We start from the raw sequence: 131,548 nt of genomic DNA, 5'->3' as shown, positions 1-131,548 counted from the left end.
ATTAAAACTGATAGTTTTTTTCACTCACAATCACCACTAATACATTAATAAAACATACTAGAAAGATAAACCGATACTAATCTTTCAAAAACAATACAAAACATACAAATTCAGTTCTAAACTCCAAGCGCAAATTCACCACAATGTGTATGGTGTCACGTAATTTGACACAAATGACAGTTCTAGAGCTGTAAACGTCAAAAAAGTAAGGTTATTAATGACAAAATATATTGGCATACCTTAATATTATAGCAGCAAATGATTTTATTATAAAATTTTTGAACAAATTTGAAAAACTTAAAATTTTGTGACCGATCATAATAATTTGATCACCACTGTAATTCAAATTTATCGCGTCGTAATGCTTGTTACGCGTCAATGCAAGACGGACTTGCATAGCATGAGACTTGCATAGCCTTGATGTAAAGCTGCTTTTAAGTAACGATTTTGAAGTAACTCACCAAAATTATATAACAAGAATACCTTTATTTGTCTTTTTTTAACCACTCACATTATGTAAAAATCATTCTAAATAATACAAATTTTCCTACAAGATACGAAATAATTGCCATTACAAAAGCAAATGTTATCTGATTAATCAACTTCTGCCGTTGTACCTTCTTTCCTTCGACTATTGTTGACATCGGATCCTTCATCAGATACACTCTTATTCCTTTGACATAATTGACGATGTACGATTGCCAGCTTAGCATCGAAATATCGAAGTTGAATAAAGTTCTATCTTTAAACGTTAACCTTTTCAAAAGTTTTTGAGTATTTTCGTTCGAGAAATACCACTCTTTATGTAAATAAGGACTAAAAAGTTCTTGAGTTTCGTGAATTATTTTATATATTTTCATCGTTCTGAAATAAAAAAAAAAGTTATTAATAAAAAAAAATTGCCCCTTAGTTTGCAATGGTATGGTCATGTAGAAAGAATGGACGACGACAGGCTGTCATAACAAATTTTTAAAATGGATGCCAAGGAAAAGAAGGAAGAGAGGAAGGCCGAAACAATCCTGGCTAAGCGGCATTCAGAAGGCAATTAGTCCAGAAAGCCACTGCGCATCCGCTAGGAAAAATATTCTGATTCGGATTTTTTGTACAATCTTACTCAAAAAGGACCCCTTTTAACAAATTTGCATGTTGCCAAGTCCAAAAGTGAGTCAAAAATTTTTTTAACGTTTTTTTTTTGTTTTTTTCCTAAAATTAATATTTTTGCATCGAACAAAGTTGTTTTAGGTTTTTGGATCATTCGAAACAGAAAAGCTCTTTAGTGACCTTTCTCTAAAGTTGATAGTTTTTGACATATAAGCGATTAAAAATTTAAAAACATTTTTAACCTTGAAAAACTATGTGAAAAACTGAAAATTTTAATGTTGCCAAGGTAGGTAGATATTCTTTAGACATCGATTAATAGTCCTGTCGCCAGGGGGGGTACAACGGCCTCGTTAATTCAGATGGACTTACCCAAGTTTTTTTTATGTATTTTGACCCGTAGAACACGAATTTTTTGGGTAACAGTTGATCCGGATGTCGATAAGATTGTTATAGACCAAGAACTTGAGGAATCAAATAACAGCGATTTTTGGCAAAACAAAACAATATTTTGTATTTTTTGGGTCATTTTAAGCAAAAAATATTTCTACAAGTTTTTTAGTAGGATGCACAGTTTTCGAGATAAACGCGGTTGAACTTTCAAAAAATCGAAAAACTGCAATTTTTAAACCCGAATAACTTTTGATTAAAAAATAAAATAGCAATTCTGCTTAGCGCCTTTGAAAGTTCAAGTCAAATTATGTCGGTTTTGATTATTTGCATTGCTAAAAATTTATTGTGTTATTGTTAAACAAAGCTACAAACAACTAGTGCGTGAGTGATGTTTCTATGATTTCTCATTTAAAATCGAACGAGTAGGTAGAATAGGTACTAGTGCAATCAAGACTATTTCTACGTTACATGCGTTAAAACACATGTAAAAGCACGGGAAACCCTACGTGTTTATAGCTTTGTTAAACAATAAAAAAATAAATTTTTACCAATGGAAATAATCAAAACCGATATAATTTGACTTAAACTTTTAAATGCGGTAAGCAGACTTGCTATTTTATTTTTTAATCAAAAGTTATTCGGGTTCAAAAATTGCAATTTTTCGATTTTTTTAAAGTTCAACCGCGTTTATCTCGAAAACTGTGCATCCTACGAAAAAACTTGTAGAAATATTTTTTACTTAAAATGGCCCAAAAAATACAAAATAGTGTTTTGTTTTGCCAAAAATCGCTGTTATTTGATTCCTTAAGTTCTTGGTCTATAACAATCTTATCGACATCCGGATCAACTGTTACCCAAAAAATTCGTGTTCTACGGGTCAAAATACATAAAAAAAACTTGAGTAAGTCCATCTGAATTAACGAGGCCATTGTACCCCCCCTGGCGACAGGACTATAATGGAATCCTGAAAATTTTTTTGCAATACAATATCGAAAACCCTTTGTTTTTTAATTGCTAATCAAGCGGGCGCGACACTATTTTCAACTGTTGCATGTATGTAATATGCGTAAATATATGTGCGTAAAAATATTCTGATTCAAATTTGTTTTCACCATCTTGCTTAAAAAGGTCTCCTTTTAACAAATTTTCATCAGGTTGCCAGGATCAAAAGGCAGTCAAAAATTTCTTAAACGTTTTTTTTTTGTTTTTTCCTAAAACTAATTTTTTTGCATCGGACAATTTTTTTAGGGTTTTTGGATCATTCCAAATAGAAAAGATCTCCAGTGACTTTTCTCTAAATATTATAGTTTTATCGATGTTTAAAGAATATCTACCTACCTTAACAACATTGAAATTTTCAGTTTTTCACATAGTTTTTGAGGGTTAAAAATGGCCAATTTCGCAATTTTTAAATTTTTAATCGCTTGAATGTCAAAAACTATCAACTTTAGAGAAAAGTCACTAAAGACCTTTTCTGCTTGGAATGATCCAAAGCATCTAAAAAAACTTTGTTCGATGTAAAAAAATAATTTTAGGAAAAAACAAAAAAAAACGTTCAAAAATTTTTGACCCACTTTTGGACCTGGCAACATGCAAATTTGTTAAAAGGGGTCCTTTTTGAGTGAGATTGTGTAAAAATCCGAATCGGAATATTTTTCCTATCGGATGAGCAGTGGCTTTCTGGACTAAAAAGTAACCAACCAGATCATCATGTACTTTTGAAAAACCTGAAGAAAAGTGTTAGGAAATACAGACGACCGGACTCTTACCACTGACCACTTTATGGTAGGAGCGACAATGAAACAGATCATACCAGTTCTTGATAACTTCAATAAAAAAAAAACAAAGAATGAATAAGGATACAATGTTAATGACAGAAAATGAAAAAAGGAATTACGAATTCAACTAGGAGATCGACAAAACCAAAGAACAAAAGAATCCAGACAAATTTGGGGATGAATTAAGAGAGGTATGGTACCTAAAGCAATATAGAAGAAATTTAAAAAATGAAGAAAAAATGTTTCGATGACTTATATAAAAAAAAAATAATTATAAATTAAGAGTAATAATGCTGAAATTAGAATGAGAAGATGCTGAAAGTGAGTACGCTGAACCAAGAAGAAGAACTAAAGAAATATTAAGAGAAAAGAAAAGAAGATACAATGAAAAACTGTTGGAAGAAATTAAGCAAAATTATAAAAATAAAGGTATCGTATTGGACAGGGGGTTGGGGGGGGGGCAAAAAATTAAAAGAAAGGATATTGCGTTAAATCTTTATTAGAGTTTATTAGAGACTTGAATGAAAAAGACATTTTAAACAGATGGAAGGGATATTTTGAACATTTGGTGAATGAACAAAAAAATCTGGCAGTAAACTTAGATAACAAGGGAAACTATCCAAGTACACATATAAAATCATATCTACAAGATGCCTCCCACTAGGGAAGATAGGGAAGAGGTTAAAAATATTGTAGAGCCTAAAAAATAACAAAAGTCCAGAAAACGACCAAATAATACCTGAGACGTTCAAATATGAAGAAAATCGTACGCATGAAGAAGTGGTAGAATGGAAGGAAGCAATAAGCAATAGTATGACTCATTCACACAAAAGGAGATACGAGCGAATGCAAAATTTATCATTGCTAAACGTCGCATACAAAATATTGGCAACTCATATAAACAATATATAAAACAGAAGAATGGAAAATATAATAGGTGAATACCAGGTGGGTTTTAGACAAGGAAGAATTACAACCGAACAGTTGTTCTTGCTGTAAGAAAGAGATTCTAGGAGTATAGAATATGTAGTACACAATGGTAGTACTTTAACTTTATTGTAATAATTTATTGATCATCTATGTTCAGATTGTAATCGTAATTAAAAAATATATTTTTTAACAATTTACAATGAATAATGCTAAATAAAATAAAATTACTTTATAGGCCTATTTCCATTTTAAATTTGAATAATTCTATTTTTGATAGAAACTTGTTAGTTTTAAAATTGCAACAATAGCTATAAAATTTATGGTGACATAAACAATAAAAAATTTTGTTTTGATACCTACGACATGCGTCAAAATTATGTTATACGAAGATATTTTGGACATAAAATCATTATAAAAACAATAGAAAATTGTAATGTCAGCATTATTATGTAAGAAAAATAATAAAACTTTAAAACATTATAATAATTGTTACCGTCAGCAGCTCATTATATTGATGGATGTATGTACAGAGTGTCCAACATATCTCTACACATTTAGTTTGAACGCTCATTTTTTTAATCTTTGATTAATAAATTCATTTTTTTCACAGAGTTATAATAAATAAATAGAGGGCAGAGGGCGCTTTTTCGCGAAAAAAATAGGGCTGCAAGAATGTGAAAATTAAACTTGACTGATTAGGCGGTTTTTCCCCTGTTCACTATTGACCGGTACTTTCCTTCAGTTCTGTTTTTTCTTTATAATCTGTTGTGGAATAGATATTCTGTTGTAGAAACTCTTCGAAGTATTTTTTCATCTGTTCAGTATTTCCTCGTCACTTACTAAATTTTTTCCATTTCTGCTTTTGTAGTGTACAGGTTTTCTTTGGTAACGCCTTTTTCCCATTTTTTACTCCTTTGCCCTTGTGGCAAAGTTCCTAATTTCTCCATTTTTAAAGCTTTCTTAAAAGCATTTAAATTTACATTCATTGTATTTTCTTTTCTGTGATATTATGATCCTCTTAGCCCGTTTTCTTTGTTCCCTGTATTTTCTCTCTATCGCTGGTGTTTTTTCTTGTATCATTTTGAATCTTAATTTACTTACTTACTCACTTAATTTAGTTCATCTACTTCTATTTTACACATCTTTTAGAGTTATTCTTTTTATTCATCTTTTATATTTCTATTTCCTGCTGGTTTGCGGTGCTTTGGTCATACATTCCATGGTAGAAGAACTATATATTTCGCGCAGCAACCGATAGAGAGAGGTTTCAGGAACTTGTAAACATGATGACGGCCAACGTGTGAATACAGACACGGCACTTAAAGAAAAAGAAGAAGAAGAATAAGAAGAAGAAGAAGAAAAGAAGAAGAAGAAGAAGAAGAAGAAGAAGAAGAAGAAGAAGAAGAAGAGGTCATACATACTGACTTTTATTTGCATCCATATTTGTTCAATATCTCCATTTTCTGCAATATTATCTTAATTGGTATCTCTACTTTCATATTTACTTTGATCTTCTTCGGACACTTATCTAACAGATTTAGTTGCTTAATGTTTTTTTTTTCATTGGTTTCTAAGAAATGATATAAGCTGCTTTATTTGTATTCCGACTATAAAGTGATCTGTGTTTGCATCTACATCGGCAAAAAAGCTACATAAGTAATAAACGCCAACAAAAATAAATGATATTCGCGAGCTCAACCGAGGGTGCTGCCGCTTATTTGGAACTAGAGGAATTGGGATCAAAATATAAACCAATCATCCGTTAACCTATGTATGGACGTCGTTTGAAAGCTTGTCGGATGTGTTCATTTAATAAATAATTTATTTATATTAATTAATTACATCAATAACACTATTAATTATAGAAAAATACGATATCCCAATTACATCGGCCATTTTCATGCAACTGCACTGCCACCTATAGTCGATTGAGTTCGCGAATAATCAACGACTTCCAAGATTCGTTCAGTTGTAAAATCCTGGAAGAAGAAGAAGAAAAAGAGTGAATCAAATATCTGATGGGTGATCCTTGGACAAGACACGTCTATGATAGAAATTAATATTTTAGGATGACTGAAGATAGAAATTTGTCTGCAGAAATGTAATTAGGGAAGATAACGCAGATGAGTATAAAGACAATGAAGAATTCTTCTTCATCCTCTTTATAAGCAATTCTGCTTGTTCATTGGCGGATTGATACCTCAATGGAAGGTTGTCACTCCATATTTTGCGCGGTCGGCCGATACTTCTTCTACCGATTGGTAATTTACCTTTTGCTATTTTGACCACACGGGTCCCCATGGCTTTTGTGGTTATTCCATTCTTTTTTATATGTAGTGTCCTTTATCCATTCGTTTGTAAACTGTACGTTACATTTTCTTGTGATATCTTTACTCCACCTCTTTCGATCTCTCAGCGTATTTCCTGCAATAATTCTCAATACTCTCATCTCTGCCATTTACAGTAGTCTTTGTGTTGTGGCTGTGTCGGGTCTTGTTTCTGATGTAAAATAAATTCTTGACTTCATCTCAGTGTTAATATATCGGTGTCGCCATATGGTGTTAATAAAGCATCCTACCAGCCTATTTGCTTTTTGTACTTGATTTCTTGCTTGTACAATGCGTAAAGTCGTTTCCAAAGTCGAAATACAGGCCGAACAATCACAGGCGTTTGAAACGAATATTGGACTGCGACAGGGAGATGCGCTGGCTTGTCTCCTCTTCAACATAGCTCTGGAAAAGGCGGTCAGAGATGCCCGAATAGACAACAGAGGAAATATTTTTAGACGAAGCAAGTTTTCAATCCTAATAGTAAATTAATAATATTGAAAAATATTAAAAATCACTAAAAGATTTTTAAATTGAAAACTTATTGGTACATTTTCATGGTAACACCTCCAAGACTTCTATAATTTGCAAGTCATATGGATGCTGCAGTGAAGACGAAAGGGAAGGAATTCTACACCTTGCAATTCACATCCCCCGTCTGCAGCCAAAGTTCCAACTGAAAAATGCACCTGGTTACTCTACGGAGTAATACGAAAAATAAATAAAAATGTGTACCATTTTTATTCGGTTGCAATGCGAAGGCAAACCAATCTTACTTTTTAATTAGAATACGGAGTGCAGTCCAGTTCCTTTAACCGCGATTTTCTGCTCTTATTGGAGCTTCATCAGAAGGAACGTAGGCACTGTTCTCCATACTCCAACTAAATTGTATCGAGAGGTTTTCCCACACATCGCAACCAAAGTGATGATAATAGGTGGCAAGCGCCATCTGGCAATTGAAAGACGAAGCAAGTTTTCAATCCTAATAGTAAATTAATAATATTGAAAAATATTAAAATTGCAAGGTGTAGAATTCCTTCCCTTTCGTCTTCACTGCAGCATCCATATGACTTGCAAATTATAGAAGTCTTGGAGGTGTTACCATGAAAATGTACCAATAAGTTTTCAATTTAAAAATCTTTTAGTGATTTTTAATATTTTTCAATATTATTAATTTACTATTAGGATTGAAAACTTGCTTCGTCTTTCAATTGCCAGATGGCGCTTGCCACCTATTATCATCACTTTGGTTGCGATGTGTGGGAAAACCTCTCGATGCATTTTAGTTGGAGTATGGAGAACAGTGCCTACGTTCCTTCTGATGAAGCTCCAATAAGAGCAGAAAATCGCGGTTAAAGGAACTGGACTGCACTCCGTATTCTAATTAAAAAGTAAGATTGGTTTGCCTTCGCATTGCAACCGAATAAAAATGGTACACATTTTTATTTATTTTTCGTATTACTCCGTAGAGTAACCAGGTGCATTTTTCAGTTGGAACTTTGGCTGCAGACGGGGGATGTGAATTGCAAGGTGTAGAATTCCTTCCCTTTCGTCTTCACTGCAGCATCCATATGACTTGCAAATTATAGAAGTCTTGGAGGTGTTACCATGAAAATGTACCAATAAGTTTTCAATTTAAAAATCTTTTAGTGATTTTTAATATTTTTCAATATTATTAATTTACTATTAGGATTGAAAACTTGCTTCGTCTTTCAATTGCCAGATGGCGCTTGCCACCTATTATCATCACTTTGGTTGCGATGTGTGGGAAAACCTCTCGATGCAATTTAGTTGGAGTATGGAGAACAGTGCCTACGTTCCTTCTGATCAAGCTCCAATAAGAGCAGAAAATCGCGGTTAAAGGAACTGGACTGCACTCCGTATTCTAATTAAAAAGTAAGATTGGTTTGCCTTCGCATTGCAACTGAATAAAAATGGTACACATTTTTATTTGAAATATTTTTAATAAATCATCCCAAATTTTGGCATATTCAGATGACGTGGACCTAGTTGCCCGCACAACAAGCAAACTAGAAGAAATGTATACCACCTTCTCAAATGCCTCAAAAAATATGGGCCTGAAAGTAAACGAGGAGAAAACTAAGATGATGGCATCAACACCCAACAATAGAGCCAGAAACATCGGTCACCAATTCACTGTTGATAACTCTACCTTTGAAGTGGTGGACAAATTCACAAACTTAGGCTCCCTGATCACCAAGGAGAACGTCATGATGGAAGAAATCAAGCGAAGGATAATCCTAGCGAACAAATGCTATTTTGGACTGAGTAGACATATGAGAAGCAGAAATTTAAGCCAAAAAACAAAAATAACCATATTATACAAAACCCTTATACAACCACTGTTGACATATGGGTCGGAGACATGGACCATCTCCAAGGCAGAAGAGAACCTTCTGCTTATATTTGAACGAAGGATCCTGAGAGGAATATTCGGTGGCATCTGTGAAAATGGTATTTGGGGAAGGAGGTACAACTACGAGGTATACCACAGATATAAACATATATTTGATGGTAAAGACGTAGTATCTCTTATAAGAATAGGAAGACTAAGATGGGCAGGACATCTAGCAAGATCACAGCATAACAACCCTCCTAGAAGTATACTTACGTCACATCCTGTGGGAAGTAGAAATAAGGGTAGGCCAAAACTTAGATGGAAGGATGGTGTATATGAGTATGGGAGAATAAAAAAAGGCGCAGCAAACTGGCAACGGTTGGCAATGGATAGGACTGACTGGCGTAATAGACTTGGAAAAGTTGAGGCTCTTTCATAGGGCTATAACACCATTGATGACGATGATGACTTGATTTCTAACTTCTTTATCCAGGTCTCCGTTAACTGGAGAGTGTAATTCCAAGGTATATTATTTCCAATATTTGCTCAATACTGGTACCATTAATTTCTATTTTACATCTGATTAGTTCTTTGCTGATTACCTACTATTTTTTTAGTTTTCTAATGTAAGTTTAGTTTTTCTAAGATGAGATTGTCATATTGAATTCTTTTGCTCTTATGTAAATCTGTCGACTAATCTTTGCAGACTATCTTCATCTTGGGCTATCAATATTGCGTTGTGGGGGTAAGAGAGTACGTTTACTTCTTTGTTTTCCATTCTGTATCCTTTTCTTTGTTGACGCTTATGATAACTTTATCCATGATTAAATTGAAGAACCTATGGCTCAATGAGTCTCCCTGTCTTATTCCGCTGCCTATGTCTATAAGTTCTGTAAGTTGTCCATCTATTCTGACTTCCATTTTGGTGTTATGGTAGATATTTTCAATAGTTTGTATGATATTTAGGGAAACTTGTCTATTACATAGAAGATTAAATATTAATTACATCTTTTAGTCTTACTCTGTCAAATGTTTTCTTTAAGTCAATCAGACATAGAAATGCTGGTCTATTAGAGATGGTCTCTAGGAGAAGAAAGATGAATAGTGTAATGAATAATAGGTACCCTTATTTACAGAAAGAGGAACAAACCTAATTAAAATCTTTACTTACGTGGGTGGCCTTCCTGTTAGTTTTAACCCAACATCACATAAAAACGCTAAACAAGTGTGTAATAAGAAAGTTAACAATACATAGTTGTAATAGCATGATGTATTAAATTGTGTCGGTAGATTTATCATCTTAACCGAAGGCACTTCTCTGGTTTCTGTGTGTATAGCACCTAACCATTCGTCTGGAACAAAAAAAGCATTTAAAATTTAAAACAGAAAAAGATAAGGATAAATACAAGGTAGCAAAGGGAGAAGCAAAGTACGCTATAGCTATTGCTAAGGAAATATCGTTTGCACAGCTGAATGAAGAGTTGGAAACAGTCCCGGATTAAGAATCTTGAGGCCCCTAGGCAACCCAAGCTATGAGGCGCCTTAAGAAACCTAGGCTTTCTCCGTTTTCAATAATTTTTATTTTGACCATATCCGTTCGCCTGTTGCGAAATAACCCAAAATGACTGTGAAGCAGGAATACATTATTTTCCCTGCAAGTCTTGAATATGGGCTATAAAATATTTGAACTGATCTCGTTCATCTTCAAGTTCAGATTCAATATCACCAGGATAGTTTTCATGTAGTTTTGAAGCACACTCATTTATTTGAGTATTACTCATTTTTTAAAAACACACAAAATACCAAATACTGAGTTCACTGAGCCGTACACTGTCAACCGACGACTCAGCTCAGTAATTAACTTGTCGAACATTGGTGGATACGTTTTAACTTTTAACTTTTGTCCACCCTGTAGAAAAACTTCATTGGAATTAGCATCATCAAAATGTAGTTTTCTTGCTCGTTTTCGTTTACTCGCGTCGGAATATTCAGAGTATTGTAGATCGCAGGTCTTCTGCTCGTAGTAAGCAAAATTATGTCTTTGGGATATTAGGAACTTCAAAAGTGAATTTAGAAGTTAAACTACAGTTTAAATTCAATCTCTTCACTCTGTAATGATTTACTGACAGCGTTGATGCGTTCTAAAATTGTTGCCCAAAACTCATTCATTATGAATGTTTCTTTTTTTGACATTTCTTTCAACAAGCGCTTAGCCTCCTGAACTGTTTTACTCCGGTCAACTTACGCATCCGAGGCTACATCAAGCTGAAAATTGGCAGGATTGTTAAAAATACCATCATAAATGAAATCTAAGAAGTCCTCATAAATCCGACCCCTGCTAAAAGTTTTACGCGGGGTCAAAGGTCACCAAATATGGTTTTTAGCGATTTTCAGCGAAACGGTAAGTTTTATCGTAAAATTAGCTCTAACAAAAAATGTAGATTAGATAATTATCTATAAAAAATGTCTTATTACTTTTTTTCCTGGGAGCCACCGTTTTTGAGATATAACGATTCAAAAAGTGGTAATAGTCATAATATGCGCACACGTTTCCACACCACCTTTGAGGTAGTGTACTTGAGCGTTTTTTTAACGTGGTTTCCCCAGTAGGCCTATTCCACGGATCTGTTATGATTATGTTTAATTTAAAGCTATTTAATAATTGATAATGGCAAGGGTTAAAAATGATAAAACTTTATATAAAGCGGTATAAATTTAAAAAAAAGGGAAATTTATCAAACTGGTTCATAATTTTCTAATACTTCTGCTTCCCTTGTTCTTCTTCTCATTGTTCTTCTTCCTCTTCTTCATCTTATAGTTCTTCTTTTTCTTCTTCTTGTTCTTCTTCTTCTTCTTCTTGTTCTTCTTCTTCTTCTTCTTCTTCTTGTTTATCCTGGGTTTTTTTCATGCTTTTCATTACATTCCTGGCCGCAAAATAAGCATTGTTTTTTAAAACAAAAAGCTGGTTCACTTACACGTGCTCTAGTAAGAGGAGCACTTTTGGTCGATGTACTGGCTTCTTGTTTTTCATATTGTCTTTTAATAGCTGCAGCAATAGAACACTTTCGAGTATAACTTTTACGACACTCCACATGTATGGTCACAGATTTCTGCTGTTTAAGAAATTCTAAAAATCCATCAGCTCTTTCAGTACTTGCATTGATTAATGTTTTTATACCACGTTCAACGGTAACAATTTCACCTTCAGTTAAAATTTTAGCGCAAATAAAACAATATTCTGACATTTTTGTTATAACAATGAAAATAACACGAAATACACGATAAAAAAAAATATAGGTTTAACACGTATTTTCACTCCGGAGTATAGGTCTGGATCCCGCGTATGAAAAAAAAGTTGATTAATAGCAAGCTGAAAATTTGTTAATAGCTTAAGGGTGTCTAGTCGAATAAACTTTGATATATGGGAACACTGAAACAGGGGTAGTTTTAATTGTGGAACAGGTTAAAAATTTGGAACGGTCACAGCACGAAAACGGCACATTTATTTTGTCCGACAGAACAGACTTAAACTCTCCGAACAGAGATTAAACTCTCATGAAAAAATCAGACTGCTATTTATTACCTGTCATAATTCCTGTCATTTGACATATTCTACATGTTCCACTCATTAAGACGCCCATTTGGTGATAAATAGCAGTCTGATTTTTGCATGAGAGTTTAATCTCTGTTCGAAGAGTTTAAGTCTGTTCTGTCGGACAAAATAAATGTGCCGTTTTCGTGCTGTGACCGTTCCAAATTTTTAACCTGTTCCACAATTAAAACTACCCCTGTTCCAGTGTTCACACATATCAAAGTTTATTCGACTAGACACCCTTAAGCTATTAACAAATTTTCAGCTTGCTATTAATCAACTTTTTTTTCATACGCGGGATCCAGACCTAGTAGTACTCAAGACTAATTAATACCTCGAGACTAATTAATTTCGCCACCCAGGAAAATTACGGTGTAATTTGCATAAGTATTTATTAGTACTTAGCAATAAACATTTTGCCTAGAAAGTTGTCTTTCATTATTATGTTCAAACCCTTCTGAGAAGAGAATGGGTAGGGTGATTAGATTAGCTGACGAACGTGTTTATTCCGACAAAACCCATCTTTGCAAATTGAACTAAGGCGCATAAATAAAAAGAATTATTATAAGTTAATACTTTGTCATTTGTTGTATTTTGTTGTGTATTTTTGTTGGGATTAAGCCGAAAAAATTCAAATAATTCTTATTATTTTCGCCTTACATTCACTTTGTAAAGATTTTTTTGTTGGCACTGTAATATAATAAGTAAGTATAAGTAATAATATAAGTTAAGTTGACCGTAGAATATTATGTTTACTTGTATTACAGCTTCAGTGATGTATACACCTGGTGTAATAATACATATATTATGACGATTAGAAGTCTTTCAACTCTTTGAATCGTTGTATCTCAAAAACAGTGCCTCTTAGGAAAAAAACTATTAAGATATTTTTTATAGATAATTATCTAATCTACATTTTTTGTTAGAGCTAATTTTACGATAAAACTTACCGTTTCGCTGAAAATCGCTAAAAACCATATTTGGTGACCTTTGACCCCGCGTAAATTTTTTAGCAGGGGTCGGATTTATGAGGACTTTTTAGATTTCATTTATGATGGTATTTTGAACATTCCTGCCAATTTTCAGCTTGATGGTAATTATTGTAGCCTCACTCCTATTTTTGAGTCTAACTAGACCGGTCTATTTCAGATTTCTGATTAGTGTCTTCAGCAAAAGTATGAAGAGCAGATTCGAAAGCGTTGTAACCTTTAGAAAAAGGTCTTGTTGCATGTGCCCTTGCACTCCATCTTGTGCTGCTTGTTCTTTTAAGGACTAGATCGTGGCGAATGAGATCGCTTAGTGGAGTTTCATTTGAGCATTTGATCATAACTTCCCAACGGTGGGTAGAGGCTGAAAAAAAGTTGTAGGTAACTACACGGACTGAACAAACAAAAAAAAGACCAAAAAAAAAAAAAAAAAAAAAAAAAACACAAAAACTAGACTTCAATTTAGGAAATAAAAACTAAGTTAAATAGTAATTGGGGAAATGTAGTGCTACCTCCCTTAAAAAAAAAAAAAAAAAAACCTTTTACCAATAATTGTTATGTCTTTGTGCTTTTAAACCCTATGTGTTATGTGTTAATATTTAGTTAAAAAACTATTCTCAAGTAAGTGCCTACACCCTTCCATTAATATTTCGTTTCTTTCTTTTTCTTTGTACATATCTCATTATACAATAGCTCAAACAAAATAATCTTTAATTTTATCAATTTCTTACCTTTTTCAATTTAAAGTTTCTTAACCGACTTTTTGATAATAATAATTTTTCATTTAACTAACTTGTTTTCTTTTAATTTCTATACACTTCATAGTTTCACAGTGTATGGCACTTACTACTTCATAATATTATAATGTTATTATTATACTTATGACATCCCTCAGTTAATTTACTGAGAACAACACATCTTAAATTAGATTAATTTATGACAACAATTTCCTATTTGTCATTTCCTATGCTTTGACCTCTGCCCGCATCGTATAACATCTACGAGCTAAGACCATCACATTTGTACAAGAGTCTAGAATAACATTTCATACTTTGCTACAATTAATACGCAACCCCTGGAGCATTGTCTTTCTCCATTCGAACAAAACATCACCCGTTTCACATACGCATCTTCCTTCAGGATCCATTCCAAATTCGAAATCTTACTGTGTTTTAACCTATGTAACATGTCTGTTTACCCTATCACTATCCCAACAAACCAATTAGCATAATTTGGACGTACTAATATGACAACAACTAAGTTGCAACGCAATCCTTGTAACGGCATCATTTAACTACTTGTAACGCCGACCTGAAGATGATCTGTATATTGTAGAGATCGAAACCGGTCGTCAAAGTATAATTAAATGATTGTGAGTAAGTCTGTGTTTCATTACTATATTCATTACTATAAAAAACCTTTCCATTTGAGGAAGAATACCTTAGCCAATCTCTTTTAATTTTTGTTCCACCGATATATTTTCAAAAAACCATAGATTGTGTAAAAATCTTGTAATGCCTAAAAATTTCTTTTTGATGCTGAAAAACTTCCATCAAGATTTTTACATTCTGAAGACCTTTCCCAATCTAAAATGTCCTTACTTCTTCAGTTATTGTATTCTATGCCGTTTTCCGAATTTAGGATCCAATTTATCTTTAACTTCTATTTCTATCTTAGTTTCGGTTTCTCTTTCTCTAACTTTTGAACTGGAATAGAGCTGTAGTTACATGTTTTTCATCTTCTTCAGTTATGGAAGCTATGTTTCCCTGTTATGTATGTTTAATCACGTGCATTTTATTGATTTCAGCTTCACTAGCTGTGGATTTCCGTGTGAAACTGAGTTTAAATAAGTTTAGCTTCTGTTTTCGATCTTGCTTAAGGATATTTTCTTTCTTTCGAATCTTTTTTCTTATTTCCATCTGTAATACTGTTCCTTCAAGCAAAGGGCATTTATTAGCGATTTATTCTCACAAAATAGACTTTCTATGTGAACAAAAGTATGCATTGTACTGTAGTTTTATAAATCCACCATCACTTTTATGGTATTGCGCGATATGTATTTGAATTTTTCAACATTTATAGTTTTTATTTAATTCTAATTATTAGTTTTTCGTTTTGGGCCCTACCAGACCCCCTTTGGGGCCGAGGCCCCTAGGCAACTACCTACTTTGCCTATTGGTTAATCCGGCACTGGTTGGAAATACCCGAAGAGATGAAAAGGTAGATAGCTAGAGACAAGGTTGTTGAGGCGTTATATATAGGGTGTCCAGAAACTCTACCGACAAACGAAGACAGGAGATTCCTCAGATAATTTTAAGATATTTTAACCCAATTCACCTAGTCAGAAAATGCTTCCTAAAGGAGCTAGAGCTCTTTGAAGATGGCGTCTTTTAAGTAGTTTTTCTTAAATAACTCCAGAACGCTTCTATTGAGAAAAACTAAAATTGGTACACATATTTATCTTCCACAGATAAATCGACTCCATGCATTGCGAATTTCTAGTACTGGTTATAGGCGTCCGTTTTGGGTAGGGCAACAATTATTTTATCGCATAACTTTTTATCTTTAATTTTTAAGCATTTTTGACTCTGGATTATTAAATTGTGAGATATTCTACAACTAAAAGGTACTCTTGTTTTAGGTCGATATGATACACCGTTTTCTAGAAAAATCGATTTGAAAATGTTTCTTTTTTTGAATTTCCAAAAAAAAATTAAAAAAAACTATTTAGAAATCTGAAAACTGGTACGTTTATTTATATTTCAGAGATTTCATTAACTGCGACTGGTACGATTTCATTAACTGCGAATTTATAGTACAGGTCATATGCGTCCGTTTTGGGTAGGTCAACGGTTATTTTGTCGCATAACATTTTTGTCTTTAATTTTTAAGCATTTTTGACTCTAGATTATTAAGTTATGAGGTATTCTAGTACTAAAAGTTACTCTTGCTTTAAGTTGATAAAATACACCGTTTTTTTTAACATTTTTTTCAATTTCATTTCAAACCAAAAAAAGTTACAGCCCTTTGAAGTTACAAAATGAAAATCGATTTTTTCGAATATATCGAAAACTATTAGAGATTTTTTATTGAAAATGGACATGTGGCATTTTTATAGCAGGAATACCTTAAAGAAAAATTATAGTGAAATTTGTGCACCCCATAAAAATTTTATGGGGGTTTTGTTCCCTTAAACCCCCCCAAACTTTTGTGTACGTTCCAATTAAATTATTATTGTGATACCATTAGTTAAATTTAATATTTTTAAAACTTTTTTGGCTCTTAGTATTTTTTCGACAAGGCAGTTTTTATCGAGTTGCGGCTTCTTTTCTAATATGTTTACATAAAGTTTTTATTGGGGTTTTGTTCCTTTAAACCCCCCAAATGGTTGTGTCGTTCCAATTAAACTATTACTGCGATACCATTAGTTAAACACAGTGTTTTTAAAACTTTTTTGGTTCTTTGTATTTTTTCGATAAGGCACCTTTTATCGAGATATGGCTTCTTTTTTAATAAGGTTCAAAATATACCTAAAAATGTAAATCATAAATAAATTTTTCATTATTATTAAGTCTCCATAATCGTACTTAGCCATATACAAATATGTGGTGAATTTGACAAATATGCAAAATATCTCGATAAAAACTGACTTTTCGAAAAAGTACTAAGAGGCAAAAAAAATTTTAAAACATTGTGTTTAACTAATGGTATTACAATAATAATTAAATTGGAACGTACAAAAAAGTTTGGGGAGGTTTAAAGGAACAAAACCCCCATAAAATTTTTATGGGGTGTCTAAATTTCACTATAATTTTTTCTGAAGATACTACTACCATAAGAATGCCACATGTTCATCTTCAATAAAAAATCTCCAATAGTTTTCGATATATTGGAAAAAATCGATTTTCATTTTGTAACTTCAAAGGGCTGTAACTTTTTTTATGTGCATATTTGTACTAAGGTAAGTTAGGTTCAATCGAACTATATTTGGTCCCAGAATATGTGATTAAATTTATGACCTGTATTTTTGTTACACCCTGTATAATAGGACCGATGGAATACCCGTAGACGTTTGGAAGGCTCTAGGAGAGAAAGGTGTTGATGTTTTGTGGCAAATGATGAGTAGGCAGTGGCGGCTCGTCAGAGGAGGTCAGGGAGGCTCAGCCTCCCCATAAATGTTTTACACACTCTACACTGTTTTGTTTATCATGAATCGCGAAAATAACAAGCACTCTCACTATTATACAACGTGTAAATTCCATATTATCACTAATTATCCATACGTACGGAGCATTAGCATTAGAATGCATGATCGCGTCTCAGTTTTATTACATATTATTGTAGGCAGGACCCTGCGTTATCCCGAGATGCATGAACGGAGCACGGAGCCGAGAAGACCAGCAGTCTCCGTTGCTAATGCTCCGTGCAGCGCAGCAGGCCTTTAAGAAGACCCGGTCTCCTAACAGTGGCATCTACCACGGGAGGCAGAATAGCTTCTCGGCTCCGTTGCGTGGTTGCGTGCGTCTCAGGACAACGAATTTTAGGGTCCTGACTAAAAATAATGAAAAATCTAAAAGTGCGAATTTTGTTATGAAATTTGGTATGTGGGGTTATAATAATATTTGGAACGACTTGCTCAAATAACTTTTTCCGATATATCTCTAACTCAATGCAAAATATCGGTAATTTATGGTGTTTTTGAATTCGCAGTAGGCCGCGTTTAGAATTAAAAAATTCAGTTGAGTATCTTAAAAAATTTGAAGCTTCATTATGTATGGACTGCAAAACTTCAAATCTGTATTTATTTTGATATGCGAGGTATCTATTTACAAATAGATGGAATTGTTAACAAATAAACGACACAAACTTTGGTATTAAACTTTTACAATTAGACTAACTATTTTTAAAATTATATTATATCATGAAATTATGAATTAGGATGATATTATGAAATGTAAATAAAAAATGGTCAAAAAATGGGGCCTTAAATTACATTTTTTGGCGCATTTTTTTGCTAGTGCAAATTTGTCTAGATATTTTACAGTTAGGTATAGCCTCCCCTATTGTAAAAATCACGAGCCGCCACTGTGAGTAGGATATATGAGGATGAAAGGATGCCCAACGCGTGGAGAGAGAGTGTGATGGTATCATTATGTAAAGATAAAGGGGACATTCAGGGCTTTAAGAAATATAAAGGGATAAAGTTAATCTCGCACACAATGAAAATTTGGGAGAGAATTGGAGAGCGAAATTTAAGAACAGAGACATCGATAGGAGAACAGTTTGGGTTTATGCCAGGAAGGAAATCCATGTTTGCTCTGAGACAGTTGATAGAGAAATACGGCGAGAAGAAAAGAGAACTACATTTTGGTATTTATAGATCTTGAGAAGGCGTACGACAAAGTTTATAGATAAGGACTATGGAAATGTAAGAGAGAGAAATGAGTTCCTGAGAAGTACGTAAGGAAGAAGGCTCCTTGGTCAATGCTCTTTACTGATAATATCGTGTTAGTAAAGGAGAGCAAAGAAATGTTGGAAGAGAAGTAACTTCTCTTTTTTTCCAGTTCTTCCCTTAGTTTGGTCTAAATGAGGCAATGCTTAATTGCTACAAAGAATTAAGTATTAATAATATATCTAATTGATACCTAGTTATTACGTTTAATATCAACTTACCAATTGTGATGGGTTTCTCCTGAGAACTGATGCAATGATAAATGGAGACTCCAATGGAGTTGATGTCACCTCTTTTTAATTTGTTCCTAAAATTACCGGAAAATTATTAGAATAGAATTTACAGTTGCAAAAATGAAGAAGTTATATTTCAATTTTGCAACTGTTTCCATTAGGTATAGCTGTGATTTTGGTTGTGTTATTTATTAATTACTATAATACTTACTTCTGTAATCCAGTATACCATCCAGCAGCTATACTAAGATTTACAACATAGTCAACGGGAACGGCATCTAATACTCCATTTTTATAATAATTTACCTTATTCACGCCCATCGCGTATTTTACTGTATCGCCATACAAACCATTAACATTTTCTACATAACCAGTTGTAGGTTCAGCTTCCGCTGGCAATACTGCAAAAAATTAAAATATAGTCGCGAGAATAGAGGTCAATGTATATTCTTCGGACCAGGGGCCCTCGGGATACACACCATTGACCTCAAGCGTTATTACCCTTATACTCTTGGTTCCCTTATTTATAGCTGTTATGATGAGGGTCATTGCTAGTCTACGCTTGATTTCTGAGAAGCAATTACGTTGTTGATTATTAGGGAGCTCAAGTACAGCACTGTGTCTACAATCATTATTTTTGTTGTTCCGGTGTTGATATGAAGTCCGAAAACCAAGGGGATACTGAGAACATCAGAAATGAGAACGTTGAGGTCAATAACTGGGAAAACACTGATAGACAGAATACCGAACGACAGAATAAGAGATCTCTATAACATACAAGGTATAGTACGGTGGGAAGACAGAGACGACGAGAGTGGAATCAGCATGTGACGAGAATGGACAGCGATAGAATAGCCCGTGTAGCCAGGGATTCGAAGCCAACAGGGAAGGCCCTTTAAAAGGTGGCGAGATAGCTGGCAGTCAACATCACAGCTACGAATACAAGCTCAAAATCGGTTAAGAACAGGTCAAGAGGCCTAATATAAGAAGAAGAAGAAGAAGAAGAAAAAAAAAAGAAGAAGAAGAAGAAGAAGACGAAGAAGAAGAAGAAGAAGAAGAAGAAGAAGAAGAAGAAGAAGAAGAAGAAGAAGAAGAAGAAGAAGAAGAAGAAGATATGAAGTCCGATGCAGACGACGCCGCAATAATTGTCGAGACAGAAGACGATCTCCTAAGATTAACACACATCTTCAATACAACAGCCAAGAAATACAATATTCAATATGATAATATCAGCAGAAAAAAACAAATGTATGACATCTAATGTTTCTATTAAAATTCGTTTAAAAACCGATCCATATTGCAATTGTGGAGAAATAGGAGACGCAGAGCATCAAATATTAAATTGCTCTCTAATACAAGCTCAAGTGAAAATCTTTTTGGACAAAATTTATTAGTTAAAGGATCCAAAGGACATCCAATTAATTTAAAGTTCTTGTTAAATCAAAGTGATAATCCACAAGTGGTCATTTTATTATGTGAGTTATGTGAAGTGAAGTGAGTTTGAAAATATGAGTAGCTATGGTTAACTATCTGTATTTAGAAGCAGATAAATATTGTAACAAAAAATGTAAAAGCATTGTAATAAGTATAAAAAAAAATAAAACATGAACCATTAAGAAGACGAATAACCTCTGAGAGGTTGAATCGGGTTTAGTCTTACCGTAATGGAAAAAAAAAACAAAAAACAAGAAAAAAAATAAAAAAAAAACACAAAAAAATAATAAAAAAAATAAATAAAAAAATAACAAAAAAGATACAAAAAATGGAAAGAAACTACTTGAATATTAAAAAATAAATAATATAATGATAAATAGAAGTAAAAAATGATAATGTATAATAATAATAATGATATGATGATATTGTAATGTATAAATAGGGAAGGAAAATAAACGTAGAGTAGTTGAAATTAATGTAAAAATGAGCAAAATCGGTTAGATGGGCGAATGGACCCTAAGGTCCGCAGTCATACAAACCCAAGGAAAAAAAAACTAAGTGGTTAGGTACTCCTATATTTTCCATTATACTTCAGAAGAGATCCCATTTTGTTGAATCGAAATCCTTTATATAATCCACGAAACAGAGCAACATAGGTAAATTGTGTTTCCTTGCTTTTTCTATTATCTATCTGGTGTTCAATATCTGCGTTCGTTTTCCTGGTGCGAATCCGCATTGTTCTTCGGCTAAGTTCTTTAGCCGTTCATTGATTGTAGCAGGATATTGCTTGAATGATGAATAAGGGTAATGGTTCTATAATTGCCGCATATAGTTAGTGGTTCGTTTTTATAGATAGAGATCAAGGTTGATTCGCACCAATCAGCAGACCATTCACCTGTGGTCCAGGTCCATATCATGTTGTACATATCCAATATTACATCTACCCCAATCTCGCCCATTGCTTTTTAGAATGTTTGCTGGTATGCATCCCTGGGGCTTTTTTTTTGTTTCTTATTTGGTCGAGAGCCTTCTCTACTGCTGCTCGTTAAATTATTCGTTCTGTATATTTCTGTATTCTGAGACTGACGCATCTTTTGAAGTGTCTTTGTATAATTCTTCTAAGTCTCTGCAATGCTCTATATATCGGTTTTTACTTCTCCATTATGGTCTTGAATGGCTTAATTGTGGTTCCCATATATCTCCAGTTTTTGACACACGTTATTTAAATGGTTGTTTTTATACCTAATATACAATGAACATACATTTAATTTACTTGCTTAGCTCCACTATTTCTTGAGTGCTGCTTCCTGTCATTGTGGTATACTGTACCATAACTCTTCTTTTTTCACTAATTCTAAGGTCTTCCCAAATTTACTACAGAACGAATAATAATACTTCTCCTTCTTCTTCTTTTTTGTATAAACATGACTCTGTCTGTTTGTTCAATGTGCCTCTAGTAAGTTGTCGTTCCATCGTTTTCGTGGTCTTCTCACTGATCTTCTTCCTATTGGGGAACCGTCTCTCGCTGTTCTGACTATCTTATTTGTTGTCATTCGGCTTATGTGGTCATTCCATTCTATTCTTCTGTTTCTTACCCAGTTATTCATGTTATACACCTTGCATCTCCGTCGTATATCTGTACTTCTAGTTCTCCATAGAGCCTTACCATCGATTTTTCGAAGGGTTTTGATCTCCGCTGTTTCGAGCAATATTTTTGTCCTCTCTGTGTCGGGTCGTGTTTCTGCCGCATATGTCATTATTGGTCTGATGGCTGTTTTGTAAATTCTGCCTTTCATTTCTTTTCCGATATTTTTATTTCTCCATATTGTGTCATTCAGGCAACCTGCGGCTCTGTTTGCTCTATTCACTTGATCTTCCACTTCTGTTTCGAGCCTTCCGTAGCTAGATAGTGTGATGCCTAGGTATTTAAACTCCATCACTTGTTCTATTATCTGACCTTCCAGCTTCAATTTATATCTTATTGGAGCTTCTGTTATAACCATGCATTTTGTCTTTTGTGAGGAAATTAGCATGTTAAATTTTCTGGCGATTATGTTGAATTGGTGCAGCATACGTTGTAAATCATCTTCACTTTGAGAGATTAATATTACATCGTCCGCATAGCAGATTATTTTAAGTTGTTTTTCTCCCATTTGGTATCTTTTTTAGTTCTTACTTTTTTTATTATTTCGTCCATGATCAGGTTGAACAATAAAGGACTCAAGGAATCCCCCTATCTTATCCCATTGCCGGCTTCAATTGGGTCAGTTAATTCATCGTCCACTTTTACTTTTATTGTGTTGTTCTAGTAGATGTTTTCGATCGTTTTAATTATTCCTAGAGGTACCTCTCTCGAGTATAACAAATGGATAACGTCCTTTAATGTGACCCTGTCAAATGCTTTTTTAAGGTCCACGAAACATAAATATGCCGGTTTGTTGTATTCCAACGGTTTCTCTGAGAACATTAACATCTTTTAAACATTTTCTGAAGAGAATTTGTTTAAAATATACTTTTATCGCCAAAAATTGATGATGATTTCATTAAAAACAAACCTTCTAATTATGAGTTTTTTTCGATGGCTGTATAAAATAATAAAAAAACTATATAAAAGAAACAAAATACATACGTAAGGAGGGGCGTATAATACAAACAGGTATTCCTCTCGCTTCCCGCCTAATGAAGTCTTCTATTATATTTAAAGTTGCAGGGTAAGCATTAGGCCATTCTTCCGATAATCTAAAATTGAAGAATCAAACTATGTACCTATGTTATGTGTAGCAAGGAAACCATTAATTTTAATAATAAAGTAAGTCAAACAGAATAAACCCCATAAGGGTCATATCAGGAAATCGTGCTTTCCATTCCATCAATCCTCGTCTCCCCATTCACTGATTTGGAAATGTTCGGTTTAAGTAATGCCGAACTTTGATTTGCTAAATGGGGTGGTGCTCCATCTTGTTGAAAGTATATCATATTCGCTGGAACTTGATGGATTGATGGCTTGCTGGATCAGGATACAACTTTGTCTAAGTTGGTGTGATATTATTTTGGAGAAGACCTATATAACTATCGCCATTCAAATTGCAATCGTTTCAAATAGGACATTAACAATAAAAATATGAAGAACTCATATTGATACTTACTTCATCTGTAAACTATTAAATCTAACTATGTCGCCCTGTTGTGCGGAGTCTAATATTTCTTCGGCTAATAATTTGGATTCATAGAACTCTTCTTTGATTTCGTACTCCGGAAAATTGGAAAACACGGAAGAAAGGAACACAAAAGTCTGCAATAATTTTGAAACATATATTTATTTTATCTTATTTTAATAAAATGAATCTTGATTTGTAAATATCTCAAAGATTTTTGTTTATTAATCAAAAATTGCGCTGTCTTATTTTTTAAACACATGTAAAAAAAATGAAAAAAATGATTTAAGTTGTATTGATCTCAAAATATGTAACTAAGCTCGCAAAAAATCTAAAAACCCCCTTAAAAACCTGAAAACATGTTTTTTAGGAGTTTAAAGGTATTTGGCTCGACTTTTAAATGACCTATGGGACCCAGTTACCTCAAATTATATATAAACTATAAAAAAAACTTGATTTTTGATCTATTTTGAAATCTACACTCACCGGCACAAAATTCCGCCACTCAAAACTTTTGATTAAGTTTGACAAATTATAACTTTATTATTTGTGCTCCGATTTTCAAGATTCTTGCACCAGTTTGTAGGTACATGTATTGATATCGTTTGGTATTATTACGGTAACAAACAAAATTTGCTTGCATGGCATTATACAGGGGTGAATGGAAACGTTGTATTTTCTCCTAACTTTAAAAAATTATATGGAAAAATGGTATAGCTGATTTTGTTTGTCGTAAACTGGTGACTTTAAGGAAAAATCCCGAAACAGGTCGATTTTTATTTTTAAGTTATGATATTGTGGCATATATGGTATATTAGTGACGTCATCCATCTGGGCGTGATGACGTAATCGATGATTTTTTTAATGAGAATAGGGATCGTGTGCTAGCTCATTTGAAAGGTTCTTCAATTCTCTATTTATTAATATAAACATTTATATAATTATTTATACAGGATGTCCTTCTACTGCTTTTTTTGTCAAATAATTTAATTTAATAAAACATTTTTGGACAGCCTGTATAAATAATTATGTAAAAATTTACATTACTGAATAGAGAATTGAAGAGCCTTTTAAATGAGCTACCACGCGAACCCTATTCTCATATAAAAAATCATCAATTACGTCATCACGCCCAGACGGATGACGTCACTAGTATACCATATATGCCACAATATCATAACTTAAAAATAAAAATCGACCTATTTCGGGTTTTTTCCTTAAAGTCGTCGGTTTACGAAATAACGAATTTATTCCTTTCATTTGCACCATACCTGATACACATGCAACAGTGGAAAATAATGTCGCGCACGCGTGATTAGAAATTAAAAAACAAAGGAGTTCTGAATACTGTATTGCAAAAAACTCTTCAGGATTTCATCAATCGATGTTTAAAGAATATCTACCTACCTTGGCAACATTCAAATTTTAAGTTTTCCACATAGTTTTTGAAGGTTAAAAATGGCCGATTTCGCAATTTTTCAATTTTTAATCGCTTATATGTCAAAATCTATCAACTTTAGGGAAAAGTCACTAAAGACCTTTTCTGTTTGGAATGGTCCAAAAAACCTAAAAAAAACTTTGTTCCATGCAAAAACGATAATTTTAGGAAAAAAACAAAAAAAAAACGTTTAAAAAATGTTTGACCCATTTTTGGTCCTGGCAACATGCAAATTTGTTAAAAGGGGTCCTTTTTGAGTAAGATTGTGCAAAAAATCCGAATCAGAATATTTTTTCTAGCGGATGCGCAGTGGCTTTCTGGACTATACAAGAATATTGAAAATCTGAGTACAAATAATAAAGTTATAGATTGTCAAACTTAATCGAAAATTTTGGGTGGCGGAATTGTGTGCCGGTATGTATAAAATGGAGAAAATCCCTAAACCCCGAAAAATCCTGTTTTTCAGGTTTTTGAAGGTAGAAGGCAAAATAGAAAAAAATAGGTCTGCAGCCATCTCCAAAAAAAAAGTTATAACGTATTTTTAGAAAAAAAAATGTGTTTTAGGTTATAGACACACAACTTACGGATCTATAAAAAATAGGCAAAGTTTGCAAAAGCCTTAACTATGCGTGCGAATTTTTGGAAATTTTACACACCCAAAAAAACATAAAAACGAAAAAATTTAGTTTTTTTGATATGGAGTGGCTTTTTTTTGATATGGTGTTGATGGACTAAAATTTATAAAATGAATCTTATTTTTTATCATATAGAACGTAAAAAAAGAATGTGTGTGTGTACTTTGTACGCACGTAAGAAGTTATACTTCTATTATATGATTTATTAAAAATAAATATACTTTAAACAGTTTGTTTTAATTTTTTTTAAACACCAAACTAATTTTGTGCTTACCACTTTCAAAGAAATAAAAAAAAGTATAGGTTTGCTCCGGATTCGAACTCAAGACCTCTCGACCTCTCGATGCTATACCAAATACGCTACGAGGACTGTGTCTGTATCGGTTCGGACGTACCTAATGGTAGGGGAGCAAAGTATGCTAAATGTGCAGTCACTCGAGCGCTTTGGGGACCTATTGGGTTGTGAAGAGTAGGTCTTAAAACCAAAAAAAGTTAAGTAAAGTTTTCCATTTTAGTGGGCGCTTGCCATTTTTTAATTTAATTTTCCATTTCCAACAATCGTTTTTTCCGATTATAACGCCATGTATCCATAATTCGAAAAAATGTTTCGAATAAAAGTTACTTATTTTTACGTAAGGAATCCAAATCTGCAATAAAAAATGAGGGCTCCTATTTAAGATTTTAAAGTAACCCCCCACCCCACATCCATGGGGGTCGTGTTTGGTACCATTCGATAGATTTTTCAAAAATATTGAATAAGTGTATTTTACAGTTTTTCGATCTGATGTTCATTTCGCGAAATATCGCGGGATTCGTATTTAAAATATTAAATTTACCCCCCACCCCTCTCCGTGGGAAGTCGTGTTTGGTATCATTCGATAGATTTTTAAAAAATATTGGGCACATATTTTTTAGTTTTTCGATCTGTCATTCATTTCGCGAAATATTCGCTTTTTTCTTGTGAAACTTTGGGACTCACCCATTTCCTTACGCCCGGCTCAAATCGTCAGATTTTTGAAATATACACTCTTTTGCATGTACTTAACTTACCTTATCTTAATCTGACAATTTCGAGTTTTTTTAAGGATAGATTTTTTTTTTCGGGCCCCCCTTAGCGAACTCCCCTGTGTTAAGAGCCAATATATGGTAGAGGTACATCTGCAGGGTACCAGGTTTCTCCCATATGCTAATCTGACGCGCTCGAGTAACTGCAAAAATCCCCGCTTGGGCTCCCCTACCATAATGACAATTCACGGTAACAAACAGACAAGGTGAAGTAAATATACAATAAAATGTTTTAATAATACTCATCTTACTCCTGAGGAAGACAAATCCAAAGACACAAAAATTATAATAAATATATTTACTAAAAACACTAACATATTCTTTTCACACCTTTTCTTGCACTGATATATTTATACATAACTAGAAAGATTTAGCAACTAAACGCCATACTGTCTGTGTGCGCATGCGCGCAGTATTATGAAATTTTACTCTCAATCGCGCCTAAAGAAGTATAACTTCAAAAATGAAAAAAAAATGAATTCTGGGAGTGAGACCATTTTGCGTATCTTAACGGGGAGTACCTACCCTTTAACCATAAATTATAAACTGTAGGAAATTATAAGAAGCAATCAATCAAAAACTTAATTTGTTACCAATACTAACCTCTAATTTTTGCATCATCTTAGCCAACTTCATCAAGCTAATTATACCTCCTATATTGACATTCACTGCATTGGCAAAGGTTTCATTGAGTTTGTATGCTCCAGCAAAATGAAAAATACATTCTACTTCTTTTAAAATTGTGTTTTTGTCATTGGTAGAAAGTCCCAAATCTGGTTTTTGTAAGTCACCTTCTACTAAAATTACTTTTTTGAAAAACTCAGTTTCTCCTCGCTGCAATTGTTCAAAGACCTAAAAACAGGAAGATATCAAAAAGGAAAAGACATTTTAATTTTTGGATAAAAGATAAATAATAATAATAGTCAATAAATAAAGACAAATAATTAGTTATTTTTAAACGCTTTTCTTTACCTACGTCAATAGTTTGCATCAAACCTTTAGACGTTAATTTGACTGACTTTTTTTCAATGCAAATGAATGAAAATTTGCAGACATTAGCGGGAACAATACACGAATAGTCAATAAAAAAAATTTTTATGTTTATTAATTGTTTAAATAAAAAAAACGCTTTTAATGGACAATTTAAATTCTCTTGTTTTTTACAATGTAGAAACTTGAAACTTTTACGGATTGTAGCTAATGATATGAACTGTACATAATTTCACTTTTTACGATAACTGTTTACGTTATGCTTCATAAATAAACAATAAAGTTTCAAAATTTGAACGCTCATATATTTGTTTATATATAAATCGGCATTTATTCGTGTCAAATTTCATTACGATACGAAACAAAACTTCAACCAAAACTCGTTTTTATCGTAGTCTTAGAAAAACCACCGGTAGAGACGTTTTGTGCTACAATTAACATTAGAATTCGTTTTGTCGTATTAATTAATTAAACGCTTGTCTTTAGTTCAATCGTTTAGGTCAAATCTTTGGACGTTAATTTGACTGCCTTTTCTTCAATGCAAATGACTAAAAATTTGCAGACATATGCATTCAGAGGAACAATACACGAATAGTCAATAAAAAAATTTTTTGAAGTTATACTTCTTTACCGGCGATAGAGGGTGATTTTTTTATATGTTAAAACCTATCAGCCCGGCGCATGCGCATTATAACTTTGTTCTGATTGGATGTTCAAATGACATGTCAAAAATTATCCGATATGGCAGCTGTGGTTTGGAGGTAAAGGTAAAGGTAAACAAATGTATAATATATTAGTTTTATTGTTGTGAGGACAGAAACAAAAAAGTTTATAATATTGTAGTGACTTTTAAATAGTTTTTAAAAGCAACAGGTACGTAATAATTGTTAATGTATCATGGGTATAAACCTACCTATTTGATCTGCCAAAATACATAGTATGTAATACTTTTATTTATATAATTTGATTACCATCAAAATTTCTATCAATATTCACCTAATATATTGTTTTTTTACTCTGTTTTGTTGTATTTTTTCAATTCTAAATCATTTCAATTCAAAATTAAAATAATTTGATCAATTTTCAAAATATCAAAATATCACAAGTTTAATCCGTTTAGTTAGTCGATCTTCGTAAATAATGACACATAGTGTCCGTGGCTAAGCGGAGAAGGCGAATGAATTCCAATACCAACCGCTCTTATCAGCGCTGGTTCGAGTCCCAATAGAAACTTTCTTTTTTGTTTTTTTTTAATACATTTTATGATTGTAAGTATATTTATTATATAATTGTATTTTCAGAAAATACGTATTTAGTTAAAAAAAATTTCGACAATTAATGTTCAGACATCATTTGTGGCTTGTTTAATGTGTTTATGTGTGTTTTATTCTTTTATTATTTTAATTTTTGGCACTGTTCTAATAAAAATGTTTGAGAAGTAGTAAGTATAAATTAGTTTAATATTTAAACAAAATATAAATAAAAAGTATATTAATTTCGTTTAAATCATATAATAGAAGTGTAACTTCTTACGTGCGTACAAAGTACACACACATTCTTTTTTTATTAATTGTTTATATAAAAAACGATTTTAACGGAAAATGCTTAAATTCTCTTGTTTCTTACAATGAAGAAACTTGATAATTTTACAGATTGTAGCTAATTATATGAACTATACATAATTTCAGTTTTTACGTTAATTGTTTACGTTATGCTTCATAAATAAACAATAAAGTTTAAAATTTTTTGCCGATTCCGACTACTTTTCATGATTGTACATCATATTATGTTTTATACATATTTTAATAAACATGACGATATATTTTATTGTTTGAAAAGTGTAAGACTTAAAAGCAAAAAATAAAAAAATATGAAAAAAATATTTTTAAGAAACGCATTTCTTTAGTTACGAGTGACTAAAATTAAACATATTTTATAAAAAAATCAAAAAAAATTGAAAAAATCTAACACATTCGTTGAAGAAAAGCGTGATGCGAAAACCGTTTATTCGATGAAGACGCGCCACGCTTTTCTTTGACGAATGTGTTAGATTTTTTCATTTTTTTTTACTTTTTGCTTTTTAGTTGATTTTTTTATATGTTTAATTTTAGTCACTCGTAACTAAAGGAAAGCGTTTCTTAAAAATATTTTTTTCATATTTTTTTATTTACATTTCTTTTTCTTCTTCTTCTTCAACCTAAAAGACATTTTAATTTTTGGATAAAAAATAAATAAATACTTAAATATAAACATAAATATAAATAATAAATAATAAATCAATAAATAAAGACAAATAATATAGTTATTTTTTAAATTTCTTCTTCTTCTTCTTCTTCTTCAACCTATGTTCGTCTACTGCTGGACATAGGCCTCTTCCATTTGCTTCCATAAATTTGGAACTCTTGCCAATTTTCATCCACTGCTTGCCCGCGACTTGTTTGATATCATCAGTAATCTTTGTTCTTTTTTGTTTAATTTTTGAAGTTAAACTTCTTTAGACGCGGTTGGGAGTGAATGTGTGCGAATCCATCAAAAATTGTTGGTGCTGCGCGCAGATACGTTGTACGTTTACTCTGATTGGGTATTCCAATGACATGTCAAAATTTATCCAATATGGCGGCTGTGGTTAAAGAATGTGTTGTTGTCATTTTTATTTATCGGTATGGTTGTTAAGTTGTGTTCTAAAAGTTGTAAGAACAGAGACAAAAGTGAGTTTATAGTTGTACTGACTTTTTAAATAGTTTTTATATATTTTTTAACGTATTAATATAAAAAAAAATAGAATGTGTGTATACTTTGTACGCACGTTAGAAGTTATACTTCTACTAAAATTGTGTAAAATATCTGACGTTTTTTAGATTTCCTACGATTTCTCAAGGGAAAATCAATTGCTGGGACGCTCCAGTTCGTCAAAAAATGACGGAACAACATTATTTTTCGAGAATTTACCATTTTTAACGATTTTAAGATTTGACAAAAATACAACAGAAACTCGAAAGGCTATTATAGCCAATTAAAAATTATAGTATAAATTTTTTGTCGAGAAACGACGTTTTTTAGAGTTTATACGATTCCCCACGAGAAAATCAATTGCGGGGATGCTCAAGTTTATAAAAAATGACCTATTAGCGTTATTTTTAATTTTTGGTAATATTTCAAAAATCCACGAGGAAAAGTTTTCCTGTAGTTGGCTGTATATACCATATGTATACAAAATGTATACAAAAAACAAGTAAAATCCTTTATAAAAGGTATATTTATTAAAATTCCCTAAAAAGGGCTACATCATAGAACTAGTTTTCGATCGGATAACCGATCGTCGTCAGTGCTGACACGATGCTGACATGCTAACCACCAAAATACAAAAATATATGGGTAGAAACCCTTTAAAATTGATCCGTCATGGAAACATAGATTATATTTGTGAACTTGAAGTATTCTGTTCGAGGTACCATTTGAGCCCAAATTGGGTTGTTCACATGTTGAATAAATGGTGGCAACTTTAAGTAAGTATTAAAATTAGTTTAATATTTAAATAAAAAGACAATTAAATTGTTTTAAATATATTTGTTTCGTTGAGATCATAAAAATAGAAGTATAACTTCTTACGTGCGTACAAAGTACAAATCTTCTTTTTTTACATAAGGGATAACAACAGCAGATTTTAGCACGCTTGTGTTCAATATTAGAAGCAAAAGACTGGATGATAATCACGAAAAATGCACGTATGACATTATGATATAGGAAACAAAAGATATATGTGTTTGTTTATTTTTTCCTTCAATATCCAAGTCTACATGTTTTTAATATCTTTATCATTATCGGATATCGGTTTATCAAAAAAAGAAAATTGTGAGTAGAAGGGAAAGGTAAATTTCCTAGAAAGCAGGATAGAAAAGATGGATAAACAATTTCGAAAACAAAACATTGTGATTAAAGGACATGATTTCAAAGAAAATGAGGAAATTGAAGATGCCACCAACTTCATAGCAAATCAATTGAATGTGAACGTTAAAATAAAAGATGTGCAGAAAATAAGAACGACTCAAGGGAAACTGCCAGTGGCGATAGTAAAAATGGATACAATGAAGGATAAAGAACTTATTATGAAGAACCAGAGTAAATTAAGAGGAACGCGGTACTTCATTGAAAGTGATCTAACACAAACCGAAGCCAGACTACAGAAAGAGTTAAGAGATATGGCGAGAGAAGAAAAAGGAAAAGGTAATGAAACGAAAGTCGGCTATCAGAAAATATGTATAAACGATGAATGGTGGAAATGGAACCATAGTACCGAAAAATTAGAGAAAATGGAAAAAAAACTAAGTCTAAACAAACACAGTGGACAGATAAATACGGAAACGAATAAGGCACGAAATATGATTATGATAGGACAACGGAATGTTAGAGGGACTTTTGAAGTAGGGGCACTAAAAAATTTATCAGATACATTGGAGAAATATGAGATAGATATTGCAGCTATACAAGAAACTAAACAAAAAGAAAATTTCTGCATAGATGTGGGAAGCTATGTATTCTTCAACAGTGGAGACAATGAACGTATATTTGGAGTTGGATTCCTTATAAAGAAAAAATTTGCCAGTCTGGTGATAGATTTTGAGGCAGTCACAAGCAGATTATGCAAAATAAGAATGAGGGGAAAATACAGAAAAATATCCCTTATAAATGTACATGCACCAACGGAAAATACAGAAGAAGATGTTAAAGATAGCTTTTATGAACAGTTAGAGCATCTGTTCTACCAAATACCATCATACGACACAAAAATAATTGTAGGAGATTTCAATGCCAAGATTGGCAGAGAGGACGTATACAAACAAATAACAGGGGGGAAAAGTAAACACATGGAGAATAACCTGAATGGAAAAAGAGTAATAGAATTTGCTTTCGAACACAATATGCGAATTATGAGCACTTATTTCGACCACAAAGAAATCCATAAAGGTACCTGGGTATCACCAGATGGACAAACAGTAAATCAAATAGATCGTTTGCTAATAGAAGCCAAACATGCAAGAGCCATACAAGATAGCCGAAGTTATAGAGGTGCAGATGCAAATTCTGATCACTTTTTGGTCAAAGTCAAAATGGAGCAAATAATTCCCACAATCCCTAAGACTAGTTGCACAAAAATGAAAAGATATAACGGTGCACTACTTCAGAATGAAGAGGTTAAGAAAAAATTCAAGCAGAAAATTGAACAGAAAATAGAAAGCCAGACAACAGTAGATGATATAGAAAGCAGATGGGTACAGCTAACGGGAAACATTCAAGAGGCAGCCGACTTAGTATTACTAAGAAAAAGACAAAGTAAACAAACAGAATGGTACGATGAAGATTGTAAGAAAGCAATTAGGGACCGAAATAAAGCCAGAATAAACTGAATAATGAGAAATAATGAAGAAAGTAAACAAGCCTATGCTGAAAAAAGACGGGAAGCAAAGAAGATCTGTAGAAGAAAGAAACGGTTAAATCTAGAGCAGAAATTATACCGAATTGAAGAAGATTTTTTAAATAAACAAGTCAGGAATTTCTACCAAGAAATAAAACGCGACCGAACCCAGTACAAAACCGCATCAAGATATTATAAAGATGAAGAGGGAAATCTGATAGGTGGAATTGATGAAAAATTAAGAAGATGGGCCAATTATTTCCAGAATATATTATGCACAGACGATCAAGACGAAATAGAGCAAATGCAACTACCACATGAAGAAGAAAGAGACCCAAATGTGAATGAAGAAGTACCTACCAAGGAAGAAATTATAGATATCATAGAAAACTTAAAAAACAACAAAGCACCGGGAGAAAACGGTATCATTGCAGAGTTTTTAAAAGATTGGGCGAAGGGCTTCAAGAAGAAATCACCGAGTTAATATGCGAAGTGTGGATCAAAGAAAATATACCCAATCAGTGGAAAGAAGCTATCCTATGTCCTGTACATAAAAAAGGAGACGTTACAGATTGTAGAAATTACAGGGGAATAGCTCTACAAGATACAGTATATAAGATTCTGGCCATATTAATTAGAAATAAAATTAAAACAAAAGTGGAAAATTGTCTAGGTGAATATCAAGCGGGTTTTAGAGCACAAAGATCGGTAATAGACCAAATTTTTGCAATGGAACAAATTTTATCTAGCTCATATGAATTCAACCTAGCATTAAATATGTTATTTATTGATTTTAAACAGGCATACGATACCATAAAAAGAAGTAAAGTATATGAAACGTTAGAATATTTTGAATTTCCACCAAAAATAGTAAGATTGACTAAATGCATACTTAGTGACACTAAAAGTAAAGTTATGATAGAAGGACGGGTTTCGGATAGCTTTATCACCAATAGAGGCCTGCGACAAGGTGACCCGTTATCAACAGATTTCTTCAATTTAATTTTAGAGAAGATTATACGAGAATGCAATATCTATACTAAAGGCACAGTTTATCATCACAGGCATCAATGTGTAGCATACGCAGATGATATTACCTTAATAACAAGGAGACCTGCAGAATTAAGAGAAATCTTCAATAGACTAGAAAGAACAGCCAAGGAATATGGTTTAGAAATAAACGAAGAGAAAACGAAATATATGGTGATGAAGGGAAATGAAAATCATGTGGGACAGTCCTTTAAGATACAAAGCCCAAGTAAAGAATATAACTTCGAAATTGTCGGCCAATTCGATTACTTGGGAGTAACACTAACAAATAGGAACGAAGAGAACCAAGAAATAGCAAAAAGAATGGCGAAAGGTAGTAAGAGTGCTGGAAGTCTAAATAAGATACTGAGGTCGAAGATAATATCCAGAAAAGCAAAAAAACGAATATATACAACAGTTATCCGACCTACGGTACTCTATGCTAGCGAGACCTGGACATTAAATAAAGATATGGAAGTAAAATTAGATAGATGGGAACGAAAGATCCTCAGAAGGATATATGGAGGTTTAAAAGAGGGGAATATCTGGCGAGGAAGAACGAATGAAGAAATAATGCAAATATATGGACAACCAAAAATAACAACACTCGCCAAAATTCAAAGATTAAGATGGCTTGGGCATATAGCAAGAATGGAAGAAGGAAGAGTTCCCAATCAACTAATAAACACGGAGGCTGGTACAAAAAGAAAAAGAGGACGCCCCCGAAGAAGATGGTTGGAGTCTGCAAAAGAAGATCTGAAGTCGCTGAGGGTACAAGATTGGAAAAACCTAGCACAAGACAGAAAGAAATGGAAGAAAACAATTGAAGCCTTGGGCCCCTAAGGCCTGTTGAGCTGAACTATATATATATATCATTATCGGTGGTAATATAATTCTAGTTAAGTCTCGACATTTCATAGTCTGTTTCTTATGTTGTGTACACCATCCTTTCACTTTAGTCCTGGCCTATCTCTAAGAAAATATTGTTTATTAACCCAATATTTTAAGATTATACCAACTTTGAATACTGAATTTATGATTATTATGATAGTTTTAACAAACATATTTTTCAGAGATTTAGGTAGATCACGAAAGGGATTGGAGGCGCTGTTTCGACTATATCACGCACCATCTATCATTTATTGCATGACTTGAAGTCGTTAATGTCTTCTGCTCACTTGTGTAACTCTAACTATAAAATTCTATCAGGAATAAAACACTGTCTGTATGAACTTTTGTTTAATATTTACAATCTCTTCTATGATTAAATATATATCTAAATACTGAATAAGGATACGAAAAGGTGTGGTGTGAATTTTGAATAATATGAGCAGGAGGGAAAACAGGGTCCAAAAATCATGAGACTTACCTCATGAGACCGTAGAACGACAAATTTAATAAACTCAACCCAATAAACCCATTAGTTAGAAAAAATAATTTTACTTAGGTTGGTGTCATTGGAAGTTCTCACCCCTCCCCCCACCAGCCCAAGGAAAATTCCCCCATGGCACATTTCTAGATCTGCCACTGCCTAAAACAGGGCACAACTTTGAACAATCTTGACTTGACTTGTATAGACCAATTTCTCTTCTAAATATTCTAGGTTAAAGTCTCTCACTACATTAATAGTGCGGCAGATTCGTGCAAATATTATAAGAATTGTGCATTTAATGATAGAAGCATATAATTTGGACCACACATACTACACATACAAAGGTTCAAAATTAGATAGAAGGCCATCTCAGATTTTACTTTTTACAAAAATGGCGGGCATTCAAAATGGCGACAATACATATGTGACTAATAGCACGATAACTTTTGAACGAAAAGTCCGATTTCAACCAAATTGAGTACTTATATAGGTTCTTTTTTTGAAGTAAAAGATCGAGGTCTTGAACCGGAAGAATCGGTTTACCAGAAGTTGTGTTTTTTCTGATTTTTTTATCTAAAAATATGTTGTTTTTTTTTTCAATTCTTTCACCCTGCATATATTAATTTTTCAAAAAGGCAATACCTTTGGAAAGAGCGTAAAAATATTTTTTAGGAAATATTTTGAACTCTTTAGTTATGTTAATTACCAATTAATAAATGCATAACTTATCTTCACATGTACCTATGTGCGGCAGATTCGTTCAAATATTATAAGAATTATTGTGCATTTAATGGTAGAAGCATATAATTTGGACCACATATACTACACATACAAAGGTTCAACTTAGATATGAGGCCACTCAGATTTTAACTTTTACAAAAATGGAGGACCTTCAAAATGGCGACTATACCTACCTATGTGACTAATAGCACGATAACTTTTGAACAAAAAGTCCGATTTCAACCAAATTGGGTATATAGGTTCTTTTTTGACGTAAAAGATCGAGGTCTTGAACCGGAAGAATCGGTTTACCAGAAGTTGTGTTTTACCTGATTTATTATGTAAAAATATGTTGTTTATTTTTTCAATTCTTTCACCTGTATATATTAATTTTTCAAAAAAGAAATACGGGCTTTGAAAAGAGCGTAAAAATATTTTTTAGGAAATATTTTGAACTCTTTAGTTATGTTAATTACCAATTAATAAATGCATAACGTATCTTCACATGTACCTGTGAACCTAGGTATATGCGGCAGATTCGTGCAAATAATATAAGAATTATTGTGCATTTAATGGTAGAAGCATATTATTTGGACCACACACACTACACATACAAAGATTCAAATTTAGATATGAGGCCATCTCAGACTTTGTTTAAAAAAAATGGCGGGCATTCAAAATGAATCTGCCGCACCTAGGTACCTACATGTGAAGATACGTTATGCATTTATTAAATGGTAATTAACATAATTAAAAAGTTCAAAATATTTCGTAAAAAACATTTTTACTCTCTTTTCAACGGCGTTATTAGCTTTTTGAAAAATTAATATATACAGCGTGAAAAAATTGAAAAAAAAAACAACAGATTTTTACATATAAAAACAGTAAAAACAAAACTTCTGGTACACCGATTTTTCCGGTTCAAGACCTCGATCTTATTAATAATCGGACTTTTCGTTCAAAAGTTATCGTGCTATTAGTCACATAATGTATAGTCGCCATTTTGAATGCCCGCCATTTTTGTAAAAGGCAAAATTTGAGATGACGTTATATCTAAATTTGAACCTTTATATGTTTAATATATGTGGTCCAAATTATATGCTTCCACCATTATAGGTACATGTGAAGATACGTTATGCATTTATTAAATGGTAATTAACATAACTAAAAAGTTCAAAATATTTACTAAAAAATATTGTCACGCTATTTTCAATGGCGGTATTAACTTTTTGAGAAATTAATATATACAGGGTGAAAGAATTGAAATAAAAAACAACATATTTTTACAAAAAAAAAACAAAGAAAAACACAACTTTTGGTAAACCGATTCTTCCGGTTCAAGACCTCGACTTTACACATCAAAAAAAAATAACCTATATGTAAAAGGCAAAATTTGAGATGGTCTCGTATCTAAATTTGAACCTTTATATGTGTAGTATATATGGTCCAAATTATATGCTTCTATCATTAAATGCACAATTGTTTCACATATCGGCTGCACTAAAACGCGTTGACTGAAATTGTACACATCATAATCATATAAAACATATTTTTTCTGCAACCGTGTTAAAAATGCAATTTTTAGCACTCCATGCGAGCGTTAAAATGCTACTTTAAGGCACTAGTGCTTTAAAAAAATTTTAAGGCACTGCAGTTCGTATTGACCGTATGTGCAATTTTGATGTAATGTCAAAAAAATATAAAATTGGAATGTCAGTCAAGTTCAAGTAAAAGTTTTTGTAGATATTGTCCTGTAATTATTGTAATTACGTTTGTAGAAAAAATTTTGTATGATATGCGTGTTAAAAAGTACATTTTTAAGGCACTCATGTGAATTGCAGAACTCGCTATCGCTCATTCTGCAAACTTTCGCATGCGTGCCTTAAACGTGTACTTTTAACGCTTATATCATAAATAACTATTAAATTATAAAAACTCGCACTCGGTATTTTGTTAGCCTTATAAAACACTATACACCATATGAAACAGCGACTTTCCAATCTCTCTCTCTCTCTCTATAACATTTCAAAGTATTGGCTCGAATATAGGGAAAATAAAAACAATGTTTTGCAGTAAAGAATAAAATATGTTCAAATTTAAATGGAGGGTCACTATACACCATATGAAACAGCGACTTTCCAATCTCTCTCTCTCTATAACATTTCAAAGTATTGGCTCGAATATAGGGAAAATAAAAATAATGTTTTGCAGTAAAAAATAAAATATGTTCAAATTTAAATGGAGGGTCTCTCTCTCTCTCTCTCTCTCTCTCTCTCTCTCTCTCTCTCTCTCTACTGTTTACCTCGTCATTAAAATCCATTAAAAAATCAGTCAAAAATCATTACTCGGGGGATTTTTGGGGCCGCTAACGACGAATATGACATCGCAAGTGATTTTCGGAGTACCTGGCGCCCAGGGTACCTACTTTTTAGCTCTCTTGTAAAGTTTTCGGCAAAAAATGTATTAAAAAATTAGCCAAGAATTATTACTCGGGAGGTTTTTGGGTCGCTGATAACGAATATGACATCGGAAGTGATCTACGGAGTACCTGGTACCCAGGGTACCTACTGTTTACCTCGTTTTCTGGAGTTTTCGGCAAATTCATTAAAAAATTAGTCAAACATCATTAGTTACGAGATAAACAGTAGGTACCTACCCTGGGCACCAGGTACACCGGAGATCACTTCCGATCTCAAATTCGTCTTCAGAGACCCCAAAAACCCACGAGTAATGAATTTTAACTAATTGTTTAATGAATTTGCCAAAAACTCCAGAAAACGAGATAAACAGTAGGTGTCCTGGGTACCAGGTACTCTGTAGATCACTTCTGATGTCATATTCGTCGTCAGCGACCCAAAAACCCCCGAGTAATGATTTTTGGCTATTTTTTTAATGAATTTGCCGAAAACTCCATAAGAAGTAGGTACCATGGGCAAATGGGCACCAGGTATTCCGGAGATCGCTTCCGATGTCATATTCGTCGTTAGCGACCCCAAACACCCCCGAGTAATTATTTTTGACTAATTTTTTAATAAATTTTTTGCCGAAAACTCCACAAGAGAGCTAAACAGTAGGTACCCTGGGCACCAGGTACTCCGAAAATCACTTCCGATGTCATGTTCGTCGTTAGCGGCCCCAAAAAACCCCCGAGTAATGATTTTTGACTAATTTTTTAATGAATTTTAATGACGAGGTAAACAGCAGATACCCTTGGCACCAGGTACTGCGGAGATCACTTTTGACATCATATTCGTTTTCAGCGACCCCAAAAAACCCCGATTAAAAAAATTTAACTCATTTCCACCGATAATTGACGAGTTTTGAATATTTTTTTGGTTGTCTGTTTGAGATGTACTTTAAGAATGCATTTTTTGAATGCAGTTTTTCAATATTATATCATGGCTCGGGGTCGCAAAGTTTCCTGGCGCATTCACGAATCGAATGCAAAAAGAATTAGTAAGATTCGTCTTGTCCTTTTTTTTCGGAGGTTCAGTACTTTATTGCTTCAACTAGGAGATTACGTAATTAGGGGAGTGCATATAGATTTTCACTTCGGAAAAAATAAAACAAGATAGAACTTTTTGTAATTTCATTAAGAAATGTTTAATAAACAACATATCGAAAAGTTCTACTCGAGAAGTGGGTGCTTCATTTTTTATTAAACAAATGAACTGCGAAAATAGATGTCTTTTTAAATAACTCCGAAAATATAAATTTTAGAAAAAAACTGACTTGACCATTGAAAAATTCATAAAATTTTACAAAAAAATAAACCTAATACAAAGAATTTTCTAAAATTAAGGCCGCTATTATATTAGGCAACTGGTGGCGCCACCAAGTTGCTCCACCAGTGACTCATAATCAAGTATATTCAAATGCGAAATAAGCCACAATTTTACCTAAAAATGATTTTATTAACGTTTCGACGCCCAAGTCGGGTGTCGTTGTCAAAATACAAAATAATATTAAATAAACAAAAATGTTGTTGCTTAGTAAAAAATTCTTCTAATAATTTATTTAATCTGACTCATTTATATCGGCAATTCAGACACGTATTATACATTTTAAAGTAGACGACTTTAAAAATGATATTGCCAATATTGATGAGTTGCGTTCCTGGGACGACTTTACTAAAAGATAGTTCATTCGATTACATGAAATCAATCCCAACTCAAGAATAGCCGCCACAAAAAATCATAGCATGTGATCTGCCTTTAAAAAGACAACCAAATGCAACGGTGGTACTGAAATTCTCGCGTTAGAGATTCCATAGTAAATCACGAGGGAAAACCAGGAAAAACCTCGTGATACTATCCCGACATCGCAAGTATTTGGGTTTACATTTAGTTTACTCTCAAAACTAATACCAAATTCTGACTTGATATTTTAAATTTTAAATAATACTAAAATACTAAATATGTACTAACTCGATATGTTACTGATTTACTAATTGTGGTATTTTCTTTCTATTGACTTCCTCCTTTAGTATGGGTAACCACATCCTACTGCATTCTACCGAGGAATTTGCGACACAATTGGTTTCAACGACACAATGATTTTTTGTGGCGGCTATTCTTGAGTTGGGATTGATTTCATGTAATCGAATGAACTATCTTTTAGTAAAGTCGTCCCAGGAACGCAACTCATCAATATTGGCAATATCATTTTTAAAGTCGTCTACTTTAAAATGTATAATACGTGTCTGAATTGCCGATATAAATGAGTCAGATTAAATAAATTATTAGAAGAATTTTTTACTAAGCAACAACATTTTTGTTTATTTAATATTATTTTGTATTTTGACAACGACACCCGACTTGGGCGTCGAAACGTTAATAAAATCATTTTTAGGTAAAATTGTGGCTTATTTCCCATTTGAATATACTTGATTATAAAAATGCCACAAGAAAATAGCTTCAGAACAACAGTGACTCATGACGTCACGGGGCATTTAAGTAAATGAGACCTATTAGACTACGGCAACTGGTTGCGCCACCAGAAATTGTTGTCGATCTGGTGGCCAAACCAGTCCACCAGCCGGGTAACCGTGTCTGGTGGCGCCACCAAGCCGGGGAATTATGTTATATGGACCCTATTATTAGACTGAGCAACTGGTGTCGGCCACCACTAGTTCATTTGTATTGTAATCGAGTGCTTCGTATTTCTTTTCTATTAACTTCTATATTTTCTATTAACAAGCGTATATTTTTCTAAAACCTTTTTTGTTGATTTATAAATATGCTATATTAAAAAGTTCTTCTCGCAGATTGAGCCGTTAATTGTTTATTCATTGTTTTAACAATAAAAGCTCTTTTTATATTTTAGAAATATCGGTGAATTTATCACTTTACCTTGATCAAAAATGTTTCTATTTTGTTTTTGATTATGCTGAATCCGAATGTGACGTTAATTGGAAAATTTAAAAAAACTGAGCTTTTATATATAGGTACAGTATGTCTGAAAAGGTATGTCAAAAAAATTGTATGTAAAGTACCTTTAGATTTCACAACATCGAAAATTGTTATTATGAAAAGTTGTTAAGAATAAAAAAAACTATGTTTTGGGGCGCATTAATTTTATTACATCATTCTAATTGAAAAAAAAATGCCATTTTTTTTAAATTACGGATACCCAACATAATTTTATTACAAATATCTATAAGTATTTTATTATTAATTTTACGAAAAAAGTTATTTTTTACAAAAAGGTTTATATGGTCTAAAATCTAAGATGCAATCATAATATATAAACTTTTATCAATTCTATACGAGGTATGTTAAAAAATATGAATTTCGTCCAAGAGTAAAGTACCTTTACAGTTCACAATATTTCAATTAGAAGAATGTAATTGTATATTCAAACATAGCTTTTAATTCCGAACAACTTTTTATAAAACATTTTTCGATATTGTTTAATATAAGGATACTTTACTCTTGAGCGAAATTCATCTTTTTTGACATACCTCCTATAAAATTCACAAAATTTGAATCTGATGGTTGCATCTTATATTTTATACTATTAGGAGCATTTTATGAAGAATAACCTTTTTTTCGTAAAATTGATAACAAACAAGTTTCCAATTGCATTTGATTATTTTTCCAATTCCAATTCATTTTATTATTTTTGCTGGTGGCTATTCTCGGCCACCAGTTGCCGGTGCTCACAATTTGGTGGGCCCACTAGTTGCGCCACCAGTTACCTAGACTAATAGAGCCCTTAATATGTATCTTCTATAATTTTTTATTTATAACGTTAAAGTCACCCTTCTCACAAACATTGGCGCACTGTAAACTAGCGTAAGACGAAGTGCACGGTTGAGTTATTTTAATGTAATTCTTTAACTAATGGATCAAATGAAATTTTACAAATTGAACTTGAAAGAAGAATAATTAAGCTATCTTATGGTTATAATAAAAAGAAATAAAATGTATGGGCATAAGTACGGTCGGGACGGAAAATGAGCCTTACATGAATTTTGTTTAAAAATGATTTAAAAATGTGTAACTAATACAATTTTTCTTATAAAACCCTCAATTTGGCACAACTTACCTTTCAAGTATCTTACTAAATGATGTTTCATTCAAAAAAATCTCAAAAATTTAATTCAAATGATATGACATCTCAAAAAATGTAATTTTTGAAATCCTCGAAGTTTTATATAATTACCACCAATTTAAGACGGTATTACTCAAGTTTGAACAGATCTATTACAGTTTTATAAGTGCTTTTTTAAAGCTTAGGGTGTAATCTTTAAAATGCACTAAATTATTTTACTTTAGAAATGTAATAGACTATTTCGTTTTGAGAAAATTAAGAAAGATAACAAAATTGTAATACAAAAACCGAAAATTACCAACTAAAAAAATTTTTATACAAAGTGATCAAAACTTTTTTCTGTAAAATTTACCTAAAATACATTTAATAATAAGCTTCAACAATAATAAATGTTCAGCAAAAAAATTTTTTAGCTCTTATACAGTATGTCTGCGTAACTTTGAACGAATTTCGCTCAAGAGTAAAGTACCGTTACGTTTCACAATATCGAAAATTGTTATTAAGAAAAGTTGTTTGGAATTAAAAAATTGGTTTTAGTGTTCAATTATGTCCTTCTAATTAAAATATTGTGAATAATAAAGGCACTTAACTTTTAAGAAAAATTCATATTTTTTACATATCTCGTATAAAATTAAAAAAGTTTGATATCTGATGGTTGTTTCTTAGAATAACTTTTTTTCGTAAAAGTGATAATAAAATAGTTATCATAATTGTAATAAAATGATAAGTATCCGTAATTTGAGAAAATAATATTTTTTTTTTTTGATTAGAATCATGTAATTGTATATTTAAACATAGTTTTTAATTTTAAACAACTTTTCATAATAGCATTTTTTGATATTCTGGAATATAAAGGTACTTTACTCTTTAACGAAATTCATATTTTTGACATAACTCGTATAAAATTGATAAAATTTGATATCTGATGGTTGAGTTTTAGATTTTTGACTATTCAGAGCATTTTATGAAGAATAACTTTTTTTCGTAAAATTGATAATAAAAAAGTTTTCCATGTGGTTCCTAGCTACTGAGACATACTGTATAAGAGCTTCTGTATAAGAATTTTCAAATTGCAATGCCATATTCGGATTCGGCATAATCAAAAACAAAATAGAAACATATTTGATCAAAGCAAAATGATGAATTTAACGATATTTTTAAAAATTATTTATGCAAAACAATTGTTATTGTTTAAACAATTAATAAACAATTAGCAGCCAAATCTGCGAGTAGAACTTTTTACTTTAACATGTATATAAACTAACAAAAAAAGTTTTAGAAAAATATAACCTTGTTTGAATTTTTCCGAAACAATGCATGTTTTCGTTCTAATTGCACTCCCCTAAATGACATGAATAAAAATTGTATTAAGTTTCTTACCACTGAATCAAACATAGTTGCACATCTATTCTCTGCACTAACTCCATCCTTTTCACGAACCAATACATATACATTTTTTGGATCCAGTGTCCTCAATATCTTTTCCAATACAAGCTTTCCTACAAATCCCGTAACACCTGTTATTAAAAAAGACTTATTTTTGTAATAATGTTGAATTTCACTCAGTTCTGTAGAGCCAGTCATTGTTGGTATTGACAATAACCAAATCTGGGGTAAACTGATAATCAAAAATGCTTTGCAATTCTTGCTTTGAATTGTATGGTAATTGTAAGGTTAGGGTCTATGGTAATTTTAAAATTGGAATATAAAAAACTTCTTAAAACTGCATCACAAATAAAATTAACATTCAAATTCTATTCAAATGCAGTTGAACAATGTTTTACATGCTTTAAACATATTTAAAAAACCGTTTGTATTTTAAAAACATCAAACAATTAAATGTTTCAACAATATAAAGAGGTATATAGGTTGTTGCGTAAAATTACCTTTAGTAAGTTGTTGTTTCATTGTTTTCATGGTATTTTCACTGATCGTCATCCTCTTGGGAAACCGTCTCTTGCTATATTTACTACTCTATTTGTTGTCATTCGGCTAATATGACCGTTCTATTCCACCCTTCTATTTCTTGCTGCCCAGTCACCGATGTTCTTCTATTGTACATCTGTGTCATATATATGTACTAACTTTGTTCTATAGTGTCTTACCATCGATTTTTCTAAGGATTTCTATCTCTGCTGTTTCTATCATTATTTTTGTTCTCTCTGTGTCAGGTCGTGTTTCTGCCGTGTATTTCATTATTGGTCTGATAACTGTTTTTTAAATTCTGTCTTTCATTTCTTTACCGATAATCCTATTTCTCCATATTGTGTCATTCAGCCACTGGTGGCTCTGTTTGCTCTATTCACTTGATCTACCACATCTGTTTTGAACTTTCCGTAGCTTGATGCCTAAATATTTAAACTCCATCACTTGCTCTATTGACTGACCCTCCAGCTCTAATTTACATTTTAGTAGATTTGCTAATATTTCCTAAAAATATTTTTACGCTCTTTTCAACGCCGGTATTACCTTTTTAAAAAATTAATATATACAGGGTGAAAGAATTGAAAAAGAAAAAACATATTTTTACATAAAAAGAACAGTAAAAACACAAATTATGGTAATCCGATTCTTCCGGTTTAAGACCTCGATATTATTTATCAAAAAAAGAATCTATATACCAAATTTTGGTTGAAATCTGACATCTCGTTCAAAAGTTATCGTGCTATTAGTCACATATGTATAGTCGCCATTTTGAATGCCCGCCATTTTTGTGAAAGGAACAAAAACTAAGATGGCCTCGTATCTAAATTTGAACCTTTGTATGTGTAGTATATGTGGTCCAAATTATATGCTTCTACCATTAAATGCACAATAATTCTTATAATATTTGCACGAATCTGCCGTATATAGGTGTACATGTGAAGATACGCTTTGCATTTATTAAATGGTAATTAACATAACTAAAAAGGTAAAAATATTTCCTAAAAAATATTCCTCTTTTTAATGGCGTATTAACTTTTTGAAAAATTAATACATACAGGGTGAAAGAATTGAAAAAAAGCAACATATTTTTATACAAAAACCAGGAAAAACACAACTTCAGGTAAACATATTCTTCCAGTTCAAGATCTCGACCTTATACATAAAAAAGAACCTATATACCAAATTTAGTTGACATCTGAAGTCTCGTTCAAAAGTTATCGTGCTATTAGTCACATATGTATAGTCGCCATTTTGAATCCCCGCCATTTTTGTAAAAAGCAAAACCTGAGATGGCCTCCTATCTAATTTTGAACCTTTGTATGTGTAGTATATGTGGTCCAAATTATATGCTTTTATCATTAAATGTGCAATTCTTATAATATTTGCACGAATCTGCTGCACTAAATAAGATTTTTATTCATACTATATTTCTGTAATTTTTCTTGTTTTGGTATCTCTTTTGTATATAATTACGCAGTCGTTCGTTAAAAACTTTCGTAGATAAATTATTGAAGTTCTGTAAATAGCATTTTAATTGGCTTATACAAACAATAACAGAAGATTTGGTTAGGATATCGACAATTGCCTGAATAAGGGAATATTTTTAGACTTTTAATATAACAAAAAGCTACAAAGCGCCAACAAAAGTTTTTCCAACACTTCCATGAGGCCGTACTAGGCTCCCATTGTTAGATTCGGTAATATAAAAATCAATAGTAGGCCTGTTTCGAAAAACAGAAAATTGTTTCTAAAAATCAAAAAATAAATAGTAATATTGTTATGGTTATCAATTCTATGTACAATTGGGAATTATTTAAATTCATCAATTATTATTTACTATTCAGGAAAAACTGGAAATTCACCCGAAATGTACAACAAATTTTTGTAGATTGTAGCAAGAAAATGATTCGATAAAAAAGCCGACTATTGCTAGCAATACTAGAAATGGGAATACCAAGAAAATTAGTGGAGTTAACTCAAACATGTGTGGCAGACTCATATGCACAGGCAAAAATAGGAAACAGAATATCCATGCCATTTAGTTTAACATCCAGACTTAGACAAGGAGGCCCATTTTCACCGTGGCTATTCAATTTTGCCTTATAATATGCAATAAGTATATAATAATAATAATATCGTATGGCATTTTTGTCGGGGAGATCCTTTCGGGCAGTTTCGGCGCCATTTACATATTTAACCCTGTTTTTAAGTAACTAGTGCCGATGTACACTAGCCCAGGGGGACCGACGGCTTAACGTGCTCTCTGAGGCACGGTGAGACGGCTCGTGTCATTATTGGAAATGAAAATGGTTTGTCTTTGGCAGGGCTCGAACCCACGTGCACTGGCGTATGAGGCCAGCGATTATGCCGTTACTCCACGGTCCACTCCATGCAATAAGTAAAATATCATCAGAGCAGACAGGGGATTTTTGAATTAAGGATCAAAACTGTTGTTGGACTTTGCTGATGATCAAGATGCAGTCGCTCATTCTACAAGAGATGTGATAGAGGTATTTCCAGAACTCGGAGAAGAAACAAGTAGTCTGGGCCTTTGAATAAATGAAGAGAAGGCGAAATATATCCTCGTAACCAAAAATCCAAGACCAAGAGTTAGGCAGAACATAACTATTAATGACCACAACTACGAAGTAGTAAAAGAGTTTAAATATTTGGGAGCGGTAATCACAGATGACAACCACATAAAAAAAGAGATCTCAGCAAGGATAGCTACGGAGAATGGAGCATCATAATCCCTATCATTATTATTAAGCGGAAGCAAATAATGTTTTCTAACAAAGCATACTTCTCTCTGTCGCAGGTATTTGGATCAAAAAACATCCATAGGGAAGTAAAGAAACATGGATTATGAGAAAAAAGAATGTGTGTGTACTTTGTACGCACGTAAGAAGTTATACTTCTATTATATGATTATATGATTATATGATTATAAACGAAATTAATATACTTTTTATTTATATTTTATTTAAATATTAAATTAATTTATACTTAATACTTCTCAAACATTTTTATTAAAACAGTGCCAAAAATTAAAATAATAAAAAAATAAAACACACACAAACACATTAAAAATGCCACAAATGATTTCTGAACATTAATTGTCGGAAAAATTTTTAACTAAATACGTATTTTCTGAAAATAAAATTATATAATAAATATACTTACAATCATAAAATGTATAAAAAAAAATAAAAAAATAAAAGTTTCTATTGGGATTCGAACCAACTTACCACGCGGCTGGTATTTGCGTTGTATTGGGATTTAGTCCTGTCGCCAGGGGGGGTACAACGGCCTCGTTAATTCAGATGGACTTACCCAAATTTTTTTTATGTATTTTGACCCGTAGAACACGAATTTTTTGGGTAACAGTTGATCCGGATGTCGATAAGATTGTTATAGACCAAGAACTTGAGGAATCAAATAACAGCGATTTTTGGCAAAACAAAACAATATTTTGTATTTTTTGGGTCATTTTAAGCAAAAAATATTTCTACAAGTTTTTTAGTAGGATGCACAGTTTTCGAGATAAACGCGGTTGAACTTTCAAAAAATCGAAAAACTGCAATTTTTAAACCCGAATAACTTTTGATTAAAAAATAAAATAGCAATTCTGCTTAGCGCCTTTGAAAGTTCAAGTCAAATTATGTCGGTTTTGATTATTTGCATTGCTAAAAATGTATTGTGTTATTGCTAAACAAAGCTACAAACAACTAGTGCGTGAGTGATGTTTCTATGATTTCTCATTTAAAATCGAACGAGTAGGTAGAATAGGTACTAGTGCAATCAAGACTATTTCTACGTTACATATGCGTTAAAACGCATGTAAAAGCACGGGAAACCCTACGTGTTTATAGCTTTGTTAAACAATAAAAAAATAAATTTTTACCAATGCAAATAATCAAAACCGATATAATTTGACTTAAACTTTCAAATGCGGTAAGCAGACTTGCTATTTTATTTTTTAATCAAAAGTTATTCGGGTTCAAAAATTGCAATTTTTCGATTTTTTTAAAGTTCAACCGCGTTTATCTCGAAAACTGTGCATCCTACGAAAAAACTTGTAGAAATATTTTTTACTTAAAATGGCCCAAAAAATACAAAATATTGTTTTGTTTTGCCAAAAATCGCTGTTATTTGATTCCTCAAGTTCTTGGTCTATAACAATCTTATCGACATCCGGATCAACTGTTACCCAAAAAATTCGTGTTCTACGGGTCAAAATACATAAAAAAAACTTGAGTAAGTCCATCTGAATTAACGAGGCCGTTGTACCCCCCCTGGCGACAGGACTAATTCACCCGCATTAAAACTGCGCTACAGACACAGCTTGTCATTATGTGCGAAGATCGTCTAACTAAACAGATTAACCTTTTGACATTTTTAACTTATGTAAATCAAATTATTTTGATTTTGAATTGAAATGATTTAGAATTGAAAAAATACAACAAAACATAGGGTAAGAAGACAATATATTAGGTGAATATTAAGGTGTAAAATAAAAGTATTACATACTACTTATGTATTTTGGTAGGTTCAAGGTAGGTATCGGAGCCCGTATAACGACTAATAAATTTCGCAATCAATTGCGTCGTGCGAAGTGGCTATGTTCAAATATCATAACAAAATTTGATCAACTATTTATAAAACACTTACCAGTGAAAGATTATTTAGCTTTGAATAAGCGAGATCTGCGGCACTCATACTAGGCACAGTTTGATGAGCTTTCACATTGGCATGCAACAATCATTTCTTCTATGTAAATAAGTCCAAAAATATAATATGAAAACTATTTAAAAAGGCAGTATAACCATTAACTAACTTTTTGTTTGTTGTTTCTCTTCCTACAAATTTTAAAACGCAACAAGCATACATTATAACCAAACCATGCACAGTCCCACAGCTGTGCCACAGCTGCCATATTGGATAATTTTTGTCATGTCATTTGAACATCCAATCAGAACAAAGTTATAATGCGCATGCGCCCGGTCGCTAGGTTTTCCCATATAAAATTTCACCGTCATTACGCCCGTAAAGAAGTATAACTTCAAACAGTCCCACAGCTGTGCCACAGCTGCCATATTGGATAATTTTTGTCATGTCATTTGAACATCCAATCAGAACAAAGTTATAATGCGCATGCGCCCGGTCGCTAGGTTTTCCCATATAAAATTTCACCGTCATTACGCCCGTAAAGAAGTATAACTTCAAACAGTCCCACAGCTGTGCCACAGCTGCCATATTGGATAATTTTTGTCATGTCATTTGAACATCCAATCAGAACAAAGTTATAATGCGCATGCGCCCGGTCGCTAGGTTTTCCCATATAAAATTTCACCGTCATTACGCCCGTAAAGAAGTATAACTTCAAAAAAAGATAAGAAACCTTATCAATACTTACTTTTGAAAGGAAGATATTGAATATCTTGGGAATGATATATTGGGACTCATCCGCGACAATGTTATGTGGAGAATAAGGTCCAACCACAAACTGTATCAATATTACAAAGCTTGCACTGGGTAGGTCACCTTATAACAGGGGCGTAACAAGAGGCCCCCGCATCATGAAGCTTGCGGGGGGGACCAATATATCAGGGGCCCCATCTTGTCATCTAATATATGTAAAAATGTGTAATTTAAATATTATTTTACGCATGCATACGCAACGTTTTTAAGCAGTGCCTGGAAATCTTCAAAAACCTCCCTTGATTCGATTTACCAAAGAATACAGAAAAACGTCCAACCAAAATCGCTTACTCTAAAAACGTTATCGGTGACTAGGTGGGCATTCAGATTTCAAACTATGCTTGGTGTAAAGCAGAACTACATGAAAATTTTAAAAACACTGATAAAAAACACTCTAAAATAATATTAACTACCACAGATCGTGAGTAGATAACGACAGATAATAATTAAAAAAGTAAAATGGAACAGTTTGAATATGTCTTCGCATTTATTTTATAAAATAGTAGTACTTTTACATGATTCTAAAGAATTTTTGTCAAATCTTTAGGCAAAATGATACGTCATTTTGCAAGAATCCAAAGATTTTGCTACTAATTGTGACTTTCCCTGTACTTTTAAAATCAAAAGGTTTGGTAGAGTTAAGAAATATTTTGATGAATTACATATTACATAATCAATGCATCTCAAACCCTGAAGAAATATAATATACTATAATATTATAGAGTAGGCGTGTTTTTCGGAAATCTCGATGTAGTCATTGAACAAAGTCAAGCTGGATTTATAGGTATGTACAAAGTGAACAACGATTTTAAAGTCTTGCTTCCTAAAAGTGGATATCTTTTCAAATCGTATTCAGAAGTTTTTGCAGGAGCCAGTAAATTAGTTGCTGCGTACCCGTCAAATTTAAGTAATGAGTTTTTGGAGCAACTGCAACTTGTTAGAAAATTATTAAGGACACAGCTGGAATCAGCGAACTCAATTTATGATGCAGCCAAAATTATTCTTATAGATTTTCATTGCACTAGTACTTGAATCTTGTGTAGAATAGAAGTGTGTCTCACCTACACCTTGTTTTCAACTTTTCAACTTTACTTGTTATGACCGCTAGTTCAGAGAGATATATTTCTAAATTTAAATTAATAAAACCATATCTTCGTAGTACAATGTCAGAGACACGATTATCTTCTTTAGCGCTTATAAGTATAAGTATTGAAAACGAAGTTGCCCATCAGATAGATATTAATAAAATAATTGTAGATATTTTCGCTGATAGTAGTGCACAAACAAAAGTTGTTCATCTCATAGAATAATACTATGTAATAATGTAATCATTTAAAGAGTGTAGGCGCAAAATTTCGGACTAATTCTTTTTAAATGCATTTATTTTTTTGTAGATATCCTGAGAAAACTAATAAGTATTTGTACAATAAATATATTATACACGGCTCACTAAAATAATTAGTTACGCCCCTGTACTACTGATTACTTAAAATTCAAGTAGTATTTATGTAACCTTTCTGGAAACTCCAGGTTATTGTTGAGACTCGCATTTGAACCCCTCGCCGGGGCAGATCGTCAAAAGCTTCCTAACGAGAATCATCTCTAATCTATCGACGCTCCCGCTATTCGTAAAAAGGCCGCATTTTACCGGCTTTTTTTGCTATCGTTTTATACCGCTCAGATAATTCAATCTGCTCAGTATTATCGACGATGATTTATTTAGCGTATTAGTGAGTGCCTTACAAATGAACCAAATGGATTATGGAATTCAATCAGAGCTCTGATGTGACACGTCATCAAGGAATAAAACTGTAAGTACTCTACATGTATGTGAACATAACTTATTAGTCGTGATACTGTATGCATTTTGAACCATATACCTCTCGTAGCAAATATTCTTTGTGCCATTTATGCAGATAATACTTTAAATTACATATGAAAAATCGTTATCTACTCTTAACCAGCTTACCTATGGGAATATACTCTATAACCGTACAATAAGTATAGGTTACTATTGTTAAGGATACTTTACGTATTGCCTAAACATTTCTGTTCCATCGAGCCGTATCATATTAATTATTTATTAATTAAATCCTCAAGGTCCTTCGTATTTGCATATTTTGATAATCTCTATTCTGAGAATAACGGTTTTTCATTTATAGTGTCTTTCTGTTGCATTTGGAAATTTCCAAGCCACGCCGCCCCGGCACAAAAATAAAATATTCCTCTCTTTCTGCACTCAAATTCTCAGTATTTAACCCAGCACGTCTCTACAATAGCTGGTAGGTTGTTAAGCCCGGTCTACACGTGCAATTTCAGAAACTACTTGCTTTGTTCAAATAAAGGAGTCGTTTTGTTTGTATGAAAAAATATTTGCATATATTACATTATTTTATTTTCGTAAATATATTTTTCTGTTTATAGTATACAAAAAGTGTACTCATTTCTTGGCTGATAGTACGGGTGTTATAATTTTAACATTGTTTGTTCAACCTTTTGATTTAAATTAAATTTATAATTTTGAATCCGATTAAGCCTGGTTCACAGGTTACAAAAATTATTAAAAATAATTTTGTTTTCTTGCATAAATTGTAAGTTTTTGCTACATTTAGCTTCGCTTAAGCTCATTTTACACTTCTAGAAAACTATAGAAAATAAATAATTGTTTTTTCCTTCAATTTAATTAATTTAAATACTTGTTAAGGGTGTCTCACACTTGCTGAAAAATACCCATTTTGGAAAATTGCATATATTTTGAAATTTTATAGTTTTGCATTTCATATACTAATCTGCGCTCATACAGGGTGATACTATTAAGCCAATCTCACACTATTAAACGTGTAATATATAATATATTGTACATATTCTCTCATTTTCGCATCGATTTATAGGTTTAGACATTTGCAAATAATCTATCTAATCTCACATTCTCGCAACATGGCTGACCGATCAAAATATAACCGACAGAGGCTCACCGCAAAACTTGATATAACCAAGTTGGCTGATTCGGTTCCCACAACTCTTAATTCTCTAAACAAATATAAAATTCGTGAAATAATTTCACAACTCAAACATTCTTACGGACTTTTCCGCGATGCTCAAAATGTGCTGGAGACGATCCCCGAGGAACCTACCCCCTCTACTGATTCCTCTGTGGTTTTTGATAAATATTTGGATACAATTTCTCTATTGGAAGAAAGGTTAGAGGTCATTGAAAGTTCTAATGTGACTGCTACCCCCTCCCTCCAATTTGACCCTAATTCTTCTCTAACCTCACAGTCTATGGCTAGGCAACGAACAGTAAACCTCCCTCGTATTCAGTTAAAACCATTTAGTGGCTTAGTTACTGAATACAATTCATTCATTGAGACCTTTGATACAATAATAGGATCTGATACTACATTAAGTGATCTGGAAAAACTCATTTACCTCAAAAGTTTTCTAACTTCCGAGCCTTTGACGCTTCTCGAGCATATCCCACTCACAGGTGACAATTACAAAATAGCCCGGGATAACCTGACACAAAGGTACGCCAACTCTAAATCGCTTATCAAAACTCTCATCTCTCAAATTCTTGATGCGCCTCCTATTTCTGGAAACGCAAATCACTCACAATTAAGAAATTTTCATACGGTCATGTCAAATAATTTCAAGGCCCTATTGAACTTGAATAGGCCCCCTTCAGATCTCTTGCATTTACTTCTCATACATATCGCTACTCAGAAACTCGACGCACCTACCATTAGGGCTCTTGAGTTCCAATCCGGTGGTAGCCAAGCTACCCCTGATTTTGTCCATTTTCTAGGGGAAATCGAGACACGCGTTGTTCATCTTGAGAATATTCAATCTCAATCAAAACCAAAATCGACTACTACTTCCAGACACTCTTTACACCTAGCCTCAGACACTTCTACCAGTAACCTTTCGCCTCGCTTAGGTCCTAAGAAATGTTCCTATTGCAACGACTCTCACTCGATCTACTCTTGTCCTCAGTTCAAGCAGTTGAATTCTAAAGAACGTTTTAGTTTTGTCAAACAAAATAAATTTTGTATTAATTGTCTTGGGTCTCACATGCTCGATCAGTGTAAATCCAAATTCTCTTGCATAGTTTGTAAATCTCGTCATCACACGTTGCTCCATTTCGACAAAACGGGTCATAGTAACCCTTCCGCGGCTGTTGGCCAACACAACTCAAATAATCATAATAAAACCGCTATCTCAAATAACTCCCATACACAGGGTAATTCACAACAGGGGCCCTCACATGTTAGAGCTCCTGAAACGGAAGTTAATCTTCAAAATTCGACTCCACATTCAATGGCTCTATCTGCAGCCTCGCTTGATAATCATTTGGTGTTATTAAGCACACTCCAGGTCTATCTTGTCGCTCCTAGCGGCAAGAGGGTCTTCGCAAAGGCACTCTTAGACTCGGCCTCACAGGTTTCATTTATTAGTGCTGACCTCGTAAAGGAACTGTCACTCACCACTAGAGATGGAAAATTACGGATCAATGGAATTAACTCCACCTCATCCTCGTCTCAATCTATTGTAGATACAACAATTTTCGCTGTCGCTAACGACGTTCCTTTTGACATCTCGTGCTCTGTACTCCCAAAGATAACAAATCCGCTTCCTCAAATTTCTATTTCGGCGAGCAAACTAAACATACCCTCAGAGATACCATTAGGTGATCCGATGTTCCATGTAACATCCCCAATTGGTATCCTGCTCGGTGCAGACCTGTATAACGATATCATTCAACCTGAAATAATTCGTTTGGGAAAAGGTCTTCCCGTTCTTCAACGCACTCTACTCGGGTACACGATATCAGGGTCAGTTCCAGACTTTGCTCTTAAGTCGAAAAATACTAAAAAGGCTTTGGAATTTTATTCAAACTCTCTCGTTACTTGTTGTTCTCATAACACTCCTTCCGCCGTAAATGAGCCGGTAGTGTCCAACGAGGAACTATCCGATCATTTACAAAAATTCTGGGAGCTGGAAGAAGCCGCTCCTCAGAACACCGATCTCATTAATGATCACCCCGCTGAAATTAATTTTGTAAAACATGTTAATGTTCTCCCCAATGGACGATATGAGTCCACACTCAATCTCAAACTCCCTATCGAAGATATAGACATGGGAAATTCGTTTCTCTCGGCAAAAAGACGTTTTCTCAGTCTCGAGAAACGTTTTCAACTCAACCCTGATTTATTGGAAAAATATCAGGACATTATATCGGAATATCTCAATAACGGACAAATAATTCAAGTGCCGTTAAAAATGCTAAATGACTCAGGTAAACCTAATTACTTTCTCCCTCACTTTCCCGTTTTCAAATCCAACTCTACTACTTCCACTCGTATAGTTTTCGATCCAAACAATAAATCGTCTACGGGAATCTCCCTCAGTGACGTCATAGACAAAGGTTATGTCGTCCAACATGAACTTTTTGACATTCTCGCTAAGTTTCGTCAGTTTAAATTCGCACTAGTAGGCGACATCAAGGCTATGTTCCTACAAATCGCCATTTGTCCCACTGAAACATTTCTGTTAAATTTTCTCTTTAGGGACAATGTTCAGCAGCCTTTACGGTGCTATCAATTTCAAAGATTACCCTTCGGGCTCCCAAGTAGCCCATTTATCGCTCAAAGAGTTATCAAGCACATCGCTGACAACAACAAACATACCCACGAACTTGCTACTAGTGTTCTGCAAGAATCTATCTATATGGATGACCTGATCAGCGGTGCTGACAGTCTTCATGAATTAAGTTGTCTTTTCGAACAATTAACTTCTTTGCTAGAAACCCATGGTTTCCTCCTCCACAAGTGGAACTGCAGTTCTTCAGAATTTCTGTCTCAACACAATTTAAATCCCGTCTCTGAAGTCAGTCTTAACTTCACGGGATCTGATAAAGTCTTAGGCATATTCTGGGATTCAGAACGCGACCACTTTTCGTTTAAAACTCCTATCTTCAAATTGGCTAATGTTGTTACTAAACGTACTATTCTCTCCTACATTGCTACTTTGTATGACCCGCTAGGATGGTTATCCCCTGTCCTTGTGAACGCTAAGCTCTTGATACAGGAAATATGGTCCCAGAAATTGGACTGGGATCAACCCATTGACTCACCCATCATTATGAAAAATTGGCAAAACCTCTTATCGACATTCAAAACTATAGAAGAGGTCAAGGTACCTCGATGCTTACTTTTACAAAAGAAAGTTGTTGATGTTCAATTAATTATTTTCACCGACGCATCGGAAAAAATATACAGCACTTGTGTGTATCTCAAAGCGACATACTCAGACTTTTCTGTATCGTCGCGGCTTATCGCTTCTAAAAACAAAATTTCTCCGCTAAAAAATAAACTCACCATCCCCAAATTGGAACTTTGTGGAATAGTGTTGGGAGTCACTCTGGCTCATAGACTTTTTCACATCTTCAAGAAAAATTTGAGTATATCTTCATCTCATCTCTTTGCTGACTCTACAATTGCCTTGTCTTGGATACTTTCTAAAAAACACATTTGGAACATTTTTGTACAAAACAGAATTCAAAAGGTCAATTCCTTGTTGGAAACTTTTCCTTGTGATTTCCATTTCGTCAGAAGTCACGAAAACATCGCTGACCCCGCTTCCAGAGGGATAAATGTCTTTGATAATCCCCAGACCACCGAAGACTGGTTATGCGGACCTAGCTTTATTAGAGACAATCCCATCGATTTTTCTCTTCATCAAATTCCTCATTTTCAGGATGATCTTCCTGAATTAAGGAAGTTAGTTGTCTCAAACATAGCAACAAATCACGAACTCAACGACACCTTTGAAAATCTATTCGCTAAATCTTCTTCTTTTCGTAAAATTCAAAGAATTGTCGCTTATCTTTTTAGATTCATCAGTAATATTAAAAAGAAAATAAATAACTCTCCACGAGATACGGATATATTGACGCCACCCGAAATGGAGATCGCTGATCACGCGATCATCAGGTATATCCAAAGTATCTACTTTAAAAAAGAGATTCTTGAATTGAAAAATGCTAAACTCGTGACCAATAAAGCCATTCGTAAACTCAACCCCTTCCTACAACATAATGATGGGCTGATTCGTGTGGGAGGACGTCTCCGACACGCCCCCATATCGTATAATCAAAAACACCCCATTCTACTTCCTTCTAAATGTCGAGTTGTAGAACTAATCTTGACTCAAGCTCATCATAAGTTATTACATTCAGGCGCGCAAACAGTACTTTCGTATGTCAAAATGAAGTACTGGCCAATTGACGGATTAAGACAGATTAAACGCTTAATTCGTAAGTGTGTAAACTGTTTCCGATTCATGACACCCAATTCTGTTCAACAGATGGCAGATATGCATCCCGATCGTGTACTCCCCACTAGACCCTTCCAAGTCGTCTCAGTGGACTATGGGGGGTTCTTCTTAATTAAGTCCTCACATTTGAGGAAGGCACCGCTTTACAAAGCATACGTAGCCTATTTCATTTGCATGAGCACTAAATGTGTTCATATCGAACTCGTCACAGGATTAAGCGCAGAAGCCTATATTCTTACTCTGAAAAGGTTTATTGCCAGAAGATCCACGCCCAGTATTATTTGGAGCGACAATGCCACAAATTTCCATGGGGCAAAAAATGAAATGCGCGAATTCTATGATTTTTTCTTAAATCAAAATAATTCGGAACAGATTAAGGAATTCTGTACTCAAAACTCCATAACTTTCAAGATGGGTGTTCCCCGCAACCCCCATCAATTCGGCCTCCATGAGGTAGGAATAAAGAGTGTGAAGTATCACCTCTATCGAATTATAGGAAATTCCCACTTCACCTTTGAAGTGTTTAACACAGTATTATGCCAAATCGAGGCTATTCTAAATTCGAGACCCATCACTAGGATGTCGTCTGACGCTAATGACTTCGCTTTCCTATCTCCAGCTCACTTCTTAGTTCAAAGAAGTTTAACCGCGCCCCCTGAACCAAGTGTTTCAGAGATACCTGAAAATAGGTTGAATCTTTTTCAGCGTATTAGTAAAATTCAACAGCAATTTTGGAAATTGTGGAAAAAAGACTATCTTTGCCTCCTGCAGCAAAGAAATAAATGGACCGACCCTACTGACCCTGTCAAGATCGGGGATTTGGTTCTGTTGAAGGAGGATGGTACTCCTCCACTCTTATGGCCAACTGCCAGGGTAATAGATGTATTGCCTGGTAAGGATGGTCTAGTTCGTACTGTCAAGATTCACACTACTCACGGTGATTTTCTTCGTGGTATTACGAAAATCGCTGTGATTCCCCTGGAAGATTAAAATCTATCCCTAGGGGGAAAACTTATCGTTTTCCTCCATTTTATCGTTGTTACCCCTTGTGTATATAAACTCTAATTTCTTCAAACATTTCTTATCGTTGTGCACATCTTTGCCAATCCCCTCTCTTCGAGGTGATATAGGCCATCTCTCTCGCCTGTCGCCCCCGGCAATATGTACAATAAATATATTATACACGGCTCACTAAAATAATTAGTTACGCCCCTGTACTACTGATTACTTAAAATTCAAGTAGTATTTATGTAACCTTTCTGGAAACTCCAGGTTATTGTTGAGACTCGCATTTGAACCCCTCGCCGGGGCAGATCGTCAAAAGCTTCCTAACGAGAATCATCTCTAATCTATCGACGCTCCCGCTATTCGTAAAAAGGCCGCATTTTACCGGCTTTTTTTGCTATCGTTTTATACCGCTCAGATAATTCAATCTGCTCAGTATTATCGACGATGATTTATTTAGCGTATTAGTGAGTGCCTTACAAATGAACCAAATGGATTATGGAATTCAATCAGAGCTCTGATGTGACACGTCATCAAGGAATAAAACTGTAAGTACTCTACATGTATGTGAACATAACTTATTAGTCGTGATACTGTATGCATTTTGAACCATATACCTCTCGTAGCAAATATTCTTTGTGCCATTTATGCAGATAATACTTTAAATTACATATGAAAAATCGTTATCTACTCTTAACCAGCTTACCTATGGGAATATACTCTATAACCGTACAATAAGTATAGGTTACTATTGTTAAGGATACTTTACGTATTGCCTAAACAGTATTTTTGAAAAGTTTAAACGCAGAAAGAAAGATTACATTATTACCGAGGGATGAAAGTTACTTAGAATAAACAAAAAGTTTCTTTTGAATGGAATATTTGAAATTAAAAATCATACTAAACATTCACTTTTTTTTTACCCCTGTAACTTATTAAATTAAACATTATAAAAGTTTTCAGAGGCAGAGGAATTGGTAGAAAGCAGGCCTCTAGGTTGAAGAATATCCGGGAGTGGACAGGAATAAAGAAAGCAAAACAACTATTTAGAATAGCTCGAGACAGAGACAGTTTCGCCATGTTAATCGCCAACGTCAAGGGGACTTGATAGGGCACGTTAAGAAAAAGAAGTTTTCAGGGTTTATATGTAATCTTTCATTCTGCGTTTAAATTTTTCAAAAATACTTACTAGTTTTCTCAGGATTCGAAAAAATGAATTTAAAAAGCATTGGCACGAAATTTTGCGTTTACGCTCTCAATTTTTGTCCTATTTTATTCTATACCAATAAAGATCAAAAATATAAGTTTTTATAAACAGTGCATAAATACACTAACGCATATACGTTTTTGTCACACAAGTCGCATTTAGTAATTTTTTAAAGAGGGCCCCATTTAATATTCTGCGAGGAGGCCGACGGAGTTTGTTACGCCACTGCCTTATAAGAACGGTTAAAGACCGAACACCTAGTGGAACTATATGGTGGGATCTCGGCCAGTAAAAAGGCCAAGGAGGAGGTGGATAGACCAAGTGAGAACTGATACTAAAGGTATATTGAGGGTGGATAACTGGAAGAGAGAGACCAAGAGACTTGGGTTGTAGCACCATAGGAGAGAGAGAGAGAGGGAGAAAGAGAGAGAGAGAGAGAGAGAGAGAGAGAGAGAGGGAGAGAGATATGCCCTCCATTTAAATTTGAACATATTTTATTCTTTACTGCAAAACATTATTTTTATTTTCCCTATATTCGAGCCAATACGTTGAAATGTTATACTTGATTATGGATGTCCAGGTCAAACAAGTAGATAAGAGCTTTATATCGTTAAAATTATACATATGTATGTATATTATATCTGTCAATCTTTTTTATTACTTTATACGTATTTTTTTTTTCGTTCATCATTCTCTTTGCCTTATCCCTATGCGGGGTCGGCTTCCCTAATTGCATTTCTCCACACAATTCTGTCTTGGGTCATATCAATGTTAATCCCCTTTACCAACATGTCCTGCCTTATCGCCTCCCCCCAGGTCTTCTTTGGTCTTCCTCTCCTACTCCTTCCAGGAGTCTGCACTTCAGCTATTCTTCGTATTGGGTGATTAACGTCTCGACGTTGAACATGACCGAACCATCTTAACCTATGCTCTCTCATTTTGGCATCAATTGGTGCCACACCTAGACTTCCCCTAATATACTCATTTCTAATTTTATCCTTCTTTGTCACTCCACTCATCCATCTAAGCATTCTCATTTCCGCCACATGCATTCGTTGTTCCTCTTTCTTTTTCACTGCCCAACATTCAGTTCCGTACATCATAGCCGGTCTTATGGCTGTTTTATAGAATTTTCCCTTCAGCTTCATTGGAATTTTTCTGTCACACAACACACCACTCGCTTCTTTCCACTTCATCCATCCAGCCCTAATTCTACTGCATGCATCTCCATCTATTTCTCCATTACTCTGTAATACCGATCCTAGGTACTTAAAACTATTGCTTTTCACAATCATTTCACCATCCAAAGATACCATTTTATTTGTAGTAGCTCCATCTTTAAATGAACATTCCAAATACTCTGTTTTTGTCCTACTAAGTTTTAAACCTTTTTCCTCCAGAGCTTGTCTCCACTGTTCCAGTTTTTGTTCTAAGTCTCTTTCACTATTTCCTACTAACACGACATCATCAGCATACATTAAGCACCATGGAATGTTACCCTGTAGTTTCGCTGTTATCTGGTCCAAAACTAATGAGAATAAATACGGACTAAGCACAGAGCCTTGGTGCAATCCTACTTTCACATGAAATTTATCAGTCTCTCCCACACCTGTCCTAACACTAGTCGTTACTCCCTCATACATATCCCTCACAATCTTTACATATTCACCAGGGACTCCTTTCTTATTGAGTGCCCACCACAGAATCTCTCGAGGAACTCTATCATATGCTTTCTCAAGATCAATGAATACCATATGAGCGTTTGTTTCTTTACTCCTGTATTTTTCCATCAACTGCCTTATAATGAAAATTGCATCTGTTGTTGATCTACCCTGCATAAAGCCAAATTGATTCTCGGATATTTCGGTCTCTTCACGTATCCGTCTGTCAACTACTCTTTCCCATATTTTCATGGTGTGGTTAAGCAGTTTTATAGCCCTGTAGTTTGTACATTGTTGTATATCTCCCTTGTTTTTGTAAACAGGTACGAGTATACTGCTTCTCCATTCGTCTGGCATTTGTCCGACTTCCATAATTCTATTAAATAGACCTGCTAGCCACCTTGTTCCTGTCTCTCCCAATGCTCTCCATACTTCCCCAGGAATATCATCTGGTCCTACCGCTTTTCCTTTCTTTATTTTTTGAAGCGCTTGAGCCACTTCCTCGTTGGTTATTTTGGTGACCATTGCTGCTACTGTCTCCGTTGACTCTACAGGCTGTCTGTCAAATTCTTCATTTAATAAGCTGTCAAAGTACTTTCTCCATCTCTTTTTGACTTCCCTTTCGTGAACTAGTATTTTATTATTTTCATCTCGGATACATCTAATCTGATTAAAATCTTTTGCTTTCCTTGCTCTCTGTTTGGCTATTTTATATATCTTCGTTTCGCCTTCCCTGGTATCAAGTTGATCATATAGGTTTGAATACGCTTCTGCTTTGGCTTTTGCTACTGCTACTTTCGCTTCCTTTTTCGCCACCATATAGTTTTGAAGATCTGTGTCGGATCTGGTTTCTTGCCACTTTTTACATAATTTTCTCTTCTCTTTTATTTTTCCTTGTACTTCGTTTGACCACCACCAAGTCTCTTTATCCTCAAACTTTTTTCCTGACGTTTTCCCAAGTATTTCAATAGCAGTCTCTCTAATACTACTGGCCATTTTTCTCCAAATTGTATTAGGGCTTCCTTTCATGTTCCAACATATTTTTTCTACTATTCTTCTCCTGAATAGACCTTCTTTCTCATCTTTCAGCAGCCACCATTTGATTTTTTGTGGTCCTCTACGATATTTTTGTTTAGTTTCGCTTTTTACTTCGATGTCCAGAACAAGCAGCTTATGTTGTTGGCTTACTGTCTCACTCACTATTACCTTGCAGTCCTTGCATTCACGTATGTCTTCTTTTCTTATCATGAAGTAGTCTATTTGGGATTGATGTTGTCCACTTTTGTAGGTAATAAGTTGAGTTTCTCTCTTTTTAAAGAATGTGTTAACAATCGCCATATCCAATGCTGTTGCTAATTCAAGCATGTCATCTCCAGCTTCATTTCTAGTTCCAAAGCCTAATCCCCCATGTATTGTTTCATATCCTGTCTTGGTTTGGCCCACATGTGCATTGAAATCACCTCCTATTATAACTTTCTCCTCTGCTGGAATATCACTCAGTACGTCTCCTAATTGATCATAGAAAGCTCTTCTTTCATTCTCACCCAGACCTGTTTGGGGAGCATACACACAAACAACATTCAATACCTCTTTATCAATTACAAATTTCACTGACATCATTCTATCACTCGTTCTTACAACTTCTACTACGTTACCTTTCATTTCACTATCAGCAATTATACCAACTCCATTTCTAGTGTTACTACTCCCTACATACCACAATTTGTATCCTTCACCTAGTTCTTTCGCCCTTTGTCCTTTCCACCTAGTTTCTTGAATACAAGCAATTTGAACTCTTCTTCGTTTGAGCGCATCCACTAACTCCAGACTCTTACCTGTAAGACTACCAAGATTCCAAGACCCTATCCTGATTTTTCTAACCTGCAATGGTGTTCCCCCTGAGATAGTCCTCACCCGGAGATCCGAACGGAGGCTCATTTTACTTCCGGAACATTTTACCTCAGGAGATGCCATCATTTCAGTAAAGTTTTTACTGCGTTTGGAGAAGGTCTTTTCATTATTATGGCCTGAAAAGATTTTTGGATATTTGATGCCTGAATGCCTTTTCTATCAGCACCATACCCTGCCCTGCACGTTTAGCCAATACACCACCAATGCAACCAAAGTGCAGTATTACCCCACACCCGCCTGCATTTTTCTGTATAGGCCAGGATCCCTACTGTAAGGACTGCCCTATAAGCCAATGTATTGTTGCCCGTATCCCGTCAATTTTCGTTATTGGTCAACTATTATATAATAATCTTATTCACACAGAACGGGCCTAAAACGTTAATATTTTACATTTTCTTCTCTCATAAAATTCCATAACACACTCAACCAAACCATGCTTGAGTATCGTGACACATATTGTCAAATATTTGTTGTTTAAAAATTTTCTTATATTTATATCTGGAATTTACAATGGGCATTGACCACGACTCGATTTTACGAGCTGGTAAACCTGCAGATTTTTCTTTCAGGAAACTGACACATATTGACGTTCCAAGATTTTTAGAAAGTAAGTGCATGATTTTTAGTTTTATTCTGCATCTTACATACATATGTATATCAATTGATTCGTAAAAGAGTTCAATTTCAAAAATGTTTTAAAATAGTTTTTCAACTTTCATGGTTTTCTTCGAGTTCTATATAATTAATTTATCTCTTTTGTGACCTTCTCCTTCTCTAGGTGCTGTCTTTGCTTCGATGATTGGCAATCATCAGAGCGATTTTTACTTTTGAGACCGCGGTTCTAAATAATTCATGGTTACCTACACCATCCAAGCCATTCTCTAAGGTTCTTCAACCATGAGTTACGTGTTACGTATCCTGCCTATGGATCTTTTTTTCTGGATTTTTCATTGCATAATGACCTGGAGTATTAGATATTTGTCTCCTCTCATCACATGTCTCATATATCTCAATTTTCTTCTCGTAATTGTTAGAAGTGTATGACATGAAAATGTACGACGATATTCTGAAACCAATTTTAACGTATGGCTCCGAAGTACTCCGAAGTATGGCTCCTGCATACTACTGAAATGGATTTTTTTAGAAGATCGGCCAGAATATCGAGATGTGACCATGTTCGATATGAACAGATCAGAGAAAAAGTAGGTAAACAGAAAACAACAGTGGAAGAGGTACAACGAAACCAACTTACTTGGTATGGACACGTCCAACGAATGAGAGATGAAAGATTACCAAAAATTACAATGAGATGGATACCGCCAGAAAAACGGAAAAGAGGAAGGCCACCGACCTCCTGGAAAAAAGGAATTACAAAAGCCATGTCAGAAAGAAATCTGCAAGAAAGAGACTGGCTAGATCGACAGGCTTATGGGTACCGGAAGGCGTAGAACGCTATAGAACCGGTTATACAGGGTGTCCCAAAAAGATTGGTCATAAATTATACCACAGATTCTGGGGTCAAAAATAGGTTGATTGGTTGATTGAACCTCCCTTACCTACATACAATAGTGCACACAAAAAAAGTTCAGCCCTTTAAAGTTACAAAATGAAAATCGATTTTTTTTTTCATATATCGAAAACTCTTAGAGATTTTTTATTGAAAATGGACATCTTCTATGGTTCTTCTTCTATGTATCTTTCTCTCAGTTCTTTGTTTATTCCTTTGCACCAATTTTTTCTCGGTCTACCACGTTTTCTCTTTCCTTCTGATTGCCATTTTAGTATTTCCTTTGGTATTCGTTGTCCATCCATTCTTTCATCATCATCATCATCATTCTCTTTGCCTTATCCCTATGTGGGGTCGGCTTCTCTAATTGCATTTCTCCACACAATTCTATCTTGGGTCATATCAATGTCAATCCCCTTTACCAACATGTCCTTCCTTATCGTCTCCCCCCAGGTATTCTTTGGTCTTCCTCTCCTACTCCTTCCAGGAATCTGCACTTCAGCTATTCTTCGTATTGGGTGATTAACGTCTCGACGTTGAACGTGACCAAACCATCTTAACCTATGCTCTCTCATTTTGGCATCAATTGGTGCCACTCCTAGACTTCCCCTAATATACTCATTTCTAATTTTATCCTTCTTTGTCACTCCACTCATCCATCTAAGCATTCTCATTTCCGCCACATGCATTCGCTGTTCCTCTTTCTTCTTCACTGCTCAACATTCAGTTCCGTACATCATAGCCGGTCTTATGGCTGTTTTATAAAATTTTCCCTTCAGCTTCATTGGAATTTTTCTGTCACACAACACACCACTCGCTTCTTTCCACTTCATCCATCCAGCCCTAATTCTACTGCATGCATCTCCATCTATTTCTCCATTACTCTGTAATACCGATCCCAGTTACTAAAAACTATTGCTTTTTACAATCAGTTCACCATCCAAAGATATCATTTTATTTGTAGTAACTCCATCTTTAAATGAACATTCCAAATACTCTGTTTTTGTCCTACTAAGTTTTAAACCTTTTTTTTCAGAGCTTGCCTCCACTGTTCCAGTTTTTGTTCTAAGTCTCTTTCACTATTTCCTACTAACACGACATCATCAGCATACATTAAGCACCATGGAATGTTACCCTGTAGTTTCGCTGTTATCTGGTCCAAAACTAATGAGAATAAATACAGACTAAGCACAGAGCTTTGGTGCAATCCTTTTTTTTTGAAAAATGGCTTTGGCAGAGCCAATTAGCCAGACTTATTTGTGATTGATTGCAGATTCATAGTCATAAATTTCTTATAAACATAAGTACATTCTACAATATTATTTTTATAGATACATTGGTACATTGTGTAGCTTTTTTTATTTTGTTTTTTTTTTTTAATTATTTTACCGTTTTTTTAATATATATTTTAATTTGTGCGAAACACTTTTTTTACTTCTTTTTTTTTCTATTCTTTTTTTATTTTTGTGTCTTTTTTTTTGCTTTTTTTTATTTATTATCTTTTATTATTTTATTATGTGTTTTTTTTATATATTATTTTTTGAAGTTATACTTCTTTACGGGCGTAATGACGGTGAAATTTTATATGGGAAAACCTAGCGACCGGGCGCATGCGCATTATAACTTTGTTCTGATTGGATGTTCAAATGACATGACAAAAATTATCCAATATGGCAGCTGTGGCACAGCTGTGGGACTGTGCATGGTTTGGTTATAATGTATGCTTGTTGCGTTTTAAAATTTGTAGGAAGAGAAACAACAAACAAAAAGTTAGTTAATGGTTATACTGCCTTTTTAAATAGTTTTCATATTATATTTTTGGACTTATTTACATAGAAGAAATGATTGTTGCATGCCAATGTGAAAGCTCATCAAACTGTGCCTAGTATGAGTGCCGCAGATCTCGCTTATTCAAAGCTAAATAATCTTTCACTGGTAAGTGTTTTATAAATAGTTGATCAAATTTTGTTATGATATCTGAACATAGCCACTTCGCACGACGCAATTGATTGCGAAATTTATTAGTCGTTATACGGGCTCCGATACCTACCTTGAACCTACCAAAATACATAAGTAGTATGTAATACTTTTATTTTACACCTTAATATTCACCTAATATATTGTCTTCTTACCCTATGTTTTGTTGTATTTTTTCAATTCTAAATCATTTCAATTCAAAATCAAAATAATTTGATTTACATAAGTTAAAAATGTCAAAAGGTTAATCTGTTTAGTTAGACGATCTTCGCACATAATGACAAGCTGTGTCTGTAGCGCAGTTTTAATGCGGCTGAATCCCAATACAACGCAAATACCAGCCGCGTGGTAAGTTGGTTCGAATCCCAATAGAAACTTTTATTTTTTTATTTTTTTTTATACATTTTATGATTGTAAGTATATTTATTATATAATTTTATTTTCAGAAAATACGTATTTAGTTAAAAATTTTTCTGACAATTAATGTTCAGAAATCATTTGTGGCATTTTTAATGTGTTTGTGTGTGTTTTATTTTTTTATTAATTTAATTTTTGGCACTGTTTTAATAAAAATGTTTGAGAAGTATTAAGTATAAATTAATTTAATATTTAAATAAAATATAAATAAAAAGTATATTAATTTCGTTTATAATCATATAATCATATAATCATATAATAGAAGTATAACTTCTTACGTGCGTACAAAGTACACACACATTCATTTTTTTTAAATTTTTCAAACCACATTAACAAATTATGCCTATTATATTACGTTTACAACTTGTATTTACATAATTTGACATGTTTATAAATGAGATGAAGAATTTCCATATCCTTTGTAAATATTATACAATCCTACTTTCACACGAAATTTATCAGTCTCTCCCACACCTGTCCTAACACTAGTCGTTACTCCCTCATACATATCCCTCACAATCTTTACATATTCAACAGGGACTCCTTTCTTATTGAGTGCCCACCACAGAATCTCTCGAGGAACTCTATCATATGCTTTCTCAAGATCAATGAATACCATATGAGCGTTTGTTTTTTTACTTGTAATTACATCATATTTACAAACCATTCTATAGTGCTTTGTTGTTTTTTTTTAGCACCCGGTGTTCTCAAAATATTTTTCGCTTCTTTAATTTCACTTATTCGGCTATTGTATTTGTCACAGTTTAAAAATGATTTATTGTCATCACGTTTTGACTTGACTATTGCGTTTATATAATTATTAAAACGAGTGCGCACATCGTTGATATCCATGATAACACTTATTAAATAAATTTACGAATAATTTCAGCACGAAAACAATACACAATATACACACATGAAGTAAACAATAGTGAACCTACACATAACCCATCTTTTAGTCGAAATTTCAACATTGACCGATTAACAACGGGCATTGTCGACATTGGCCGGGCAATGATAGAAATGTTATCAAGAATTTAAAACTATCATCAATGTCCAGTTTCTATGGACAATAACGTTAATATCCGGCCATTGTCGACAATGACCAATTTAACCGGCCATTGTCGACAATGACCGGCCAATAACGTTATTGGCCGGATTTGCGTCATTGTCCGTAACATATATATTACATTAAAAATACATGCACATCACATAGTTCTAATATTAATAATTTATGTCGTTCTTAAAAAAAGTATCCTTCAAAGTATCCTAGGAAGTATCCGAAAAAAATATCCGGATACTTGTATCCGAATACATTTTTAAATGAAAGTATTCGTACTTTTTTAAAAAGTATCCGGATACATTTTGAGTATCCGTGTCCGGTATCCGGATACTTTTTTTCAGTATCCGACCCAACTCTGACGGATACAGATACATAAACACCTATCTTGAAAGATTAGCAAGGAACTACATACTTTCTGTGTGCGCAGGCGCGCAGATTTATGTACAATTTTACCCTCAATCGAATCGCGCCTAAAGAAGAATATCTTCAAAAATGCGCAATAACTACCCCTTAAAACCTACCAAATTTCATTTGCATATCTCAACCAGTTTTAGATTATAAATAAATCGTCAGTTTGTAAGAAGAAATTCAACATCCCGTATCTCGAAAACAAAGTATTTGCGGGCATATGTTTATAAAGCAAACGGTCATTATTTTTCATGCAGAATTGCCCCTTAAAGTGTGTCGCACTTATTTAAAAACACCCTGTAGGTATTGATGAATAACATTGCTATAAATAGTTGTTAAAGTGCCTACTTTTTTATTATCCAACATAATCGAATGAATCAAAAAGCAAAATGTTAAGAAAGCCTAAGGCTACAGCTGAGTTTTAATTTCAATATTTTATATACGCTACAATATTCCACAGGGTGTTCCAAACTTTTAGGAAAAAACACACTATCATTTTTACACCCGGTATACAATGACACTTATCTCTTAAGCAATAGTATTATTACATCGCTATTGCTGAAGAATAAAGCTATAATATACTAAATAAATTATTCAAATCGGACAACAGGTTTAGGAAATACGAAACGTCAAAAATGTCTCATTTTTAAGGTGGTGCGTTAATTTTGATGCTTAGTGTTTATTAAAAAAGAAGCCGCATCTCGATAAAAACTGGCTTATCGAAAAAATACTAAGAGGCAAAAAAGTTTTAAAAACGTTATAATAATGAATTAATTGGAACGTACACAAAAGTTTGGGGGGGGGTTTAAGGGAACAAAACCCCCATAAAATATTTATGGGGTGGACAAACTTCACTATAATTTTGTTTTAAGATGTTCCTGCCACATGAATGATACAATGATATATTGTTTCCGATATATATTTTGAATAGTTTCCGATATATTGAAAAAAATCGATTTTCACTTTGTAACTTCAAAGGGCTTTAACTTTTTTTATGAGCACATTTGTACTAAGGTAAGTTAGGTTCAATCGAACAATTTTTGACCCCAGAATGTGTGGTTAATGTATGACCAATCTTTACACCCTGTATATGTATAATGTTAGAAGTACTTCTACTATAATGTTAGTACTCTCTCCTTACACATACGTCTCATTACCCCTAGGTTGGCTATTCTATCTACCCCTGAGAGCTTTAGTATTTGTGTGGTCGACTTTTCTCTATGCAGTTGAAAACGTGGACCCTTAAAACATCAAATACCAATATGCTTAATTAATAATGTAAGGAAATATTGAGGGAAAGGATGAAGGACTAGAAAGGCAAAGACTATATATCGTAGCTAGGAAACATCCGACAGTGGACATTGCTAAATTTTGAACAGCTAAAGACAGAAAAGAGTTTGCAATTGTAGTATCCAACCTCCATTAAGGAGAGGACACTTTAAGAAGATGAGAAAGATTTATTAGTTTAAAGTTTCACACTTTCTGTGACGCTAACAGAATAAATAAATATTAAACTTTGATACAAGTTTATTAATTTATGCTATGTTTATCTTTTTAGTTTTTTATTTACATGTAAATCTAAAGAGAATTGTTGATATTATAGCTGTTGGTCTCGAAGGCGCACGTTTTACAAGAGTGGCAGGAGTTCCAGAGAGAGCAGAGTCAAAGAAATTTCTTACTAGATCCATTTGGCTAAACAACAACCAATTACGAAATATAACTAATATGGATACTTTGGCTGAAGCTGTTTTGGAGTATCCTGCTCAGCTTGGATGGATAGATTTCTCCTACAACCGAATAACCGAAATAGATGAGGTAAATGAGATAAATAGCTTTCATGTAGTCATTACTTAAGCAACCCTCCGAAGGTGGCATTATGCAGTGATGCATAGTTTGTCACTTCTTATTGCCAGCAGTACTAGCGTCCACGTATTTGATAGGTACCTACGTAAGATTAAAGTTAAGAGTTAAAACTACCATCAAGTTGATTCTCGACCACCTAAAGGCTTGCTTAGACGTTTAGATTATAGGTTTTGTTATTTATTTTAATAGTTAGTTGAGTTTTAATACTGCAGAATAATATCAGACCTACGGCCACCTAGAGGACTAAAATCTAGCTATCTATTTAGGCTACTTTTTAAGGTAAAATAATATGCTAAAATTTGGTAAACATCTGCCGCATTATTCAGGAGGTTTTAAGAGGTTAATGCAAAATGTACATTATCGCCTATGTTTGGTTATCATTCTTCTATGACTACAATTATTGAGGTTTTGTAGTTACAAGGCAAAACAAAACAAAAATGAATAACCATTTTCAATTTCGTTGCAAAACGAAAACACAGCCGAACCATATTCTTTCGTTTTGCAACGAAATTGAAAATGGTTATTCATTTTTGATTTACATTTACTCTGATTTACATTTACTCTGAAGGGAACCATTCTCGTTGGAACTTTACCGCGCTGAGCAGATGGGACGTGAATTGTAAATTGTGGAATTCCCTCATCTTCCTTAGTCTCAGCATCCGTATGGCTTGCAAATTTTAGAAGCCTCGGAGGTGTAACCAGAGAAGGTTCCCATTGTTTTCATTCTGGTGGGATGTAGAATAGCATTATGTTTATGTTGTTTTATATGCCATTAGAGTGAAAACTTAGTCTTTTTCAAAACAAAACACTTTTATAAATTGATAGCAAGCATTAAATTATTAACCATTTATGTTTCAGTGTATAACAAAATTTAAAGATTTGAAGATTGTTTACTTTCATGGTAACTGCATCTCCGAATTGGACGAAATAAAGAAACTGAAGTCATTGATAAATCTCAGAAGTGTAACATTTCATGGAAATCCCATAGCTAATCATCCACAGTATAGGAGTTTTGTAATTGCAATTTTACCTCAGGTAAAAAACATCGATGAATACAAATAATATAATGCCAAACATTGTTTTTTTTAAACTTTCACGAAAGTTTTATCAGTATTTTTTGATAAAACACCCTTAAGCTAAAATTTTCTCATACCTACGTGTTTTCTGTTATGCCCGTCTAAAGAAAATAATAATTTATAGAATAATCCGATTTCCTGTACGGTCTTATTTTTGTTTGTATGTTCTATTTTTTATCATATTTCTGTTTCTGATCATATTTCCTTATAAATTTTTTATCTTTTGTATGTACAACTTTCCGCCATATTTGCAATCATATTCGTAAAACCTTTAGATTTTTATTTTCATCTCTTGCATTTTTAATCTCGATCGCATTCTGTGGTTCTTTGTACTTTTTTATTTCTTTTAACATCCCTCTATTTATCAATTGTGTTCATTTTAACATTATTTTAAACCATTTTAAATAATTAATCATATTTTTGCTATACTACTTTTAAATCTTTTAGCTAGCAAACCTCGATTTTACTCCAATTATACCGAATGAGAAGAAGTTTGTACAACCTGTGGATCTGATGAAGAAAAAAGAAAGAAAGATAGAAAAATGATCCGTTATTTTATATTGTACTATTACCTATTATAAAATTTATATGTATAAAAAGTTTAACATCATGTTTCAAAATAATATCGTATGTATATACTATTGCACAATTATTAAATTATAAATGTTTAATTTTTTGTATTTTATTACACCTACTTTTTCTTTTAAAATATTTTTATATCACTTTTAAAATTAGGGTATTTTGTTTAATAACTACTACCTATGTCTATTAATTATCTAAGTAAAATAAATAATATTTTTTGTTAATTTAATCAAATATCAGATTTAAAATTGTATCCTTTCCCCTATATAGCCCACTAAATAGGCCCTCTATTTAACAGATTGACAGTGTTGCCACATCTGACTAAGTTGATCACTTGACTGTGCGAAATGCGCCATGGCCTGTCTTTCTCGTTGGCTTTAGGGTAAAACGCAGAACACAAATTACAATTTGTTGTTCTATGTATAACTTCAAAATTCAAAACAACTTAACCCTATTTTTGTACATACTTTAAATATTTAAATTCAAACAAAATATGAAAAATATTCTAGAAAGTTGGGTAAATAACGCAAATATTTTATCGTCCATAATTTCATATACAAATTTTTTAGCTTCTCCAACCAAGTCTCAATAGTAGGGGTAATCAAGAAGGAATTAACAACTTAATTTATTTAGCTGGAATTATTCAAAATCATTTAGATCCCTTGGAACTAGAAATTGCTTCGAAAATATGTTCTTCTATTTATATAGATCTATACAAAAATGATTTTACTGTTCTAAAGACATTGCTAACCAGCAAACAAGTAAAGATAAATTCATATACATGTAATATCCGAAAACAGTCATTGTGGAGAGCAGTATGGTTAAACGGACTAAAAAATTTTCAGATACTATCTTCAAAATCAGTTAATCGAGAAGCCAGTGAATACTCAGAGATATTGTTATGGTTTGTTCAATTTATTTTGGAAAATATTGATATCACTGACTTAAATTCTTTATACTTACTAAGGACATTACATTTAATTCTGAACAGAACTGATATTATATCATCCTTGATTAGTTTGCAAATAATCAATTGTATGAGTAGAGTTGCAGTTTCTCCCTTAATTGGATTTAGACAGCTAGCAGAAAATATTTCTACACTTGCTATGAGATATGTGGGTAAGTTGTTGTAGTCTGTAATTTTAAAAGATTGAATTTGTTTTTATCTGGGCTGGCAATAACGGGACTGCAAGGGATGCACTGCAGGTGGGCGCTCCTGTTGGGGGCCAAAAAATAAGCTTCTTTTCTGTTGGTATGATACAAAATACTACTTTAAAAATGTTGAGGGGCGCCTATGCTAGTTTTGCAGACAGGTATCTTATACCCTAGTGTCCCTAGTACTGGACTGGTTTTTATTAATGTAGGAGACAAAAGTAGAACGTTAAGTGAATAAAGCAAATAGATTACTTCAATTCAAACGAGCAAGTTCCGCAGTATCTAGCTGTACTGTCACTGAATAGGAAATACACATCAGAAGTGCTTTAAAGTGCAATTACACTGGGGTGCAAAATTAACCAGACACCTTAAAATTGGGTCATTTTTGATGTCTCGAATTTCCTAAACCTGTTGTCCGATTTAAGTGATTTTTTAATATGTGATAGCCTTATTCTTTATCAATATCGCTGTAATAATATTGTGGCTATTCTGGTAAATTTTCATTGTATACCGGGTGTACCAATGAAACTGTGTTTTTTTCTCAAACTTCGCATCACCCTGTGGAATATTCTAGCATTTATAAAATACTCAAATTAAAACCCAACTATAGCCTTATGTTTTCTCAACATTCTGTTTTTTGATGCATTCGCTTAAGTTGGACCGTAAAAAAGTTATGTACTTTTACAATTAGCAATGTTTTTTTATCAATACAGGGTGTTTTTAAATAAGTATGGAAAACTTCAAGGGGTAATTCTACATGAAAAAATAATGACAGTTTGCTTCATAAACCTATGTCCGCATATGCTTCGTTTCTGAGATAGAGGGTGTTGAAATTTTTCTTACAAACTGACGATTTATTTATTGCTTAAAAACCAGTTGAGATATGCCAATGAAATTTGGTGGATTTTAAGACGTAGTTATACATTTTTTGACATACAAGTAAGAATTTAATATTCACCATTGACATGCATACGGGTAATATAAGCCCTCATATTACCCGTATGCGCGCCAATGGTGGATAATAAATTCTCAATTGTATGTCAAAAAATGTGCAATAACTATGTTTTAAAACCCACCAAATTTCATCTTCATACCTCAACCTGTTTTAAAGCAATAAATAAATCGTCAGTTTGTAAGAAAACTTTTAACACCCCCTATCTCGGAAACGAAGCCTTTGCGGACATACCGTTTATAAAGCAAACTGTCATTATTTTTTCATGCAGAATTGCCCCTTAAAGTTTGCCAATTATTATTTAAAAACACGCTGTATTGATGAAAATCATGGCTAGTTGTTAAAGTACCTAACTTTTTTGTTATCCAACATAAGCGAATGAATCAAAAAACAAAATGTTGAGAAAACATGAGGCTATATAGTTGGATTTTAATTTCAGTATTTTATAAATGCTAGAATATTCTGTGATACGAACTTTGAGAAAAAAACACAGTTTGATTGATACACTCAGTATACAATGAAAATTGAACTGTTTAGCAACAATACTATTACAGCGATATTTCTAAAGAATAAGGCTATAATATAATAAAAAAATCACTTACATCGGACAACAGGCTTAGGAAATTTGAGACATCAAAAATGACCCATTTTTAAGGTGTCCGGTTAATTTTGCACCCCAGTGTATAATGCTTCGATACATTTCTATATTGACAATAACCTTCTGTATAGCCCTGGCCTGTATAGGGATCTTACATTCCATGTGAATAAACCTAAATCTTCTGTATTTTTTTGTGCCAAATAGTCATCTATATTTCTGTCTGGAAACTTCTTGTATTCTCGTAACAAGATTTTTTATGGGGTCAGGGTATATAACTGTACCTTGGAGGTAAACAGTCGTATATCCACAATGTATACATTTGCAAGAAATCGCAAAACATACAGACTAGTCAATAAACTATAAAAAAAAATTTATTTCCATTACGTCGAATTCAACATTATTGGTATATTATAATATGTAAATACAAATCTATTACTGGGTATTATTATTGTTAAGAAATTATTTACCTGATGTATAATAATGGGAGTTACGACTTTTTACCTCTATGTCTTTAAACAGGTAATATGCAAAATAAAAATCGTAAGTGATTACAAAAATAGTATATTCCGTATTTAAAAATGCAAAAACCAAATCACAATGTTTGGAACAAAAAAGAACTCTTGTTTTTCATTATCCCGTTTTAACACCCTCAAAATACCATTTAATATAAAAATGGAGGTACAATTGTTTACCACTACCGCATATGAAAGCATACTATCTAATATAGGCACGTATTTATGGAGTTGCTATGTATATACTACTATTTACCTCAACTCACTAATGGAGTTGCTATTGTTTTTAAACGCCTTATCTAGGCAACTAATAACACTACGATTTTTTGCCACAATATGCTATGAAAATCTGACAACAAGAGCGTGGTATTAACTCCATTTCGGCAAAAAGTGGAGTTACGACTGTTTACCTCCAAGGTACAGATAAATAATTTTATATTTATCCGTTTTAGTAGTAAGTATGTTACTTTTGAAAATATTTGGAATAAAATGTTGAAAAGTAGAGGCCTATAGTCTCGATTTCTCTTTTTCTATAACATTTTCAGCTGAAGTATGAAAGAGATAGGTACCTACAACAATTTAAGATCCGACTTACTGTAACATACTTAAGCTATTTTTGAACAGATCCCGACTGGACAAATTGTACTTATTTCATTAACAAATATGATTTTTGTAGAATCTACAAATTTGAATATAATCTGTGATATTAGCCTATTGCCTATCAGAGGAATTAAGACAGAAGATGTAGTAGAATTGTTTACAGACGATTTTGTGAAGGGCAATACAAAAAATATTGTTGAAAAGGTCCTGCTGATGTTTTCAACTAACATAGAGAGTAAAGATGGGGGTTTTCTGTATGAGAAGCTTTTGATATGTACCTTTGAGGAATGGATAACAGATGTTTGGCCGTATTTATTTCCAAAATTGCAAAAAATTGAATCTGAAGGGTAAGAATTTAGTATAATTAATTCTTAAAAATGTTAATTTAATTTTATCACACTATTTACTAAGCTGTTATTAAACTTTTGTCATTTAATTGTTGTGCATGTTTTGATCGTTCGTGTTTTTGAGAATAAAATATTTACATATAGGATTAAGAAGTAGCAAGGAGTACCTACAACATCAAAAGAAGAGAGGCAACAAAAGTGTGCAGAAGAAATAAACAAGAGAAGCACAATTTAAAATAAAAGATGAACAATTCAAAAAACAATATATAAAATTCTATAGAGATGCGAGTCTAACAAAAGAGTTTAAATCTGGGGAAAGTTTTTGTAAGGATAAAGAAGGAAATAACCTGGCTGATGATGAAAGCATTATAAACTGAAGGAAAAAACATTTTCATGAGCTACGAAACATGAGAATGCAGAGGAAGTGGAAAATGCACTTGTAGTCCTAAAAGTTTATTCCACTTAGCCTCTTCTATTCAAATCCGACTCCCAACTTCACACTGGTGCCCCCTGTGAAACCAAGCAACCCAACTGGAGATTTGGTAACCAACCCGAGTGGAAAGTTGGGTCGGAACTGACGAGAGCAGGTGAAATGAACTACTTAGTATATTTGAGAGAAAAATACTTCGAAAGATTTTGATGAGGCATCGAAGATATAACTTGAATTATTCCAGCTATTCACAGCTCCAGATATTGTGAAATTTATTAAGATGCAGAAACTAAGGTGGGCTAGACAGATTACTAGGATGTCAGATAATGGGTACAGAAAGAGATTGACCTTTTCAAAACCAGAGGGCAGAAGAATCAGAGGCCAACTTCACTTCTAGACAAAGCGAAAACACCGGGTTCGTTGGAAAAAATATTCCCATCAGATTTTTTTGCATAATAACATTCGTGAGACACCCCAGAATAAGGTTAAGGTTCAAAAAGTCGCCCATGCGAAAAGTGGTCCAATTTATTTTTAACAATTTTTTATCAAATTTCAAAATCAATATTTTCGGCCAGGAGAATTTTTTTTAGATTTTTCGGACCATTCCGGACAGAAAAGGTCTCTTATAATTTTTCTCTAAAGTTGATCTTGTTTGAGTTATAAGCAATTTAAAATTTGAAAAACGCGGAAATGTCCATTTTTAAGACTTAATAACTCGGTTAAAATGATTATTATGGTAGGGGAGCAAAGTATGCTAAATGTGCAGTCACTCGAGCGCTTTGGGGACCTATTGGGCTGTGAAGAGTAGGTCCTAAAACCAAAAAAAGTTAAGTAAAGTTTTCCATTTTAGTGGGGACTTGTCCATTTTTAATTTAATTTTCCATTTCCAACAATCGTTTTTTTAGAATATAGCGCCATCTATCCATAATTCGAAAAAATATCTCGAATAAAAGTTACTTATTTTTACGTAAGGAATCCAAACCTGTAATAAAAATGGAGGCTCCCATTGAAGATTTTAAAGTAACCTCCCACCCCACCTCCGTGGGGGTCGTGTTTGGTGCCATTCGATAGATTTTTCAAAAATATTGAATAAGTGTATTTTTCAGTTTTTCGATCCTATGTTTATTTCGCGAAATATCGCGGGATTCGTATTTAAATTTTAAATTTACCCCCCACCCCTCTCCGTGGAAAGTCGTGTTTGGTATCATTCGATAGATTTTTGAAAAATATTGAACACGTATTTTTTAAACAAACTAAGTTATCAATCGAAGCAGCGCAGAAAACGACAATAAATATCGCCTCCGTACCACCAGATTGACAACAGGTGGAATACTTTCTTTGGTTACACCTCCTGAGACTTTTACAATTTATAAGTCATACAGGTGCCGAGAAAATTAAGATGAGAGAATTTTAAATAATTCACAACTCATCTACTCAGCATGGTAAAGCTCCAACAAGAAAGATTCCTTAATACTCAAAAGAGTAAATGAATTAAAAATGTATAAACATTCTCAATTTCTTTGCAAAACGAAAAATGCAGCAGCTGCATAATACTCTGGTTAAAGCGGAGAGTGCAGGAAGAGTCTATACCGGTTTCGGAGATCTTTTTCCCTCATCAGTAAACCCATATCCTCTTCTCTCCGCTTTAACCATTTACCATAGCTTAGGGCCTTCCCGAATTGCAAAGAAAGAAATGTCACGGATGAACTAGGGCCATCTACCGGAAAACAAACTAAGTTATCAATCGAAGCAGCGCAGAAAACGACAATAAATATCGCCTCCGTACCACCAGATTGACAACAGGTGGAATACTTTCTTTGGTTACACCAGATGGCCCTAGTTCATCCGTGACATTTCTTTCTTTGCAATTCGGGAAGGCCCTAAGCTATGGTAAATGGTTAAAGCGGAGAGAAGAGGATATGGGTTTACTGATGAGGGGAAAAAGATCTCCGAAACCGGTATAGACTCTTCCTGCACTCTCCGCTTTAACCAGAGTATTATGCAGCTGCTGCATTTTCGTTTTGCAAAGAAATTGAGAATGTTTATACATTTTTAATTCATTTACTCTTTTGAGTATTAAGGAATCTTTCTTGTTGGAGCTTTACCATGCTGAGTAGATGAGTTGTGAATTATTTAAAATTCTCTCATCTTAATTTTCTCGGCACCTGTATGACTTATAAATTGTAAAAGTCTCAGGAGGTGTAACCAAAGAAAGTATTCCACCTGTTGTCAATCTGGTGGTACGGAGGCGATATTTATTGTCGTTTTCTGCGCTGCTTCGATTGATAACTTAGTTTGTTTTCCGGTAGATGGCCCTAGTTCATCCGTTTCATTTCTTTCTTTGCAATTCGGGAAGGCCCTAAGCTATGGTAAATGGTTAAAGCGGAGAGAAGAGGATATGGGTTTACTGATGAGGGGAAAAAGATCTCCGAAACCGGTATAGACTCTTCCTGCACTCTCCGCTTTAACCAGAGTATTATGCAGCTGCTGCATTTTCGTTTTGCAAAGAAATTGAGAATGTTTATACATTTTTACGTATTTTTTAGTTTTTCGATCTGTCATTCATTTCGAGAAATATTCGCTTTTTTCTTGTGAAACTTTAGAACTCACCCATTTCCTTACGCCCCGGTCAAATCGTCAGATTTTTGAAATATACACTGTTTTGCATGTACTTATCTTATCTTAATCTGACACTTTCGAGTTTTTCTAAGGATAGTTTTTTTTTTTTCGCCCCCCCCCCCCCTCCCCTTAACGAACTCTCCTGCATTAAGAGCCTTATTTTTATTTATTAATAATGAGCGGTAAGATCGTATTGACGCGGCTGTAAATGTGAGTGCGAGTGAGATGCGCTATTGGACTGCCTGAATGGCATCTCTTTCGTACTCATCATGGACGGCCGCCTAATACGTGCATGGCGCTCATTATTTTTACTTAAAAATAACAGCTTAGTAATCAAATAATGACAAAAATTTCTTGAGGATCTTGTAGGGGGCTTTAAGCTTTGATTTAGTTACTTTCTGACTTTCATAGTAATAACTTTTAACCGAGTTATTAAGCCTTGAAAATTTCCTTTTTTCGTTTTTTTTTTTCAATTTTAAAATGCTTTTACCTCGAAAACAATTAACTTTAGAGAGAAAAATTATAAGAGACCTTTTTTATCCAGAATGGTCCAAAAAACATAAAAAAAATTGGTTCCGGCCAAAAATATTGATTTTTGCAATTTGATTAAAAAACATTGTTAAAAAAATTTGGACCACTTTTCGCGTGGGGGACTTCTTGAATCTTATTCTGGAATGTCTCACGAATGTGATTATGCAAAACAATCTCATAGGGGAGTGCATTTAGATTTTCATTTCGGAAAAAATCAAACAAGATAAAACTTTTTGTAATTTCATTAAGAAATGTTTAATAAACAACATATCAAAAAGTTCTACTCGAGAAGTGGGTGCTTCATTTTTTATTAAACAAATGAACAGCGAAGTTAGATGTTTTTTTAAATAACTCCGAAAATATAATTTAAAAAAAAAAATGACTTGACCATTGAAAAATTCAGAAAATTTTACAAAAAAAACCCTATATAAAGATTTTTCTAAAATTAAATCTCTAGCTCCTGTAATTTTTTATTTATAACGCTAAAGTCACCCTTCTCACACACATTGGCGCACTGTAAACTAGCGTTGGAAGAAGTGCACGGCTGAATTTTTTTAATGTACTTCTTTAACTAATGGATCAAAAGAAATTTTACAAATTGGACATGAAAGAAGATTAAATAAGCTCTCTTATGGTTGTTACAAAAAGAAATAAAATGTATGGACATAAGTACGGTGTGAGCGGAAATTGAGCCTTACATGAATTTTGTTTAAAAATGATTTAAAAATGTGTAACTAATACAATTTTACTTATAAAACTCTCAAATTTGCACAACTTAACTCTCAATCATCTTACTAAACGATGTTTTATTCAAAAAAAATCTCAAAAATTTAATTCAAATAATACGATGTCTCAAAAAATGTAATTTTTGAAAACTTAGTAGTTTTACAGAATTCCCACCATTTTAAGACGGTATTACTCAAGTTTGAATAAATCTAATACAATTTTTTTGCTATTTTTTAAAGCTTGGGATGTAATCTTTAAAAAAATACTGAATTATTTTAGTTTAAAAATGAAATAAACAATTTATTTTTGAGAAAACTAAGAAAGATAACAAAAATGTAATACAAAAACCGAAAGTTACCAGCTGAACAAATATATATACAGAGTGATCAAAACTTTTTTTTGTAAAACTTACCTAAAATACATTTAATAATAAGCTTCAACAATAACAAATGTTCAACAAAAAAATTTTTTTTAGCTCTTATACAGTATGTCTGCGTAACTTGGAACCTGTTGATAACTTTTTTAATATCAGTTTTACGAAAAAAAGTTATTCTTTATAAAATACTCTGCATCGTATATAACATAAGATGCAACCATCAAATATCAAATTTTGTTAATTTTGTACGAGGTATTTAAAAAAATATGAATTTTACTCAAGAGTAAAGTACCTTTATATTTCACAGTATCGATAATTTTTATAAAGAAAAGTTGTTTGGAATTAAAAACTATGTTCCAATATGTAATTATATCGTTCTAATCCAAAATTTGTTTTTTTTTAAATATTCTTTCTAATACATTTTAATTTTTAATATTATTGTGAAAATTATTTGTTTATCTTTTTTTTAAGGATGAAATTCCATATTTGTTTGATTGGATTCTACTTGTTTTTCATTTAAATATACGCCATTTTGGATCCGCCATTTTGAAATTTAAATTTTTAATCTTTAATTAAGATTCAACAACCTGTTAAAAATTAAGACAATAAATGTTTTAGAAAACTGTTCTTTTTTATGTTCTTTTATGAAAATCCGCATTTTGGATCCGCCATTTTATAGTTTATAATGTTAACATTTAAGTTAGGTTTATCAAAGCACTTAAAAATAAATATATGTAGAAATAAATACATTTTGTAAAGAAATTATGATTTTACTAATATTTTTTTAAGTTATCCGCCATTTTGGATCTGCCATTTTATAATTTAAATTATCAAAATTTGATTCAGGTTCAGGAATCTCTCAAAAATATCCACATATATGCAAACAAACACGTTTTATAAAAAAATTCGGATTTTACAACTACTTTTTAAGGATTTTTAGGAAAAAATCCTCCATTTTGAATCCGCCATTTTGAATTTGCAAATTGTAATGTCAGATTCGGGTTCAGCATAATCAAAACTAAAAAAAAAAAAATTTTATCAAAATAAAATGTTGAATTCGCCCATATTTTTAACATTATTTATACAAAATAATTGTTATTGTTTAAACAATTAATAAACAATTAGCGGCGAAATTTGTGAGTAGAACTTTTTACTTTAACATATTTGTAAACTAACAAAAGAAGTTTTAGAAAAATATAACCTTGTTTGATTTTTTCCGAAACATTGTATCTTTTCGTTCTAATTGCACTCCCCTATCATGGGAATATTTTCTCCAAAGAACCCGCCGTTTTCGCCTTGTCTATTCCCTTTACGAAAAATACCGTCTCCAAATTGCGATTGCAGTGCTGCAAGAAAAACTGTTAAACATCTATAGCGGGGGAATGTCCAATCAGATCGTCCTTCTTAGTTGCAACCAAATAGTGATTTGAATATATTTATTCGCCAACTAAGTAAACGGTTTTTTGTAAAAATTGTTATTAACTGTTTGTAATGTATTATTCTCTTTGTCAATATATTTGTTTTGCATGTATATTCAATATTTATAGTTTTAAAAATTTATTTATCTAGTATTTAAATTTTTAGTGAATTTTTTCAGAGTTTGAGAAAATATTGGATACCGTTAACTGTTGATGCATATAAAACTGATTTTTATGCGTTTATAAAAGAAGAACCTATAGATTTGCAGTTAAAATTGTATATAACATTAGAATCAAAGAAGAAATGCTTCCTGTGCGAAGACGAAATTTATACATTTAATCAGGATACGCTTGATATTGTATTAAAGATAGTTTCTGCGTATCGAAAAAAGACTATACGCCCTCAATCTTGTGATATAAACCTTTTAATTAGTCTTTTATACAATAACTTAAAACTATATCTCGAAGATGATGAGACGGAAAGCATTAAGAAGTTTTTCTCACATGTGGTTTTCTACGCTCACTGTTCTTTGAAAAAGAATGATGAAGATTTTTGTTTTTTCGAAGATTTTATTCAGAGGATACATAAATACTGTTGTGAGAGTTTTAAAACTGATTTTTTTCAAGTAGGGGCTCAAATTCTTCACCTTCTATTGAATGCATTAAAGGGTAAGTAATTTATCAATAATTCAATAAAGTTGTGTTTTTACTAGCAAAGTTTTGGGGTAGTTCCGATTTCTTTCATTAGATATGTATTTTGGGCTGCTGAATTCGAATATGAGGTTTGCGGACAAAATTTCGTGACGGAACATTGAAAAACGCATTTTTGCTTAAACATTAAAAAAAGCTTAAAGCTTAAAAAAATATTAACTTTTTTTTCTCAGTTAAAGCTTTAGTTACTGTACTATAATTTTCTTTTTCTTTAGGTTGTATTTTAACTTTATCGTGATTTAAAACTTTTATTTCGTATCACTTTTTGGCTATATTATTTAATAGTGAGTTGAGTGGGGTCACATTTTTCACTCATTTACAAATATGGGAGGTGCTTTGAGGTTTTTTCAGTTTGAATTCCAGTTTTTTCAGTTTGAACTTCTTCATTTTTTGCTTCGTTATCTGCGTCGTTAGGCAACTCCTCAAATCGATTTGGTGTATGAACAGGTGAACTTAGCCAGTAGTCATTAATTTTGGTCTGTTTAGTTACTCTGTGTTCAGGGCTAAGGCTGACTCTTTTCCTAGTGTTTTCTACAGTTTTCCATTCTTCGTCTTAAGGCTGTTTTATCGGTGCACCAAAACCTAGGGACAGTGTTTTCTCTGTTATTTACCGACAGAATGTCTCGAAATTTGGACACGTTATTCGAAATTATGTTGCCTTTAAAATGATGGTTTTACTTTTTTTATTTTTTTGAAAATTCTGTTGAAAAATTAGATTATAATCTTTAACGTTCTATTATAACCAAACTTTTTACTCCCATCACTTGAAAGAGTTTTTTTTTTCTGTAATCGTTGATTTTTGTTTCACCTTTCTGTGTCCAGTAATAATCGAGAAAAGCGTGTTCCAACTTTGAAGAAAATTTGCTAAAAATATTGAAATCTAATAATGAAACGTGTTACGCAGCATTGGTGCTTAGTTTCATCGTTATCGCCTTCGTGACGACAAATCTCATGAACGTACGGTCAGTCGGTCAGTTCGCTTGAATTAGAATCCATTTCCAGTTATTCATTCTTGTATTTTCTTCATCAACTTGCTTACTTAGTATAAGTTACAAGTTCTTTAGTTTACGCGTATTTTTAAGTATTACATTAGTTTAGGGATATAAGTTGACAAGAAATGAGTCCCAGGGTGTTTTAAAATAAGACAGAAAATTATACTACTATCCACGATTTGTGTTTTATTCATCAATTGGATACTTTTCTTATGTAACTGCAACCTATAAATATATTAAAATGATGTACCTATATGTTACCGGCCAAACCCGATTTCAGGACAAACTAGTTTGGCCTAGGCCAAACTACTTTGTCCTAACCGCCTAGGATAAACTAGTATGACCTAGGTCAAACTAGTTTATCATATCACTCGTAGGCTAAACTAGTTTATCCTGATATAAATAAACACACTTCAGGCCAAACTAGTTTAGCCTAGGCCAAACTAGTTTATCCTAATATAAAGACGCACACTTCAGGCCAAACTAGTTTATCCTGATATAAAGACGCACACTTCAGGCCAAACTAGTTTATCCTGATATAAAGACGCACTTCAGGCCAAACTAGTTTATCCTGATATAATAAAGATTCACACTTCAGGATAAACTAGTACGGCCTTCTTCTTATTCTTATTGTAGTGCCTATCCGTTTCGGATGTTGGAGATCATCATGGCAATCTCTACTTTTCTCACTGCTGCTCTGAAAAGACTTGTAGTGGTTGTGTTGAACCACGTACGTAGATTTTTCAGCAAGGTGTTAAATGAAAGCTTATAATCCAAGGATGGTACTAAAAGTTAGGAATTTGACCTAGGCTGTCTGTCTGTCGGTCTGTCCGACCGCGAATATAACTGCTCCGTCACTATACCAGGTAGGATGACAAATGAGGTGTCAAATGAAAGCTTATAATCCAAGGATGGTACTAAAAGTGACAAAATTTACCTAGGCTGTCTGTCTGTCGGTCCGTCCGACCGCGAATATAACTGCTCTGTTACTATACCAGGGAGAATGAAAAATGAGGTGTCAAATAAAAGCTTATAATCCAAGAATGTTACTAAAGCCCAAACTAGTTTGGCCTGAAGTGAGCGTCTAGAACCGGAAGTCCTAGAACAAAGGAACCCGCAGAAACTTTATGGGAAATGGCTCTCTGTCAAATGCTCTGAAACTTAGGATTGTGGTAGTTCTTGATGTGTAGAACAAAATACTCAATGGGCGCGTAGCTCCAAAAAATCATGGTTTTAAGATATAAGCCACTGAAGTTATATGTACAGTGAGGACGTTTGAGTTGGAATAAATTCATTTTCTCGAGAATGGGCGACTCTGGAGATAAATTACGAATCAGGTCAATTTTTATTTTTAAATTATAATTTTTTGGCATATATATCATACTAGTGACGTCATCCATCTGGGCGTGATGACGCAATCGATATTTTTAAATAGGAATAGGGGTCGTGTGATAGCTCATTTGAAAGGCTATTTAATTCTCTATTTACTAATATAAACATCAACATAATCATTTATACAGGGTGCCCATGTTTTTTAATTAAATTAATTGAGACAAAAACAAGAATGTATATAATTTATTTAATTCGAAATACATTTTACTGCTGTCCGAAAACAGAAAAAAATGTTTATAAAAAATTCCATATTAAAGCTGCCACCCACCTACCTCTTAGCAGTTTGAACATTTAATTTAAGCGAAAGGCAATGTTTATTTTTCAAATTAACATTTTTTTCTGTTTTCTGACAGCAATAAAATGTATTTCGAAATAAATAAATTATATACATTCTTCTTTTTGTCTCAATTAATTTAATTAAAAAAAGTTTTGGCCACCCTGTATAAATAATTATGTAAATGTTTACATTAGTTAATAGAGAATTGAATTACCTTTCAAATGAGCTATCACACGACCCCTATTCCTATTTAAAAAAAATCAACGATTGCGTCATCACGCCCAGATGGATGACGTCACTAATATGATATATACGCCAAAAAATTATTATTTAAAAATAAAAATCGAGCTGATTCGTAATTTAACTCCAGAGTCTCCCATTCTCGAGAAAATGAATTTATTTCAACTCAAACGTCCTTACTGTACCTATAACTTCAGAGGCTTATATCTCAGAACTATAATTTTTTGGAGCTACGCGCCCATGAAGCCTTTTGTTATACATATCAAGAACTACCAGAATCCAAAGTATCAGAGCATTCGACAGAGAGCCATTTCCCATAAGGTTTCTGCGGGGTCCTTTCTCACCTTAAGTACCAGCCTTGGATTATAAGCTTTCATTTAACACCTCATTTGTCATTATATCTGGTATATTGACGGAAGAATTACATTCGCGATCGGACAGACAGCCTTACTAAGATTTCTCACCTTTAATAACATCTTTGGATTATAAGCATTTATTTGACACCTTATTTTTCATTCTACCTGGTATAGTGACGGAGCAGTTATTTTCGCGGTCTTAGGGACCGACGGACAGACAACCTATCTCAAATTTCTCACCTTTGGTACCATCCTGGGATTATAAGCTTTCATTTGACACCTTATTTGTCATTCCACCTAGTATAGTGACGGAGCAGTTATATTCGCGGTCGGACGGACAGATAGCCTAGGTCAAATTTCTCACTTTTAGTACCATCCTTGGATTATAAAGGACGTAATTTGGGAATTCCCCGCATGTAAAAGTCCTTACATGTTCGTCAAATTACTTTCGACTCGGCTAAATTAGTGTAGGCTAGGCCGTACTAGGCGAAGGATTTCCTGGCTGAAAAATCTACGTACGTGGTTCAACACAACCACTACAAATCTTTTCAGAGCAGCAGTGTGAAAAGTAGAGATTGCCATGATGGCCGCCAACATCCGAAACGGATAGGCACTACAAGAAGAAGAAGAAGAAGAAGGCCGTACTAGTTTATCCTGAAGTGTGAATCTTTATTATATCAGGATAAACTAGTTTGACCTAGGCCAAACTATGTGACAAAAATGTGATAACTCTTTTTAAAATATTATCTACGATAAAATCAATCTAAAAAGGTATTCCCGACAAAACTAATTTGAATGGAGAATAATGCATTTTGTTATCATTAAAATACTTGTCCGCCGGCGCCACTGAGTAAAGATGGAATTGTCGGTCGCACTCCCTACTTCAAATCAATTTCAAGTTTGTGTCTGACGTAACCAGTCTGGGAAAGTAAGTGATACGCCCATTTAAAATTGCAATGTGCTTCAACTGATAAAACAGCCTTAACTGGAACTCAGGGCCGATAGTCCCTGAAAACTTCTATAGTGTTTATTTTAATAAACAGAGGTGAAAAAAAAGAGGTAGTTTACTGTGATTTTTAATTTCAAATATCTCATTCAAAAGAAACTTTTGTTTATTCTAAGGGACTTTCGACCCTCGGTAATAATGTATGCATTTAAATTTTTCAAAAATATTTATTAGTTTTCTCAGGATTCGAAAAAAATGAATGCATTTAAAAAGCATTGGAGCCGAAATTTTGCGCCCACGCCCTTAAAGGAAAAAATTAAATTATATCATAGTGGGACAGTGATTGTGTATATCGTTAACTATTACATTATTAACTGATATCATTATAGTTATTAAGGTACCAAGGGTATTATAAACATAATAACGCTTGAGGTCAATGGTGTATATACCGAGGGACTTCGGCCCGAGAGATATACGTTGACCGAAAGCGTTATTATTATAATACCCGTGATGCCTTCAACGTTTAATGTCCGACTAAATTATTTTTTATATGCGAAAAATTTGAATGAATTTTGAATTAATTAGTTTTCAAAAAAGTACATTTACCAGTAACAGTAGTAACGTAATTGTGGTAACCATAGTTTTACTTAGGTTGATATTTGTCAACTTGGCAGTATCTAAGTCGTTATTTAAATTTAATGACCAAGGGTGTTATGTTTCAAAATAACGCATAATACATTGGATGAGCAATAGTGTGTGGGTGGTAATTCTATCTCGTCGATAAATAAACGATTGTGTGACGCTTAAATAATGAAAGACAAGATTTTAAAATCGCATATCAAATAACAAATAGACAAGATTTGAAAATCGCGTAACTCTAGGTTCGCGTAAGTCGGGGTAGCGTAAGTCGAGGTATTATTGTATTAGTGATAAGAAAAATCTTAAAGAGTAAAAAAATGTAGGTTTTGCTATTATAAATATGCTAGTTTCATTTTGTTCCTCCGTAAGACAAAAATTGGTTAAGATATGGCTGTTCAAAATTTGCATACACTCGTGATTAGTGACCCATTCAAGCTTTCTCAATTATAACCCTTTCAAAAATAAGCACTTTAAACCAGTGAGACTGACAGATAATATAAAAAATAGATAGGTAAGTAAATTGTTTGTAAAGCGGTAGCGATTAATTTCATTTGGGGAGCTAAACACCGCGAAATTTTCATGATTTTTTACAAAAAAAAAAGAGGGCCAACTTTATTTTAAGCGTAACTCGCTTATTTTTAATGCTAAAACTTTTGTTAACAATTAAAACAAAGCTTTTTATAAACACTTTAAAAAAGTTTAAATGGGTTTTTCCCGAAAAGTGCTTAATTTTTCGGTGATTTTACCTTGAAATATTCGATTTGGATTTAGACGATTATAACGTATTTTTCATGAGCTACAACTTTGTTTTTATTTGATTGATAGACTTTACTGATACACCATTTTTTTGGGTTTTTTTAAGCTACACTTTTGCTAAGAATATTTTTTTCGATAAAATATTTACTTTTTGAGTTATTTGCGAAAAACCGTCTGAAAACGTAGTTTTTTTGTGGAAAAATTAACATTTTCAATGGCAAATAACTCGAAAAGTATTGATTTACGTAAAAACTCTATAGAATAAAAGTTGCTTAAAATCAGTCAATTTATCCATTTCTGGTCTTATCTTGAACGTATATTTTTTCACTCCCGAGAAGGGGTGACTGTCACCCCCCAAGTAAAAGCAGCTAACGGCACAATTTCAACTTTGAAGTGGAGGATAAGTAGAACCTAAATCCAAATTTTCATGCAATTCGGAGTTGCCCCTGAAAATTACACGGTATCGCCGAATTTCCCGTTCATTTACTGGGGCTAAATGTCATTATTTGTCAAATAATATACCAGTCGGACATTAATTAAATTATATCATAGAGGGGCAGTGATTATGTATCTCGTTAACTATTACATTATTAATAGTGTGACCAACTCCAATTCAGTCGAATTCGGGACAAGGCTGAAAAAATATACCTTAAATCCGGGACTTTTAATTCATACTTTTTAATATCATCATTTTATTGATTATTTAACATTTTTATGTTGACAAATTTTTTTTTGATGGGATGGGTTGTAATGATAATTACATTTTTGTTAGTTTTTGATGTTTCGACTTCCAATCCGGAAATCGTTCTCAAAAAAGGAAAAGAAAAAATTAACTGATGTTGGATTTCCATGTAAATAGAACCTTAGGTTAATATAAAAATATAATTTTCTGAATCGTCTTTTCAGAAGACGATAATTAAAATACAGAGACGGGACGGACAAGTCCAGAGTTTGAGTTTTCGTAGAACTATAATACCACGATATAAAATGTGGACGTTTTGGATGTGGTATTAGTATTACACTCTAGAAATTGTCTACTTTTTTTCGTCCCACCAATTCAATTTAATATGAATTCTTAGAAGAATAACGTATTCAAAATTTCAAAATAGAATTTTACGAAAACGTTGAAAATTCGGATGGCCCGGAAGCCATGTCCGGGACGCCGGGACACGACTTCGTAAAGGCTGTATGACACTATACATTTTCTTGTATCATTTCTAATATCGTTTCTGATATGTCAAAAAAATGCATAGTGTCATACACAGATACAAGAAACGATACAAGAATTTGAGTCAGACACAGATTCTTGTACAAGAACTGCGCCAATTTCTGCGCAAAGAGCAAAAACGTAAAACCTGCTGGTAAAACATCTAAAATGTCATAATTACTTACTCATAATGGCGGCAGAAATGAAAATGGGATAATGTATTGATGAATTTATTTGTGTTTTTGTACGTATTATTTATAAATCTTTTATTGATACTTAATATACCGTTTGGTATGGACTACTGTTCTACTAATAACCATATATTTAGCTCCTAGTAAAGTTCAAACTATAAATTTAGGTTTCATGGTGCATAATTTTTTAATAGACGAAAATACAATAGTTCCTAATTTGGATCAAACTGAAGATAATTCTAATGCAAGTATTTTAGCACAAATATCAAAACAAAATAAAAACACAAATAATCAATCTCAGTCAACGTAAAATTCTGGTTAACATTAAAATGTTAATTATATAAAAGTTTATAAATTTTATAAAATATTTAAAATCAGCTGTGTCTGTAGATGCAGTACTACCATAACGTGACACAGGGTGACAAACAAAATTTCGACCAATTACGTGCCGAATTTCATACAATTTTCGATACAAGAACTTGCATAGTGTCATACAGGGCACAAATGTACGTACAAGAAATGATACAAGAAAATGTATACAAGAAACGATAGAAACGATATTAGAAATGATACAAGAAAATGCATAGTGTCATACAGCTTAATTCGGGCCATGTCCCGGATTTTTCGGGCTAGTTGGTCACACTAATTATTAACTATAACATTAAAATACCATCAAATATAGGGTACTGTAAGCTTAAGATTCATGAAACTCAAAAGTTGCCATTTTATCCTGCGAACGTTACACGAATATTTTAGTGATTCTGTTAATGAAATTTAAACAAAATATATTTTCTAAAATAACCAATCTCTATTTCAGGTTCCCATGAGGATTTAAAATTGAACTACAAGTTAGAAAAGAGAGATTACTATGAAAATGGAGAAAACTTGCTCTTTATTGAGCTGAAAAACAGAAAACTGTGGAAGTTTGATGAAGAAATGTTTCCTGTTCTTTATTCTTGTCTCTTATCTACAGAATGTTGGAGCTTGATCCTAGCTGATCTTCTCAATAAACATTACAACAATTTTAAAGTTATGGACGTGAAAACTCTAACTAACGTTCTAAATAAAGTTCTAAATTTTCCCAACTTACAAAACACAGAGAAAATTATTAACTGCTCTAATTTACTTTTCGGGCAAATCAAATCAAATGAGATAGTACAGTTCGTAGAAAACATAACCAATGTTCTTCTTCAGACACTTGGTACTGAAAATATAAATGAAAAGAATTTATTTAGAAGTGTTTTATATCTGGAGATACTTACGTTTGCCAAGCGAAGAGAATTTATTATTAATAATATTGAAGAAATTGCCGAAAAGAGTTTAGAAGTGATAGATTATATTTTAGAAAATGATTATATACGTAGTCTTGATTACAGAAGTACGAAGGTTGTGGAAACTTTCATAACTGTAAGTGTTTTTTTTTCTTTTTATTTAAAACAAAAACTGCATCATATTTAAATGCGATTAACAGTATCAATTGTATATTTCTTCTTCTTCTTTAAGTGCTCTTTTCCAATCGGAGGTTGGATATCATCATCACTAGGTTAACTCGTATAATAAAAAAGCGAGTTTAAATGAGGGGATTATATGCTAAGGGGTACAAGTGACAAAATATTGTAAACTGAGTTAAGTGCACAAAATAATACTAGATAGTACTAAAAATTTAATGCCAAAGAGATACAGGTGAATTAGACTACTGGTGGCGACATATCACAGGTTGTAGTTTGATTACTTACGAAATATTTAAAAAACAGTTTGCGGCAAACAGGTATAATTTCACTTGTATCCCTTTGCCTGTAAGGTGTTGGATATCATTTTTGGTGAATCGTTTAGTATCTTTGCAAATCAAGCCCTTATAAAAGTATTCAAAATAAGTGAAATAATAACACAAAATGTACCAAGTAATTTTTCATAAATAAAAAACGTTTAATTTTTACGTAATTTTTCTTTTATTTTAGTTGAAGAATTTAAGAAATTCGTAAAGTACTTGGCAAGGAGAAACAAGTGCAAAATTTTGAAGCAAAGGGGTACAAGTGCGAACGTTTTTTTTTTTCTTCCAAATTTCAAATATTTTAAATGTAAATAAATACTAACTTTACCAAGACTTTTACAATTAGATAAATAAAAGGTATAACATTAATTCGAAATAAGTCCATAAGTGATTAATTCGCTGTAGAATTACTATGTAAATTTAACTTTGACTTCGTTTTTCTCAATTAAACCATTTTATCACTTGTACCCCTTAGCATCTATGTAGTCCCCTCAAATATGAAGTATGTACTTTGTAATAACTAATTAAAATAATTACTTATTTTTAGCGGATTATGTTTTTCATAACACCCAATCTGAATGAGATATGGCCATTGATAGACAAACCATTTACGATTTCAACTGTAATTAAAATTATCCAAAAAAGTAATATGAAGAAACCAGTTTCAGTTAGCGCAGATATGTTGAGACAGATTGGATATAAAATGGAAGAGAATGAAAACGATAAACTATTAAAAGTAGATTTATTGGAGAAAACTTTAAAAGCAATAAACGAAGTACCAGATACTAACGTGTTGAAAATTAGAAGATCACCTGAAAGTCGATTAGTTATACATGCAATGTGTATTTCCCAAAAAGATCCAAACAAGGTAAATATTCTGATTTTTATGGATAAAGATTCTATAATTTTACTGCATCTGCAGACGATGTAGCTTAGAGCAAGTTTGGTTGGAGCAAGCAACGACTAATGGAAGCGTTCAAGGAAATTGATCCAGAAGGACGAAAAAGAGGGCTTAAAATAAGCCAGTTACAGAAATCAATCAGAATTTCGTAAATAGAGAAATTTATGAAGCTACCCATCCGCCAGCTCCGGATCAGCTACCGCTCACTGCGGTTACAGTTCCGGCAAAGCATCTTTTCAGTCCAAAGTACCTTTGCCTCGGCAGAGTTCCAACTCACTCCATTACATAACTGCCGTTTGAGTTTCTTCCCAGTTCAGTACACCGAGTGGAACTGATTTCAGGATTCTCCTTTCTCTTCTTAAGTACACTCTCGTAGCCATCACTTCTTGGTTCCATCGGAGAGGTGGCACGTAGTGGGGTTGACGAGCTGTTGAATGCCAAGTGGAAGGATCTTGTTACAAACATATGGTTGTGAAACCTAGGTAATGTCAAAATAAGATGAAGTCCAACTCAAGGTATTTAGAGAAATATATTGAAAATTGTATACTGCTCGATGCAAGAGGAACGCGACACATGGAGAATCAGGAGAAACGACGAAATTAATTAATTAAATGAAAGGGACTATAGTATAATATTTGCGAAAAGTCAAAAACTGTCATGGCCTGGACATGCCCAGAGACAAGAAGATACAAAAAAAAGGAAGGCTCACAACAAGATGGTTGGATGATATGGAAGACGACCTGAAAACTATGAATATAAGGCAATGGAGGAGAAGGGTACAAGAGAATTCTGAATGGAAGGACATAGCCAGACAGGCAAGATCCATCCAGGGTGATGGTGATAAAAGAAGAAGAAGAAGAAAACCAGTTAATTTAACAGTCAAACACACAAAAGAATGTGTTGAATTTGGAATTATCAGTTATTCACATTTCTGCCAATAGTCCATAAAAGGGAAGAATAGCTTACGGTAACTACACTCTGCGCCAAAATTAACCGGCCACCTTAAAAATGGGTCATTTTTGATGTCTTATATCTCCTAAACCTGTTGTTCGATTTAAGTTATTTTTTTAATATGTTATAGCCTTATTCCTTGACAATATCGTTATAATAATAATGTTGCTAAACAGGTAAATTTTCATTGTATACCGAGTGTACGAAGCACACTGTGTTTTTTTCTTAAAATTTGCATCACCCTGTGGAATATTCTAGCATTTGTAGAATACTGAAATTAAAACCTAGCCATAGCCTCATACTTTCTCAACATTTTGTTGTTTGATTAATTCGCTTATGTTGGATAATAACAAATTTAGGTTCTTTAACAACTAGACATGTTTTTATCAATACAGGGGGTTTTTAAAAAATTTTGGCAACGTTTAAGGGGTAATTCTGCATGAAAAATAATGACAGTTTGCTTTATAAACTTATGTCCGCAAATGCTACGTTTCGGAGATACGGGATGTTGATTTTTTTCTGACAAACTGACGATTTATTTATTACTTTAAAACCGGTTGAAATTTGCAAATGCAATTTGGTGGGTTTTATGACGTAGTTATTGCATATTTTTTGACATACAATTAGAAATTTAATATTCACCATTGACGCGCATACGGGTAATATGAGCCATCATATTACCCGTATGCGCGCCAATGGTGAATATACATTGCTTAATTGTATGCCAAAAAAACGTGCAATAGTTACGTATTAAGCCCCGGCGCATATAGAACCTAAGCGAGTCACAACCTGCGCCGGTGGGACGGGTGACCTGTGCAGTTATTTTTCTAGCGTGCCGCATATTGAACACAAGCTAAGGCTAAGGCTCCACGGGCGACAAATTTACGCTAGCAGTAGCCGTAAAACGAACTTAAGGTTCCACAGAACGGAATAGGAATAGCCGGACTGAACCGACTACAGGACTTGTGCGTAGTCGGTTCAGTTCGGTTATTCCTATTCCGTTCCGCGGAACCTTAAGTTCGTTTTACGGCTACTGCTAGCGTAAATTTGTCGCCCGTGGAGCCTTAGCCTAACCCGACCGTCGGCTGTCGCCGTAACGAATAGAGACGGGCAAAATAAGTGCAAACATGTAACGGTTACTATTGATACCGGTTCTCAGTGGTACTGAGTACAAATACTGATTACAAAATACTGATGTATCTGATCCTTGTACTGAATTGAGTAGGCAACTAAAAAACGGTAGTTCCGTACATGTAACTAGTAACGTTTTAAAAATATCTTACACGTCCCTAGTAGTCGTAGCGGTATGAGTTTCGAAAACATCGAATTTGATCATAAGCGGGTGCATAAAAAGATATCTTACACTGAGTATTCTATTTCTACATACCTTTATAATAACAAGCATAAGTTAAACACTGCATTGATTGTGATTGCAAAAACGGTTCGCATGTTTTAAATAAGATTTTTGCTGATTATGTTTTTGCTAAAATATTAAATAACACAAAAAATACAATTCACAACCATCATTTAATTTTTAACGATAAACAAAAGTCTAATAAATATATGATGACAAGTTTAAAATTGATCGACTTTGTCGATAACAGTGTCATTAATAGATATTTTTTACCATGAATCATTTTCCAATGATTGTGTGGATTTAGAAATACATACTAAACAATTTTTTGATCTGTATAAAGGAGATTATAATTATGACACATTATGGTACTCCTTATTTTTCAAATAATATGCTCTTGTAAACGCATAACTTTGATTTATTGGCTAAAGCCACAATAACTAGATACTTCACAAGAAATTAAAAATAATTAACATGTAAAAAATTCACTGTTTTAATCAGATATATTATATTCCCTACTATTGCAATAAAATATTAAAACGAATAAACGAAAACTTGTAGAGTAGTGCTGATTGATACAACAGAGCAATAAAATGTTATTCATTCAAGATAGTGTAAAATATATCACCGCTTATTCATTTCAGATATTTCCATCTCGCAAACAAAAACACGTAAAAATATACATCTGACGGTGAGTCACCCGTCCCAGGGCCCAGAAAACTGTACGTTGACGACAGGCCTTCCCAAGCTCGACCTGCGAACGCATGAACTGATAGCAGGATGCGCAGAACGGTCTACGCAGTCCGCCGACGTAGGTTGTGTCCAAGGTCCCTATACCATAGGTTGTATGGTAACTTTGACATTGACAAATGAAATATTGTCATCGTGACGTCACCCAGACGATCAATTTTACGAATTGTTTGTAAACATAATAGGATACGTGGTTTGGAGGCTATATTTTGTTATTAAATATCGTTAGTGTTTTAATTTGTGTTTATATCTTGAGATATAATGTATCTATAGATAGCATTAAGTGTTTTTAGTATAATAACTTAAACCCAAAACTCTTTTACAAGTGTTAATATACATTTTAATGTGGTTGTATTAAGTACCTACTTACTTACTGGATTTTCTTTCTGCTGTATTGTATAGTAAAGGACATTCTTGTATAGAGACATTACAGTTCTGTAATGTCTCTTGATGTTCTTCACATCAAGTTTACATCATCTGTGTAGGTTACATTCTGCTTAGACTTATTGAACAATATATCTATAAGTCTATAGATAATAGATCTATTATATGTAATTGTTTCATATAAAATTATAACCAATATTGCAGCCATCTGAAGATCGTTTGAATAAACAATTATAAACTAAATGAATATATAAAATGGGAAAAATTTCCTTTATTGCACTGAAATTGTATTTTTTTATAATTTACTGTTAATGTAAAACTTCACAGGTATCTATTGAATGGAATCATAATGTTTAATAGTTTTAGATATTATAATCCAGTACCTAACGTAATCAGATGCTCTTATGTTAAACTTAAGGGAAAAACTACTAATTTTGATACATAAATCTTTAGTTGAATCTCTTTTTCACCATGGTTTACATGTTAGGAGGAATTTATAATAATGTACTACATGCATTATCCCCAATTCAAAATTATTATATACCTACTCAAAATCATTTAAAAAAGTAAATTGTATTCAACCCATTATTAATATACCTAGAATATTTGAATGATTTAGTCCCATATATACACAAGAAAGAATCTCCTTCTGCTTTAATTAAGTATTAGTAATGCTATTCTACTGCATATATTTAATTGCAATTATATTCTATGATTTTTGTAACTCTACAGGTATCTACCACATTTTTAAAGAATATATGAAATAAATAGTCATTAAAAATACAAACGTATTTTTTTTAAATATACACATTTTCAATACATTCCTACTTTCCGAGTTCATTTCAATGCGTGAAGTGAATGAATTTGAATGCAGCATTCTGGGTGACGTCACTCCCGCCATTAGATTCTCGACGCTGATTGGTGGAAAGTTACCATGCAACCTGTCTATTTATGAACCTTGGGTTGTGTCTGGCTTAGGATCAATTTTCGCCGGGGCTAAGTACCGGCGCAAATTGATCCTAAGCAGACACAACCTGGCACCGGCGAGTTGCGTAGACCGTTCTGCGCATCCTACTATCAGTGCATGCGTTCGCAGGTCGAGCTTGGGAAGATTTGTCATCGACGTACAGTTTTCTTGGGCTTGGGACGGGTGACTCAGCGCCAGATGTTAATTTTTACGTGTTTTTGTTTTGCGAGATGGAAATATGTGAAATGAATAAGCGGCGATATATTTTACACTATCTTGAATGAATAACATTTTATTGCTCTGTTGTATCAATCAGCACTACTCTACAATTTTTCGTTTATTTGTTTTAATATGTATTTATATAATATAGTAGGCGCAATAGTAGGGAATATAATATATCTGATTAAAACAGTGAATTTTTTACATGTTAAGTATTTTTAATTTCTTGTGAAGTATCTAGTTAGTGTGGCTTTAGCCAATAAATCAAAGTTATGCGTTTACAAGAGCATATTATTTGAAAAATAAGGAGTACCATAATGTGTCATAATTATAATCTCCTTCTCCTTTATACAGATCAAAAAATTGTTTAGTATGTATTTCTAAATCCACACAATCATTGGAAAATGATTCATGGTAAAAAATATTTATTAATGACACTGTTATCGACAAAGTCGCTCAATTTTAAACTTGTCATCATATATTTATTAGACTTTTGTTTATCGTTAAAAATTAAATGATGGTTGGGAATTGTATTTTTTGTGTGATTTAATATTTTATCAAAAACATAATCAGCAAAAGAACCGTTTTTGCAATCACAATCAATGCAGTGTTTAACTTCTGCTTGTTATTATAAAGGTATGTAGAAATAGAATACTCAGTGTAAGATATCTTTTTATGCACCCGCTTATGATCAAATTCGATGTTTTCGAAAGTCATACCGCTACGACTACTAGGGACATGTAAGATATTTTTAATACGTTACCAGTTACATGTACGGAACTACCGTTTTTTAGTTGCAGACTCAATTCAGTACAAGGATCAGATACATCAGTATTTTGTAATCAGTATTTATACTCAGTACCACTGAGAACCAGTATCAATAGTAACCGTTACACGTTTGCACTTATTTTGCCCGTCTCTATTCGTTACGGCGACAGCCGATGGTCGGGTTAGCTTGTGTTCAATATGCGGCACGCTAGAAAAATAACTGCACAGGTCACCCGTCCCACCGGCGCAGGTTGTGACTCGCTTAGGTTCAATATGCGCCGGGACTAAATCCCACCAAATTTCATGTGCATGTGTCAACCGATTTTAAAGTAATAAATAAATCGCCAGTTTGTCAGAAAAATTTCAACACCCCCTATCTCGGAAACGAAGCATTTGCGGACATAAGTTTATAAAGCAAACTGTCATTATTTTTTCATGCAGAATTAGCCCTTAAACTTTACCAAATTTTTTTAAAAACACCCTGTATTGATAAAAAACATGTCTAGTTGTTAAAGCACCTAACTTTTTTATTATCCAACATAAGCGAATCAGTCAAACAACAAAATGTTGAGGAAGCATGAGGCTATAGTTAAGTTTTAATATCAGTATTCTACAAATGCTAGGATATTCCACAGGGTGATGCAAACTTTAAGAAAAAAAACACAGTTTGATTCGTACACCCGGTATACAATGAAAATTTACCTGTTTAACAACGATATTATTATAACGATATTCTCAAGGAATAAGGCTATAACATATTAAATAAATAACTTAAATCAGACAACAGGTTTAGAAGATATAAAACATTAAAAATGATCAATTTTTAAGGTGGTCGGTTAATTTTGGCCCAGAGTGTATGTAGTCGTATTGCTGTGTTACGGGTAGAAAAAATGATTTATCTTTTAAAGTACTTTAGACAATAATAATATAATTGTCATGTAATTACTAAAACGATGAACCTTCGCAATTATTTTACTAATCTGTTAGTATTTTGATTTTAGCCTTTACTTCATTGGACGATGAATCACTTGCTCAATATTATATCAAATCCTGAAACAGAAGATCTGTCTCTAGCATCTAGTCTTCATACTATCGAACTACTTATTTCTGATAACAGACTACAGTATCAAACTATGCAGTATATTCCAGTTATTATAATAAAATGCATCGAATTATTTAAATGTTCAAACTGGGTGGTAAGGTAAGTTTAGAAGATTTATTAAGTTACAATTAAGGAAAACAATTCATAGTTTTATTTCCGAAGAAACTTTTTAATGATCCCAAGTTACGTTTCTATTACTTGCAAACCAAACGAATATTGGATTAAAGGAGACCAAGGGGAGATGTATAATTTGCATCTTACTACTCGTCTATGCAACGTGGCAAAATTCCAACGAGAACATGGTCTTGATACCTGAGATATGAGTAAAATTTATATAGTCGATTCGCTAATCTGAGACACAACTGTCTAATGACGTTGATAATTTATTTTTTGGGAAGTTAGGTTGCTGTAGACGTGACTGGAAATTACTACACAACCAAACATACCTGCTCATATTAATAATAAACAGAGATAAATAACATAAACCTTACGCCAATCAATAATTATTTATTTACACCATTATAATGTATTGATAACAGATGAGAAAATTGTTTATTGTACAAAATAAAAATATTTTGTAGAAATAAATTCCACAAAATTTTATGAGTTTAGTATACACTCCCACTATTTCCAATAATTCTTCTTTTTTTAATGAAAGATTAAATTGATTTGAGCAGTTAATAGTGTGAGGTAGGAATTTTTGTGTTGCATGTTTCCTATTCCGAATGTGTCAAAATGAATCTCGGCTGGGCACATTCAGTATACAAAATAATTTTGCTGTGAAACGAAAACAAGAGGCGTATTATACAGTGATGAGCTCTCTAATAACCGGCAAAATAACACAAAAGATGGAAAACATATTAAGTTGTGAGATAAACAGAAATTAAACTGGTGGAGGTGGGAAAGTTAGCGATAAAAACCTATAAATTTACATTATATTTATTGTTTCCCACCTTTAGACGTATCGGAAGAGTTTAGCAGCTGCCGACTGGACGAGCAGATGACTCTGAAGGGTATAGAGCCCAAAGTACATCCAAATGGGGGGTGTTATAACCCCCCCTCCCGGTTACGCATATACACTGTGACAGTGACAGTTTTAGTTGACATACTCCTCTGATACGTCTAAAGATGGGAAACAATAAATAGAATGTAAATTTATAGGTTTTTATCGCTAAGTTTCATTTCTGTTTATCTCACAACTTAATATGTTTTCCATATTTTGCGTTATTTTGCCGGTTATTAGCGAGCTCATCACTGTATTTCAGTTTTTTTGGAGAGCGCCGTAAACAATCTTGTTTCATTCTCGTTAGAAATTATCAGAGATTGTATACTAGCAGGCTCATTTTATTTAAGTTTGTTCAGAGATAACCATATATACAATCTTTGATGATTTCTAATGAGAATGAAACTATACTTGAGTCGCTTAAAAGATGGAAACCAAGGTCGTGTGATCACTTAATGCAAGCATCAACCGGTCGTCCGAAGCCACACCTTCTAAGGACTGTTTACACCGTCATTATTTGTGTTTCGCACTTCCGCTGGTGAATTTCGTTATGTAGTGCTTAAAATTCAGTTTTGTTGAGGAGTGTAAACGTGGGGAAAGTGGTGAAATCGGGAGAGAAACGAGAAAGGGTTTCAGAGTGCGTGCCGTTCACGTGATCAGGCCATCTTTTCAGCGGCTAGACTATAGTAAGGTTGATTACAGCGCTGTCTGGACAAACTGAAGTATAATACGTCTCTTGTTTTCGTTTCACGGCTTTGATAGTTCTGTTGGGCGTATTACAGCATAATTTAGTCCTTTTGAGAACATCAGGTTCTCTATTGTGTTCAATTGTCTTTTAGATAGATTGACAACTGTTGTACTATTGTTTTCACCCAATTTTGAAAAAATGTGAAAACTTTGAATTATCCACGTCCGTCTGTCTGTCTGTGAACACAACTTCTCCGTCATTATAGTAGGTAGAATGACAAATGAGGTGTCAAATAAAAGCTTATAATCCAAGGGTGGTACTAAAGGTGAGAAATTTGACCTAGGCTGTCTGTCCGTCAGACCGCGAATATAACTCCTCCGTCATTATACTAGGTAGAATGACAATTGAGGTGTCAAATGGAAGCTTATAATCCAGGGACAGTACTTGAAAACCTAGGACTTACGAAGTCCAATTACTTGTTTGAATTGTCATTTTTCATTACAATTAATTGTGGCTTAATCCCATATAAACATAATATTTATATTTAATATCATTAATGTTGTGTTTTTACGTTTTTCAGAAATGCCGATCTACAGTTGTCAAAATCACTGATAGAAAGAATATATGGAGTATCAATGAACAATGATTGCAGGCCAAAAAGCATCGCAGATATGTTTATTTTGTATCCTCAGCTAGCTACATACTTCTTTAAGATTCTTTCAGCGGAATCTTTAGATGAAAGATCCGTAATCGCTTTACAATTTTTTTCTGAATCGCAAGTAAAAGAAACAGTCTTTAGCGATAATATTCAAGAGATTTTAGAATGTTTTCAAGTCTTTTTGGTGCATATCATCAAATCATACCAAAATCATTACGGAAAGTTAGCAGTGAAGGCCTATGTATCGCTATGTTTGGCTAAAGATATCCCAAATATATTTTCAGACATTGAAAGTTACATATTAACTAATTTTACGGAAATACCGAAAAACATTCTTGCTAATTTATATCTCCTGATGCAAGATTTGTACGAAAAATATAAAATTTCATACCAACATTGCAGTAGTACCAAAGGTATTGCTAGTATACATTGCAGTTGGAACAATATCATACAATTCTTAAGACAAGTTGATTCAGATATATACGACTTTTTGTTAATGAAAATTAAACCAATCGAAACTATATTGAAGGAGAAAAAGTTTGAAAATAGGTTGTGGATTCATAATAATTTACCATTTTTAATGTTAAACGCCAATTCTAGAGTGATTTGTGAATTTATTGAAGATAAACAATTTCATCGACTTCCAGAGTTTTTCCAAATAAAGATGTTAAGTATCTTGTTACAAAGGTTTGAACAAAATTACTGTACTAATGATGATTTGGGTTGTATAACAAACTCAGTTTTAAAAAGGGCTCTTTCAACCAACTACAGTGAACATTTATCAATGTCTTTCTTTAATTTTTTGTTGATTTTCCATAAAAATATAGCAGTAAAGTTCAAACATCAAGTTTGTTTGTCGAAACGCACATATAATAATATGCTCAATCTTTTATATGCTGCAAATACTTTTTCAGATTTGCCAAATTCTTATTTTGAATCAATTTTACAGAATTTTAAAAGAAATATTTCAGTAAATGAAGAAATTCATAACGACATATTATCTGTTCTAAACATATCTTATAGTAAATTTCCTAAAGAATGTCGGTTGGAAATCTGCAAAATTGTGTTTTATTTGTCCGTCTTAAAGTCTTCTTATGTTGAATCGTTGAATTTAATATGTACCATAGTAAACAGAAAATATTTCAGTATTTTGGATGCACTAAATGATTTTCTATCAATAAATACTCTGTTGGAAATATTAGGGGATAAAACCACTGTACATACGTTTCTTAATTATATTAGTAAGTTTTTAGATAGAAAAGACCAATTGACACATGACGAGGAGTTTTATAATGTAGAAAGTGAAGTCTTAGTTCCAAAAGATTTTGTAAAGACAATATTAAAATATAATTGTTTTTGTTATAAACCAATTAATAAAAATGTGTAACATAGATTGTAAAGTTGTTCTTAAATACTATACCTTTACTTTACCATTCAAAAACATGTCCTTTTACACATGTAGATACAGGGTGTCCAGAAACTCTACCGACAAACGAAGACAGGAGATTCCTCAAATAATTTTAAGACAATTTAACCAAATTCTCCTAGTCCGAAAATGCTTCCTAATAATGTAAAAAGGGTCATAAATCACACAAAAAAAACTCTCATTACGGAATAGTGCATGATTTTGACAAATGTGTGTGTGACAATTTCAAATTACAGATACATGAATTTGGGATTTAAATACAGAAGATATGATTTCTTTAAAATAATTATAGGATAATTATAGATAGTAATGGTGTTGGAAGAATTTAAAAGAGTTTTTTTTAACTTTAGAGTAACCAAAAAAATTAAGACTAGAATTTTCTCTGAATGAATATTATCAATAACCAAATTCACCTAGTCCGGAAATGCTTCCTAAGGGAGCTAGAGCTCTTTGAAAATGGCGTCTTGTAATTAGTTTTTCTTAATTACCTCCAGAACGCTTTTAGTTAGAAAAACGAAAATTGGTACGCATAATTATCTTCCAGAGGTTAATCGATTCCATCCATGGCGAATTTCTAGTACCGGTCATAGGCGTCCGTTTTGTGTAGGGCAACGGTTATTTTATCCAATAGCTTTTTTCTGTTTAACTTTTAAGCATTTTTGAATCTGGATTATTAAATCGTGAGGTATTCTAGTACTAAAAGGTACTCTTGCTTTAAGTCGGTAGGACACACCGTTTCCTAGAATAATCGATTTGAAAATTTTTCGTTTCTTGAATTTGAAGAAACGAAGAATTTGAAAAAGGAACGGTCCATTTTACCAACTTAAAGTAAAAGTAACTTTTACTACTAAAATACCTCATAATTTAATAATGTAGTGTCAAAAATGCTTAAAAATTAAAGACAAAATAGTTATGCAATAAAAAAACCGTTGACCTACCCAAAACGGACGCATATGACCGGTACTAGAAATTCGCAATTAATGAAATCGATTCATCTCTGGAGTACAAATAAACGTACTAATTTTCATTTTTCTAAATAGTTTTTTTTTATTTTTTTTTTTTTTTTTCAAATTCAAAAGACGAAAAATTTTCAAATCGATTTTTCTTCAAAACGGTGTGTCCTATCAGCTTAAAGCAAGAGTACCTTTTAGTGCTAGAATACCTCACAATTTAATTATACAGGGTCAAAAAAGCTTAAAAGTTTAAGACAAAAAAGTTATGGAATAAAATAACCGTTGCCCTACCCAAAACGGACGCCTATGATCGGTACTAGAAATTCGCAATGCATGGAATTGATTTATCTCTGAAAGATAAATACGCGTATCGATTTTCGTTTTTCTAAATGGAAGTGTTCTGGAGATATTTAAGAAAAACTAATTACCAGACGCCATCTTCAAATAGCTCTAGCTCCCTTAGGAAGCATTTTCGGACTAGGTGAATTGGGTTAATTTGTCTTAAAATTATCTGAGGAATCTCCTGTCTTCGTTTGTCGGTAGAGTTTCTGGACACCCTGTATAGATCATCACGGATATTTTGAATTTATTAACTCCATTTACAAAGATTTTGAGTATTTATTAATGTATACACTGTGGGCCGAAATAAAGGAGTACATTTTTTAGTTGAAAATAACTTTTTTGTTTTTTGGGCGATTTAATTTCTTTTTGCAGGGCTAATAGCCTAACATGTCCTCAACATGATTGCACATTTGGAAACAAAAATAACGTACAGGGTCGGACTTATAAAAAAAATTATGTAACGGTGCATTAGAGCTCGTTGCAAATAAAACCTGTCGTAGCTAAAATTGAACTGATTTACTCTTTTGGTAGGTTAACTATCAAGAACACATCAGTAAAAAGGAAAATTTTCGAAATTATCGGATTCGCAAATTATAATTTTTTTATTAAATTAGGAAAATATACCATTTTAACAAATAACACATTTATGAAAACAAACTGCATTCTTTCTTTGAGTTGTTCGATGGTTTCAAATCGTTGTCCGTCATACACATTTTGTTCGAAAATTCCCCAAATAGAATAGTCAACCCGATATAATTCTGGGCTGTTAGGTGGCCATATCTCTGGCTCAATATAGTGCGGGCAATTTTCACCGTTACATAATTTTTTTATAAGTCCGACCCTGTACGTTATTTTTGCTTCCAAATTTGCAGTCATATTGAGAACGTGTTAAGCTATTAGCCCTGAAAAAATAAATTAAATCATCCAAAAAACAAAAAAGTTATTTTCAACTAAAAAATGTACTCCTTTATTTCGGCCCACAGTGTATTGTATGTCAATTATGGAGCTCCGGTTCTGGAAAGTTGATGGAAAGGAATTAAAGTGGAATAAAGATAAAGGGATTTTGGAAGACATGGGCAGTGCATCTAATAGAAATGAACCCAAAACTAAAAGAAGCACGGTGCTTCCACCGAACAAATAAAAACGGAAAAGGATGAGAATAAGGACACAAGTATGGAAACACAACGAAGCAAATGCAAGCAAAAATGATAATGATAGAAAGCAGCAAATAAAGAAGTGTATAAATTAAGGGAAAACCAACTAAAAAAAGCCACGTGGAGTGTTAGAAGTATTTATGAAGAAGGAGGAGTGTAAAACTTCATCAGCATATGAATCAATACGAACTGAACTTTTGTATGTTCTAAGAAACATACCTTAAGACAACCGAAATATTAGAAGTTGATAAAGCAATATTTTCTAATAGTGGTGGGGCAAATAGGGTGTGGGGTTTTTAATAAATAAGTCTCAAGGGAAGTGAAAGTCTCAGAGACTTTAAACCAATCTCGGAAAGGATTTGCTGAATATGACTGAGAGAAAAGTTCCGTGAAATATCTATAGTCAACGTGCATGCACCAAGCGAAGATAAAGACACCGCTATAAAAATGGATTTCTACCAACAATTAAAAAACTTTTTAAAGGCCCTCGCGAAGTACGTTCTAAAAGTAGTAATAGGCAACATAGCAGTACCCATTTTGACAGAAACGACATCTATGACTATGAGACAACATGGATCTCCACGCATGGCAACACTGTCAAATAAATAGACCGCGTTTTAATTGAAAATTGAAACTAGTAGTAGCGACTATAAAACAAAACATTCCAAAAGAGCCGAAGCAGCAACTAAATGCATCCAAGCGTTATAATGTAAAAAAGCTAAAAGACGAAAAAGTCAAAAGATAGTTAAAATGGAAAATAACAAAAATATTAGAAGACACAATTCCAAATGAAGATACTGGCCAAGAACGGACACAAATAAAGAAGATAATAACGGAAGCTACAGAAAAAACAGTAGGAAAAATAAACAAAGCAAACAATAAAGATTGGTTTCATACAGAATGTAAAAGGGAATTCGAAACTAGAAGAAAAACTTAAATACAAATAATGAATATACTGAATACAACAGAAACGAGGAAGAGTTATGAAGCATGAAAGAAAAAAAGCAAAACAGACCTACAAAAAAAAGAAATGAGAATATTGGGAAATGAAGTTACAGGATATAGAAGATCATATGATATACACAGAGATTAATAATTTTTACCAAGAGGCCAAGGTCAATCAAGCTGGAGGTCTTGGAATCGCATGCTTCAACAGAAGTAAAGAAGGCACTAGTTCCTTTTACAACAGTTGTAGGTTCGAGATGAAGTAAAAAGGTTTATGTAGAAAAAAAAAATAATTTATTAGGTGTACCTACTTAAATATCTACATTTTCTTATCAAAGTTATTGCAGGTCGCAAAATACTTCTTGCTATTAAGTATAAAAAAATCTTTGGAAAATGCCATTGTCTTCATATATGTACAATATTTAAATCGAATTATGAATAATAAATAGTTGTTAATTCTTCTGCATTTATTACAGTTGTTCGGCCAGTGGGAGAAGTAACGGGCGTTAGGAAATACTGCCCTTCGAAATTAGCACATTCAAATTCTTCTGTACGAACAGCCCTCTAAAAAATATAAAACGATGTGGTAAAACCATAAATAGAAGAAAAGTATAATGTTAAGGGGACTTTTACTGTCTAGATATAAAAAAAAACGTTTTTTGTTTTGGTAAAAACATTGCTCAGTATTTTACAAGTACTGTCCTAAAATTTTATGAAGACATTCGAAATAGAAACGAAGCTGTATTTATAACGGTACGTATCTGAGCTAAAACTCGTTTTTATACAATAACGCGCTCGACGCCTGTCTGTGCAGCTGCAATTCTAAAACTTATAAAGAGAGTATGTTATTGAAATTTATCAAAAATTATTGTTTTGAAAATCGGAAAAAGGTCTTGGATCTGGTGGTTATTCAAAAGGCAGTTGAAGTAAGTGGAGGCATCGAAATAAGCATAATATTAAAAGACAATTTAAAGGTTCGATTAGAGTTTAACGATTCTAAATTAACCACTTCCTTGGCAAAAAAATTAAAATCTAGTGATGTATTGCATGCACCTTGTAGGAATAAAAATTTGAGGAATAGCAACGAGTAGGTCGGAAAATATCGACGAAGCTCATATTACTAAAAATAGAAGGAACAGCGAGACATAAAAGGAGGCAGAATTATGAAAAAAGACGCCCACTGTAGTGGTGAAAAAACTAAAAGCGCCAAAAACCTTTTTCTTGTAAGGATACGTTGAAACCTTAACAATGTTTAAACAAATTATAGCCATAAATATAATAACTTGTTCTTTAAAAATATTTAAAAATTGTCTTTTTGTTCAATTTAGAAAGTCAAAGTCCTTTTAAAAATCAGAAGAATAAATTAGATACTTACATTTGATTTTTTGTGCGCTATACAAAATGTACACACTTGATGTCTGTTTAAAGTATTACTGCTATCTTCTTTTAGAAATCGTAAACAAGGTTGATCTATTGGCCCTAAAATTTAAATCAAATTAAAATTTGTCTTATTAGTCTAAAAAAGTCTGAAAAAAAAAGAACTCTTTTAACCCCGAATATCATCTAATACTACGGTAGTAATGAGGGTGATCTTGTTGTTTTTCAACAGATTTTGTTGTTTTCGTCTCTCTTTATGATGCGAATGAGCACAGAAACTACGTTTTTCCTATTTTATCACGAATATTAGTGTTTAAGTGTTTTAGTAGCTCTTGTAAATGCAATCCAAATACCTAGTGATACCGCCTTCCAATGCCTGCCAATTTTTTTTAATTTCGGGCCTGATGTAACCTGCAGTGATGCCGAACGACGGATTTGCTAGCAAGCTCAAAGTACTTAAATAGGCTACATCCGTCTCGAGAAATTTTAACGTTGCAGAAGGGTAGTGATGTTAGAAGACAATATTCTAACGAGAATATTCTCGGCAAAAATTTTCTATATTTTCAAAAACCGAAAGAAAAATAAAAACTAGATACGGGTCAAATTATTATAATTTAAATAATATGTAGATATATTGTTTTTGCCAATCCCACGAACCACTAGCAAGAGTGTTTACAGTGTCAATATTTATTGTTTTGGTGCAATATTAACGTGCATATATTTAGAATGGTGTTCATTTAAGCAGAGAAGAACAAGTTGAGGAAACTGAGTTTGTAGATAATTTAGCAACTTTAAAATATGGTGATGAGTCAGCTGAAATAATGGCAGATTTGGCACTTTATCGGTCTAAGGATTTTTTGGAAAACAATACTTTGTAGAAGTATTTTAAAATATACAGTATTTTGTATTTTGACAACGGCACCCGATTTGGGCGTCGAAACGTTAATAAAAATCATTTTTTAATAATATTGTGGCTTATTTCCCATTCTAAATAGTTAAAATTTGTAAAATCAATTGAAAAACTAGACGTATGTTATTGTAACACTGATGTTGCTCTTGTTACAGAGCGAAAACGTTTTGCTTCTATGTTTGTAGCCCTATAGGGGCTTTTCAAACTAATATACCTTTTACCAAGACAAAAATTTTTTATTAAATTTTACTTTTTTATGGATGTTGTGCACTTTTAAGATGGGGAAAAAGTGTTAAATTAGCGACCGTCATATTTTCGACGAACTAAATTTTTGAAGTGAAAACTTCTTTAGGGACGTTTTGCACTTTTTCGATGGGAAAAAAGTATTAAATCAGCGACCGTCATTGCTTCGACGAAATAAATTTTTGAAGTGAAATCTTCTTTATGGACGTTGTGCCCTTTTAGATGGAGAAAAATATTGAATTATCGTCCGCCATCGCGACCGTCATTGCTTCGACGAAATAAATTTTTGAAGCGAAACCTTTTTTAGAGACGTTATACACTTTTTAGATGGAGAAAAAGTGTTGAATTAGCGACTGTCATCGCTTCGGCGAAATAAATTTTTCAAATGAAAACTTCCTTAGGGACGTTGTGCACTTTTTGGATGGGAAAGAGGTATTGAATTGGCGACCGTTATTGCTTCGACGAAATAAATTTTTAAAGTGAAAACTTCTTTAGGTACGTTGTGCCCTTTTTAGATGGAGAAAAAGTATTTAATTATCGACCGTCATCGCGACCGTCATTGCTTCGACGAAATAAATTTTTGAAGCGAAAACTTTTTTATGGACGTTATACACTTTTTAGATGGGGAATAAGTGTTGTATTAGCGACCGTCATCGCTTCGGCGAAATAAATTTTTCAAATGACTACTTCTTAGGGACGTTGTGTACTCTTTAGATGGAGAAAAAGTATTAAATTTGCAACCGTCATTGTATGACGAAATAAATTTTTAAAGTGAAAAATTCTGTAGGGACGTTATGCACTTTTTAGATAGGAAAAAGTATTGAGTTTGCGACCGTCGTCACCTTGCCGAAAAAAAATTCGTACGTACATAAGATATATTATGTTTATGCAGGGGCGTGCAGTCCATGGAAGCAAGGGAAGCATTGCTTCCCTTGGTTTCCGTAGTAATGCCGTACCATCTGAGTAAATGAGATAATTTTAAAAAAATTGAACAAACACATAATAAGCAGGATTTTAAGTTGCGTACGAGAATATTTAATTATGTAGTACAAGCAGCAAGTACCTACAGTCGGAAAAATGAAAGAATACCCATGAACGAACATATAAAACACGCTGTATTTTCCTGTCACCGTGTCACAAAGAAAATTGCCCAGCTCAAGTACATGTAACAATAATTATTACATGTGCTTGCGCTGGCCAATTTTTTGTGTGACACGGTGAGAGGAAAATACAGCGTATTTTATATGTTCGTTCATGGGTATTCTTTCATTTTTCCTACTGTACCTAATAAGAAAAGACAAACGTATTTTACTCTATTTTTGTCATACAGTAAATAACTAAGCAATGAAATAGGTACCCATACTAGTATAAGCAGCGCTGTATGCTGCATCCTTCCGTACTCGGACCATGATCGTATTTCTACGGTGGTAGGTATTCGGAGTTATATCGGCATAATAATCTGATTTTTAAGTTGCTTCTCTCCAGCGACTCAAGCCTATGTAAAAATCATCGGGGTTAGACGGTGAGCGGTGAGTTCAAATTTGGGGCATATCTTTAGCTTATAAGCAGTTTTGTCAATTGCATACGAAGATGTTTTTGGTGAATTTAAATGGGATTTACCAGCATTTGACAATGACGGGCTTCGTTGACTGATTTTTTGAAAGTATGAAGATGGATTTTATTGAATTATTTATATAAATAAGTACATAGAATTATTTATATTATAAATACTAAATATACCTAAATATTATTTATATAAATATATTATAAAATATGTATTAGTGTTTTGGAAAATGGTGAAAATGTGGGATACAGAAACCATAAATAGCTCGAGAGGATTTTTGGATAGTTTAAAAGATTATTTGAATTTTACTTTATAACTTAGCTTTTTTCAGAAATATTTCCATTCTCAGATAATTTATTTAATGTATTGCAATGCAAGATAAACGAGATTGGTTTCTGTGTAAAAAAATTAGCGTATTTAAAGATATTATTAACAAAAAGAGAGAGATGACTTTGAAAAATGCTCGAATAATATGATGGCAAGAAGTTAAGTTAAGCCTAAAAGGAAACGAATAGGTACGCACTGATAATGTTGGAGATGTCGAATCGTGCTACCGCCAACTATACAATTTACCAGATTTTCGATCAAATATGTCAACGAATGGAAAATATAGGTTTTAAGAATTTTGATGACCTAGACTTTCTTTAGCTGTGCAATTTTAATACATTAAAAAAACACATTTTCCTGAAAAACAAACAAAATCTTTGATGCGTCTTTATGGACAATATTTTGACTTGATTTAATTAAGTTCAGAACTAACAGCTTTATATGAGACTGAGGATATTGAGTATTGACACAAAAAATATTGCCAGTGAGTTACTAATATTTTTTCCACCTACCTCTACCGAAACTATACATTTCCTGACCTGATTGTAGGGAGGAATGGCGTACCTACTTTTCGTCCCTAGGGAGACAAGGTACTTTTACTCCCTAGGGAGTATACCTAGTAGTATGTATACGTTTTATAAAGGATTTTACTTGTTTTCTTTTCCAATTGAATATAATCTGATTAAAGAAATGTCACAATATCCACGTTTGTACAAGGAAGTTATAGACAAGTTTTCGAAAAATGGTAGAAGAACTGAATTACATTATAAATAGGTGTTTTTACAATTTTTTTTATAAATTGCTTCCCCTGTTTCAAATTTCACCGCACGCCCCTGTGTTTATGTATTCATAAATAGCATAGAACGTACGCTACGCTTATATAATATAGGTATAGCACTTCTTTTTGGATGTGGAAAAACATTGAGCTTGTAATTTATATACTATAAATGAAGTAAGAAGAATGCTGTAAGACGTTTTCACTTCTGTCGGCACTCCCATGAGTGCTTTAAATTTTGTTTATCAAAGAAATTTTGTGTTTTCTGTTGTTTTTGTATTTTTTTATATACAAAGAACACTCTTGTTTCGTCTCATAATTTTGTATATAAGGTCATGATTTTTAAAACCCTATTTTTCATCTTTAACAATATTCTTAAGTGCGTCATGGGGTTCATTCTCAGAAAATTCTCCATATCGAGAATATTCTCGAGAATTTTCTCCGATTTTTCATTCTCAAGAATTTTCCAACACTACAGGGGGTTGGAGGTCGACCCCAGACCCTCCCGGTGCGGTCGTAACTATGACTCTCTTATTGCGTCTCTATATCGTTGCTCCCTTTGTTACCTACTCATGGTTTCTTCGAGTTATATTACTTAAATTGTTAAGTAGTTTCTTCTTGTTTCTTGAATCTTCTTCATCCTAATTATTTCGGTATGTCTCTATATTGTTGCTCCCTTTGTTACCTACTCATGATTTCTTCGAGTTATATTACTTAAATTGTTAAATAGTTTCTTCTTGTTTCTTGAATCTCCTTCATCCTAACTTCTAATGTTTTCATCTTGATCCATAAATATTTGGAGATTTGGAAGGACATTCTCAAATATCTCTTATTTGTATCAATAACTGAACAGATTTAGTTTGAACATTTGTTTTGAAATCATTGAATTTCTCAAAAATATAGTAAAAATAACCTAGAAATGTTAATAGTTGTAAATACCTGCCATTAGTTGTGTGCCTAAATGTGAAATATAACTAGATGCCAGTCGAAGAGTTTCGATTTTACTTAATTTTCTATCCTTTGGTTCTGTTGGTATCAGAGTTCGTAATGTTGAAAAAGCTATGTTCACACTAAAAAAAACAAAGAGTTAGTAGTTGCCAATGGGTCATACAAAATATAATTATAGCAAACAAAGCGAATTCTACAAAATATCATCATGGACAGAATAATAAAAATCTCTTAAATAAAAGTATCTAGGTACAGTAGAATCTCATTAATACGACACTATTAAAAACTAGAGGGGACGGATTATTGGCGGTGGCGTAACAAAATCCGTCGGGGTCCCTCCCCGCATAATTGGAAATGGGGCCCCCCTTAAAAAATTACTACATACGGCATGTGTAACAAAAACTTATACATATATTCGGTTTCGCTAAATTCAGACACAACTGGCTAGTGATTTTAGTAAGTAATTTTGCCAATTTGGTAAAATTGACAAAAAATAATTAATCAGTAGTCAATAATTACTTAAATAGTTAGTAATTTTGCCAATTTTTGCAAAATTGGCCAAAAACGAAACAAATTACCTACTAAAATCTCTAGCCAATTGTGTCTGAGTTTAGGGAACCGACATATGTGTAATAGCCCACTAAATGAATGAGAAATACAGCGATACCGTGTAATTTTCAGTGTCACCACCGAAGTGGTCAAGTCGGTACTTTTCAAGTTATTTACGAGTGAAAATGTTTATTGTTTAACAAAAAAAAAACACGGTTTCAGATGGTTGCAAATAACTCAAAAAGTATTTGATCGAAAAAAATGTTCTTAAGAAAAATGTAGCTTTAAAAAATGGTAAAAATTAAGTCTATTGAACCAGTAAAAGCAAAATTGTAGCTCATGAAAAGTTGTTCTTATTAGCCAAATTCAAATTGTGAAAATGGTAAAGCGTTCACGATTAATTTTATTTGGGGTGCTAAATAGGGAGAGATTTTCACGTTTTTTTTTAGCAAAAAAAAGGGGCCAACTTCAATAATATTTTAATTGACTTTCCCTCCCTTTCAAAAAGGTCGGGAATATTAATAAAAAAATTAAAATACTTATTAAAAAATGATTAAAAACATGTTTCTTTTCTTTCCCTGCTTATAACCTTAAAACAATTCATTTTGAAGCAAATGCTTACTAAAACATAAATAAAATAGCGGTAATTGAATTTTCTGTAAGATACGACTGACTAAAAATGTTTTAATTTATTACCCTTGCTGCAAAATAGTAATAAATATAGTGTCAACATGCCTTTTCTTATGCAATTTTTTTCAGCCCAATTATATTGAACTTGAGTTGGGACCATCGTAATTTGCCTAGAAAATCTTTATAATATAATAAAACAGACACCAAATTTCACTAAAATCCATTCAATATCGATTTCATTGAATTCATGAGAATCGTAAAAATTGCAAAAATCTCGAAATATTTATTTATATAATCGCTTTATAGAAACTGACTTACTATTCATTTGCTGCAAAATACAAAAATTGCATACGAAAGTTACTCTCTGCACCTTTAAAACCTCCGATAAAAAGATATCGAATTTTTTTCGGCCGAGTTAATATAAATTTTATTTAAAAAATTGATTACGCACACGATACTGTGTTTATTTAAGGCTTTATTTAAAATCTAATCTAAACTAACGAAGTTAATTTAAAGCGTTGTTTATTTATACAAAACACATTATTTTATTTGTACAAAATTTGTTCAAAATTATCTCAGTTACATTTCTTGTTCGAAACATTTTTTCTAGGGCGTACAGATTAAATCATTGTTTTAATGCCCCCTAGGGGAGTTTTAGGGGAAAAGCTGGGGGTAGCATTAAATATATCTATATCTGACGACTGGACTATTAGAAGAATTCTCAAAAAAATAATTTAACGTCATTTTAATATGGAATGGCATATTATTGAAAAATGTCAATAAATGGCATATTTGGTGGAATAAAAATTTGTGATTTTTAGAACAAAATTATCTATTCATGTAAATTAGATTAATGATTCTCGATAAGAGAAAAACAAATCTTTGGACACTAAAATGTGGAATATTATATTAAAAAACTGGATACTATTCATCGCGGCATATTTTTGTATTATAGTCTTATTATTTTCTATAATGTTTGTTAGGCAGATATCCATTTTGGTAATTTGTTGTTTAAAGGACCATATTTTACTACCACATGAAGAGAGAAGTGAAATACAGATTTCGAAAATTTATCCTAAAAGGAAGAATCATGTAAGCAAGTACAAAATGTAAATTTAGACATTTAAGCAAAAATTAAATGTTCACCAACAGAATTTTTATTTTTATATCGACATAATTTTAAAGATAAGATTTAGAGTAAAGAAAATTTTGCTAATTCTAGCATTATAATTCTACCTATTCACCAACCGAAGAGAAGGAGGACGACAAAAAGACATGCTCTATGAGGCACTGGACCGGTAGTACGATAAGTGCTAAAAAATTATGTTAAAATATTAAACTTTAATGCCACAGTTGGAAGACAGAATATCTTTTCTACAAATTGGTTGGATAATACAAAAGTTAAGTACTTTAACAACTAGTCGTGTTCTTCATCAGTATAGGTTTTTTGTAAATAAGCGACAAACTTTAAGGGGCAATTCTGCATGAAAAAATAATGACCGTTTGCTTTGTAAACTTATGTTCGCAAATGCTTCGTTTACGAGATACGGGATGTTGATTTTTTTTTACAAACTGACGGTTTATTTTATTGCCCTAAAACCGGCTGAGATATGCAAATGAAATTTGGTAGGTTTTAAGAGATACTTATTGGGAATTTTTTGACTTGCAATTAAGAATTTTATATTCACTATTGGCGTGCATACGGGTAATATGACCGATCATATTACCCGTATGCACGCCAATGGTGAATATAAAATTCTTAATTGTATGTCAAAAAATGTGCTATAACTACGTCTTAAAACCCACCAAATTTTATTTGCATACCTCAACCGGTTTTAAAGCAATAAGTAAATGGTCAGTTTGTAAGAAAAAATTCAACATCCCGTATCTCGGAAACGAAGCATTGGCGGACATACGATTATAAAGCAAACTGTAATTATTTTTTAATGCAGAACTACCCCTTAAAGTTTGTCGTACTTGTTTAGAAACACCCTGTACTGAAAAAGAACATGGCTAGTTGTTAAAGTACCTAACTTTTGTATTATCCAACGTAAGCGAATGAATCAAAAAACAGAATGTTAAGAAAACCTGAGGCTATAGTTGGGTTTTAATTTAAGTATTTTATAAGTGCTAGGATATTCCACAGGATGTTGCGAACTTTGAGAAAAAAACACAGTTTGATTCGTACACCCGGTATACAATGAAATTTTACCTGTTTAGCAAAAATATTATTACAGGGCTATTGACAAAGAACAAGGCTATAACATATTCAAAAAATCACTTAAACCGGACAACAGGTTTAGGAGATACGCGACCTCAAAAATTACCCATTTTTTAGGGTGCCCGTTTTCTATGACGCGCAGTGTATTAACGAATTATGGCAAAAAATACGAGATATTGTATTGTAGAAATTTGTTGAAATATGGGGTCAAAGAAAGGCAGAATAAGGCGTCAGTGCTTGGGCGCCCATACCCATGAGCAGGGAGGGGCGTGGCCCCCCTAGCCTTTCGGGTGCTTTAAACTTTAAACTGTAGGTATATGGTTATGCAAAGTATACAAAATATAATGTGCAACATCTTCATGTCTGCCCCCCCCCCTAAATTTTTTTATATGGACGCCCGTGAGTCAGTGGCTTGATAATAAGTTCGAGGTAGCAACAAACAGCAAAAATCAAAAATGCAGCATATACAAAAACTCTTGAAGCAGGTTGCACACGGAGAAAATAAGAAGAGTATACACGCCTCAGAAGAAAGGGAAAGCGCATCCACCCTTAACAAGAGGTAGTATGGACAGAAAACGTTAAATAAATACAACATTTATTAAATAAAATAGATAAAAATGAAACAAGAAAATACTACAAATCCCTAAATAGTAGCCGTCAAGAATTTAAGCCAAGAATGAAAAGCTGTAGTGTTTAAAACTGGACCAAGGATGTCTGAATAATTTAAGGTGACGAAAGGACTGACACAGTCCTGACATTTCAAAATTTATCTGGAACAAGCATTCAAGCTGTAGAAAAGAAAATGTAATGGCATGGGAATCCCTCTCAATGACGAGACAACACTGTACACTTTATGTTTCGCTGATGACCAGATTCCGCTTGCTCAGGATCATGACGACTTGAGTTACATGATGCGGAAGCTAATAGAAGAATATAACAAATGGGGTCTCGAAGTCAACATTAAGAAAACTGAAGCCATGTGTATTGAAGGGACAAAGCAGTCCACTACATTAGACGATTGGGTAGAAATTATACACTGTGATGAATACAAGTACCTGGGCATGAATATAACTCAAGATGGAACACTCAATGCTGCTATAAAAGTCATAAACATACAGGGTAGAAAAGCCATATCCATGATGAACGGTATTATGTGGGACCAAACAATATCTAAAGCGAAGTTTGGCAAATGAAACAAAGAACGTAGAAAATGTTACTAGGGACAGAAGTGCACTTCTGGAGAAAAGCAGCAGGCAAATCAAGAAGAGATCGGATACTAAATAAGATACTAAATAGGATACTAAATGAGAGAATACGAGAATTGATTGAGTCAGGTATACATACAATAATTGATGACATAAGATAATAAATAGGATACTAAATGAGAGAATACGAGAATTGATTGAGTCAGGTATACATACAATAATTGATGACATGAAAACAAAACAACTAATATGGTACGGCCAAGTACAGAGAATGCCAGATGACAGGACTCCTAAACAGATTTTGACGTGGACACCACAAGGGAGAAGAAATAGAGGAAGGCCAAGAAGAAGCTGGAAGGAGGCAATTGAAAAAGAGCTAGAGGAAAGAGAAATCCCTTCAGGTCTTTGGTGAAACATAGAAGAATGGAGGTTAGGTGTCAGAAGTCATCGCATCAGAGAACGCTGTAAACCGATTGTAGGTTGTAGTAGTATGAAAACTTGTAGAGATATTAACGGTGAAATTCTACATCTACATGATACAAACTCAGGTTTTACTAGATGGACACAACATTTTAGCGATCATCTCAATTTAGTCATCTCATCTTTTAAAAAAAGTGATATCATAGAAAATCAACCAAACATCCATTATTAGCAACAGCAACATACATTAAAGTACCAAGAAAAGAATAATAAGATGAAACATTTTATCATTTCAACTTTCTGTAAAGATTTGGTTAATTCATGCTTTAAAGTACAACTTTCCATCATTACCGAATGATTTAATTGGTTTAAGACTTTTAATATTATTTTTGGCATGTATCTTATTCATACTTAATTCATTTTCGTCAAAAATTTATGTTCAGTTTTAACAATTTTAATCAAGAGATATTAGTCACACTTTTCATATTCTAAATGTTCATATTATTAAAACAGTCGTATTATTTTTATGCCGATATTTCTAGAAACGATATTTTCTATTATTAGCTAATTTTAATATCCATAATATGTAAAGTACGAAAGTTTGAATCAATAGTAAAACGACTGTTTTTAATAATATGTTTATTATAGTCCAAGAGCTGGAAGCGGATTTTGCTCGTGATAAGTAATATGGACAAACTATACGGGGATATGTTGAGTTAGTCGTGTACATAACTTTCCCATACGGACGGATACCTGAGCGGGGGGCAAGGGTAGTTATAAGGAGTCAAATTCGCGGTTTTTATCATTTTTTTGTGACCCTCATGATCGAGATGCACCAAAATTTGGTAATAAGTAGATCATGACGTAACTAAACTAAATCTCCAGGGGTGGAACGCTGCGTGGGGAACAAAGGGATGGGGCAGGGGGAAATATAAAAATTATAAGGGATTTTTTGTGACGTTCGCGATCGTGCAAACATGCAGTTTGCCAAAAGATGAAATAAATATAATTAAATTAATAAAAACTGAAGCGCGCCTTTGTTAGTTGTTTTGCAGGCGGATACCATGGGCGAATACCTTATACCCTAGCACCGGGACTGGAACTAGCAATAAGCAAGAGATTGGGAAGAATCACGACGGGGAAGTTAAAGGAAAACTGTGAACTATAATACAAACAACCATTATGCAAGCGGCAAACCTTGGCATTGGGATAACAAAAAAATAAAAGATAGAACACTACTGGTTTGATGAGGACTGCAAAAGAATCCTGGCGCAGAGGAATACCGCAAAAACAGAAAATGTTAAATAATATTCAAATTTTTTCCATTTGGGAGAGGAAAATCTAGAGAAACGTTTTTTGATAGTAAGAAATAAGTAACGGTAACGGGGAATGGCACAGAAGAACAAACCAAGAGCTAATGGAGATGTATAAGCATAGGCGTAACCAGGGGGGGTTTTGTGGTTGTAACCCCCCCCCCATTTGTTTGTACTTTGAGCTCTATACGCTTAACAACATTACTATTACATACCCCCAGAGACGATCCAGTAGTTGTAACCCCCCCCCCCTTAGGATCATCCTGGTTACACCTCTGTGTATAAGAGACGCAAAATAACAGACAGAAAATCAAGGCACAGCACAGACAGTTAGATGGATGAGAGTTCTGTAAACAGAAGAACAAGGGAAGAAAAGAAGAGGGAGACCAGGAAGGAAATGGTTTGATGCCGTCCGGACAGACATTGAACAAGGGACTGGAGAGAACAAGTGAAGGACCGGAAGAAGTGTAAAGTATTTTTTAATTAAAGTTGTGGTTTATTCGCATTAATGCATTAAATACGGTAATTAATACAAAAATGTCACAGGAAAATAGTTTCGAAACCATACTCGAAAGATCGGCTAAGGAAATGATGAAAATAACTCGTAAATACTCGTGGATTCTCGTAAAAATTATTTTACTTGATTAAATAAAGATATTTACAACTGATACAATACAATGAGAAATGATAGAAATGATAGAGGCATTCAATCAAATAGAACGAGCTGCACAAAATAGTGGCCTTAAAATCAACCAGAACAAAACAAAATATATGCAGGTAAGTAAAAAGGCAGAAATAAGGCAGCCACAAAATATAACAATAGAATACAACATTGAGGGGGTAAAAAACTTTACATACTTGGGATCCCTAGTCACGTCTGATAATAACGTTGCGGAGGAAATGAAGAGGCGAATATTTATTGCCAATAAAAGTTATCATGGCTTAATTCGGCAACTAAGGTCAGATAACGTCGCAAGAAAAACAAAATGCCAAATATACAAAACCTTAATAAGACCGGTATTCACATACGGCTTAGAAACCTGGACACTCACTAAAAGAGAGGAAACATTGCTAGCCACCTTTGAAAGAAAAATCTTGCGACACATATATAAGGGCACAAAAGAAAATGGAATTTGGCGAAGAAGGTACAACTTTGAACTATACAAAATATACCAGGATCCGGATATCATAACATTCATTAAAATAGGACGGCTGCGTTGGATGAGACACGTAGAAAGAATGGAAGAAGGCGAAATACCAAACAAAATATTCAAACAGATGCCAGTAGAAAAAAGAACAAGAGGAAGACCGTAGCTGAGATATTTAGAACAAATAGAAAATGATATAATACCTTAAACATAAAAACTGGAGAAAAAAAGCACGAAACAGATCAGAATGGAGAACTGGAATGGAGTACTGCAGTACGGGCATATAATGCGAATGAAAGATGAACGATGGCCAAAACAGGCCATAATAAACTATGTTCCATGGAATAGAGGGAAAGGAAGACCAACATTAGAATGGAGAGAATGAATCAGAGCAATAGTGGGGGATAGGATAGAGCCATAAATGAGGAGGAATGGTCCGACCGAAAAAGGTGGAGATCGAAATGCGGGGCGGGATGCGGCGAAGGCTGTAAGTAGGAAACTCTCGTAGAAAAAAAGAAATTTAAATAAAATACCTAAATAAGAATATATTATACCTGTGTGTCCTATCCCTCTCTCTAGCATTCGCCTGGCTCCTCTGTCGCACGGGAATCCCATACTCTGTTTCAAAAGTATAAGATTTTCTTTTTTTGTCCCCGTTCGCACTTCCGTTGAACTTCTGTTCGCTCATTTGTCCCGAAAAATGCAAAAATTCCATGCTGTCACCCCGCTGGACGTGGACGGCCGATCTTAATTAGTTAATTGATGCCGACTAATTGACTTAATTGGCCCGAGAGACTAAACAACCGACGATTCTGTATTTTGCCCTGCTTCTGAACCGACTAACTACTAACTTGGAAATAATTCGGGATGTGTGTGAAATGTATATCAAAAAGAGGCGAAGAAATCTACTGGCGGATTCCCATTAGTACAGGACTGCACTTAGCCGTAGGATATAAGAAAAATAAAGTAAAAACTTCTTTGGCGGTGCTATGCACTTTTTGGATGGAGAAAAAACATTGAACTCGCTACAGATTTTTGCGACCGTCATGCGTCACCGCTACGGCGAGATATATGATGTCTTGTATACTCTGGACAAATTAGGAAAAAACAAGGAAAAGTTAATCTCTTTGTTTATAAGCAAAAAAAATGTATGAAATTTTAAAAAATTCCGGAGAATGCCCAAAAATTCGATTTCTTGGTGAAGTGCTCTTTTATATGTAAAAAAATTGGCAAACTTCTATACGATTTAGTTTTTGCTGTGCAAAATTTTAAAAGATAATTTTTTTTTATTGATAAATGGCTTTGGCAGAGCCAATTAGCCAGACTTGTTTGTGATTGATTGCAGATTCATAGTCATAAATTTCTTGTTTCATAACGTAAGTACTACAATATTATTTTTTTGATACAACATATTACTATATTATTATGTTTTTTTTTATTATATATTTTAATTTGTGGTAATCACTTTTTTTCTATTTTTTTTTGTTATTATTATTTTATTATATGTTCTTTTTTTTATATATTATTTTTTTTTCTTTTTAATTTTTTCAAACCAAATTAACAAATTATGCCTAGTTTACAACTTGTATTTACATAATTTAACATGTTTATAAATGAAGATAGATGAAGATATGATGAATGATAGATGAAGAATTTCCATATCATTTGTAAATATTAAAGTATTAAGGTTTATTGGGAAACAACATTTTAAATTTTTTAATTCCTTTTAAAAGATTAAAAAAATTGATTGCACAATTACTACGCTAAATCCATTAAATCGATATTAATGAAATTTGGTGGACAGTTTTATTATATTAAAGATTTTCTAAGTGAATTATGAAGGCCCTAAATGCAATCTATGTAGTTTAAAAACATTGAATAGGAAAAGGCTTGTTTTATTAATTTTTTGTATTTATTGCTATTTTGCAGGAAGGGTAATAAATTAAAACATTTTTAACCAGTCGTATCTCATAGAAAATAGTATATTGTACAACAAGTGAGAAAAAATTCTCACGAGCACAGAAGTTTGTTGGCACGAGCAGAGGCACGAAGCGAGTGCCGCAAATTAAGCGAGGAAGAAATATGTCATTTTCTCATGTGTTGTACACAGTATTTTCTATGGATGCGGTTTTGTCAAGAGTTCAAACTTCAAAATTAAATAATTTAGGTGCTTTTAGGTATATTATATGCATAAATTGAAATAAAATACATATATATGTAGGTATTTAATATTCTTAAAATTGTATACGTTATTTATTTAAAATTCTAATTAAGAGTTATTTTTGAACAGTTTTGAAAGGTAATTCCTGGTAAGTTTTGGTCTCACACTTTTTTTTTGACAATATTAATTGTGCTTGTATTGTGCATGTTACCATGGAAACGGCGATCATATATGGAAAACCGTAGGACAACCCGCGAGAAAAAATATTTCTCACTGCAATGGCCGACTTTTCTCACTGAATGAGAAATTTTTCGTTTTGAATGTATGTAAGTAGTGACAGAAGTTGCTCATTGTATAGCATCCATAGAAAAATGTTAATTTCGTATTATTAAACGTTAATTTATTTATTTCATTACGACTTTACTCCAAAATGAATCGTTATAAAACTATAAGCAGGGAAAGTAGAAAAACACAATGCTTTTAATCATTTTTAAATATTTTGATTTGTTTAATAATATTCCCGGTCTATTTGAGAGGAAGGAAAAGTCAATTATTATCATTGAAGATAACACACAACTTTTTCTGAAAAACTCAGAATGCCATCTCTCACATCCATCTCAAACAGATCCGCCCTGGTCTATAATTAGACCTTATTTTGTATATTTGTTCTTTACGAATATTTCTCCACTATTATGTTTTTCAAAATCAAATGTCGGAAAAAATAGAAATTCTTTGGGGTGTAAGACAGGGCTGTATATTGTCACCACTGCTGTTTAATATATGTATTACGCGAAGCCGTCTTCCAAGAAGCTTTAGCAGAGTTTAAGAGTGGGATGATCATAAATGGTGAAATCCTTAATAATATAGGAGATGCCGATGACACTGTCATATTGACTTCAATTCTACAAAGTAGAATTGAAAAGTAAATATTCTATTGAACGAAAAGTGTACTAATATGTATATGCTATTAAAATAAACTTAAAGAAAACAAAATTCGTGGTCATTACAAAACATCCAAAAGACAATGAGACAGTCCATATTAATAATATCCAGATAGAAAGCAGAAAGGGTAGATAAATACAAATATCTCGGGACATTGGTTAGTCAAAACGCAGAACAAACACGAGAGATTAAAAGCCTTACCGAAAAGAAATAGCAAGGGCAAAATTTGTGAAAATGAAACATATATTATTTAGTAGAGACCTAAGAATGGATCTAAGGATAAGGTTGTTGTGCTTCTTCGTTTTTACAACTTTGCTCTACAGATCTGAGGCCTGGGCACTGAAGCAGTTTAAGATTAAGATATTGGAAGCTTTTGAGCGTTGGTGTTAGCAAAAACTGCTAAGAATATCATACTTACTTACTTACTTACTTACAACCCTTCGTGGGTTTTAGCCGACTCGACAACATGCCTCCACTGTTTTCTGTCTTGAGCAACCTCCATCCAATTCTCCACGCCCATACTGCTTAGGTCTCCTGCTATATTATCTCGTCACCGGAGTCGAGGGCGTCCGCGTGGTCTCCTTCCAGTTGGGACTTCCTCCCACACCAGTCTTACTCTTCTTTGATCAGAATGTCTTCTGAGGTGTCCTGCCCATTGGAGTCATCTGGACTTTATTTCTTTTATGATGTTGGCGTCTGGGTAAAGTTCTTCGAGCTCTTTGTTAGTTCTTATCCTATATTGTCCTGATGCTTCATCCAGCACAGGACCAAAGATCTTCCTTAGGATTTTTCTTTCCCAAACACATAGTCTCTCTTCGTTTGCCTTTGTTATCGTCCTCGTTTCGCTTCCATACATCACAACGGGTCGTATGATTGTTTTATAGACTTGTGAATTCTCTAACGCGCTCAAAGTTAAAGTCATCGATGGTGATGTTCTGACCTATTCTGTTTCTGCTTTGGTTATTGCGGCTCATATATATATATATATATATATATATATATATATATATATATATATATATATATATATATATATATACATATATATATATATATATATTTCGTCTGGTTTTCGTTGATTTGTAGCCCCATCTTCTCTGCTTCCTTCTCGAACCTCACGAAAGTCTCCTTCATCCTTAATCGTTTGTTTCCTATTAGATCGATATCATCTGCAAATACCAGTAGTAAGTTTGGTCCTTCTCGATGAAATACTGTATTCGGTTATTCGATTCTTGCACTTCTGATTATGTGCTCCAGAGCTAAGTTGAAGAGTTGTGGTGAAAGTGCATCTCCTTGTTGTAGTCCATTGTTTATTTCAAATGTCTCCGAGTATTGTTGTCCAACTCTCACCTTACATCGTAACCGTTCCATACACATCCGTATCAACCTGACTAGTTTTTTTTTGGAAAGCCAAGTTCCTGCATCTACATATCTAGGTTCACTAGTTACCGCAGATAACAATGTCAGCGAAGAAGTTAAGAGAAGAATACATATTGCTAATAAAACATATAATGGACTCATTAAACATCTAAGATCTAACAACATCACGAGATAAACCAAATGCAAAATATACAAAACCCTGATAAAACCGGTCCTTATATATGGATCAGAGACATAGACACTGACGAAAAGCGATGTGAACTTATTAGGTACGTTCGAACGAAAAATCCTTAGACACATATATAAGGGGGTGAAAGAAAATGACGTATGGCGCAGAAGATTTAATTTTGAACTATACGCAGCATACAACGAACCCGACGTCATAACATCCATAAAGATCGGACGTCTGCGCTGGATGGGCCATGATGAACGAATGTTGGAGACCGAATCACCAAAACACATAATGAAGCAAACACCAGTAGGGAGAAGGTCAAAGGGAAAGCCCAAACTTAGATACATGGAACAAGTGGAACAAGATCTGAAAACACTTGAGATTACCCACTGGAAGAACAAAGCAAGGAACAGAACAGAATGGCGGAAAATCCTTGAACAAGCCAGGACCCAAAAAGGGTTTTCGAGCTACTGATTATGATGAAGTTCCTGCATCGCTATCCACAGTCTAGCCCTGCATACTCTATCAAATGCTTGTTTAAAATCTATGAACATCTGATGAAGCTCACAATCAAACTCCCAGCATTTTTCCATTATCTGTTTTATTGTGAATATCTGGTCAATAGTAGAGCGGCCCGGTCTAAATCCGCATTGATAATCTCCAACGATTTCTTCTGTGTATGTTTTGGTTCTTTCTAGCAGGATGTTTGCAAGGTTTTTATAGGTGGTGTTTAGGAGTGTTATTCCCCGGTAGTTAATACATTGCTTTTTGTTTCCTTTTTTGTGTATTGGTACAATAACCCCTTCTTTCCATTCATCTGGCATTGTTTCTTCTCGCCAAATGTCTTGAATTAGCTTGTATATAGAACTGTACAACGCTTCTCCTCCATATTTTAAGCACTCTGCGGGTATATCATCGCTACCTGGTGTCTTATTATTTTTAAGTTTTTTATTTGCCTGTATTACTTCTTCGTATGTCGGGTATTGGTCTTCTATTTCAGCTGTATGTACTTCTATGTTTGATGTGTTTCTGCTAGATTGGTCGTTTAATAGTTGATAGAATTATTCCTTCCAGGTTTTTAGGATTGCCTTGTCATCAGTTATAAGCTGCCCGCTGTCGTTTTGAAGGAAGTTTCCTGTTTTTACTTGGTACCCGGTCTTGATATCTAAAACTCCTTTGAAGAACTGTCTCGCTTGTTTGTTCTTTCTTTTTTCTTCTATATCTCTGATTATTTGTTCCTGATACTCCCTCTTCTTCCTTTTCATTAATTTTCTTGTCTCTGTTTTTCTTTGTTTATACATTTCATTGTTGTTGTGCGAGGGGTTTTGTAGCATGTTCCTTCTCAGGGCCGGCGATAACGGGCCTGCAAGGAATGCACTGCAGGCGGGCGCCCCTGTTTGGGGCGCGCCAAAATGAGCTTTTTTGTGCAGGTGCTATACAAAATACTAATTTAAAAGAAATCGAAGGGCGCCTATGCTAGTTTTGAAGGCGGGCGCCTTCTACGTTAGCGCCGGTAGTCCTTCTAGCCATATTTCTTCCTGTTATGGATTTCAGGCAATCATCGTCAAACCATTTTTTTGTTGTTTTCTTTTTGTGTCCTAGTATTTCATCTGATACGTTTGTCAGACCTAATTTTATATTTTTCCAAGCTGAGTCTACGTTGTTATAGTCCTCTGTCTGTTTAAGAGCTATTTTTATAGCCTTTTGCAATTTCTGTTCTGTATCATTATCACGTAGAACTTCGGTGTTCCATAATTGTGTTTGTATATGCTTGTGTTTTTTGGGACGCTCTTCTTGTCCTTATCTTCGTTTTTACCAGAAAATGATCCGTGTCTCCATCAGCTCCTCTTGGGCTATTAAGAATATCATAGGTAAACAAAATTACCAATATTAAAGTCCTTGATAGGATTAAAAGAGGGAAGAAATTATACAGCCAATTAAGAAGCGGAAGTTTAGATATTTCGGTAATATAATAAGAGGTCCTTGTTATAGTCTGCTGCGTTTGATTATAGAGGGCAAAATAAAAGGTAAAAGAGATGTAGGAAGAAGACGAGCCTCCTGGTTACGAAATCTAAGGGAATGGTTTAGTCTGAGCTCTAACCAGCTATTTAGAGCTGCAAGCTGCTGTAAGTAAAATAAGAATTGCCATGTTGATATCTAACCTTCGATAGAAGATGGAACCTTAAGAAAAAGAAGAAGATTTTGTTTTTCTCAAATCTTAAACGAGCTTCTTAGAAGTTATACTAAATTATTTTTCTTTTCTAATTAAACCCGTAAATTTGGATCATGTTTTTCTAACCTTCCTTCCTAAGATTGCCTTCTAGCAGTATTTTGTGCCTTCACACTATTATTATCTGCATATATTTACAGTTAAACATTAAAATTATATGAACCTGTTACAATAAAAAATTTCCTCTTTTTTGGAGAATTACAAAGAAGTCCGTACCTGACAAGATTTCCTTGGCTATGTCAAGAGTTTGAAAAGAATAAGCAAAGCAAAGCAACAAGTGTGTGGACGCATGCTGAGGCAATTAGTCAATTTCAATGATTTTACCAGATGCTTCTTGAAACGCCTACTTGGGAAAAATCCTGTGGTGTAGGAAGTGATTTCGTTTGTTTTCTTTTAAATGTGTAACAAATGCATAATGACACAAAATAATGCTGGATTGGATATGTTCATGTTTTCATTTTCAAATTCCAAAAAACAAACATTAAAAAAACGTTATTTAAAATCAATTTTATTGATGGTCTATTATTCTGTTCTGTTATCATTCTAGTTATATCAAAAATCAAAAAGTAGGCCAGAAAATAAAGCATTACACCTCGTAACTTTTTTAAAGTAAGACGGATCGTTTTTTGCATTCAATTCGGGAGAGCTTCTGGAAAGTTCTTGACTACTTGGCATGAGGGACAAATGAAAATTGCATTGTTGTAGGCGGAAAATGCATTTTCCAAAGTGCATCTCAAAGTGTTCAAAAAATAAAAATTCACAACTCGGAAAATAATCATGGAAATAATTTCAATTTTCATACTCGGAGGGTTTTTGAGATCGCTGAACAGGAATATTGGGTCGACGAAGCTGTAAAGAGGTAGGTACCTGGTGCCCGGTTTCCGGGTATATACACGTCGTTACCTGGTGTTTTATAGAAATTAATTATGAAAATCGTTGAAACTTGTTATTCCTAGGTTTTTGAGGTCGCTGAAAACCAATATTACTTCGGCGATGCTGTATGAAGTACCTGGTGCGCGGTATCTACGGCATGTCCTAGAGTTTTATGAAAATTCTGTTATGAAAATAGGTTGGAATTTATTACCTCGGGGTTTTTGAGACACAGAAGAAAACGAACACAGAAGTATTGCTGGAAATGGGCAAAGAATACGAAATAATAAACACAATAACAATAAGAAATTACACAATGCCTGGACACGCATATAGGATAGGTATATAAGGTGACTAGGATATATATTATAAGGTGACCAACTGTCAGTGGCGGCTCGTGATTTTTACAATAGAGGAGGCTATACCTAAAACTGTAAAATATCTAGACAAATTTGCACTAGCAAAAAAATGCGCAAAAAATGTAATTTAAGGCCCCATTTTTTGACCATTTTTTATTTACATTTCATAATATCATCCTAATTCATAATTTCATGATATCATATCATTTTAAAAATAGTTAGTCTAATTGTAAAAGTTTAATACCAAAGTTTGTGTCGTTTATTTGTTAACAATTCCATCTATTTGTAAATAGATACCTATGTATATCAAAATAAATACAGATTTGAAGTTTTGCAGTCCATACATAATGAAGCTTCAAATTTTTTAAGATACTCAACTGAATTTTTTAATTCTAAACGCGGCCTACTGCGAATTCAAAAACACGATAAATTACCGATATTTTGCTTTGAGTTAGAGATATCGGAAAAAGTTATTTGAGCAAGTTGTTCCAAATATTATTATAACCCCACATACCAAATTTCATAACAAAATTCGCACTTTTAGATTTTTCATTATTTTTAGTCAGGACCCTAAAATTCGTTGTCCCGAGACGCACGCAACCACGCAACGGAGCCGAGAAGCTACTCTGCCTCCCTTGGTATATCTCCGGGCAGCGTGTGATGGCACCGTGGTAGATGCCACTGTTAGGAGACCGGGTCTCCTTAAACGCCTGCTGCGCTGCACGGAGCATTAGCAACGGAGACTGCTGGGCTTCTCGGCTCCGTTCATGCATCTCGGGATAACCCAGGGTCCTGCCTACAATAATATGTAATAAAACTGAGACGCGATCATGCGTTCTAATGCTAATGCTCCGTACGTATGGATAATTAGTGATAATATGGAATTTACACGTTGTATAATAGTGAGAGTGCTTGTTGTTTTCGCGGTTCATGATAAACAAAACAGTGTAGAGTGTGTAAAAAATTTATGGAGAGGCTGAGCCTCCCTTGTCTCCTCTGACGAGCCGCCACTGCCAACTGTACTCATTTACTGAGTTTTGTACTCTTTTTTGCAAACTGTAGTCTTTTCAAATCCTGTACTCTGAAAGAAGGGGCGTAACAGTGGCCCCCGCAGCGTGAAGCTTCCGGGGGGCCCCATCTTGTCGTCTGATATTATGTAAAAATCTATTATAGGTATATGATTTTACTTTATGCGTTTGAATTTAAAAACGTAAATTTCTAAATAGGCGTATGCGGCAAGTGAATCATCTCATATCTAGAAACTTATCTCATATCTAGAAACGTACTCCTTTCCGGTCTCACGAACTTTTATGGTGACGACAATAAACCATAATGCTTTGTACGTGACTATTGAACAATTTGAGAATTGCAATTTGCCGAATTTTAGAACAATATTTCTAAATCTAGAAATTGGTTTTCTCTTTAATCTTTAGCTACGTTTAGTATTTCGATACAATTATCCAGAGGCGTAACAGAGGCCCCCACGCCCTAAGCTTACCAAGCTTATGGGGGCCCCAATATGTCAAGGGCCCCATCTTGCCGTCTAATATATGTAAAAATGTGTTGTTATATTATTTGCATACATACGTTTTTTAAGCAGTGCAGTATTGAAAATGAAGTTTCAGTAAATGACAGTTTTGGAGTGAAATTATCAACGTCACGACGGATTTGACAAATTGGATTTAGGTTCTAGTACACTCCACTTCAAAGTTGGACCCCTAGGAGGGGGTGACACCTCTCCTTGGGGTGAAAAACATAGTTACGTTTAGTCCGGAAATGCATAAATTGATTAGTAAAGCAACTTTTGTTCTGTAGAGTTTCTTTATCTATGTCAATACTTTTCAAGTCCTTTGCGAATGAAAATGTTTATTTTTTAACAAAAAAAAAACAACGTTTTCAGACGGGTTTTTCGCAAATAACTCGACAATAAGTATTTATCGAATTAAATATTAGATATCGAAAAAATATTTGTAGAAAAAATGTAGTTATAAGATAAAAAAAAATGGTGTACTTATTCATGAAGTCTGTCGACGCAGTAAGCACAGTTAAAGCTCATGAACAATTATTCTTATTCGTCCAATTCCAAATCGAATATTTCAACCTGGAATGACCAAACAATGAAGTACTTTTCGGGAGAAACTAATTAAAACTTTTTTTAAATGTTTGAAAAAAATGCTTTATTTTTATTTTTTATTTAAAGTTTCTAGCACCAAAACTATACGAGTTACGCTCAAATAAAGTTGACTAGTTGACCCCTTTTTTTGGTAAAAAAATCATGAAAATATGCCCCTATTTCGCACTCCAAAAAAAAATTGATCGTTAGCGCTTTACCATTTACTTTAAATATTTATTGTTTATATGATCTGTAAGTTTGACCAGTTCGAAGTTCTTATTTTTGAAAAAATTTGGTTTCATAGTAAAAAAAATTTTTTATTTTGGAAAAATGCCTTTTTTTTTAAAATAACTTAAAAAAAGTAAGTATTAGTGATACGAAAAATCTCAAAGACTAAAGAAATGTAGGTCTTGTTTTTATAAATATTTTGGCTTTATTTTTTTTTTTTTGTAAGACAAAAATTGGTTAAGATATGGCTGTTTAAAATTTGCATATATGTACTCGTGATTAGTGACTCGTTCAAGCCCTTTCCACGAGAACCCTTTTAAAAATAAGCACTTTGAACCGGTGAAACTTACAGGTCATACAAAAAAGTTAAGTAATTTGTAAGGCGATAATGATTAGTTTCGTTTGGGGTGCTAAATAGGGGGAGATTTTCACAATTTTTTTTACAAAAAAATGGGACTAACTGTATTTTAAGCGTAACTGGCTTAGTTTTGATGCTAGAAACTTTTGTAAAAAATAAAGCTTCTTTTAAACACTTTAAAAAGTTCTAATGAGTTTCCCCGAAAAGTATTTCATTTTTTGGTTATTTCACGGTAAAATATTCGTTTTGGAATTTGACGAATAAGAAAAACTTTTCATGAGCTACAACTTTTCTTTTACTGGGTCGATAGACTTCATTTTTGTTTCATTTTTTTATAGATAGATACATTTTTGCTAACAATATTCTGTTCGATCAAATACTTACTCTTTGAACTATTTGCGAAAAATCGCCTAACAACGTGGTTT

The 131,548-nt window shown here is 33.3% G+C and overlaps 4 protein-coding genes across 4 annotated transcripts; 2 read left to right on the top strand and 2 right to left on the bottom strand.

The window, feature by feature from the left end:
- Positions 1 to 466: 466 nt before the first annotated feature.
- LOC126880018 (fatty acyl-CoA reductase 2-like) lies at positions 467 to 44,586 on the bottom strand. Its single transcript, XM_050643541.1, has 8 exons — positions 44,335 to 44,586; positions 27,479 to 27,727; positions 23,729 to 23,874; positions 23,212 to 23,321; positions 19,360 to 19,549; positions 19,137 to 19,222; positions 10,057 to 10,237; positions 467 to 864 (listed from the first exon to the last, which is right to left on the bottom strand). Exons 1-8 carry the CDS (start codon positions 44,536 to 44,538, stop codon positions 513 to 515), a joined length of 1,518 nt encoding a protein of 505 aa, XP_050499498.1. The 5' UTR covers positions 44,539 to 44,586; the 3' UTR covers positions 467 to 512.
- A 19,322-nt stretch (positions 44,587 to 63,908) lies between these two features.
- LOC126880019 (leucine-rich repeat-containing protein 51-like) lies at positions 63,909 to 72,462 on the top strand. The gene is made up of 4 exons (XM_050643542.1): positions 63,909 to 64,087; positions 70,456 to 70,667; positions 71,574 to 71,750; positions 72,239 to 72,462. The coding sequence occupies exons 1-4, from the start codon at positions 63,991 to 63,993 to the stop codon at positions 72,335 to 72,337; spliced, it is 585 nt and encodes a 194-aa protein (XP_050499499.1). The 5' UTR covers positions 63,909 to 63,990; the 3' UTR covers positions 72,338 to 72,462.
- Positions 72,463 to 72,777: 315 nt separating this feature from the next.
- LOC126880016 (uncharacterized) lies at positions 72,778 to 103,253 on the top strand. The gene is made up of 8 exons (XM_050643535.1): positions 72,778 to 72,890; positions 72,943 to 73,492; positions 76,267 to 76,537; positions 82,804 to 83,306; positions 91,162 to 91,751; positions 92,663 to 92,983; positions 99,411 to 99,610; positions 101,783 to 103,253. The coding sequence occupies exons 1-8, from the start codon at positions 72,867 to 72,869 to the stop codon at positions 103,245 to 103,247; spliced, it is 3,924 nt and encodes a 1,307-aa protein (XP_050499492.1). The 5' UTR covers positions 72,778 to 72,866; the 3' UTR covers positions 103,248 to 103,253.
- A 3,705-nt stretch (positions 103,254 to 106,958) lies between these two features.
- On the bottom strand, positions 106,959 to 121,187 carry LOC126880015 (transcription factor 15-like). The gene is made up of 4 exons (XM_050643534.1): positions 120,865 to 121,187; positions 112,816 to 112,946; positions 108,056 to 108,159; positions 106,959 to 107,244 (listed from the first exon to the last, which is right to left on the bottom strand). The coding sequence occupies exons 1-4, from the start codon at positions 121,023 to 121,025 to the stop codon at positions 107,113 to 107,115; spliced, it is 528 nt and encodes a 175-aa protein (XP_050499491.1). The 5' UTR covers positions 121,026 to 121,187; the 3' UTR covers positions 106,959 to 107,112.
- Between the last annotated feature and the right edge of the window lie 10,361 nt (positions 121,188 to 131,548).

This window comes from Diabrotica virgifera, chromosome 2 (assembly GCF_917563875.1).
Source record: "Diabrotica virgifera virgifera chromosome 2, PGI_DIABVI_V3a".
Classification (NCBI taxonomy): Eukaryota; Metazoa; Arthropoda; class Insecta; order Coleoptera; family Chrysomelidae; genus Diabrotica; species Diabrotica virgifera.
Note: the sequence above shows the minus strand (reverse complement) of the source record. Positions and strands in the feature narration are given on the sequence as shown.

What these genes read in the sequence shown, in the direction of transcription:
- LOC126880018 (XM_050643541.1), bottom strand. Translation starts at nt 44,538, where the DNA reads ATGACTGGCTCTACAGAACTGAGTGAAATTCAACATTATTACAAAAAT. An exon ending in TGGTATACTGGATTACAGAA is followed by an intron (nt 19,223 to 19,359) that starts GTAAGTATTATA and finishes CGGTAATTTTAG; the next exon opens with GAACAAATTAAAAAGAGGTG. An exon ending in CTAACAGGAAGGCCACCCAC is followed by an intron (nt 865 to 10,056) that starts GTAAGTAAAGAT and finishes TTTTTATTTCAG; the next exon opens with AACGATGAAAATATATAAAA.
- LOC126880019 (XM_050643542.1), top strand. Translation starts at nt 63,991, where the DNA reads ATGGGCATTGACCACGACTCGATTTTACGAGCTGGTAAACCTGCAGAT. An exon ending in CGTTCCAAGATTTTTAGAAA is followed by an intron (nt 64,088 to 70,455) that starts GTAAGTGCATGA and finishes TTGATATTATAG; the next exon opens with CTGTTGGTCTCGAAGGCGCA. An exon ending in GAATAACCGAAATAGATGAG is followed by an intron (nt 70,668 to 71,573) that starts GTAAATGAGATA and finishes TTTATGTTTCAG; the next exon opens with TGTATAACAAAATTTAAAGA.
- LOC126880016 (XM_050643535.1), top strand. Translation starts at nt 72,867, where the DNA reads ATGAAAAATATTCTAGAAAGTTGG. An exon ending in AAAATATTCTAGAAAGTTGG is followed by an intron (nt 72,891 to 72,942) that starts GTAAATAACGCA and finishes CAAATTTTTTAG; the next exon opens with CTTCTCCAACCAAGTCTCAA. An exon ending in TGTTCAAACTGGGTGGTAAG is followed by an intron (nt 99,611 to 101,782) that starts GTAAGTTTAGAA and finishes TACGTTTTTCAG; the next exon opens with AAATGCCGATCTACAGTTGT.
- LOC126880015 (XM_050643534.1), bottom strand. Translation starts at nt 121,025, where the DNA reads ATGGAATTTTTGCATTTTTCGGGACAAATGAGCGAACAGAAGTTCAAC. An exon ending in AGGCACACAACTAATGGCAG is followed by an intron (nt 108,160 to 112,815) that starts GTATTTACAACT and finishes TTTAAATTTTAG; the next exon opens with GGCCAATAGATCAACCTTGT. An exon ending in TAGCGCACAAAAAATCAAAT is followed by an intron (nt 107,245 to 108,055) that starts GTAAGTATCTAA and finishes TATATTTTTTAG; the next exon opens with AGGGCTGTTCGTACAGAAGA.